This window comes from Rhamphochromis longiceps, linkage group LG2 (genome assembly GCF_057381845.1).
Source record: "Rhamphochromis longiceps isolate RC_006_pf linkage group LG2, R_longiceps_female_GT1.1, whole genome shotgun sequence".
Classification (NCBI taxonomy): domain Eukaryota; kingdom Metazoa; phylum Chordata; class Actinopteri; order Cichliformes; family Cichlidae; genus Rhamphochromis; species Rhamphochromis longiceps.
In genome coordinates this window covers 11871866-12016044 of record NC_140558.1, presented here as the reverse complement: position 1 = coordinate 12016044, position 144179 = coordinate 11871866, and the positions used below count along the sequence as shown (strand labels likewise).

Below are 144179 nucleotides of genomic sequence, written 5' to 3'. Positions count from 1 at the left end.
CTTGCAACATTACCCACTTCACTAGTGCAAAGTCTTGAGAGTTCTGCATTTCCAGTCTGTAGGATTGTAATCAAATCAGCCAGAATGCCTGGCAGAGTGTGTGTGTGTGTGTGTGTGTGTGTGTGTGTGTGTGTGTGTGTGTGTGTGTGTGTGTGTGTGTGTGTGTGTGTGTGTGTGTGTGTGAGGAGTCATACAGCGCAGTTCGAAATGTCAGGGCTCGATTGATTTCTTCTCCCTCTGATTAATTCATCTTGCACTCTAATGTTCTGCATAGAAAATTGTTGAATGGCATTCAGCGAGATTAAAACCACAAACAGCGCTTTTCATAATTTGACAGGTGATTGGCAGGAGGCAGACTCCTGGTTGATTGCATCATTAGGGGATTTTTTTCCCCCAAAGGGGAATTAAAAGCACCATCAGCCTTTGCTACATCCATGTGGCCTCATTGAAACACTGCTGCTCTGCCTGTCAGTTCACTTAATAACTCTCTCACACGCACTGTTTCCGAGTGTGAACATGGACTGTGAGTGCTGACTGATTGTTCTTTGGTTGTTTCATCATCTGAAAGAACAGATACTCTTAAATTTAAAAAAAATAAATCATGAGAATCGTTAAATAAGTCATTTTTTAGCCATCTTTGCAAGATGGTCCAGATTAAAATCTCAGCAGCTGTTAAATGGATCACTATGCAATGTACACTTGATATACATAGCCCTAATGAATAAATCCTACTTACTTTTGTCAAACCATGATTGATTCACTGGATGATCAATACGCCAAAGTGATATTTTTAGAGAAACATTTAAATACTATTAAATCAATACTACTTGATTGATTCATTAATATGGCATTTAGGGCTGAGATTTATGTCCCCCTTTCCATCCATCCATGCACATACACAGAAAGCTAGACAGAGAGCAAGAGACAACATATATCAACAGACATGAAAACAGATATGACACTGTGAAATGCACTATACACAGGTACACACACACTCAGGTCTTTATCACCAGGTTCCACATTTATTTACAGTGTTCCCAGACTGAACACAGTCTGACAGCTGTCGGTCCCAGCTGATTTCCCTCTTTTCCGCTCCTCTCCATCTCACTATAAAAAGGGAAGGAAACCATTATCAGTCCAAATCGCCATCAGCTGTTCTCACCGGCATCTCCAGCACCGCCCCGTTGAGCCCACTGCACCACTCCTCCCCTGCAGCCGCGCCCAGGACCACACCTCCGCCACAGACACCAATTAAGTCATATAGAGCATGAAAGGATGCCCTGCAGTGTAGGTTGGTTGTAAAGCAGCTTACAGAGCTGGATGCACAGAAGGGTATCAGCTGAACATCCCTCTGTTTAGCCCCAGTTACAATGTTTTTGTAATAACTGAATATAATAACCCATTTAGAGACCTATGTACACGGTCTCCTTTGGTGTCCATGAAATAATACTATTACATGACAGTGGTCGAGTCGTCTTTAAGACAACAGCAAAAGTCTGCGTTAGGTTGGAGAACAGTGGAATTAGCAGGCTAAAGTGGGGTAAAGACCTTTAATTTAACAGTTATGGACACCTATTTTCATCCAGGACACTTTTTGTTACTTTCCCACATCCCCTTGACCTTTTAACCAATTATAACAAGCGGGGGCTTGTCCAGAATCTCTGACAAAGGGAGTTTGGAATTAGCAGTATTTGGTTTTTGACTAGTTTGCTTGTAAGTGGTGACATAGTGCTACCTTTGGAAAACAAAACTTCCCAGTGAAGTTAGGTGAGTGTCCAGCTGGACTCTTAAGTTCTTCCTTCGGGCACTCTTTTATTGTTTTGCCTTTCTTATTTTTGGAGTAATCCTGGGAGGGTATAATATATCTTCACTGATTTAATGAAGGATTCATGCTTTGACCATCAAACTGCAAACTGTTCTGAAAACTGTAACCTGGCATACAACTGCCTAAACATGTTACTGAACATTACGTTGATGCAGTCCGCAAGGACTCTGATTGGCTTGACTGAATCTGTCATTTCCCCCACTACATATTTCTGGATACTTGGCATTATGGGTGAGGGGTAAAAACAGATCCATCAATTAAATAAAGCTTTTGCATATGTAATAACATTGTACATACTGTTGTTTTTGCTGATGCATGTTTGCTGTGTTTTACCATCGTCCTTGTAAACTGATCATTTGCACTTTGTATTAATTTTTGCATGACTTCCAAATGAGTTCTGGAGTGATGGTGGTTGTATATCTAAAACACTAAAAAACACATATTCCTTCTGACTAAGCAGTACAATTAAATAGGGCCAAGTGGGTCCCCTAACAAGCACTCATCTGTGATAATTTGGGATCATGGGTAGTTAGTGGATAATCAGAAGACTTAGTAGATAATAATAGGGCTGTTCGATATAACGATATATATCGGATGACGATATAAAAACGTCTATCGTTTCATTTTACGCTATCGTTTGTTTCGTGGTGTCGTAAAATAAACTGTTTATAGCATTATTTTTATGTATGATTTCTATACGTTATACATCAGATAAAAACTTTGGTTGTAAGATTCAGATAATTATTTAATAAAAGCTAGATATTTTAAATGAGATGCCCCCCTCTCCCTGTTAATGCCCCACCTGCCTCCCTGGCAAAGCTTTGCTAGATCCGCCCCTGCACAGTTACCAGCTCTCAGCTACACAGAAAGGATCCTGGTGTTATTTGTCTCTCAGAAACAGTTCATAACTTCCCTTCAACTCATCCATGTCACCTAAAATGTAAACCTGTTTCTCCATCACGTGTTCAGCTCTGATGATTCAGTAAGGACATCTCCTGGTTTCATCTTCATGTTTCCCTCTCACCACATATCCAAACCGATATCATGACCAGCAGCTTAACAGCTGTGGCTCCAGCAAACATCAGCTGATACTAGAAATTAATATTAAATACATTCTAACAACAGCTGATCAAGCTTAAACGTGCTGCTGTTGTTTAGCGCGACATCTGCTGGTTTCCTCTTTCTGGCTGGTTGGCAACTCTACTAACAAACCTTATGAATAAAATAAAGTTCACTATCAGTAATATAGCACCCACCCAGCTGTAGAAACTCCGTCATGCTAGCTAGTACGCAGTAACTGATGGTAAAAAGTCAGCACAACGAAAATAAACTACACCTAAACTTGGTTTATATAAGTTCAGTTCACCTGACACTCGGCCGCCTCGTGTCTCTGTTGTTATAAAAATAAATAAATAAAAATATAATAATCGGCCCATAAAAGCGAAAAATCACCATCGGCCCACCGGGCAAATGCCCGGTATGCCCGATGGCCAGTCCAGCTATGCCTGTTTTTATGGGTTGTGGTTAGCAACAACGACGCTTGTTTATGTTCCACATAAACCTTTCACAATAAAGCTCAAGATCCTGTTGAGGCTTTTCAAAATAAACTGAATCACGTGAAAGAACAGATTATTTATGGATGAGAAGTAAAAAAGAGCCACCAGGTGCTAATAAATAAACCTTAGGCTCAAACGTTAGAACAGGCTATTCCCCGCAGCACGCCGTGTAATAAATACTCACAAAGAAAACGGCGGCCGTTACAACTTATGTCTAAAAATGTATAGTTTCATACATCGGTTAAAACACTCGACTCCAGCAACATGACACACAGCTGGAAACACTTCCCGCAAGTCGAGATTCACAGAATTTACAGAAAATGTCACATTTTTGTGATTTATATCGTTATCGGGACGATCGAATTCTTATATCGGGATATGAGATTTTGGTCATATCGCACAGCCCTAGATAATAACTAGACAGTTTATTCTCCTACAGTTGTTAAAAAAAACATGATTTGGAAAAGAAAAAAATTTGACAGCAAAAGGACAATTATTTTACTGTCCATGTATATACACAGTTCAGGCATAACATTACGACAACCTGTCTAATATTGTGTTGGTCCCTCTGAGCCATCAAGGTATGCACTCAACCCTTGAGGTTTGCCGTGGTATCTGAAGCAAGATGATAACAACAGATCCTTTCAGTCCTGTAATCTGTGAGCTGGGACCTTCAAGGATACTCGAGTGGACTGAAATCTGGGGAATTTGGAGGCCAAGTCACACCTTAAACTAGTTGTTGTGCTCTTCAAACCCTTCCTGAGTCTTTTTTACCTTTGTGTCACCTTACACAGCAAACTGTGATGTTCTGTGTTTTTGATACATTTCTTTCAGAAACAGAATCCATTTTTTCTGCAGTTTGAGCTACAGTAGTTCGTCTGCTGGATCGGTCCTCACTCTCCAGGTGCACCAGTGAGCCTTGGCTGTCCATGACTGTGTCACTCATTCACCTCTGTTCTTACCTAGGTCCACTTTTGATAGATACTGTCTACTGCAGGTTCACAAAAACTGCAGTTTTGGAAATGCCCTGAACTGGTCACCTAGCCATTAAAAATTGGCCTTTTTTCAAACTCACTCAAAACCTTACGCATGCCCATTTTTCCTGCTTCTAACATCAACTTTGAGGACAAAATGTTCACTTGCTCCCTAATATATGGCACCCCCAACAGGCCTCATGATGAAGAAATAATCAGTGTTATTCACTTCACCTGTCAGTAGTCATAATGTTATGCCTGATCGGTGTACGTTGAGTAACTGAATGTCGTCAGGACTTTGAAAGTGTACAAAATTTTTATTAATTTAAATTTAAGCTTTGATGGAGCCATAAGAAAGTGTGTTCTCACTTTGTGATGACAATCTTTCTAGCCGTAACAGTTGTTACTGCATGAATTTATCTTCCAGTGTTTGATCTGTCTCACATCATCTGTTAGATTTTAGACCATCAACATTAGATGTTACACTCTAGAAAGTCACAGTCCAGTCGAACATGTTCATAGTCTCAGTGATGACACCAGCTTGTTTATTTAATGTCACATGGTACCTTGTCCACATGCATAAGCATTCTTTGAAGTTTCTAACAGCATTGAATACTGAAGGGTTACCCATTCACATGCACATTTACAACTTCAACACTTTGAAACTGAATCTTAAAAGAACTTTCTGGCCTTCCCAAAGTAACTGGCAAAAATAAAAAGAGGATATATAAAAATAGAAATCAAATGATGAATGAAGTCTGAAACAACAAGATGGGATGAAAAAAATAATGGTATTAATAAGTTTATCACCAACACTGTGTACATCATTCATGAGATCATGGCTTATAGAAATGTAATCCTAAAAGCAAACCTGAAATCCATCTTGCTTCATGCCTTTTTAGGCATTGTCTCTAGGAAAAATATAGCTCTGTTGCCTCTTGTAAGTGCAAATTTGTCCAATAAAACAGGCTCAAAGGAAGAAATCAATTCACTGAACTTATTAGAGTTGACTGAATACAAAAATCTGCATTTATTACTTCATTCAGAATGCAGCAGGAAATTATACAGGTCTCATCGTAGCAGCTTCATCCATCATTTTTAACCATTTCCTCCAGCATGGAAGTAAAAATAATTTAACACACACACACTATCACATTTATTATCTTTAAAGGAATAAACAAGTCAAGCTGTTTTTGCGGTGAATGATTGATATCATTTCAAAAATCAGCTGTAAATTTTGCGCAGCGAAAATCTTCACAAAGAAATAATCACTTTACAAACATCCTCATTTCTTAAATGATACCCAGCATGCTTTGCTAAAACATTAATATATATTCAGAGCCAAACTGCGATTAGGGAAAATATGATATGTCTATAAGAATAACCTGCAATTTGTAAACATCCGCTCAGACGTTGTGCAGCATTCTCATCTATACTGCTGCTTGTGTAATTCCTCATTTATCAGTTTGAATAAGAACATGATAATACGGCCCGACTGCCACCATCTTTAGGAAGTTTAATCATTCATGGTGGGAAAATTGCTCCTTTATGTGCCATAAATATTGATTTATGCCTCATGCATATCTGGATGTGGCGAAGCTCACCAGGTCGCCCTCATTGTCCACATTTCAACGCTTTGTTAGCCACTCCATCTCATTTCTCCTTGTTATCGTTTTCGTTTTCTCTGGGATTACTGCATCATATTTACGGCAGCTCTCCCACAATTCTTCACTTCATTTTCAGATGACGAAGATATCAGCGGACGATGAGGCAGGTAATTCTGCCATCTGCTGTGTGCGAATGCTTTCTGGTCACTTAACTTTTTTCCATCCAAAATGAGATCGCCATCTCTCTACTGGTGGAATAATTCTCTCCTTCTGAACCAACACACTCAAAGGAGGAGGATGACAAACACATGCAGGTGAAAATATAATAACCCTTCTTTTTATATCTTTATGAACTTTTGATTTGTTTAGCGATATATTTGATCATAGACCACTGCCTTTGATATGACTGCCTTATGGTACCTCTTTTGATACATAAAAGGGAACATCTTTTGCTTTGCTGGCGCTCCTTGAGGCATTTCCACATACATTCTTATGAAAAATAAAGTTTTCACAGGATTGTGCAGTCCTGTGAAAAACGTACTGTTTCCATAGAAATTAAGAGTGTAAGCAGCAGTTCCAGCTCAGACTCTATAGGTCCCAGTTAGCAGGTGAAAGTTCAAATTGCTCATCTTGGCAAGAGAGCAAATATCCAAAATGTCAGAGTGTTCCTTTAATCACACGCATGAATACACACAAGATGGTTTTTAATTATGAATAACAAATGTTTAGAAATTCTCTGAACTTACAGACAGATAGCTGCGTCCTGGCTGCTGTTGTGAGCATGCGTGCTTAACAGCGTGAATGTTGAGTAAATACAGATTAATTCCTGTAAAATCCTACAATGGTTTAGTGGAGCTTTCTACATCACCTGCACCTCACTGCGTATCTTCAAAATTGTAGCAAATACGCATAGTGTATATAAAAGATGGCAGTAGACATTGTGATTTGAAGTGAGCATATTTGGACAAGAGGGTGGATTGTTACACACTAAAAACTGCTGGGTTAAAAATAACCCAAATTTGTAACCCAGTGCTGAGTCAAATTTGGGCCGAGCCAAGCCAGAGTTGTTTCAGTTCAACAGGGTTGGGTTGTTGGTTTGACCCAGCATACTGGGTTAGGATAACTATCCAACAATTGGGTTCAATTCACCAATGTTTAAAGCTGAGGTTACCAAAAATTGGGTTGAAACTCATAACCCATCACAGGGGTTATATTACAATTAATATTTGGGTTAAAACTATAGATTTTTTACTTATTAATTAAGCATATAAAAACTGGATAAAAAAACTACTTTTATTACCATGTGATACATAGAATATAGACAGTGGAAATAATACAAAATATATAAAACAATTAAAGTAAAATAAAAGTTTAAAAAATACAATTATATAATTTGTTATATTATATCCCTTTCTTCAAATTTTTGGTTACAGCTCAAAAAGTACATGTTAATACACATGAAGACAACATTTCATGTAAGTCTGACTGTTTTAGAACAAATTACATGTAACACGTCAGTCAATTAGTGACTTTGGATTATTTAAGGATTTAACATACATCAACACTTCGGAAAAATGGCAACAAAGAAACTCTCTCTCAGATCGTTTCATGCAGCTTTATGAGCAACATTTTACCCTTCCATCATTTGGTTCATGTCATGTCATGTTTGACAGTTTGAAGAAATTCCCAAACCTGGGCACATGACTTTGGATAACTTACATGAAAAACAAAAAATGCTTTGATGCAGCCATGAACAGCACCCAAAAGAGATTGGTGTTCCATTTAAGCGGTTCCATTTATTATACAAAAGCTTGGGAACAACAATGCCTGTCCCCCAGCGTAAAGACATATGGGTACACTGTTGTTGAACTGTGTAGGTACTCCGCCATGTTTGTCCCAACCTGATGGTGAGGGAACAGACATAAAGCAGGTTATTAGTGAATTTAAAGGTAGAGCTGTACATACCTCACTGCTAATTTTCACCAGATTCTTGTTTGATACAAACCCTCATTATAACACACTTATTCAAACAGATGTCTGCTTTTCATTGTAATTGTGCACTGTACTTTTACACATTACTTTTGAGGGTTTAACAGATCCTTAGTCTATGACAGGGGTGTCAAACTCAAATACACAGTGGGCCAAAATTCAAAACTGGAACAAAGTCACGGGCTAACATTAATATTTATTGAAAAAAAAATCTTCCTCCAGATATAAGGATGAATCTTTTCTTATGGACTCAAATAAGTTTTGCTGGAAAACTGAATATGGAACAAGCAAAGCATAATACTAAACAATATATATATTAGCTGTATAATACCAGTAGGCCAGCTCTAATAGTAATTTGGTATGGCTTCGCGCCAAATTTGGCCCGCGGGCCAGAGTTTGACACCTATGGTCTATGAGATGTTCCAACAAGCATGGAAGCTCTGCAAAAATTTGCTGAGTGGAACTGTCCCATTTGATCAGACCCATATTGCTCTATGGATGGCATGTACTGTATTGTGTTTTTAAAATAATATAACAACAACAACAGAGGAAAAAGAGACACAAACAAATGTAGCAAAACCAAAGGCAAACAAAACAATAACATTTATAAATAACTTAATAGCATAATCTTATTTAATCCCACCCCCTTCCCACTATTTAACAACTACACTCAAAAAACAGATTCAGGTCCTTCTTTCAAAGAACACATACAAATATTGTTAGTTGTTCATAAATGTAATTAAAAAATACCAAATTAATTTGGTTTTCTTTGTGGACAGGTCTTCTCAAAAGCGCCTTGTTTTAGAGGACAAATTATGTAGCCACCAACTTCTAAGTACTCGGAGCTTGTGCTAGCTTGATAGCAGCTAGCCAGCTAGCCGCCATGTGCTCAATGAAAGATGATCTCCTAAGGCTAACTTCATTCTTACTGTTTTCTTTTTATAATCTAAAAATGTGGCATTCTGTGTTTATTATTATATAATGCCATATTCTAGTAGAAATTATTGTTTTGAGGTGTCTTTAACAGCAATGTAGTTTACTGAGAGTGCTACCAAAAGTGAACCATGTGGCCGTAAGAGTAACTGCAGTCAGCACAACGTGCACTCCCGTGACGTTCAAACCTATTTATTATTAGAAATGATTTCTTTATTTATTATTCGCTACCGCCTAGATTACAAGAAAATGCTGTGTCAGGGGGAAGCGCTGGAAGGAGAGGCCGATGATAGTCGCCGGGTTAGTAGGGGAGGGCACTGGACAAACAGTGAAGTTTGGCAGTGAGTTTTGCATAATATGTTCCCCTCCAAGTGACAGAGCCCTGAAACCACCTATTTCTTAACCAAGGTATTGTTTCTGTTTTTCAGACCTCCTCCACTGAGGATGAACGGTTGAGATCCACTGCAGCAACTGTCATGGGTATTTACACCATCACAAGAAAAGGCATTCAGGAGCCAGAGGATGTGGGAGTTGTCATTGAAGGTACTACAGTTATGAATAACTGTGTGTTATCATGACATTCATCGTCTTCTTTGGACTGATTTATGCACTTGATCTCAGCTATCCAAATGACCACAAGTACACTTTGGAGTTTTGTCAGAAATTCTAAATGAATCTGGATGGACAAAAGCTCAGTGCAAAGATGCAGCAAATGAAAATGAAGATGTTTGCTTAGGCAAACAAGACTCCAGCACAAAATTCGATTTTGGCCTTTTTATCTCTTTTTTTCATAGCCCCGCAGGGGACATGGGAGAAAAAAAAATTAAGACGGACTTTTGCGAGATCTCGCAAAACAAATTCGGGATCTCGCAAAACAAACTCGGGATCTCGCAAAAGTTTTGCGAGATCTCGCAAAAGTTTTAGCCGCATTCTTCCCGTTAGCTCGAAGCTAACGGGAAGAATGCGGCTAAAACGAGACCTACTACAGCCGGGAGGAACACCGCTTTCCCGGCACATCGTGCCTCGACCTCCCGGTCGGCTTCGAGCCGGCGTCCGAAGAATGCGGCTAAAAGTTTTGCGAGATCTCGCAAAAGTTTTGCGAGATGCCGAGTTTGTTTTGCGAGATCTCGCAAAACTTTTGCGAGATCCCGAGTTTGTTTTGCGAGATCTCGCAAAACTTTTGCGAGATCCCAAGTTAGTTTTGCGAGATCTCGCAAGATCTCGCAAAAGTCCGTCTTAATTTTTTTTCTCCCATGTCCCCTGCGGGGCTCCGTATTTTCAGACTGTGACCTTTTTTTAAAAAACAAAAACAAAAATGGAAGTTTTCAATTTTTGTCTGCTATTTTGTTTGAACATCTTAGATGAACATCTTATTGTGAGTGATGTAACCTTTAATCTATACTAATATAGATGGATAAAAGGACAGTGGGAATTTAGCTCAAAAGTTGTAACCAGCATTTTCTTTTTAATTACTTTTGGGATTTTCTAAGACACAAAACAAATGTTGACAACTTTGGTGTCTTCCAGTGTTTTTAAAGTTGGTGTTCCCATTTTTATAAGCTTGTAAAAGTTTGACTGTCATTGGTTTTAGAAAAGTAAAGTTGAGAGTTTTTTTTTAAAATTAAAATACATCCGCTTTGGTAACACAAAAATGTTCTTAATGAAAACCTTTTATATATACATTATATTTGTATTATCATTGCGAATTTGCTGAAAAGCTACCTGCAAGTGTCACTTAAATATATACAATAATTCTTAAGTGAAATCTGATTTTACAAATTGCAGTTTGAAAAAGCAAGAACATACGCTTTCTTTTATACTGAAGGGACAGATTTGTTTTCAGTCTTGCCTAGTAATACAAAGGTGTGTCCTATTCAGATTTGATATTCATTTCAAATGTAAGACAGCACTTTATTGTTAGCACTTTGATTTTGTTAAGGTTAATTTGACCATGTGACATGGATGTTTATTCACAAAATATTCTGTTTCTGCTGTTAATTCAAGTGATTAAAATTGAGTTGAAAAAACAAATTCATTTTGTTATTATTTCAATAATTCAATAGTTAGTTGAACTTCATAAATTCAAATTAACAATGGAAGGTCACCCACTCAAATGATAAGACCTTAGATTGCTGCAAAAAGGAAAGGGGTTTAGAAACAAGTGTATCTTGTAGTACCAAGAAAAATGAGTCTGTTTTCTTGGGGTTGCTGTGGTGGTGAATTTTTCTTCTTGCCAGAATGAAGCCTCAGTTCCAATAAAACTCAGGTTCTAGTGCTCGGCCCAGACTGTTTCACTTTTCTGTGAGGGGACAACAGTCGCCTGGTTTGAGCCAAGTCTCAATGACAAACTAAATGTCTCATTTTTGAGAGGTGACAAAATTGTTGAGTATGAATGATTTAATAGATAAGGAACTAATGTTAATTGCATAAGAGAAAGGCTTAAGAGTAATTAGATTACTGAGACTGGGTGTACAAATAAGGACAACATGGATATTTATGTCTTGTAATCACCAGAACTGGTTATGCAGTTTACTATTACTACTGTTCTAGTAGTAATGGTAAACTGGTAAACTGAAAAAAACTATTTTTTTATTAAGTGTTATTTTTTTTGCCCTCTGTGTTCAGTGCAGTAGGATGCAGAAACCGGCTGCTATTATGAAAATGAAATGTAAAGCAAGGCTTATTTTCAAAGTTTGACCTTTTGTTAATATGAATTTTATTATAAGGGTATTATGTAATCTGCTTCTGACTCAGTGTTGTGGCAGAGAGTTCAGTGACTGTTGCATTTAGCAAACGGAAACTGTGGGAAACTAAAGTTTCTGCGAGATTGAGCCATGAGCCAGAGTAAGCGAGTATTTACACGCACAGATGATGTGACTGTACATCTCAGAAATATCCATTTTCATGCAACTATTTTCAAAACATGATATAGAGGAACAACAAAGTTTACTTTCAGGGAAGAGGACTTTCATGTTTGCCGCTGCCTCTAACTGGGACTTGCTGTCTTCCAGTTTTGTTGAACCAGTTTAATATTTAGAAAATTGGTACTTTTGTAATTGAAGTTTTCCGTTATCTATTTCAAGAATATACTCACTGCTGCTCTGGTTTCATATTCCCTGTGATAGAATATTGCCTGCATTTATTTGATCAATTTTGCATTATCCTTCTGATCTTATATGCTTTGATCATTAATTGCTTGCTTCGTTTTCATTGCTTTCATTTTAAGTTTGTATTATAGGCTTTGTAACCTCTCACTGCTCCATGCATAAGTGCTGTCTCAGCAGGATGCTCAAACCCTTTGCTGCAAGACAGGTTTATTTTTTGTTTGACCTTTGTTTGGTTAATATTTCCCATAAGTTAGGTGTCCGTATTTGTATGTTTGTGTGCTCACAGTCTCACACACACACCCTTCGACTGATCACATGTTTTTAAGCCGCAGCGGTGAGTGGTGGAAGGCCCACCAGGTCGTCAGCAGATGGGCGTGATGGAGGTGAATGGGAGCTCAAACCACGGCTGAACTGCAACCTGCTGTGTGGAGACAAACGGCGCCCGAGGCTTCGTGTTGTCTGTTACCGTCAGCTCATCTCCCAGGTGACCTACCTCCTGTAAACCTGCTGTCACGTTTATTTGCTCCTTTCAGTGACAGTAGCAGCGGCGAGGGAGTTTGTCCTGGACGGGGGGCAGCGAGCCAATGAGCCACAAAGAAGAGAATGATGGATTCCCGGCCTCGGCTCAAACGGGGGCCGCTGTCACGGGGCTTGCGCGGTCATTAGAGCGAGTTCCAAACACCGGCAGCATCAGGATGACAAATCACAACAAAGTCCCAGCACGCCAGAGCTCCCTCTCTCTCTCTCTTTAAATCCACGACTGAACCAATGTATGTTGGACAGTTTCTGCAGAACTATGATTAAGCTGTCACCGTGGGGAGGCCAGTTTGTCAGCAGTTGGGATCTTTGCAGCAATTTCTTTAGACAAGTCTGGCTTAATTGAGTATCCAGTCCCAGAGCTCTCCTGGTTGGTTTCACTCCTGCCCGTTCCCTCGAGGCTAAACAAACCGCGGTGCTAGCTGGCTCTGGGTTTCTACAACAACATCAGAATTTGGCTCGCAACCACAGCAGCAGCAGCAACAGCAAGGCAGCAACGTCATTCTCATTCTCTCACAAAACGACCATCTGTAAGACTTTCTTGTTTGCTATTGTTCTGGGAGGGGAACGCAGGTCCTGCAGTAAACAGGACAGGTGTGGATAGCATTTGATTCACAGCAGTTCGGCATCACTGCTTTCAAAAACTTTTCTGCAGCGTGCTCGCATACTTTTTTGTCCCTGGAGGCCCTCCCCCCTCCCGCTGTTCAGTTGGATAAAGTGGAGGCGCCAGCTGATTGGCCAACCAGAACTCTCAAACAAGTCAGTGTTCACCTGTACTCTACTCTAGCCGGCCAATTACCCACAAGTCTGTGGGGTCCTTCGTTACCCAGAGGCCCAAGGGCTTCTTGTGTGCCAATGTCCTAATGAGCGAGCAGAAAGATGTGTTTCTGCTGCAGCCGATACTTCACCCTCCGAACGAGGAACTTTACTGAACACAGAAACCGAATCTGATCTGGCACAGAGCAGCTGCATGCATCACTTAAAGTAGAGAAGAATGTGTTACCTGAATTGTGCTGTCCTGATCAGTGCAGTTACCTCGAGCTACTGTGTGTTCATCCTGCAGGCACAAACAACCCACCTGCTTTCAATGACACTGTGACACGCATCTATAACATTCTTGGGTGAGGGAAGGAAATCTGAACAGCTGAATATATTTTAAGGTTAAGCTCAGTTAAAATGAACAATGTTAATATTATTCAGGGACTGCACATTTTTTTCATACTTTGCTACATTCCAGCCGTGCGATGGTGTCCTTTTTAGGAGGTGATGCATGATGTAAAATTACAGATAGAGGCTTTCTCCTGAAATAGCAACCTGTGGGCATCAGAATGAAATCATTTTGACTCTGTATTAAATATACTGGTACAACATGAAAAGGTCTGCAACATGTGCACTGCAATTACTGTTTCTTAACCCTGTACAGCCTGAACTGTGAAATAAGTGCCACATTTTTTAAACTTGACTGTTTATTGAACATTTTTTTTAAATGTAAAAAGGGAAATAAACGTGGATTTTTGCCAATATGGGTTTTAATTTGTATCATTTTTGCTACATCCAGTATTTCTGTGCATTACACTGCTCACTATAGCCCAACATGTACCTGATAGCATTAAAAACAATCACACTGATGTAGAGGTCTCAAAAACTCATGTGTAAAACATGATGCACTTTGCATTATAGAGTTAATATGATATTATATGGTGAATCTCCCTATCCAAAGACTTACATATGTGTCACACACACAAGGTGCCCTTCGGAATCTGGTTTATCTCAATTGAGAGGTCTCTCACTCATAAAGGACCCCTGAGTATCATATCGTAACACACCGGGCCAGTCTGAGTTTTTACCTTGCAGGCTTAATGGTGTGCACGTGCATGCTTTCTTAAACCTGTTCATGTTGTTTTAGAGCCTTAGTAAAGTAAAAGGGGAGTGCAAATGAAACTACAGTAATCAAAGTGGGTCATGAACAGCAGTTTCCTGGTTGGTAAAATTGTATTTTACTCCACCACAACATCCCTTAATGCAGATTTTTGACCCTTTTTTAATAGACAACCGCTACCGCTACAATATTTCTGTGCAAAAGGACACCTTGTGTCTCTATTCTGGGATGCCGGAAGCATCTGACAGAATAGAGATATTGACACTGTGGGATGAAAATGGGTTGACATCTCCAAATGCAACCCTGCATTAATGTGGTTAGAATTCCTGAGTTGGGAAATTGTTTTGTAGCTGCTTGTAGATTAGAATGTGAAAACAACATAGATGTTACACACATGTATGACATTTAGTACTTTAGTGCACAGCTGTGTGGTGTATAGTTACTTTATGCTTCACAGGATTCCAGCCATTCATCCTCTTATCAAAGGGTAGTGGTGCATGTGAAGCATGGTGTACCCTAGTTTGTTAATTGATCACAAAGAGACAGATGACCACTCACACATACATCTACTAATTATCTGCTAATTGGAAGGTTGGTCGTTCGATCCCTGGTTGCTGCAGTCTGCATGCCAAATGTCTTTGGGAAGGATGCTAATCCCAAGTCACTCTCTGAAGCGTCCGTCGGAGTGTGAATGTCCGATAGAAAGCACCTGACCTTGTATTTGATATGGCATGTTGTATAAAGTGCTTTGAGTGCTCAGGTAGAGTAGAAAAGTGCTATATAAGAACCAGTCTATTTGACTAAAGGCAATTTAAAATCACCAATTAACCTAACATGCATGTGTTTGGCTGTGGGAGGAAGTTGGAATACTCAAACCCATGCAGCTACACAGAAAGACCCCAGCCAGCCCGTGGATTTGAACCAAGGACCCTCTTGCTGTGAGATTACAGCGCTAATCACTGCACCACTGTGTTGCCTTACCAAAAATGTGTGCATTCCCACGGTGTTTGAATAATTTGGAAGAACAATCACCATAAGTATTGTAAACAGGTAGCTTTGCAAAACAACTTGAATGCTGATTGTCACATTGAGCCGTGAATTTCACAGTAGTGAAGTTTCTTCACATTAACTGGGGAATTTGTGTTGCTCTTTACTGATTTGGCCATCCATCCATCCATCCATCCTTCCATCCATCCATCCATCGCTGATGCTTATCTGTGTCTGAGAAGCCCAGGCTTTCCTCTATCCAGCCACCTCTTCCAGCTCTGCTGGTGGGACACCAAGGGATTTTCAGGCCAGGTGAGAGATGTAATCCCTCCTGGGCCTCCCCTCAGACCTCCTTTCACTTGGACATGTCATTTCACCTTTGAGGCGTCCAGCAGGCATCCTGGATCCTTTTCATGTGGAGGAGTAGCATCTCTGAGCCACTCACCCCATCTCTAAGGCTGATCCAAGACACCATACGCAGAAAACTCATTTCCACCACTCGTGTGAGCAATTTCATTCTTTTGGTTGCTGTCCAGAGTTTTAGCCATAACTGAGGTTGGGAATGTTGATTTTCTGGTAAATTGACACTTAAGCTTTCGAGCTCAGGTCTCTGTTCACAACAACAGATCAGTACAGCGTCCACATCACTGCAGTCTTTGCACATCTCCCTCACTTGTAAAAGAGATCACTTGCACGTCCACTTAAGTTAAAGCAGCAAACACATTTTCCATACATTCCCAGCAGGTCTTATGATCAGGGCTTGCTGGCTGTGTGGCCAACAAGGCCGTGAACTAAAGCAGATGGAGCTTTAGCCACAGTGGTCCTCAGACTCTGGAATTTCTACCATCTGTGGACTCGCTGGTTTCTTTAACAAGCAGATAAAAACTCATCTTTTTGATCTTGCTTTTGGGTAATTGTTTGTTCTTATCTTTTATCATTTTTTGTGTTGAAGCACTCTGTGATAGTTATCTTGAAAGGTGCTATATAAACAAAAAAACGTGCTTACTTTTTTACTAACTTAGTTCCCCAAGCATTAAAAATTCAAAAATTTCAACTGCAAAAATAATAAAATTTGGCCATGCATTGTGAGCTTTTGAAACAAATGGCCAATAGATTCAGAAATAGAAGAAAAGATAAATGTAATGAGGAAACTGATATGCTGATACTGAATGCACAGTAAGTTAAACATAACCCCCTTTTTTCATTGTTAACTCAGATGCCTTTCTTAAGTTTAGGGAAAGATCTGGGTTTGGTTCAACACAGAGAAGTCAAATTCAAATTCAAATTTTATTTGGCACACACACACAACCATACACAGTATGACATGGGGGTGAAATGCTTGTAGCTGTACAATGCCCGACCATTAAATGACAGAAGAAAAGTTTTACAATATTTACAATTTACTACAAAAATTTACAAATTAACTTAGGAATTTACAGTAAAGAATGTGCAAATAGCAGAAGAGATTATAAAGATAAGGATTATAAATTATAGGAATTATAGGATTATAGGAAATGTGTGGTGGTGCGTGTGGTGACGTGTGTGAGAGTCCAGTCTTATAGTGACGTGTTTGGGAGAGTCCAGTCCTACACCTGGTTCAGGCCCCGAATAGCCTGGGGGAAGAAGCTCCTCTTCATTCTCTCTGTTTTGGCCTTAAGGGAGCGGAAGCGCTTCCCAGACCTCAACAGTGAGAAGAGTCCATTGTTGGGATGGGAGAGGTCCATCATAATCTTCCTAGCTTTGGACTTGCACCGCTTGGTGTAGATGGACAGCAGGTCAGGGAGCTCTGATTGAATGATGCGTTCTGCCGAGCGCACCACCCTTTGCAGATCTCGTCTGTCCTGCTTGGTGCTGTTCCCAAACCAGGTGCAGATGTTTGACGTCAGGACGCTCTCGATGGTGCAGGAGTAGAAGTTCTTGAGCACCTTCAGTGGCAGATGGAAGTCTCTAAGTCTTCTGAGGAAGAAGAGACGCTGACGGGCTTTCTTAACCAGGGTGTTGATGTGACAGGACCATGACAGGTCCTGAGTGATGTGGACACCCAGGTATCGGAAACTGTCCACTCTCTCCACTGGCGTGCCACTGATGATGAGGGGTTTGTAATTCCTCGCCTGCTTTGTAGTGAAGTCCACGATCAGCTCCTTAGTCTTGCTGATGTTTAGGAGGAGGTTATTCTCCTGGCACCAGGTCTCCAGGTTCCTAATCTCCTCCAGGTAGGCCGTCTCGATGTTGTCGGAGATCAGGCCCACAACAGCAGTGTCGTCAGCAAACTTGACAATGGAGGTGGTGTCGGATGTGGCTACACAGTCATAAGTGTACAGTGAGTACAGCAGGGGGCTTAAAACACAGCCCTGAGGCACTCCAGTGCTGAGTGAGATGGAGGGGGAGACTTGTTTTCCTACCCTCACTGATTGGGGTCTGTCTGTGAGGAAGTTGAGGATCCATTGACACAGTGATGAGCTGAGTCCTAGATCCGTCAACTTGGTGAAAAGCTTAGAGGGAATTATTGTGTTGAATGCTGAACTGTAGTCCACGAACAGCATCCTAACATAATTCCCTCTGCCAGTGTCCAGGTGACTCAGGGATGTGTGGAGCAGGTGAGATATGGCATCGTCTGTGGAACGATTAGTCCGGTAAGCAAACTGAAGTGAGTCGATGGTGGGAGGAAGTGAAGAAGTGATGTGATCTCTCATCAGTCTTTCAAAACACTTCATCACAATTGAAGTCAGTGCTACTGGACGGTAGTCATTGTGGCAAGCGGGCTGTTGTTTCTTTGGAACAGGTCCTCTGTGACTTCAGATATAACAGAAGTTCTTGCCTTCGCCAGATGGTGAACCACACCTAAAATTAGTTGGGAAAACAATTAAGTTGTATATTTCATGGAGACAGGGATCCTTTGTAAAGCTGAAGAAGCCAAAGTAGGGTTTGTAGGGTGGAACGGTGAAGGATGGGAATGCTTGTTCTTGCTCTGCTCAGCAGCAGCGATAAAGTTTAAACAGAACAGATGCATGCTGGGAGAGTTTATCACAGCTGCAACTGCACCATCTGTGTCATCTCACTCTTCACAGGAGGTTTTCCATTATTTATCCTGATTTAAAGAGTTTCAGTGTCGAGCATCCCTGAACGCCGTACTCGCAATCCTCTGCAGCAAACAGTTTTCCATCTTTCCTTGGCTTTCATTTCATCCGTTTCTGGAAATGTGTGGATTTTCAAAACCAGATATGAAGTTTTCTACTCACATTAAAAACTGAACCATCTTCGCTTCTTTTGCATATAAAACTTCCTATGGCATAAATGATGCAGTAACTTTGTAAGTTCTATCATCACTGGTCCAAATAAAGGGAAATATTGGAGCCTGGGAAAAAAATATTCTTTGAACCATCCGTGTTTGCTGTTTTATCTGAACTGCCCAGGTCATTAACCGCTGCTCACATCAGAGAGAAACACACAGCTCTGACCGTTCCTCCGGCCGCAGAATGGCGACCGCGCTGACCTCAGCTCCTCCTCCTCGCCTCCGCCAATGTGTCATTTGGTGTCTGCTGCCTGGCGAGGGAAGGAAGGAGTCAGCAGTGGGAGTGAATGAATGTGTTTTGGCACAGGGGGAGTCAATAGTCTTGATTTGACCCGATCAATCTTTGCAGTCTTGCAGTCAAATTACCCCTGGACAAATTAAGCGAGGAGGAGTTTCCCCCTCTGCAGACAGGAAAAAAATACTGGAGAAAGTGTTGAGGAAGCAGATAACTGAGGAAGAGAGAGGAGGAGGAGGAAGGGTGAGAGAGAGGGGAAAGTAGAGAGGGAGGGGTGTGTTCAGCGGCTCCAAAGCTTTGACTCGCTCACATTATCACCACAGTACAAAGGGCCAAATATATTCAGTGGCTTTTCCGTGGCACAAAGCTGATTAGCAGAAGGTAGCCCCCATTGTGAGGAAAATCACTTCCACGGCTGTAAAGCAAGTGATTTCATATCCTTTTTTTATTTAAGATTACACAGCAAGTGCCTAATCAGCTGATCCTTAATCATCAGCATTGTGTCTCTTTGTGTTTCCTGTAACCTCTTGCCTCCCCTCTGCGCGACTGCCTGGCTCTGCCGGCTGACGACCGGGGTTATGAGAAACCGCCGAGAGCCGGAGTAGGAAGAGAGAGAGAAAACGACGAGAATCTCTTCCAAGATAATCGCCTTAAACAGCCCGGCTCTGTCTCCATCTGCAGCTGCAGTCTTAGTTTCTTCATCTGTTCGCATATCATATTAGAGCTCGTAAAGGCCCGCAGGAGGAGGAAAGAGGGGTGAAGATGTCAGTAAGAAGAGGTAAGGAATCAATTATCAGTTCCTCCCAGCACAGCAGTTAAGCATCATTTAGGAGATCCTCCGACCTGCAGACCACTGGTATCACCTTGTTGCTGTTCTTACCACAAAAACACGTCTCATTTTATAATCCTGTACTGATGGGAGTGGAAACATGTCTGAACTTTAAACACATATGTGATAGAGCAGTCATCGTCAGGTTGCAAAACCTTTCCTCAAGCCAGAGGAGTGGAGACTGACTGCGGAGATTTACTTTTGTACTGCAGTGAATGAGATTCTCGGTTTGCCATTAAGTATTCCCTTCTGTTACAGATGGTAAAAAATTAGAGTGTTTCCCATATTAATGGCTTGTAAATGTTGCAGCTTTTAAGATTGGAGAGTCTGATTATGTTTGCATTTAATTATATGGTCCAAGAAGTTTGTCTGCAGTGACACATGGGCACTTGTTTGGCTTTCGGGGGCCAAGAAAGACTGATGGGAGCCTTAAGAAACATTGTGCATTTTATGGTGCTTGATGTGAATGAGTTCTACAAGCCTGAAACAGAAATAGAGCAACTCCAACATGACTTAACTGATAAATCCTGCATAAGGCCCAGGACTGTATATAAAAGATGAATGTAAGCACTGTGGCATCACCCACTGGTTTGTGTTACATTTTTTAAATCTTAAAACTTGCGACTTTTGGATTTTGTCATCTTAAATTTTTGAAACCAGATGTGACGAGCAAGGAATGCAGAGACACATATAATAATGTCACATATAACAGCAAATTCTATCATCCTTTTTCACTAAAGGGTGGCGTAATTTATCAAATGGGCATCATGTTTTATGTAATACAACCTAAGATGAACATATGAGCCCAGAAGCTCATCAGGAAAACATTTGCTGACCTAAGAGGTAAAAGGAACATTGGGGTTGTTTTCCCTTTTACTTCTGTATATTCTCCACTCGCCTTAAAACCTGAGTAGCTGCCCCCTGCTGGCCATGAGAAAGAATGTGGATGTTTGACACTTCTTCATTTGCTTTACCTTTCAGGTTAAACCCATCCTGTGAGTTTTTATGAAAAACATGGTTTCAATCACAGGGCCATTGTCAGCCATAGACAGGAGCAGACAAACACAGTTGGAACACAACATCACAGATAAAAATACTTTAATGGGAGTGCTTCCTGCTTTCTGAAAATAAGAATGTATTTGCCTTCATTCTAGTCATAGCTGACCTAAAAAAAATAAATGATCAAGTTTATTCAGGCATACTAGACTTTGTCAGGGAGATTACATGGAGCTCCTAACAGAGTAAATAGTCGTCTTAAAGCATACAAAGAGAGAAGATGATGTCATTAGTGGTAAAATGTTTATCACAACCAAAAAAACAAAAAGAAAGAACCTACTGTAAAATCCGCATTAACATTTAAGGCCTGGATGTTTAGTAGCCTTTATTTAATAAATCCAAAAGGCTTGCCTTTCAGTTCAGTTTCTTTTTTCTGCCGCTGGATGAAAAGTGGGACGTGGCCACTGCCAAAGGCTTCTGATGTGGATGGGTTATTGTTGTGGAACTCCAGGAAGCATCTTGCCTTCAGGTCGTTGACATTATCTTTGCGAATGGCATATTTATGTTCTGCTCATCTCTCTTGCAAATGTCTTTTTGTTCTCACGGTGAAAAAAAAACAGGTTTTTACAGTAAAAGTCTTCTGAGAATAAAAATCCAGAAGGATTGTGGTCTGTCAGGATTATAAGACCAAGCCAGTTTTAAACCCTGGTTGTTTGGTTGGAGATGGCTGTGTCCCACTTCATGGTGGTGTTCCTGAAAAAGTGACATAATTGCCATTGATTGATTTGGTGTTAAACTGGTCCTGGTCACAAAATCTCTGCACTTAGTCAAAATGTAGATGCTCTTGAATGGCCTTGGATATATATGACGGAGTATTATTTGTCAGGTTGATTACTGGAATGCTCCTGACTCACAATTACTTTCACATGATAGAAAACAAGAGAAAATAATTGCAACTGTAATTTCTTCATTAATTTATGAACCACTTGACAACAACCTGACATTACAAGATAACCCCACAGATATTAATACTCAGAGCAAAATAGCACAGAGGAATATGATTGAGAGGTTTAATCCTTTAATCAATAGTTTCTATGGTTAAGTATGAAAAAAAAATCCTCATATTCACACTTGTGTTAGATGTAAATTAATGTAAATTACCCAAAAAAACAGAAATTGTGTTTGTGTGACATTGAAAGACAAAACAAAGAGCTCTGTGGATTGTTTTATAGGAGTGTTGTATAGCAAATCACTGATTACCTGATGTTTATTAATGGTGATAATTGAAGGATCCCAGCAGAAGATGATTTACAGCTACATGTGATAGATTAATGATAACACGGGTGCCATAAATAGGCGCAGTTATGGGAAAACGTGTGAAGAATTTTCAGGTCTTTGAGACAGTTTTCTTTATTCAAAGGTCTAATTACAGGTGAGGCTAGTAAAACAAATTATATACAAACAAGTTGCTCCAGATATATATTTAACTCACCACAGTAAAGCATAAGTGGAGAGGCAGCAAGACAGCAAATAGCATACTGCGCACCTATTTGTTTATGTTCTTGTCAGACCAAAGTTCCCTCCTTAAGATCTTTCCACAATGTTGTACATTTAAATGCCTTTAGCCTGCAGTTACACATGCTACTCAACTGTAGAGGTCAGAGGTAAGCAGAATAGAGAAAACAGAGAAATGGGGAAAGGTTGTTCATGTCAGCCTCCATGTCCGACTCACAAGTGGAAAGGGAAATAGGTACAGAAGTCCAGTTAAAAGTAAGCAAACGTGGATGACAGCCAAAACAAGTTTGGAAGCCAAGTTTCATCCAAGCCATCAGCAAAGTGAAACCTTCCAAGCTGTTAGACTCTCCCAGTGATGAGAGACGCTGTAGTCCTATTTAGACAATCTGCAAGCAGGTGATACCACAGGTGTATCTGCACCCTTTAATACACTCTCAGAAAAGTACCTTTTTATAGCTTAAGTGCCACAGCGGCTTGTCACTGGGTTGGTACCAGGAGGTGACGGGAGGTACGCCTACTTGGTTTTGTTGCGGTTTGTACCTTAATGAGATCAGTGTCGAATCTCTGCTGCATATTTATACTGTATTTTCATTCTGACAGGCAATTGCATGCTGCTTTTTTCTTTTCTGGCTGATCACTTAAAGTGATATCTCGTATCTGCACCTATGGCTAATTTAGAAACATCAAGTAACCTACCATGGCACATATTTGAGCCTTATCATTGTTAAAGAATTGAACACTGGTCAGATATACGAGAAGGATACAGAATACAATTTCTGAATGTGCATTTCCATACTTTTTACTTAAACATACATGAAAATAAGTAAAAAAAATAATAGATGCCCAATTTCATTTTCCTGATCTACTCCTTAAACTCTGGAAGAAACAGTATCCCTGTTTCTATGAGTACAGGTCAGCCTGTTGATGGAAACGATACTTGTGCATATGCATCAGGTTGAGTAATGATCACATTGTAAAACAGGACCAATCAGCTTCCAGATTTGGATTTTTTTTTCTTCTACTTCTAAATAGATACAGTAGTTGTAAACATGGTTTTATTTACCAGTAAGTATTGTTTGAAATTTTTACTTCTTAGTAGGCATAATAAAATATTTCTGACATATTTTGGCATCAAAGAGTTACCACCAACTTTACATTTCAAGCCATTTCACACTGATCAAGCCTGTTCTCAAATAACATTTAAAGACAAGGCAGAGTTAAAAAAACAAAAAACAAAAAGAACACAAAAGGCGAACAATCTGTCAGCGCATCACTTCCTGCAGCTGCAGCATCAACGACCTCTGTAGTCACAGCAGGCTTATATGTTAATGCTTTTTTTAAGTCGTGTGTCATAAACAAAACATTAAAAGAAGGAAAAAAAGAGAATGAAGCTCTCATTCAACAGATCTTATTTTTATCTGGCGGGGCTTTAAGAGTTTCCAGCAGACGAGTTCTAAGGGTAAATGAGAGTGCGGCAGTAAAAATCAGTTTCTGCCGCTGCTGGAGAAGAGGGATTGAGGAGGCCACCAAGAAGGGGAGATAATGGAGAATTTATGTTCTCTCTGAGAGGCCCTCTTAGCTGGATTTAATTCTCTTAATAGTGGCAAGATCTCAGCCGCAACACTCAGGCTCTAACCTGCCCCACAGTTTGAAAGCCAGGCATGGGGGGGTTGGAAGCAACAGATGCATAATAAATGAATAAAGCCCTCTGGCTATGAAGAGACATAATTGCTCTCAACACCATTAATGTTTCATGATTTTAATAGCTGCATTCAAGCGATTTCTGAGATACTCTGTGAATGTGCTGATGTCACCAGGATGATGATGCGGTTGAAGAGGTGAGAAGTGAAAAGGCTTTTCCTTTGAGTGGACTTACACAAGGTTACACAACATGAACCAATTCAGGCAAGGCAGCAAATTAAAACAAATCTGAGACACAGGATGTCCCACCATAACAGGTTTTTATCAGCAAATAAAATATATTTTTTCCAACTTTGATAAATAATTGACCTGGTGAAGCAATTTAAGGAGCTCTGACAGAAAAGCGTCTGGACTTCAAGTTTCTTGAAGACGTTTCATCCGAGAAGCTTCTTCAGTTCTAAGACCAATTGGTGGAGAGTCCTAGATTTTAAGTCCTATTGGGAGTGTCCCCGGGAGGGTCTTTGGCCCACTATGGATCATCTGCCTAATCACATCAGCCAAGGTGTGAAAACGGGTGTGGGTCACTATCAGCCAAGGTTTCGGGTGAACCCATTGTGACATCTTGCCCCACCCTATCATGTGACTTACTGAGATCAAATGACCCAAGATGTGAGTGGGCGTTAAGAAGTCTGGGAAGGGATCTCAAAACTGGATTGCAGAAGACAGACAGTTTGTGTTGTAAGCCCCGCCCTCTGTTCAAAGATGGTCGTTCACAGTGGACATAGACGGCTTCTTTTCCGTTTGAAAGAGGATGAAAGAAGACATTGCCAGCTCAGCTCAGCTCAGCACACAATCTCAGCTCTTTCTACACATCTGCATAGACAACATGCTACTAGCGCCCAGAGTTGTGTTAAAGCTTTTTCTGTTTGTTTGGTTGTTGTTGTTGTTTTTTTTTTGCTTTCTCAGCATTTATAGAGTCCATTTTCCTTTTCCAAGATGAGCTTTATAAGTCCTCTATAGGCTCCTCTTGTTTCTGTATTATTTTAACAGTTTTCTATTAATTCATTTCTGTTAGTGTTATTTCTGTTATTACAGTTTATGCGTAATATGCTTAAGCTGACAGGCAGGAGTAAAAAAGAAAAGAGAGAGAAAGAAAAAGGAACAGGGAAAAAAGTAGAAAATATAATAAAAGGATACAGCACAAATAGTGGTTTAAGTGTATGCAGACTTCAGCCCCGCAGCCAGAGCCTGAACTTCAGCAGGCAACAAAGGCAGTGACGAGTAGCCAGACTTGGAGTATTGAAGCCTAAATGTCTACCTGTCCATGTTATTTTTCTACAGTGGTGATTGCTTTAGAACCTCTTTGGTCTGGTTTTGATTGATTTGGTTTGAAAATCAACATGACATCCACGGTGTGATAAGTAGATATAAACTTCCCTACTGCGACTGTAGCTCATGGGAACACTCTGGTAAGCAAGGTTATATATTTTTTCTCCATGATGATAACAGGGTGATTCATAAAAGCAAAATAAGTTCTACATTTTAAAAAAGTTTCCAGATGGCAAAACTGCTGGAGCAGCAGAAAAATTCTGAAAAATATATATTTTGGTGCTTTTCTTTAAACCTTATAGCACACATTTTGAACATCATTTTCTTTAAAAGTATCCCATCACTTCTTCTGCCCTCTTGGCTCTCGACTCATCTGCTTCATGCCCCACTTGACTCTGATGATATGAGATCTCAGTCCCTATGGCAACCAGCGGGACTCGTAACCATCACAACATTCCTGTCTCTAATTCCTGCCCCTTTCATTTGCATAGAAATAACATTTTGGGATGAATGAGTGGTCCCCTCCAGTCTCAACCTGTGTCTGTCTGAGCTCTTCGAGCATCTTATTTGTGTTCCTGCCTGCCTGTATCAGTGCGAACATTTGCCTCGTGATGAGAATGACAAAGCAGACAGTGTAGAGGAGCCTGATCTGAGCTCTCTGAGCTCTGGGCCTCATTTTAATATCGCCTTTGGCCATGTATTTTTTATTACACTCATATTTTATCAAACAATCTTACCAACAAGCGGGTAATGACATAATTAACCTACAGGGGGGAGTGCCCTCATCGGCAGGACAGTAGGTTTAATTGGGGAGGCTTCAAAGCAATATCGGCCAGTGGAAGAGGTTGAAAAGTGGTGGGATAGCAGGCACAGCGTTGCCACCGTGTCCTGAAAGAAAAGACAGCAGCAGGCAGCAACAATGAGTACAGAGCTAATGAGGTTTTAATGACATTAACTCGAGGTCCAGCTAGTGCTGAGCTCTGTGTTTTACATCTAGGTCATCACTACAACTATTAAAGGGCTTCACTTTCTACAAAAAAACCCCAAATCTTTATTTTAATTTCCATAAATTTGAGATCGAGGCAAGATTTTGAAATCAAAAAGGAAATTAAGATGATTTCTGATACTTGTAGGGTTTGTTTCCTTTCTTCTCTAATAAAAGCTTATTATTCAAATCCACACACATGGCTGCTGCTGGAGTTTTTGCCACATGCACTCTAAGTGGTCGTAATTCTTCCCACTTTTCCCTTCGGTGCTGTGCTAATGGACTACCTGAAGGGCCTTTGCACAGTTTCCTGTTTAGAATCAGATTACTTGCACCAGCGGTAACTAATAATCTAAATGAGCTTTATTTGTTGCGAGTGGACTTTCTGTACTGGTAGGGCTTTCTTTTTCTTTTTGCAAAGGGGCTCAAGGGTGGTCATTAGTTCATCCAAGCTACCTGACAACTCCTAGTTAGATTATACAAGCTTATTGCAGATATTTTTGATCCCTGGAGGAAGAAAATAATGACTATGATACCCCCTTATCCTCCCTTTAACTAGATAAATAAACATGCATTCTCTTGCACTTAAATATCCCTACTATACAATATTGTAAACACAGATGGTCCCCCCAAAAATGCTGATTAGGTTAGAATGATCCTAAACCTTTCTCCAGAGTTATTTTGACCTCCTACAAAAATCATTGTAGGGCGTAGTTGACCTTTAACATCCACCAGGTCAATGGCAGTCCATTGGGGGTTTGGGTCAGTTTTAGGGGTAGGTTTTCTGTTCGGTCAACATCCACCCCTTTTTGTGGAGTGCTAACCTATTTTGAGCACCCAAATGGACAGAAAACAAAATAACAGACGTAATGGCAAAATTTATGATTAATTTGTAATGTAACACTTTCTAGTTTCTGTCTATTCAACATGTAGATAGACAAAATCCAATCCTAAACCTGACCTTTGATGGCTTGTTAGGGGCCTGGTGGATGTTCAAGCCTCTACAATAAATGATGAGGATTTTGGACTTTTTTTGTAAACTTGGAGAAACAGGCTTTTTGCCACTTAATGCTAGCAGAAACAAAGAGCCAAGACACGTAGCAATGATGCTATGCATTGGTTAAATGCAGACTGGTTGGACAGAAAATGGAGCCATGCTGGTGTTGGTCACGCAAAGAAGATTATAGATTAAAGAAAAGAAACAGAGACAACGACTGTAACGGAGAAGCTCAAATTACCAGATGTTCCACACAGTTTTGACACTGCTCCCGAGCAACAGTACACTGCTACAACAACTAGATGTTAGTCTGCAAAGCTCGGGGTAGCACCTTCAGATGCTATGCCGGGACGTTTTAAAGGTTTATTTACTTATTTACTATGTAGGCACAAATTCTGTTAAGGTATTAAGCCCTGTACAGCCTTCACATCAGTACCCTTCAGAAAGGAATCACTGTCTACAAGATGACAGAATGCAATGTGTAAATTAGGCTGACATCACTAACACTCAACACACCTTTTATTGTAACCCCAGTAACACCTAAGAGATCTTTAACACTCATTATTTCACTGCAGGTAAATAATTTTGCACATTGTAATTGTTTTTATTATTAGCCTCAATTATTCATCTTTTTAGAAAAAGAAGGTGCCTGTACCTGCCTGTGCTTTTCATTTTTTAATATTGTTTATCTTTAATTGGCTCCAACAGCTTTATAAAGGACGAAACGCGTCCTTTATTAAGGTTTTTAAACCTGAGTTTTTAAAGCAGCTGATAATCCCAACCTCTTCTTCACGTACTACTCCACTGTTGCCGAGGCCATTTTGGCCAGCCTTCAGAGCAGATAGTACGAAGGACTCGGAAACCCCGCAGGGTCACACTGCCCAGACTTAGCCTGAGTGAAGACAGAGGCAGAGGAGAAAGAAGTCGACTGTCTAGCTGCCTAAAAATGTCTAATCTCATAAGCAGTCTGGTGCCTGCTGACTGGGGAGCGCAGGGACACCAAATACAACTTTAAAAGGCTTTTTCTTTCTTTTGCACTCCACATCCCTTTATCACAGACAAGCCATGTGCTGCTGGCTGAAAGGCAAATGCCTGGCAGGAGACCCCAGTGGGATCATGGGAAGAAAAAGCATGTGTGTGCATTTGTGCTACATGTTTCTTTTCTTTCAGCATTTTTTCGAATAAAACAACACTAAATATTTCATGTTATGAATTTCCTCTAGAATAATGCAGCTTTTGTTTTTACATGCTTTCCCCACCATCGTTAATATTAAAAGGGAGGGCCTCTACAAAAATGTCTAAATTGATGCATTGTGTAGGCTTAAGGTCTGCAGAGCAATAATTCAGAGAGGGTCGCGCAGCCGTGTGTAAAACACAGCGATGCATTCAAGAAATAGAAAAAAAAAGATGTGTTTTCTCTAAATATTGAATATTTAAATGGCAGCAAAGAATGCTGCTGTCGCTGCGGGTGGTAATCATGGACGGTTAAAAAAAATGTGCTTCACCGTTAGCATGAATACTTACTTTAAGTGCATTTTTTTGTGAATTTAGAAAACGAAAACAAAACGTAAAATGCTGCAGTTGCTAAATGTTCACCTAGAGGCTCCAGCAGTGAACAGAACAGCTAATATACTGGTCAGTGAGTCAGATTTATCACCCAATGGCAACTGACAACACAACAGTGGGGCAGACTGTTGCTGTTACATTCTATAAACACATTATATTTTTGTCATGAATCGGATTAATTTATTGTAACTGAAAGTGTGATTTTCCTTATTTTTAAGATTGCTTCCCTCCATTTTCCTGGTGGATGCAAACACACCCAGATTTTATAAATACTAATCGAAAAAAAACTGATGTTTCAGACTGCACTAAACAAACTTCTTCTACTCCTGGTTCTTTATGATGTCAGAATGATGTGTTAGCCTGAAACAAACTATATTAACCTCAGGCATTAAAGAGTGCTAAAGCCTGAATGAAATGAGGGCCTACACAAAGAATTTAGGATTAAAGGTGAATTAAATTGCTGGAAATGAGGAGAAAAGCTGCCTTTTTAGTTTTTGTAATAAAATTTGTAATATTTTATGGTATTTTAATAATCAAGTCTTAGAGGTCAACTGATGGAATTGCAAAGTAGTTTGTTTGTTTTTCAATTTTCAATTATATAAACAATATACAGAGGGTCATTTAGGAAAAACAAAGAAAAACATACAATATAAAATAAAGCTAAATATACTCTGATATCATTCCACCAGTTCACATATTAATGAGGAGTGGGAAGACGTTCACACTCATGGAGACGGTGCTGTGATTAGATAAGTTATCAATTAAATTAAATTTCATTTATATAACACCAAATAACAACAAACGTCACCTCAAGGTGCTTTATACTGTAAGGTAAAGATACCACAACAATACAGAGAAAACCCCAACAATCAAGCGACAAGTAATAATACATATATTTCTAATTACACAGAAAATATACATGTAAATGCATTTTCATATTATCTTATGTTTAAAACCTCTCAATTTTATAGGTGCACTTCAAAGCTAAGCCAGGCCTTTGGCACGTAGTATCTGCTTAAACAGATACGACTCTTGCTGTGGGATCGTTGTCCAGAGCCCTGACAGCATTGCATCATAGATACGAATTTAATGATCTTAAATCTGCAAAATCTGCACAGGAGTGTAATCCTAAAATATCACACATACATAATACAATAAAGCAGGAATATAACCAGAGCTGAATGTGAACTGGTTCTCACTGCGTCTGCAGCTCTCTGGGTTTATTTGTCATCTCAGCAAAACCCAAACCAGAACCACTTTATGGAAATGGTTTTTGGCTCGGGGTGCTCTGGCTGCAGATGCAAACTGTCTTTATTCTGAATTATTATAAACCGAAACGCTTAGAGAGACATGCTTCGACATTAATTTTCTTTCTGCTGTGGGATGCTCTGCCTCATGCCTTTGATGCTGTTCCCTTTCAACGTAAAACAAGACATGAATTTAACATCGCCGCTGTTTATCTCGGCTAAGGCTCGTGCAGCTTTCAAATGCAGAAAATTTCCTGCGGCCATGTTGCTCAGAACAATTTAACAGTTCAAAGTTGTTTTAATACATCTCTGTGTGGCTCTTCTCAAAGAACTTCCGAGCACTTTTTAAAGACTAACAGTAGAATTAACATCAAACACCTCTGTGTTGCTCCATCTTTGAGGTTCCACGGCACTTGAAAGCAACTGTTTACCATCTTTTTTTATCAGTCATCTTTGAAGAAGCTGTGGAGATTTCTGCGTACTGTACAAGCATGCGGTGTTTGGTTTGGTGGTGTTGTCTGTGATACATCGCACTGCCTGGGGTCACACTGATCTCTGTTTGTTCGCTCTTTTATTTTTTTCCTTTCAGGCTATTCATCAGTTCTCCCGGACTCATTGGTGAGTTTACACCACGGGGAGTAAAGCGATTCACCTCTGAGGGGGTGAAGATTTCCTCTCAGCTCAAACAGAAGCAACGCACGCTTTCATCTCTGCAAAATGTCTGCTGAAATATTAAAGGCGCTTTGAATGTGTTGTTTCCAATAAATAAGTCATCGCTTAATTTGGAGACACAAGTTTGCGAGGTGGAAACAACAACTACTCAAAAACACTGCATTTAAACACGTTTAGTGAAATGTGTTCAGCGAGTTGATCAGCAAACCAGTGATGAAGAATATTGAGGAATTATTACTATTTGTGCTCTTTGACCCTTATGCACCCTGTTGCAATATATTGGTAAAGTGGACATGAAACACTACATGTATTAAAAGCTCATTTACACCACGGAGCCCTGATCTTAAAACTCTCACAGATTTAACACCGTGTGTGGATTGGGTCATTTGTGTTTTTATTCGTTTTTAGAGCATGTGCAGAGCTGTGTCGTACATCATGGGACATCGCTGGGTTGGTTGGTTGGTCACTGCTATTAGACTTAGAATGGTTTCTGTTAGCTAACTAGTGACAAAACTGATAACTCCGTGAAAAATAAAATAATAACACCAAGGATATACTGCCCACTTTTACCATTGGCTAACTGCACTGAAATAGGAAAGTCCACCAGTTAGCCGTAATGCTGGGGTTTGTGGAGCACTTTGTAAATGAGGACAGTATGGAGGAGAACCTGTTTGAGTCAGGTGACCTGGTGGTTCACTAGACTGACAAGCTGGAGTGCTACAATCTCCGGTCAGGTGGACAGACTGAGGGGCACAATCAGCTGACAGAGCAGATGTCCACAAGACGCAATCAACACTATTTTATATACCAGTTATATCAGGGTTAAGACTCTTTTCCCAAGTACACGCACTTTATAACATAACTTTGTACTGCATGTGCATCACTACACACACATAACTGAGTTTCTCACCAGATCAGGAGTCCTAACAGAGAGTGTTAAATCCCCAACTTGTTTTTAGAGCAGGGCTCCATGGTTTAAATTAGCCTTAATATTTGTACAGTGTAGCGTTTCATTTCCATTTTAAGTATACTTAGTAACATGTAATTATTAACCAGTTAGTACATATCATTAACCACCCTTTGTTTCTTAACAGTAAACTGCTTTATTAATTAAGTGGAAACATGGTTCAAAGAATATGGCCAGAAACTATGTGTCAGCTTACAATCCAAACCCACACTGTCTGTAAGCTCACTGCATACCTGACTACTAGCTCAGACAGGAGCTAATGATAATAATAATAGTCATGATAATAATAATAATAATAATCTGACCCTGTTCTAAGATCTACCATACACAGTAAAAAACACGGACGTAGTTTGTAGATTGGACAAATAAAGCCAATGTCAAAATACCTTAATCCTTAATTCTTCAGTCTATAGCTGTCTGCAGAGCTATAGCTGCAAAAGTACTTCTGGTCTTATGGAGTCTATGACAAAAGTCTTGCTTTGGACCTCTGCAAGCAGTTTGCATTCATTGTCTCAGTTCATTGTCTTAGTTACCAATTTTGGGTCACAGTGGATAAAAAATAAAATCTATTTTGTAAAACTTTGTCATGACAAAAAGGCATATTTTCTGCTTACTCATTGGTTAGTCAATGAGCAAATGGTTGCACAGTCAGATCATACCCCTCCCATAAAATCTGTTTTTTGCAATCAAGATGAAAACGATAGAAATGATAATCTCTTGAAAACGGGAGCAACTTGCATCTTTTATATAGTCTATGAGTCCTGTCCATTATTTTGCACAAATTTGTTTCTTGGAGAGCAGCAATAAAACCCCAGCGCAGAACAGCACGATGCAAAAATCATTGACAAATGACAAAACAGTGACTCAGTCAGACACAGCATGAGAGGGTGGAGGTGGGTTGCAATGTGGCTTGCAGATGCAACAGCAGCTTTGTGATGTTAGCTGATCTATAGGGATTACTGTGAAATTGATGCTAATCTTCAGTAATACACAGCACTACAGCAAACCTTGCAATCGCAAAGACTTCTTCATCATCCATCCACTTTCTTCCACTTACCACAGGGCGCATCCTGGACAGGTTGTCGGTTTGTCACAGGCCTAACACAGAGAGACAGACGACCACTCACTCCTACGTTCACACCTACGCCCAATTTAGAGTCAACCCAGGCATGTTTTTGGACTGTGGGAGGAAGCCAGAGTGCCCGAGCATGCAAGCTTCGCCCAGGAGATTCCTTCTTGCTGTGAGCGAAGAGTCCCAACCGCCATATCACCCCGTTGCCATCAACATCATCAAAGCTAAAACCTGCTGAGCTTCTATAGCATTCACTGGAGAATACCAGCTGCATTAATGATCAATGATGAGAAAGCTGCTTCAGTGGTTATCTACGATCTTTTCAAACCATTTCGGGGATGACTTGTGGCCTGTTGTGTGTTATATTTCAATCCGGAAGGGAGATTAGACTGAAAAAAACTGCAAGGTCACAAGATTAGTAGGTTAACCTGTCAACAAAAAAACCCAACTTTTTTTGAGACCCGGCATGAAGCAAATACATAATTCAGAGAGTTCCAAGGCATCTCTAAACTTCTGACTGTCAGTGTTAAACATGACAGATTCTTTATATAATCTAATTTCTGAGGGCATGCATGCGTATTAATAAAATATCATGGGGTGGTTTCCTATGAGGCTTTGGGTTAAAAAGTTAACAACCTGAAATTATTTTTATTCATCTTTAAAGACACACGCTGCAGATTATCTCAGAGGAACCGGACAGATTCAGAAATTCTTGCCTCCTGGTCACTTTGTGCTCCACAGAAGAAAAACAAGTCCTTAATATAACACTGTGATAATCACAGGCTCCCCAGCAGCTGAGTGACAGAAAGCAACAGAGGTTGCAGGTACGAGTCCACCTGGACATTTTCTATGTCGATCACCTGTCAATCAAAGGGATGCCATGTTCCACTGGACTGTCTGCTGCAACCGTCGGATGGTGCCGAGGGCAGCGCTGCTCATAGCTGCTGCTGTTGATGCCGGGTGAGTCTTGGAAACACTTTGTGGGAGTAACACTCTATTAATTTAAAAAGTTGAAATATATTTAACCTCTGCTGCTCTGTGCCCCGAGTGCGAAGCCATCTGGAGCTGCGATTGATTTAGAAATGATATTAAAGAGAAGTCTGAGACTTTCCCCATAGGCACGTGACCCAAAGCAGCGCTGCAGACGGAGAGTCACGGCTGTCATCGTATCAAAGGGAATCTTTATCTCACCCAGCTCCAGAAAACTCCATCACAGCCGCCTTTTTCTCCCACTACAATAAATGTTCAAGAGTCTGAGTTTCTAACTGATCACACGACACGCCTGATTTGAGTCTGTTTAGTTGCATCACTTCAAGCAGCGCTTCAGTATCAGAATAAACACAGTCTGAAAAGAGAGCTGCTGCGTCTGATCTGGTCTGAGTACAAGTCAGTTGTGGTCGCAGTGCAAACAACGTTCAAACACAAATGATGTGTGTGTGTGTGCTCAGCTGGTTGGAGCTTCATGATAGTCTTAGTGTCATAAGTAAAATGCATACCTATTTTGCAACTGATGCTCAGATGATAAGAAGTTCTCAGGAATGCTCTCTCTGGGAGCGTGTACCTAAAAGTGATCCCACATGCTATACATTATGTTTTGTCAAGTATGGTACAGTCACAGTGGAGGAAACAGGGGTCAGAGTCCGCAGCAGGACCAACATTATTGAATCTGTGTGTAATGAATTTGCGATCGCATTGCTTTTGATATGGTTGCTTCAGAGATGTGGAAACATGTGCTGTCTCCAAAGCAACTTAGTGTTTCAGGGAGTGATAAAACAGCAATAAGATGTCAGTCTGCTATTAGTTTGTGACTCAACGGATCAAGTGGGCAATTATACACAGTCTGTTTGTGGGAATATATCGCGATTAACTTAATTTGTTGTTGTCTGTCTTCCTAGGTATTTATATTAACTGGTTATATTTACAGAATCTGAATAGAAAACAGAAACAGAAATTCCTCGGCAGGTGGAGGTTTAACTGCAAAATGACCATTTGGCAACCAGATGAGTAAATGTCCACTGTAAAGAGATACATCACACTGTTGCTGTCATTGGCACAGACTGGCTCAGATTGCAGTCTAACTTAGTTTCTATAACCAACAGCAGGTTTTTGCAAACCTTTGCCAGCCTGTCTGAGAGACTCTGAGTTGGAGCACCAATGCCTCTAACTTAAAAGCATGTGCAGTCACTTTGTAATGGACTGTGGTCAGCTAGAGATCATCAGAAATACGCTCAATTGGTCACCAAAAGTGAAAAAAAAATCACTGCATTCACCAAAACCCAAGGTCATGGTCGCAGGAAGTCTGCTGTCCTATTTTTACTCTGATGTAAGTGAGCCATTAGCTGGGATCATGCCTGTGAAGGACTAGGTATTGTTTCTTTGGGCTTTTCTTAGTGTACTGAATTCTCTCTACAAATACAAAAGTCGGTTATTTCGACTGACTGATATGCCGGCACAGCTGTCTCGATGGACATCTCAACTGTTTTGTGCAGTTGGTGCACATTTATTGAAATTATCTGACAAAGAAAATAAAGTCTGCGGTGAGGTACAGATGACAGAGCAGTGGTTTCGGTGAGCAAAATTGTCGCATTTTATCAGTCTTTTACTTTGCACTAAAGAGCACGCCTGTCTGTGCCTCTGCACCCAAAAGCTTGCTAATGAAGCTTTATAACCAAGCTGCTAAATTTAGACGATCCCACCATCCAAATATGTCAATGTTGTTGAATGTTGGGAGAAAGCTTCTGAATCGCTGCACCTTCTGTTTTTAAACATAGACCATCACGGGAGGCTGTCGTGCAGAACGTAGTTATTGCAAAGACAATATTAACCCATCTGTAGATCAGACTGTTACAGAAAACAGGGGCTTTGAATTGGAGTAAAATAATATTCATTGGGATTTTTTTTTCCAGGTTGTTCTTTGAGTATAAGTGGCATACAAATTAGTTTATTAAGTTGAATTTTGTGTGACCTTGACTGTTGCCGAGCTTCTCTAAGCGATCCCGCAGTCATTTATGTTGTTAATTATGTTTCCAACCCACAAATATTTTTCTTTTTCAGGTAATTTATCCATAATCCTCTGTTTGCATCCCAATGGGTCAAGGAGCTTTGAGGCGCTGTTATGTGTGATTGTATCTCCATCAGGGTCACCTTGCACTTGCATAAAAACAGGGTTTAATTGTTCTCTTCCACCAGTCTCCCATCATCTTTCTTTTTGTTTTCTTCCAAGGGATGTTGAGTGGAAGGCTGATGAGAATAATCTACATGCCGGAGAGAGAAAGAGAGAGAGAGAGAGAGAGACAAGAAAAGAAGGAAAGACGGCGCAGCAAAACTTTGAGATGGGAGGTGATGATGCAAGTCAGAGGCAAGATGCCTAATACCCCCGGCTAACGATCCAGCAACTGGAATGCAAACCCTCGGTGAGTTCAGGTGGGGAGGTTCAGTTGGGGGAAGGGAGGAGAATTCTTCCCTTTCTTTTTTAGCAGGGACGTCAGGGTGTCACTCTGCTCCGAGGCCTTTGGTGCCATTGTCACTTCCTCTTCCTGCAGAAATAGCTCAGTGGCAGCAAGCGATGATCAAGGAGGGAGATTTAACATTCAGACAATGACTCTACTCTGAAAAGAGGAGTTTCATCAAAATAAGGAAAAAAATACAGCGACAATAGCTTCTAATTTTTACACACTTTGTTACCTAGCTACGGTATGAAAAATGATTTGATACCAAACTGCTACAAAAATGCAGTCATTGAAGGTTAACAGGATGTAAAAGGAATTAATTAAAGAACCACAAATGAACACTGTTATGTAGGTTTAAGGAGCAGGTCGTGCAGGACCGAACCTTTACCCCAATAAACTACTCTATTTGACAGTCTCATCAGAGTCACTTAAACACATGCATCAAAGAAAGGAGTCAACAACAGTTATGATACCAGGAGATGGCTTCAAAGCAGTGACGAAGATGCTGGATCCCGATGCTAAACAAAGTGTGGTCTGACCTTCACCTACACTTCAAGCACAGGAGAAATAAGGTCAGCTCAACACACACAGCTGCCCTCAAACAAACGGAAAAACTGAAACAGAGATTGTTTGCAGATCTGACCTCATAATTTGAAACTTTGAGTATCCATCAACTCATGCACTTTCCCCAAAAGACGCTCTCTACAGTCACCCAGCATCTGAACAATTACACAATCGCCTTTATTTGCTTATAGATCCATTTTTATTGATGATGCTAACATTCTCGCTGACGTCTCTCAGTGAATCCTGTGTTTTATGTTTACATTCAGAACCTATGACACGGTTTGTACAGTATTGTAATATATTGGTTTAACTCAGTGACCTGCATCCAGATTAATCACACAGTGTAAAGTGTCTGCGGTCACTGCTTAATGGTTTAGAAAATATCCAAAAACATAATCCTCCTCATACTCAGCTTCATCGGGCATGGCTTCTTTTTTTTTTCTGCCATTTTCTGTTTCTGTCATCAGAACCCTCCAGTATCAAAGGCAGTGCCGCTGCACTGTGAACCTCCCACAGAGCGCTGCGCCATCGTGTTACTCTGACAGGAAGGCAACGTAAACAGACGTCTTCATCATTCGCTGTGCATAAATTCAGATGAGCCTTCACCAGAAGTCTCAGAGGCTAGGCTTTTTATTAGTTTACAGTCCGGATTGGATCAGGTGATAATCATGAATGATTAAATGTGTGTTGTGTAAATTCAGCTTTTTGGATGAAAAACATCACAGCAAAAAGGAGACACCAAAAATAATAATAATAAAAAGAATCTGCCAACATCCAACAAAGTTCTAAAAAACAGATTTTCTCTCCATTGTACAGCTCAATTTCCTCCATCCTCATCTTTAATTATAGCCCCGATCTGAGGTACCTGGTCTGGGCTGCTGCTTCTCCTCAGCACACAATGAACACATAAAAACACAGGCGAGCTTCCCTTTTTATCTCCTGACACTTCAAAGGCAATCCATGCAAAATTTAGCATGCCTATTTTACCACCAGCACGGCAGCTCATAGAGTGTCCTCTCTGCATCAGAGTGAAGACATCTCACCGGGGAGAGGTGGGCGGTGGGTGGAGGTGAGGTGGGGTGACAGGTGATTCTGCCACACACACACACACAAACACGCGCACACACACACACACACACAAACACACACACACAAAACCAGCTCAGAAACTTATTTTGCAGCTCTCCAGCCTCCTGAACCTTTGAGGGAGACCAAATATTGCAGAAACATTCACATTTCTGTGAAAATACAACCAACAGAAAATGTATATTTTAGAATATCATCTTTATAAAACTGTGACTGTGGCTTGTAGAGGTCTTTGTATTTTTTTCTTACATGCAGAGCTACTAAGTCTAAACCTGTGAAAACACATCTTTTATATTTATTACAATACAAAAATTCTCTTGAAGTTGCAGAGGTACAAAGCTAACATATACTGGACAGAACTGAGCTTAGTTTCACTAAATCCAACATTTAGTGTCATACTAATTCAATGCATCATTCAGTTCATTCAGTTTTATTTACATAGGACCAAATCGAACAAATTCCCCAGTACCTACAAGGACATCTAGGATAACAGAGTATTTATCGTTATGAAGTGGACTGCTGAATTATAAATGAAATGTAACGATTTCCACATTATTTAAAGAAAAAGTGTCAGAAAAAAAAGGTTTTTCTCATGTGCCAGTATCCTCGATAGCCAGTAAGTGCTCCACAGGGCCTCCGTCTTTCACTCAAATTCAATGTAGCTCAAAAACATTTCAGTGCAGACAAATCTCTAAACTTTCAAGGTTTTGCTAATCTTTCATGCAGGAAAAAAGTTTCCTGCAGAGCTGAAAGAGTTGAGACTCACTTCAGTTAGAATAGTGATCAAATCTTACTGAAGTCAGTCTTAATGTAGACAGGTCAGGAGTCAGACTCTGTCTGCCTGAAGTGTTTTTGTTCAATGGGCTTTTTGTCTCAGTCTTTCTGTATGAGGCAGCAGGAGGTCAGGGGACGGCGTTCCGAGGGCTCCGGAGAGAAGAACACGGAGTCTAATCTCACATCACATCCTACTGAGGGACAGCACAGCTAATGGAGTTTCAGTGAAGTTGCGGAGGAGGGGGTGGTGTGCAGAGGGCAGAGGATCCTTCTGAGGAAAAAGTTATCAGAGAGACTAAGCTGAGACAAACAGATGCTCATTTGTGTTCATTTAAGACCTTTTTTAACTATAATTTTTCGACAAACCATCATCTACTTTCTAAAATTCAGCATCTGCGCATAAATTACATTTAACTAGAATCAAGAAAAAAAGTTCATTAAATTATGAGGTACTTTTGTATAGCATGAACTTTTTAAAAGCATACTTGTCTTAAAAAAGAAATCGTGAGTATTCAGTCAATAACAGCCCAAGTCCAAGAAACAACCATCAAAGGAAGGAAAATTCATAAGTTATTAACATGAACATGAGGAATGAAATTCAATATTAACATGAGTACGTCTGTGTTTACCTGGGGTTGCACAGGGGGCTTTATAATTGCAGTGTGTGGAGTTTGTGTGCAATCATTTCTATAACTTTGCAAAACAGACACGTTGTCATCGGTCAGCTGTGTGGGCAAGAAATGAGCCAAATGCTGCCCACCTGTTTTTACTCTTTGTGGCACTTAATGTCGCGCTCAGTGTTTCCATTTTCTTGATAAATGGTCTGAAAATGAGCAGCCATATCCCCATTTTCAAACCTTCCCACATCTCCATCCTCTCAGCGGTGGACAGCTTTTCACTCCGGCATGCACTGTGGTCATTTGCACCCATGTAAACACGTCTCGCAAACTACTTCTGACAGGCCATTAACCAGCCTTAAGCATGCCTCAGGTCGTGTTTATGCACACATAGCAATAGCAGTATTTATTCATATATGGCTCTTTTCACAAACAAGACTCACAAAGTCCTTTAAAGACAATACACAGCAAACAAAATAAAAAAACAAATAATTACAAATGAAGAATACACAGCTCACAAATAAAACTTAAAAGCACAAAGATAAAAATGCACAGGAGCAGATCTAATGCAAGCCCAACTCATGTCTTCTGCTGGCTCTTCTACAAATCTGCATAATCAGGAATTACTGTGCTCGTGCTCGATCACCCGGGTCCAGGAGACACATCCGCAGCATTCAGAAGAGTCCATTTCCCGCCTCAAATATTTATGAAAACATAATTAATAGAATTTACTATATCAGAGGTTCTTCTAGTTAGTCTGACTGTGGTTACATGCGTTTTCTCCCACCATCAGGAAAAGAAATTAATAAATAAAAAAACCCTCTCACAAGAGACCCTACAGATGTGCAATAAATATGTGAATAATAAAATACTGATTTATTTATTTTAATTTGAATGATGAATTTTTAAAATCATTGGCATAATAAAGTACAGTGTGCATAATAAAGTACAGTGATTTATGTAGTTTTAATTTAACTTTTTAAAATTTGATTAAAAAAATTCACTGGCTGGTATGCAGAGGATTTGGATACGGTTTTTCCCAACTGTTGAGCTGTTTTTGGCCCACCGGAGTCAAATTTATAGTTAGGAAATCCATGTTTATGTGACGTGTCAGTGGATAAAACTTAGGCTACATCCACACGTACGTATTTTTGAAAACACAGATTTTTCTGTGTGTTTGGACATTTTGTCCACACGTAAATGCCATCTTGGATCACTGAAAACTGAGATTTTTTTAAAACTCCTGCCAGGCTGGAGATTTGCCCATAGCTGGGTTTACGCGTCGACAAGGAAAACGGAGATTTAATCACACAACGTATAGATGTGCATTTACATGAAATGAATTTCTACAATGATAGAGACAAAATACTGTTGCTGTTAATGTTATATTATCTGCAGTTTTTACATGCTTACTTAGACACATGCAGTTACTGTCCCTCCATTTAGAAAGACCGCTTCTACGTGCCATCTTTGTTTACTCTTTCCCACCCAGGCTTCTAGACTTCTGATTGGCCAACATTTCTACATTAGGATTATATTGCCCCCTGTTGGTTTGGTATGTTTTGACAGCGTTTGACTTCGTTTTTTGCATTTACACGTGGACGGGATTTTTTTAAAAACTAAAACAGAAAATCTCAGTTTACAAAAATACCCGTGTACGTGTGGACATAGCCTTATATTCACCACTAATCTAGATTAATCTAGATTCTCATACTTTTTAAAATCGAACTGACAATTTTGGTGAAACAGTTAACAGTTTTATTTAAACTTTATTTTGCCCAGCGTGAGCAAGCACATCAAAATGAAACAATAGAGTTTACAAAGTAACATTCCTGAGGACAGAGGACAAAAAGGACAAAATAAAAGGTAATAATAATTAGCAGATGGAATGTATTATCAGCTGAAACTTGTGCCTCAAATGCTGCATCTGTAAAAGTAACAGAGCCGTAAGAAACAGCTGATGGCCACAGCTTTGATCTCCTTAGTACAGAAAACCCAGGGTTAACCCCAAAGTCACCTGGATAAGACTATATTAGAAGTCTACATGATGGTGTAATAGTTCAGAGAGGAGGGCCCAAACACAAAACCCTGGTATGTAGTGCAATCTTTCATCTTTAAGCTGAGCTCATACACAGAAAAGTCATAAAGAGTTACAAGTTATCACACAAAAACGTAAAACTAAGAGCACAATGAAGCAGTGCATCAGTGACTGACAAAGACAAACTGGGATGTATTTATATACAGTTAGAAGATTGATTGGTTAATTTGATGCAGTTGACACCGATGAGTGCAGGGAAAGGAGAGAAACAGGAAGTGAAACTGACAGGAGCACAAAAAGAGCAGAAATTACAAAATAAAACAGGAAAGGACTTGAAACAGAAGGCATGACACGTGTGCTTCTACCCCCCCCCCAAAAAAATAAATAAATAAATGTTACCCCAGTGGAAGTAATGGACTCAGACTTCAGTGAGCGGTTTAAAAATAAAGTTCCCCGATGGGTAAATTCACTAAATGCATCACCTGGATACTCAGATGCTCCATTGTCTGACAGTTTATTGATGTGCTTGGGAGATAATTTTCCACCAAAAATAATAATAAACAAGATGCAAACCCCAAACTGTCTGAATGTTCCAAACAGGAGCCTGTCAACAGGTAAATCTCTCATCTGCAGCTTTACATATTCATAAGCACAGGCGAGCGTGTGCTGAAAGCGACGAGTAGAGATAATAAATTCAATAAAAATATGGAGCCGCGCTGTACGTAACACTCCGTTTTCTCCTCATTCAGGCTGTGGAGAGTCTCTGCGAGCTGAATTTCATCCTCCTGTTTGTTTACTTTATTACCTTGTTGCAAGTTTTTGAACAGCACTCCAAGCGATGGCTTGTCAATTATGCATATTGCATATTAATACTTAATTTTATTTGATTTGCCTTTCCTTTGCTGTTAATCCATGCACAAACAAGCGGCGGATCCGTCAGAGCGGAAGAAGAGCTCTGGTTCCAGCGTCTATAGGAAACTGAAATCGCCCCAAAACCACTAAATCTGAGTAATTAACTCCTTCCTTCACGCTTGGCAGAGAGGGGTTTTTATTTTAATGATTTGATTCACTGATCCTTTAAATTTAGCCCCGCAGGAAGAGATGCAAATAAAACTCTGTCTTCATTTATTGTCTTTGCACCCTTTTATGCTGCATATTGAATCAGGCAATAAAAGCCTCGTTGAATTTATGAAACACAAGAGCCAAACAATGCCCCGGGCTGACTCGGTCACTTGGCTGATGCTTTCAACAACAACTGTCTCCAAACGACTTCCTGTCACCTGACACGCCTCAAACCGGTGTGTGTTTGGCACCGCGTCCTGACATCAAGATGGAGCTTCAAAGGACAAAAGTGTAGTTTAAACCCGATTACTCAGGCATGAAATGACAGGGAGAACATACAACTGTGTGTGTATCGGTTTCTGAAGGTGGAGATAACACCTAGAAACACCCACGCTGATGCGCCTGATCGATATCCAGTCGAACTGTATCGCTGATGCCGCGGATAAGACATCAAAAAGAGGTTCCTGCCTCCACCTCGCCTTATCGAAGGCAGCGCTCATCCTCCGCCGCTGATGGTTGTCATTCATTAGATACGGCTGAGTATGAATATGAATGTAGAGTATTTGACTGCCTCAACATTAACACGCTGAAGTCGACTGCACACGTTAATGTGAAGTGAGAGGGGATTCGGGCAGATCCTTTAGCTGAGCTGCTCTGAGAGATTAAAAGCTAGCAGGAAGTCAGTGATGTCAAATTAAAACCGTCACCGCTGATGGGACTTTTTATTTTTAAAGAAAATGAAGCCATTTCTGAGAGTTCTGCACTTTAGTGGAGTTTAAAGCTTCTGCTACTTCACTTGAGTGCTCCCCTTAACTTAACTACACTGTTGTACTCGCTTACACTTATGTGACACACACTCACCAGTAAAAATCTCTTCTAGAAGCCCAAAATCAGCATTGTTTAATCCAGCAATGCTGAGATTTCATCTGGAATTTCATACTGTACAGTGCTGTGAAAAACGATTTCAGTTTCTGACATATTTGTCACATTTAAATGTTTAAATTTAATGGAGTACATACAAAATCTGTATTTTTTGACTATCATTAAGATGCATTTGTGCTCTGTTTGGGAGCCACAGGAGAGTTCTCCTTGCTTTCTTTCACATACTTTGTTTTTTCTGTGAAAGTTTGTTCTGATTTTCTGTCCTTGTGTTTCTGTGTCTCTGATTCTCTTAAATGCCATTTTCCTTCCTTCTTTTTTGTATCCTTGCCTCATCACCGTACACATACCAGCTGCTTCCTCTTTCCCTCGTTGATTTATTTCTGTCCTTTTCCATAATTCCTTCTTTCTTTGTTCCTCTTTTCTACTTTTGTCATCTTTTAATCAGCTTATTTCTTAAACTCTTTCAATCTCTTATCCTCTGTGTTTCATAACATAATTTCTTCTTTTGCTCTACTTTTCGTGTCCCCCTTTACGTTTCTTTCCTCTTCTCTCTCATTTGTCTTTTCTTCCTTCCTGAACCTTCTCAAACCTCCCACTGCTGCGGCTTTGTTTCAGTATAACACTATTGATGTGTGTTTCTGGACACAAATTGTCTTTTTGTGTGTTCATAGAGAGAAATTTAGACATTTTCAATAGTGATTTGTGTCAGTGAGTGAAAAGTCTTTTGTGTAAAAAAACAAAACAAAAAAACAATGGTAGAAGTTTCTGGTTGCACACCAGAGATCAAACTTTCCAGTCCCGCGTGGAACTGATGATTCTTGTGATTTCTTTGATATTACTTTTAGACCTAAGTTTTGTTTTCATTCATTGTTTGGGGAAGTTTAAGCAAAAAAACTTCTTGGTTATATTTAGCCAATAAAACTGTCTGATAAGCGTTACAATAAGATCCTGTTTTGGGTTAAATTGTTGCCACATTTCAAAGCTTCATTTTCTCGGTTGCCAGGGTGACGCATTGCCGCAGGAGTCTCAGGAGAACATACATGTTGTTCCCAGTGTATTAAAAACACTCTGGTTTCAAATTCATGCTGAAAAACAAAAAGAAAAATGATCCGTGTATCCGTGTACATTAACAGATTTACTGGATTACCGTCATTAGTGCACATTTTGCACATCAGGCTGGTCTGCCTGCTTTGTTCATCTTTGCTTGCTTTCTTTGTCCTTCTTTAGATCCTTGCCTCTATTTCCTTTTCTATTGTTTTCAATTCCTGCCTTAGATCTGTAAAGACCTGAATCCCCTGTAAATTAATATAATTTTTTTATTCAGTTGAACTTCCTTCTGGCTGAAATCTGATGCATTCTGATGTCATGAAGAGAAAAAAATGGGTTAATGTTTTTCAGAAGGAATGCTTTTTGATCGTGTGTGTGTGTGTGTGTGTAGTACTATCCTACTTTACCTCCGCTAATTGCAATTACCAGCGGTGGCCAGGGCTATTATCGTTTGACAGTTTACAGAAGTTTCTTTATTGCAGAGCTGAAAGCGTCTAAGTGGGTTAGGTGTCTTGAGCTTTTGCGTTGGTGCTCTTGACAGACTCCCTCTTCCTGCTTCTTAATTGCTTGCACCTCAGCAGGTCGGAGGCGAGGCACGAGCGCTTCCCCCCACCAGCGTCCCACCAAGGACTAATCTCGCACCGGTTAATGAAGCTCAAAAAACAAATCCAACGAAAAATTAACTCCTGTCACAGGAGGAGGGGGACATATGGAAGCCAAGATAGGCTGTCAGACAGACTGAACACCGAACCGCCAAACTCAGTCACAAAATGCACGTTGAGATTTACAGCATGACCACATTTCTTAGTCTTTTTGTTTGTTTGTTTGTTTTTTGAGAATTAAAGTTTTCTAAATAAATACATTGGATTTGCCAGAGAAACTGCAAACTGTTTATCCAAAAGTATGAATTAGGTAAATTATTTAAAAAAAAATGGATGGTAAGTGGAAAAAAAGGAAAAACCCCAATTTTTGAATAAAGTGAAAGTATTATTTTATTAATGATATTTTGACAAAGAATTGCAAAGTAAAGACAGAGACTTTATTACACGCAGTCCACCTATTAACACGGCAACAGAATTTATTTTTTTGGACAGCTGGTACGTTTTTCTTCCCTCCAATACAATCATCATCTTCTGGTGTCTCCACTGAACAAGCATCATAGGTTAGTTTCAAATGTTACCTGGAGCATCACACTTTTAAATTACAATACAGTTACTTAAGGCTATAATGACAATATAAAGGTCATTAGAAGGATTATTTAATTTAGTAGTGGTGCTTCACAGCAGGTGCCCAGCAGTACACAAAGGTGCACTTGTTGAGTCACAGAAATATAGAGCCTCAGCCTTTCTGCGCAGTTCACCTTTCACAAGCAGATATTTAAAAAAATAAAATAAAATCCTTTTTCCATGGCCTTTCTGTAGAGATTAAGCATGGCAGCAGCTGCTGCTCTTTGATGGACATTTGTGCCACATTCCTGCAAATGCTGCAGCTGTAGAGGGCAGTCACACCCCTGCAGCAGGTACACGCGTGCCCGTGCACGTGCTCGGGGGTCAGCAGTGGTTTATGGAATAATCTGTTAGACATAAATTAATTGTCAGAACTGTCAGCCGCTGGAGCAGCAGCTCTCGAAGAGACAGCTCTGGAAAAAGATTTGAAAGATGATTTGAATATTTTTCTGTCCTTCCCCTGGTGTCACATTTGATTTGACAGAACTTAATGGCTGCCAACATTGGAAATTCACCAGAGCTGGAATTAATGCTGAAATGGAAATCTCCTCTGCTGCTTTGCTTTTCCTTTTTTTTTTTTACGTCTTATAAAAAGGGATCAAGAACTTTTGCCTTGTTAATACTTTCTTTTGTGTCTTTGATATTTTGTTAAGCCTCAGTGCCGGATACTTCAAATTTGTACAACCAAGAGAAGCTGGAGGATGGAGGGCTGTGGGTGTATGTGTCTGTGTGTCAGCATACTGTATTACACATTCATTGTTTCCATATTCACCTCTCCACCTGTGAAAAGAAGCCTCTTCCTCTTCTTACCTTCATTTTTTATCACGTTTCTCATTTTTAATGCAGCACCAGATCCACGGGTACTCCTGCAGCTCACTGTCCACAACATACATGCAGCAGTGGAAAATAACATTTACATTTCTGCTGCGTTCAGCTTGTAGGATCACGGCTTCTATTTGGGAAAAGCACTTTTTTGACAACTAAAATGACTGATGAACATATCAAATGTAATCTTTAATAAGACTGACCTTTCATAGTTGAGCAGTCTTAATTCTGCAGGATGCGATGATATTTTTGTGTTTTTAACATGGAAATTTGAAACAGGAGAATAAGGATGTAAAAACAGCGTAATTGCAGTCCTGCTCCTAAAACCACCGTTGATATTTTTAAGCTGGATTTAAAAGAAAAATAATTCAAATACTCTCACAGTTGTTCTCTGCACAGCTCTGTTCTCAGCTCTGTTTGCACGAGAGCACACAGGTTGTGATACTGTGCCGTTAATCTCTGAGTCATCACGCTCTCGATCTGCAGGTCTTCATGTAAAGAAACATCAACATTATGTCCTCTCTGCCTGCTGAACTGAGAGCGTCTCACAGATTCCCACACTTTAAGGTACGCTCCCACCAAGTCTGTGAGGGTGTAGGGCTGTTCCACTGTCAAGCTGTCAAGTGCATGAGGGCTCACTTGAAGATATTCTGAGCCTTTTATGCACACTGAGAGTGCATTCCTGCAGACCCTGCCTAAGGGAATGACCCACAGATCAAAAAGGGCTACCGAGGGATGACCAATGGCATTACAGAAAAAGATAAACGTGGAAGTCAAGACCGGCACTAATGTTACAAGAAAACATTAGCACAAAATAAATAGGAGTTTATTAATTAATTGGCCCTCACAGGGTGATGTCAGTACTTTTTCTCCAGGTTTAATGTTTTTACCTTATAAAATGACAATACAGGGCTATTCTTCTCTACCTGACCTACTAGCATAATGCTGAACAACAGCCAGGAAGTGGAACATGAACTCTGGTCGGTAAAACTCAGACAGTCAACCAGTATTGCATTTTAATCAAAAAACAAAGATGATGCTAAGAAAAAAAAAGAAGAACAATAATAATAATATGAATTATTAATCATAGGTAATCAATAACCAGCCATATGAAAGAATCCTTATCAACATAAGTCTGCAAATAGTTGCTTTGATTGCATTTTCAGTCATTTCCACCTCAATTTCTAGGTTTACAATTAAAAGGCCCTATCATTGATGTGAATGTGACAGTTAAATTAAATTTACAGATAAAAGAAAAGAAAAAAATCAACATAGATAGCTGACGATGATATAAGCTGCACCTCATACTGGATTGGGCCAGTGCCATTCTTACTTTTAATTGTCTTTTAGGTCAGAGCGTGGAGCAATCACTAATCTGCTGCTGGATTGATCCAGTTCAACAACTCCAGTTCAAACCACATGATTTTGCTAGTTGTAGTTGGTCCTCCTCAGCCTGTGAAAAAGTTTTGTATCACTGAGTTTCGCCCCTTCAAGTGCAGCTGCAGGTATTTCCTTTGCATTTCAGTTTTAACAATGCAAACTATTATTCTCCTTAAACTCAAGAAACGTTTGTAATGTAAACTCATTCCCTGGCTGTCTTTGAGATGATTGTGTGAGTTTATTTTCTGGGTTTGTCCACTTGCTCTTATTTTTGGATGCAGAGAAGAAAGAGAAAGATGGGAGGATGAGGGAGATTGGTTTCAGAGCAGTAATCTGGTTTGGAAGTCATGCCTGGCCCGTACACTCCCAGTAAATTTCCTGCTGTAAATGGGGGCTAATGGGGGAAAGGTCTGTGTAATTCTCTCTCCATTAGCTGCTCCGCCTGGCCTAATTGCCCAGCCGAGCCTGAACAATTTTGTTAGACGTTGCCCGGGTAATTATGGCTGCTTTGGCTAAAAATAACAGCCCGAATCCAGAGTCAGGCAGCGGATTTCTTCTTTCTTTGTCTTCCAATTCAACCATCTCCTTTCTCCACCCACCAGCAAGCAGCTCCATGCCACTGGGACAGACTGAGCTGTAAATAAAATGAATACGGAGGCGGCCGTCAGGGCTGAGGGAATCAAACCACAGGCAGTTTGTTCCTCCATGGACCAGCAGTCTTTGCTGCTGGTGAAAAGCTGAAGGACACCAACAAGGGATGAAGCTCTGATAATCCAGCTGGAGCTGCCATCATGAGGCAGTTTTAACCTCCAAAGTGATGTAACTTCTCACGGTGATGGTGACTTTTTTTTTTTTTTTTCTTTACCATTTCACCATTCAGATCAAAGAACATGAGGCATTTCCCAAATGAATCCACGTACCTGAGACATCCACGTAAAGTCCGGGACTTTTGTTTCATCACATTTATCTCTTCCTCCTTGTCAATGAAATAAAAATGTCAGAGAGTAATTATTCTTAAAATGTGATTTTCAGTGAATCCGGCAAAACACAAATGCGATAAGGCATGTTAATGATAATACAGATGAAGATCTAGTGCTTTACCATTCATTTTCAGCTTTCCTTTCTTGTTTGTTTTTTTGTTTTCTTTTTACTGTTCATGCTGTTATAAATCCAATCAATAATCAAAGCTGGGTATCTGACACCCACTGGAAAAGCAGTTTATGCAGGTGCAGCTGCTTCAGGTGAGGTCTGCATTATTCCAGGCTCACCGGCGTTCCGTGTGCTGACGGGACGTTTAAGGAAATTGTGACAGGAAAAGTTTCAGAGAGCAGCTTTCTTTCAAACTCTGACTGTGAGGAAAGTGTTCTTTTAAATGAAGACTCATGTTTTAATGTTCCCTCCATCCCTCCTTCCGGACAGATTTACCCCCGGCTTCGTGAGCTCCGTATTTATCCCAGCAGCCCGTTTTGCTGGCCTGGCACTTGTGTTTATGTAGTGCTGTGATTGTTGATTTATATTTTGACAGCATGCATCTGCGTATTTTGCTGATGTGTGTTTTTTTATTTGTGTATACGTGCACACCGCTGGTTGTGTGTGTGCGTGCGTTTTTCTCTGCCTGTGTGTGTGCGTGCATTGCTAACAGAAGCTATTGACTTGTTGTAAAGCCGCGGTCCTTGAGAGTATTTATGAGCGAGGAAGCGGAGCAGCTCGGTGGCATTTTCCTGTCGCTGAAGCAGAACGACTCTCTCGACTCTCCCTCTCCGCTATGACAGCCTCTGCTGAGCAAAGAGACACATTTCCCAGAGTCTACAGTACTTCCTCCCATCTTTTAATCCCATCCACAGCTATCTGACAAATCCATATGGAAACTTATTGATGACAAGTATTGAACAACAACCAAGTTGAGCTGCAATCGACCTGGAAGCGAGGGGCCTATGAATTCTAGTCTGTATACAAACTGTCCTACAATATTATATTTTAAGAAAAATGACAGATTACCTGTACACATGGTCAGATAATGAAAAAAATGTCCTGCCATTCAAATATATAGGGAAGTTTTTAGGCTCATTTATCAAGTTGAGCTTGGTTAATCTATTCAAAGGTGCTCTGCATTTTTGCTGACCCGAATGCTTCGCATATAAATCAGTCTGCAGCCTGTTAGAGGAAACCGAGGGAGTCGCAGAAGGTCTCTTTATTTAAGTTCCATTACAATCCATTCAGACAGTGGTAATAAAAAGTGTTTATTACATGAAAAAGGGTTACCTGACACACACTTAAAGCCTGGCTAACTGCCCCCATTACACTGGGTATTACAGTGCAAAGCAACTACATCTTTGCTTTGTGCCATTACAAGATTCACTGATGGCTAAAGTCGATACTGTTTGACATACAGACATGAATCATGTGGGCTGGTGAAGTAATCTGGAAAGCAACCAACTGCTAAGTATAGTCACCTACTTGTCATTTAGATACTCCACAAATCTGATGATGATTAGTTAGCCGATTTGAAACAGTATTTATCCAGATAGTTTGGAATTCATCCAAACGGGTTGGATTTGAGTTCTCTCTGAATCGAATGACATGCTGTTGTTGACTGGAGGCTTACAACTGATTAAAAAAAGGCATTCTTCTGACTGTTGTTAATTACCATTAAGCTTACTGCGAGTGTGCACAAATTATTTGATACCAAATTTAGCACCTGGCTGACCGTAGTTTGCTTGCTAACATTGCCATTAAGCTAAATATGGAAAATAACTCAAATCTAGCTAGGTTTTCTATGCTTAGATCAAAAGCATTTATCACATGAAAAGGGTTACTTGATGCATGTTAAAGGCACAACAGATGTTTTACTAATCTCCTATCTATTCGCACATTTGATTCAGCTTTTCATTTATTTATTTGTCTTTGTCAGCTCACTGACATACTGCAGTTTTGTCCTCCCTGAACCTCCATACCTCTCGTAATGCTGCATGTCAATGACAGATCCAGACATGACCTGCAACAGATGCACAGCTTAATTCCCTGTGCACACTCTAATGGAGACAAATGGATGAGTCAGGAAGCGACAGAAGGTGTCGCACATCTATATTCATCTAAATTTTCCCAAAATTGTGTCTTTATAGCAGTTGTGCATCGATGTCGACATATAGCTGATACCTGCTGCTGCTCTGTCGGAAGGCCTGAACAAAGAGCTTCTCTATTTTTTCTGACAACGTTTATATAGATGTCAAATTTATCCTGAGTTAGACGGTATCAGTCTGTCATATGATTATAACATTTGCATAGAGGGATATTCAGCTGCTGTGAACGCAATGATTCAAGCCAGACACAGAGGGTAGCTGGTGGAAAAGAGACAGATGACTTCTCAGTGCTGATGCAGCCCCAAATTAGTGCCAAACAGAAAGAGGGGAAGTAGAAAAGTGATATACTTTAACTTCCAGACTGTGACACTGAACATAAGCACACAGAGTATTTCATGAAACTTTTGTGTAGTTGCTTGTATGTGCTTCCTTTAGTTGAAAGGTTTCAAGGTCATATAGCTCCTCAGAGTTTAGGATATGAAAGAAAGTCACTGACGGGATCAGACAGGGCAAACTGCTGCAGAGTTGGAACTGTAGAAGAGCCCATTCAGGCTCACGAAATATACTAAAGGTATGTGGACAAGAGATTTTACCAACACAAGAATGTCAGTGTTACATTCATGCATCTAATTTCAGTATTTCCAGAGGATTATACATCCTGCCTATAGAGCAGGAGCGTGAACTTTGACTCTCTTGAAATCTGATGGTCCAAATAATAACTCCTCACTGAGTTCTCACTCGTTTTTCAATTTGGTGTAATTTAAATGCCACCACATTTAAAGACTCCTGGAACTGCAGAGTGATTTGTATCAGCTAGCTCCGTCTCTAAGGATGGATGAAGGTCTGTTTAACTGACTGTGTTCCAGTTAATTGAAAATTTGTTGGATGGTTTTGTAAGTTTAACTTTGTCTAAAATATACTCGCCTGCTGCAGCATTAAAAGTCTTCACGTTCTCCCTCTGGCTGCCTCCATCGTGCAGTCCAAAGACCCGACTGTACGTGCGTGAATGTCCGCGGGAACGGGTGACTGTCTCTCGGTGTCAGGAGCCTCCAGGGAGCGCACTGCCTCTCATCCAGTGTCAGCTGTGATAGGCTCCAGTTTGCTTACAACCCTGAAAAGATAAGTGGTTAAGAAAATTAATGGATCATTGATCAAAAGACATAATTTGGTTTTAACTTTGATCCACTCTAAACCCAGAGTACCAAATCGGTCTGGGTGTCTGTCGCCACCTTTTCAAGCTCTGGAAACCTCCTGAGAGACCCTCTCTCCAGTGTTCCCTGGGTCTCTCTCACCCTTCTGCCAATTGGAATGTCTGAATATCATCACCTAGGAGCTATCCAGGAGGCATCATAATCAGATACTTTTTCATCTAGATTCTTTCGAAATCAAGGTGCAATGGCTCTACTCTGAGAACCACCTATGGTGTAGTCCCCCACCATTTCAGTGAATCTTATCACCACCTCTTGCATATTCCAGTCACTGCTCACAGCTCATGCCCACAGGTGAAGAGAGAAGCATTGATCAACTTGTTAGTCAACAGCTTTGTCCTCATGCTCCCTTCTCTCCTTAAAGTGAGGACGAAGCAGAGAAGTCTGAGTTCCTAGGGTCTCCCAAGGAAAACTGCTCCTGAGTTAGTTCAGACTAACTGCAGTTCTAAAGACTCCTGGGATGAGGAGCACAAGTACCACGCCACCTTGCATAGGACAGAGAAACAAGTGCTCCATCCTGGAACCAGGCCTCGGGAGGCCTTAGCACGTGGGACCCAGCCTCTGGTGGGCAAACACCTGCAGCAGAAGCTGTCGGGTTCTGGTGCTTGGAGGATCAGGTGGAAGTCAAATGCAGTCCAACTATTTATAAGTTCTTAATTTTGAGACATTTCCAAAATAACAATTTTATATTTGGTAATTTGTTTTATTGTGGTTGTTTACTTTCATTTTTAACAAGATGTCACTAAACCAGACAATCTTTTAGAAACAAATATTTGACCTCAGCTCAGGCCTTTTTAAAAACACCAGCATTTCTTTCACATTAATTAGTTCGTAGTAGGTAGAGGGCTAATTACCTGAGCTCTATGTAATGACACTGTCTGAACTTTAGCCGCTGAATTCTAAATGAGAATTGGCTCTCATACACACAAACAACAATAAAAGGTATTTAACAGTAATTGTCTGGCAGCAAAAAAAGGGGATGACATTTCGGAGGATGGCGTCGCTGCTAATTGAGCTCAGTTTTACCTGAAGATTTATGAAGACCCTAAAGAGTGAGTTGTCCTCAGCTCTGCAAGGACACCCTGCACCTGAAAGACAGGAGGAAAGACAGACGACGAGGCAGAATGCCTTTTAATGTGCACACTCTCAAACGCACATAGAGGTTGGTTTTTATCTAGTGGTGAAATATAGTACTGGGATTGGGTGGGTTTGGGGGAGTAGGGGGTGCCAACACAAGGCTGTTGTCTCAATTGGATTCATCTCAAAAGAAAAGAAACACAAACATGGTTCAGTTTAACTAAAACAGGCCTACTCTCTCACTTTCTACTGCTTTAAAAAAAAGAGAGATGTGAACTGCACGCCTCTAATTACTGAAACTGCAAAAATGCTGCGGCAAAAGACAAACAAACAAGCAAGCAAGGTGACCAACATCATTTTAACTCAGCAGCTATCATTCTGGATAAATGTGCCTGTCATTGAGGTGTATTGTCTGTAAAGGTTATAAAAACCCTGAAAACTCAAGAGATAAGAAGAAAAACCTGTTTGGGAAGGTGAAATCCATCTGTGGCTCCGAGTTCAGACTCTGCTTATCTGAGTCTGTTCAACAGATGGGTCAAATCCAGTGTCATTTAAACACTGTTTGCCCAGTTGACTTACTAAGCTTCCTGCAAACACTCATGGTGTCTCGGCATGTTTTCAGTTGAGCAGGGAGTTTAGAGACAGATGCCACACAGTGCTGCTAATAGCTGCAGTTCATAAAGACAGTTGGTATCACCTTGTTCCTTCAACACAAAGCCTAACTCACAAAGTGAGTAGGCTTTGCAAGTAGGGTAAACCCTGGTGTAACATAAAAACACGAGCCTTCCAACATCCAAGAACCACCAGTAATGAGATTTTTAGCTCTTTACAGATCCATATAAATCAGGAGCTATTGGCAAAACATCTAAAAGCAGTTAACACTGTATATCTTAAACACACCTATTCAAAAATGAAAGGAACAAATGGCTGACTGGCTTTTTGGCCCGTTTGAGATGGACAGAGGAGAAGCCACAGAAACCAGATCTTGTGAAGAGAGACCCGAGCAGAAACGTGAACGTGGGTAGCTCCTAGGTGAGGTTTACTGGACATGTCCTCCTGGGAGGAGGCTCTGGGTAGACCCAGGACATGTAGACATGTTTCTTCGCTTGCCTGGGAATGCCTCTGTGTTCCCTCGGATGAGGTGGAGGAAGTGGGTGGTGGTCAAGCTGCTTCTTTAAGGTGTATTAATTCAATCCACAGACATGGATACCTTTCAGTTCAAATCTGTTTTATCTGTAAAGCACCAAATCAGGTGTAAACAACAGCTGCCTTGAGACACAACATACCTGCCTATTAGTGCTTAGCAAGAGACTAAGAAAATTTCAACTGGTTATTAAGACCAATCCAAACTTCTTGGATGGTTGCATCATGCAGTAGGTCACATTGCTTCTGAGACAATTCCATTAAAAATCCTCCAAAGAATGTATCAACAGCACAAACACAAAAAAAAGAGGTAGGGTCTAGCAAACACTGATTGGTTCAGTCTAAAGCAGCCACACCCCTAACACCAGGAAAGTATCGAGACAAGATGCTGGGCTTTGTAACGCGGGTCTATGGTCCCGATCAAAAAATAAAAGCTGTTATTGATTCTGAGGCAAGTAGGAGATTCAGTCATCATATTAAATTTTGCTGCCATCAAAGTTCTTCTTTACTCAACCTAAAGACAAACAGGATAAATGAATGGGAGTAAATCAGAACGCGAGGACACCTTTGCAGCCACAGCCCTTAAACAAAATTTCCTCGGATTCAACTGGGAATCGTAACATTCCAGTGAATTACAGAAATGTCCTTTCCCAGGTTTTATGGCCTTCCAGCTTTACGGCTGCTGTCCCCACAGGAACAGTTTGGAAAAAATTAAACTGTGCTGCTGCTGGAAGCTTCTGCAAAGAAATCCGCACGTACTAAAATATATAAAAACAGCTTTCCTCTTTTTTCTCTCTTAGGTGCGCTGGTTTGGTCTTATCTCTGAATGACACTGAAAGTTTTAATGTGTTTATCCAGTATAAAGACACATATTTGGGATTTTTTTGCCAGGAAATGCCTCAAGGTTTAAGGTTTAGCTTTTCCTGATGCCCCTGAACACAAAATTGTTTAAAAAAAAGAGGGATAGAAAGAGGGAGGGGAGGAGAAGAGAAAGTAGTTGTGGCCTTGTACGAACTAATCACTAGTTAGTACCTAAAAAAGTTAAACCATCCTCTACACTTCTTGAAGTTAGTGTTGGTGAAAAAAAATATAATCAAATTTTTAAGCTAGTGGTTAAAGATTTCAAGCAGCCAGACCATCAAGCAAAGTCTTTTGTTGGTTAATGCTCTTCAGTACGCATATAAGAACTTATATATTCAAGGCTGCAATGAAAAGAGAAAAATCCACAAAGCATCTTCTTTTGTTTCTTTCTCAGAATTTGAAAGTCAACAAATCAGGACAAAAATAAATATTAAGGTTTGACAGTTAATATTAACAATAAGCAGCTACAGTTTGGGTGTTCGGGTGTGTTTTTACTTCTGTCTTGTGAAATCTTGCTGTTGTTCTGCCAGTTTTTCTATTTAAAAAAAATGGTTTCTTCTTTTTTTGTTTGCTGAAGTAAATAAAACTCTGGGCCAGGAACAGGCTGATTATTGAAGACTGATTCCTGCTACAGCAGACAACATTTTGCGTCAATAATCTGTTGAGCTGAAACAGGAGCTGAAAAATACACATATCTATATACTGGAACAGATTCATTATCATTCGTGTGTGGGACCTCATCGTTGCAGCTTTTGATCAATCACCTCATTTAAATCTGATCAGAGTAAGGAGTGTTTACTGTAACAATCAGCATCAGGCTTTCACATCATCACCTTCATATCTAGAATCTCTCCAGATCTGTCGCCTCATTGGCAGGTCGTTATCCTTCTCCCAGTGTGTCACAGTGAGGCAGCCCTTGGATTTCATTACGCCACTCAGTGATTTGCAGAACTAAGATGGAGCGGGACTCTAAAGGGTGACAACTGGCAGCATGTCGGCCTGTCCATCTTCCTCTGCCAGCATCATCCAGTTCTCCACCTCTGCCACCAAGAAAGACGACATAATGGAAGGGAGATGGAGGCGTGGTGTAGAAGAGGAAAAATGGGATGACAGCAGAGAGGAGAGAAGAGAAGGAGGGAGTGTCACATCAGGTGACATTATTTTTTATCTTAGATGGCAAAAAAAATGGCATGTGTTTGGGTGGATTTCAGCCAGTGATCGTGTTAGTGTATAAAATCCGGCGCATTTCAAGGGTGACAACATTCAGGCTCACCATATTTACTGTCCCTTGTGAACTACAGTTGTCATCCTTTCACAGGCTTAGTGTCTCTGGCATCCCAGCTAATGAGTAACATATAGGTAAATTTGTTTAAGTTGGAAATGGTTGGCTGATTACTGTTAGCGACCGATCTGCTGCCGAACGGTGGCATGACCCTTGTGGGCACAGTAAAAGCAAACAGAAGGGAGATAAAAGGTAAAGAAAATCTCATGCCAGGCTCCAGTGCATTCACCAAAGAAATAACCTTGGTGTCCTTCCTCCCTGACAAAGCTTCAAAAAAGAAGGTTGTCCTGCTCCTGTTATTCATGCACACACTACCAGGCATAGGCCCCACTCGCAAGCCTGAAGTGATTGAATTTGACAACCAAACAAAGGGAGTTGTTGATACTTTGGGTGGCAGTAGCTCAGAAGGTAGAGCAGGTCACCTGCTGATTGGAAGGTTAGTGGTTCGATCCCTGGCTCCTCCAGTCTGCATGTCAAGTATCCTTGGGCAAGATACTAACCTCAAGTTGCTCTCTGATGCATCCATCGGAGTCTGAATGTAGTTAGGAAGCACTAAGTATAGAAGAAAGTGCTTGTGTGATTGGATGAATGTGGCATAGAGCACTTTGAGTACTCTGGGAGAGTGGAAAAGCGCTATATAAGAATCAGTCAATTTACCATTTAGATGTGTGTTCACTATGGCTCTGAAAGAAAAACCAAGAGATGGCGTGATCAGTGTTGGTGTGATGAACTCGTGGATCAATCGCAATGAGACTACAATAAAGAGGTGACAACCAAATGCAGAGGAGGCCTTATATACAGGCTTTGGCACTGGCACTCATCAAACCATTGGTAGAGGAGAGGCTCCCCTCTTCAAATCTCTCATGTCAACTCAGAGTCCTTACCTGTAGCGTGCTCGACATCCATACACGTGTCACTCTTGCAGGTGAGGCAGGACCAGTGGTAGTCCCTTGGTGAGGTGTGCTGGTGAGGTGAGGCTTGGACAGGAAGTGTGTTCACGCCATTACTACCCTGCGTGTATGGACTGCATGTCAGGAATAGGTAAGTAAGAGTGGTCCTGGAATTTGCATGTTATCCTTATTTAGTGCAGTGGTTAAGAATAAATATCACAAAGTGGTGATTTCCAAGAGAATCCATATGGTGAAAAAAATATTTTAGTCAACTGGTCATTTTTACCCACTCAAAAAATGCAATTTTTTTGTTTCTCTCTCCTGCAGCTGTTAGCATGTCAAGGAGACTGTGCCTTCACCAGGGACGTCTCAAATGTCCCAAGAATGGGTGGACCAAAGACCAGCTTTCCAGTGTCATTATTTTTTTATTTTTTGTTTTTTGTTTAGGAATCTGTTTGTTCTCGAATTCCTAATTTTTCAGTAATTTTGAAGCATTTTTAGGGTCCCCCCATGACACTTTTTTTTTCATTTTGTTAGACATGGCACAGTTGAAAATAAAAGAAGACCACTCTAATTTTTCATGTGTTGTCCTATTTGTATATATTTTGATGACAAGTACTTTTTGTTGGGTATATTATATTGGGTAAAAATCACCCGGCATTAGTGATGGTGTTACAATTTATAGCGACAGTGTTCTAGGGTTAATAAACACTTTAAATAAGGGTGAAGTAAAAGGAATGATCAAAATCAAACTATGAAGAATATATGGATATACTGGGTGACTGTAGCTGCTGTGACTGACATTTAAACGTGAACAATCACAGCACAAAGCCAAAGGACAGCATGTGCATATCTTAGAGAATTTAACTGCATCCCAAACACTGCTGGGGTCTCAGCCTGCCCAGGAGTGACACAGAAACTGGAAGCCGGTGCACGTTTGGTGAAGTTTATGCAGTTAATCAGTGGTTAGATTTGTGTACACATCTAAAGAGCTGAAAGGGAAACTATTTGCATATTCATAAATCCAAGATTTTTTTTTTCAGAGTGAAGACATACACGTCATTTCATGTCACTTCTTAGGGTTTATGCTAAAATCATGCAAATGACTTTCAAAGCAGAGTATTTTTAAGGAGCCATCGCATCGTCAGGATCACATCTAAGAAAAGAGAACATGAAGAATTCTTCGGCTAGGGTTCACTGAGATTCAGCCTATGTGAAAGCCGTGCCCTCGCCCTCTATACATAATAGACCAGCAGCCAGCACACTATGATAACAATACACGGTCTCTTACATGTAGGGCACATCATCCAAACATTCTCCAACTATAAAATGCAAATATTCATATATCTCCATGCAGAGGTGAAATCTGAGAGGAAACACTTTACCTGAAACTGGGTCTAAAGATGTAAATACAATGACAAACCAGGCTGAAGCTTGTCAGGCTGGATGCTTCCCAGATCAGTTTTTATTGAATTTCACTGACTGATTTTGCCCAGATTAGCTCGGAGACATCTGGCTAACATCACTGCAGCTACACCTGAAACCAGATTACAACTTCCTGTTTATGCTCCGTCTGCTGTCTTACATTCACTCTGGACTCAATTTGAAAACAAAGAAGCATCATATTGGAGATTTTTGTATATCAGTGGATCCTGTCTAGTATTAAAGTGAAACATCCTCCTAAATATCTAGAGTTTATTTTTATGTTTCCCCAGATTTGACTCAGTCTTCTTTAACTCTCCATCTATCTCTATTTTCTTATTTCTCTCCCTTATACTTCTTTTTAATAGAGCAGAAATTCGATGTGACATTTTACACTCTGTAATGCACTCTGTGCATTTACTTTTCCTCGCCTCACTCCCTCCTGTTGCACCTTTCACACCTCCCCATGCTTTGACCGGTGTCCATCCTTTTCCCTTTCACACTCGTCAGCCTCTCCTCCTCCTCTGCTGCCTGTTTGAAGCCCGAGAGATGAGGCCGGTCCCACAGGGATGTTTCAAATGAATATTAAAGTCAAGTTTTATCAGGTCAAACTGGACAGTTTTGTGTGTGCTTCAGCTTGAATGTCATTGTATCTCAGGCACATCATACAAGAAATGACAATAAAGACAACACAGTCAGAGCGATTTGCGAAAGTTCATTTGTTATTAATAAAGCTAGGTTACTACTAGACACCATTCATAAACAGAAGGGTTTGAACGGCAAGTGGGCGGGGCTTTTGTCCCAGACATGACGATTTAAAGATATCGACTCTTTATGACATCACGCAGAGCCAACAGTAGACTCCATTCAGAGCAGTCTTTCCCATACATTAATCTCATTATTTAAAACCTTCCCGTGTTTTATATTAACAACCATGACTGGAGCTGCATGCATGACAAAGATGCATGAACACTCATCGCACACAGAGCACCATTCTTTGTTCCGTCAAAGATCATATTAAGTGAGCCTTACATTCTATCTTCAGTCTTTCAAAGTGTTTGGATGATAATGTTTAATCCAATTTAGCTGCCATTTAGTGTCAAAATTATCTGAACTTCATTTACGTTTTCTGTTCAATTTTAATGGAAAAGTGAAAATGGAGGCAGCTGAAGGGCAAACGTCAGCAGTCAGGAAGGAGACAAAGGAACCAAAGAAACAGAGAAAGGAAGAGTAATTAAGAGGAGTTATCAGTCAGAGCTGCAAACAGAAACAGAGATCACATCTGATTTCTGTCCATAATGGCCCTGAACGCCAGGTCAAACTCTCACCCTCTTCAGTTTTGGACATTTGCCTGACAAAAAAATCCAATAATGATGATAACATAATTCAGTTGATTGTGCGATGGTTAGGTGTTCTTTGGCAGCTTGCTAATGAGGATGCATTTGCACTCTGAATAGTGCAGCAGTACGAACACAAAATGAGAAATTCTCCGCAGGAAATGTTCCCACCCTGCCCCCCCGAAAGCCCCGCCCAGCTAGCTGGAGATAACATTGAAGTCACCAAAGATTAACGAAGGCTCTGCTCTGTGTACAACACCACCAGAGACTCAGTTCTGTCTAGAAATGCCAAAACAGGATGAGAGAATCAGGAAGCCTGCTTCTTTATTTTCCAACAGCGGTTATCGGTTTCAGGGTTTGACAGGAATTTGGCAGCAGGCTTTTCCGCGGAGTTTTCTCTGCCGGTTTTCCCCACGATGTACCTGGCTAACTTCCATCCACGTTCAACTTTAACCCTCTGAAGGCATCATCGTTCCTGCATGTAGGAGTCTGGGACGTGACTTCGCTGTCGACCTTCTGTTTCTGCAAAATAAAAACTGGTCTTCAGCTAGAGCAGAGCTCTGGTACAAACGGCTGTGTTAGGAGGGAATTTGGCTCACACTTTGAAATTTCCTCTGCTGTGATAAAACGCTGGGATTAAAGTTCAAATGCAAAAAAAGTTAACGCTGAAGTAGAGAAACATTTTGAAGAAAAAATAATTCTGTTGCCATTTTTAATTATAAGCTTTATCTGATGTTAATGATGACAACAGAAATGTAGAATTAAGCTGCTTACTCACAAACTGTATATCAAAGATGGATGAGTCAGGTTACGTGAAGACCAAGGACTCAAAATGGAGATTCTTCCCAAATGAGTAACAAAAGAAAGTAAACCTTTATTGATGGTAAAACAAAACAAAACACAGAAACACTCAAGCTATAGGCTGAACACAGGAAACAGGATGATGTGACAAAGAGCTGAGGCAAACTGAGGGAATAAATAAACAAGGGCAAAGGGGAGACACCTGGGAATCCGAAATCTAATAATGAGACATAGGAAGGCACTTGGACCCCTGACCAGCAAAACAACACAAGAACTGAACATGGGGACATCACTGACAGAAGCTGTACACGGGAAAGGAATATTATAAGCATAATAGTAATGTAACAGATGCACCAAAAGCAATCTAAGAAACAAACTGAAGACAATAAATAATCAATACAACTGAAGATGCTCAACGAAGTGGCTAACAAGAATAAACAATGGGGACCAATACTAAATAATGAGAAGAACACAAAGTACATAATAGACAATCCTTCTCAAAAACACCCCAAAATAATGAACTGGCAGCAAAATCAAAACTCTGGCATTATGTCGCCCACTCTGTATCTTACGTGTTCAATTATAAGCTAATGATGTGAATACAATTCAATTCTATTTTATTTATATAGTGCCAAATCACAGCAACAGTTGCCTCAAGGCGCTTTGTATTGCACAGTAGATCGTATAATAATACATACAGAGATAAACCCAACAATCATATGACCCCCTATGAGCAAGCACTTTGGCGACAGTGGGAAGGAAAAACTCCCCTTTAACAGGAAGAAACCTCCGGCAGAACCAGGTTCAGGAAGGGGCGGGGCAATCTGCTGCGACCGGTTTGGGTGAGATAAGGAAAACAAGATAAGACATGCTGTGGAAGAGAGACAGAGATTAATAACAGGTATGATTCAATGCAGAGAGGTCTATTAACACATAGTGTGTGAGAAAGGTGACTGGAAAGGAAAAACTCAATGCATCATGGGAATCCTCTGGCAGCCTACATCTCCAGCGACACCTAAAGTAATAGTGAACAACTTTATTAAATGATGAGTGTGTTTCAGTTTGTAGCCTTCATCAGGGTCATTGCAAAGTGTCAAACAGTTTGTGTGTAAATAAAAAACAGGAAACAGAAAAAAATCCAAGAAAAATCCAAAAATCCAATCCAGTCCACCCTCACAAATAAACCGATTGATATTTAACAAGGTGGTACTAGTTAATTGATTAATTGGTTAAGCCACAGCCTCACTAAAACTGCAGCATGGGCATCAACAGTCTGTTAATAATATTAACCACACAAAAAATGTATTTGTCAGATAACTCAATTACTTTTTTGGGGAGCACGTTGGCTTCATTTTCCATTTTCTACCCATAGAAGTGTCCACTGATTTGTTGCATGGGACATAACTCAGGAAGTGGCAAAGAAGGTTGTTGTAAATGAGGAAGTTTGGTGTGTAATGTGTGGTTCATGTTTGAAACCTTGATTTCTTTCTTTATTTCTTTATTTCTTTATTTCTTTATTGTCTGCTGTCTAACCCCAACGGAACAGAAAAGGAGAATTTTAAAACAAAAGAAGGACGTTACAAAGAAGAAGTTGGAGATTCACTTGTTTCAGGAAAAAATGAATTGTAGCCTCTCAGGGGATATATCTTTATTTCTACCTATGTGTCACATGTGTGGGAGTTGAACCTGAAGCCCACATGTCAAACTGATTGGCTGACTTCTGTTTCTGTAATACATCTGTCACTTTAAACATGAGCCGAGTGAATTTCAGATCATCTGAGTCACCTTCAGAGTTAACATCCAAAGCGTCTTCCGAATGCTCTCTAAACTAAATATTTCATTCAAGGTCTCATTATGGTTTTCACGATTGTATTTAACTTTGGGCTCAAAGCTTCCTCTGATGAATTTCTCTCTGTGGAGGAGAAGCCAAAGGCTGGCACAATGAGTCCATCCATTTCTTCTGGAGAATTTTTCTCTTTTTTGGCTTCCCCCACCTCTGCTGCTGTTAATTCCCGAGATCTGTCCTTTTCTCTGACATTTGCACAAATGCTAAAGGGCCCAGGCTGTTTGCCTTCCTCCATGATGGAAGACGAGGAGTCTGGCTCAGTGGCAGCCGCAGAGAGCTCGATATATGAATTCAGCCAGGTTTCCTTCCACATGCGCGAGGCCCGGGGATGAAATCCATCTCTCTGTGATGAGACAATGATTTGCTGAGCTCCATTGTGGCTGCAGAGAGGCAGCAGAGGAGCGAATTTGCATGTAAATGCACGAGGAAATGATTTTGCAGTAACAGCGAGGCAACGTGCCCCTTCTTTACCTGCTGTGTTTGCTCTGGTGTCACAAAACAGCGTCTCACAACACAGACCCTGCTGTAGAGTAAAACCCATCTACATCTGAGATATCGGTTCTAACTCAAGTGATGCTCATGTGCAATGACCACAACAAAGGAAGGGGGTGATTACTATTGCTTTGTGAAAGCTACTTTTAAAGCGACTGTAATTTAATTAAGATAAAAGTTGGAAAAAAGATTTTCAGCCTGGGTTTGGGTGTTCCAGCTGAGCGCTGTGTGATTCACAAAACTTGCTTCGCAACTGGTCTTGAAATGAACTGCACGGTATACTGCATAACTGACCCACCACCAACCACTTCAACATTGTGCATTTCCACTGTGAATATTGGACTTAATGGAACTCTGGAAGCAGTGGGGATTATAGTGACTACCCATGACAGATTCCTTTTACACAAAATCCTAAAAAACTACCCACAGAAGGAATAAAACCCCGAAAAATGGAATAAGTTCCCCACAAATGACAAAAATCATGCATATTTAGTTAAGGGACTTTTATTATAGAAGATGAGCCAAGAGCTGTCAATTTGAGGTAAATAGATAAATAGTTCAAGTACACCAAAGTATACAGAATAGACTTTAGCAGTGAATAGGCAGACTATATGTGCGTGAATGTGTGTGTGAATGGGTGAATGACTGAATGTAGTGTGAAGCGCTTTGGGGTCCTTAGGGACTAGAAAAGTGCTATACAAATGCAGGGCATTTATAGAATGGAGCAATCGTCAGCTGTGACATCGAGCTGTATGCCAAGAGTGAACGAGACATCGATTCACCGATCCACACCACCAGGATGTACAGCAACAACTTGTCGTTCGGACTCGAGAAGTGTAGTTGGATGGTAACGAAGAGAGGGAAGGTAGTCGAACTGAGGGGATCGAACTACCAGAAGGCAACATTGCAGACACTGAGGAAGCTACAAGTGCCTGGGAATCCCACAGGCAAATGGGAACCTCAAAGAGGCCACTAGGAAAGCTGCAACCACCAAGTACCTGCAGAGGGTCGGGCAAGTCCTGAGGAGACAGCTATCTGGTAAGAACAAGATCCAGGCTATCAACACCTACACCCTGCCTGTGATCAAGTACCCTGCTGGGATAATAGGCTGGCCAAAGGAGGAGATAGAAGCCACTGACATTAAGACAATGAAGCACCTGACCATGCATGGAGGATTTCACATCGAGTCTAGCACCCTTAGACTGTACACTAAGCAGAGGGAACTGAGGGGCTAGTGAGTGTCAGTATCACAGTCCAGGATGAGACAACAAACATCCACGAGTACATCAGGAAGATTGCCACAACCAATTGCTCGCTGAATGAATACCTCAGGCAGCAGAAACCCAAAAAAGAGGAGCAAGAGGAGGAACCATCAAGGAAAGACAGGCCCCAGTACAGTATGTATGACCAGGCTGGACAAAGCTTGACTGAATGACAGCACAGAGGCACTAATCATGGCAGCACAGGAACAAGCTCTGAGCACAAGATCCACAAAGGCTGGGGTATATCTCACCAGGCAAGACCCCAGGTGCAGGCTGTGTAAAGATGCCCCTGAGACAATCCAGCACATAACAGCAGGATGCAAGATGCTAGCAGGGAGGGCATACATGGAACGCCATAACAGTAGCTGGCATATGTAACCCATGTGAAATACAGGGCTGCAAAATCCTTTTTTGTAATCTAAGGCTATAGCCTGTTATTGTCACAAGGGGGCGCTGTGATGCAGTCTTGTGTTCTGACGACCTTGCGTCTAGTGCGCAGGAAGTATTACCTCTTGGAAAAGAAGTTAATGAGCTCATGTTAAGAACACAAAATGGGAAAAGAAATTGATTGTTCTGCACTGTTTGTGTAGATTGGTTTTTTTGAACTACTAGAAGGATTCTGGAGAACCACTGACGGCGAGAACAGCCCAAATGAGATCCTGGATGATCGTGAAATGGTGTGGCCAGCCATGCGATCGCATTGTGGGATTTGCCTGAGAAACTGATTCAAGCAACCCTGGATTACAGATAAACCCTATGCACTACTTTTCCTACCCGGATAATAGGGTTTGCACACTGACAATTCCCCTACAGTACACCTGTTTGGGTTTTCAACGACTTTAAAGGACAATTCAGACTGGACAATTCAAACGTCACAACAGGAACACTTTAATCTGTTTCATTCATTCCCAAGAGCTCTGATACTGTTCAGTATAAATCTTCCATTTAAATGTCTTTATTTTGTTTTGTTTTACATGTATTCACCTTTAAAATGCACTATTAGTGTGCAATTTGGGTTATTGTGTTGTATATGTGTATAAATGGTACTGAGGCAATAAAGGTCCCAGTTATTCACTTCCAAGCCAACTCCTTTTGTGAGTCTCCAAAACAAAACCTCCTCCTGAACCTAGAAAGATGTCTAGGGTCTCTATTTAAAGTGAGTGTGTACTGGTGCTGAGTAGAGGCGCTACACATAGTATACAGAAACATCTGTGCCGAGTATGGCCTGGAAGTCCTGAAGTCAAAATGGGAATGCACCCTAGGGTGGTCGAGAATGGCCGAGATAAGATCCTGTGGGACTTCCAGATACAGACGGACAAAATGGTGGTGGCTAACCAACCGGAAATAGTAGTGGTAACTTTAGCTGGTTATTAATATAGGATTGGATGACAGAAGCTCGAGGTATGTCCCTTATTTCACGCAGTGTGAGCTGGATTCGACTCCACCTGGGAGGGTTAAGCAGAACCACTTTGGTTTAGTATCGGTTGAAACAGTTTATCCCAGTGATCGTATGAGTTATACATCTGTTTATCTTTGAAGAAAACTCATAAGATTATTTTGAACAGCAAATTTAATCAGGGATTTTACCAACGGCAGTAGAGAGACAATATTCTGTGTCAAACTCCAAACTTCATGTTCAGGTTTCTGTAGGGTCTATATCCAAGAAACAAAGGTGACTGCAGCAAACTACCAGCAACCACAGTATTTTTTTTTAAAGATTCTCAATGCAGCACTTTTGCTTTTTTTAAAACCAGCTTCACCACATAGTGATTCCCTTTTAACCACTGGTTACTAGGTAAAATTGTCTGAGTAGTCTTCAAAGCAATGCCCAACAACATCCAGCAAGCACTCACAACCAGTTGAGGACTGCTATAGTCTTTTTGGTCACAATCCTCGCTAAAGCACCAAACTGATGATGTGGGATGTGAAGTATTACCTCATGGCTGCACTGAACACATAATGCATGCGTGCTGTTTGCGGAGCAGATGCTGCAGATACTTTGCACTTTCACTGTAATCAGTGAAAGTGGCTGTACCAGGCACAAGAGCAGCTTTGGAGTGGTGCTTATCAGGTGTGGGAATCCACTCAGCAAACATAAAAACAGACTGATCTTCTGTTTTCCTTTTTTTTCAGTTTTGGTGTATTTTCATACGTAAACTACCAGTACACAGGAAATGACTCTAGTATTGGCATTTATTTTAGCATTATCAGCTGGGAGTTGTTTATTTTACACAGTCTACAGTCGGTACTTTAGTTAGCCATGCTGCGATCTCTCTGAAAAACAAAGTTTCACAGTTTTCACAGGGTCCAAAAGCAGAACGCAAAAAAACCCCTAAAAGAAACCTCACCACCTTGATAGCTGTGTATAATTTTAGTGGCTACACCTGCAGCACGTATTCTGCACAAAGGTGTGAAGCACGTAACACTGCTCTGTGAATGGTCCGCAAATGCCGCACATTCACTGTGGCCACAGAGTCAGGGAGTGCATTGGGCTTAATGACGCACATGCACACACAGTTAGATACTGCATAGGAGTTCTTCCACTCTCCCACACATTATATTGAGTCTGCTACAATTTCATACCCTACAGACAGATCAAACCTCCTCTTTTGTCTCCCTCTAGCAGCCATAAATGGTGCGCTCACCTCTGCGAACTGCCGAGAAGGTCACAGTTTCACAGGCCTCTGTGTCAATGTTTAATTGCACCGCAATTACACGCATTAAGCCAAGCAGCTCCATCAAGGACTGCTCTGTAATAATCATTGCTTTCAACTAGTCATATACTGGCTCTGTGTGAACTGAAGGGATGCTGCACTATTAACAGTAAAGCAGAGGAAAACAGCAGGGGATGAAAAGATGGTGGCGTTTGAGTGGAGGGTAAAGAAGACAGCAGGAAGAGAAAATCCATTGACATGTCCCTAAAATGTCTCAGAGCGCCTCAGAGTTGGTAATTACCTGCATTTTCCATATTCACTTCTGTATTAATTCACCTTAATGCCAAAATATTACAGCCTTAATCTCGTGCAAATACCTACCTGTCACGGCAGGCTTGCGTGTGATTATGACAATGAGAAGAGAGGAGCGAGGTGTGAGCAGAGGGAATGGAAGAGGCAGAAACGCAGCTGCCACATTGATTAAGAAAGCCGAGGCGGAGAGGAGACAGGAGGCCACGGCCAGGCTCAGCACAGGTGTGAATACTCACGGAGCTCCGTGTGGATTGTGTGGAATAGCACTGTGGAAAAACCCTGAAGTACTGATCTGATGAAGGTGAGATATTTTTATTACAGCCCAGAAGACTGCACTTTCTGAGCTCCTAATGCTAAAAAGCCAAAGACATTGGGTTCTGTGGGCTCTGAGAGGGGTTATTCCAAAGTCAGTGAGGTCTTTTGGTTGATCCTAGCAGTAGGGCAACTGTTTAGGGACTGTTTATGAGACTGGTGTTCAAGCAAAAACTGGAAACCCATCACCCATATAAGAAACAACGTCACTGCTCCCTCGTTGATGCAATACCATGGATGTTGACTAGGTGATGCATCCAACCCACCAACACAAGTTATCTTTACAAACTCTGACAAAAGCCAGACAACATGCTGTGTGACTGTCAGGAGTAACCACATGATTTTCAGCTGAAAAGATAAGATATATTTTCAGCCTTTTCATCTCTTGCTTCTTTCAACATTTAAACTTCAAAATGCTCAGAAACACAGTCTCAGAGGTGACGCAAGCCAACATGTCTATTTTGTGCTTCGAGTTTAGTTTTGGTGAACACTGGTGTTGGTTGGTTGCATAAATGGTTAAAACAGTGACATTCTGTCTAGTCAAAGGAGAGACCACTCACTGCATGAAAATAAAAGATAATGTTCATGAATTACCAGTGTGTGCTTGTGTATCTGAAACACACTCTGTATCTCCTCCAGCTTTTCAAGGTCCCAACTTTTTATTTTTACTTTGGTGAAGTAGGTTTATGCTTGTGAGACAGTCAGCATCATTGCGTTGGTGTGGTCTCCTCTACACCAGTGGCACTATGGCAGTTACCACAGTTCCAGTCATTGGTGCTCAATGTTCTCCTTTAGTTTCACTCTTGAGGACAAACTCATAGCAGCATTCAGCTCTCAGTTGATGTTTGCTCTCTGCTGTGGTTAATTCAAAATGTGCAAATGCAGCTTTCACCATAACTAACTAATCTAAAATGAGTTCATGAAAAGATAACCTGCCTTTTTAAAATGGGAATAGTCCCAGAACTTAATGACTGCATCTTTTTTACCTACAAATCACAACATTAAAACCCAAAGATTGTTTAGGTCCCTGTTTAGTTTGTTGGGATGGTGGCTGGCGAGTACAGAGTTATATTAGAGAATAATGAATCATTCAATCCCCAGAGGTCACAAATCGGTCTTTGATCTTTAAAAGTTCATCTTGCAGATATTTGACATTATCACATTCACTGTGATAATGTCAAATATCTGCACCAAGTTGTTTAGTTTTGAGCCAGCGTGAACTCGCATGTTATCATTTTAACATTTTCCACATGCTAAAGGACATGATTTCTGACAACAGTTTGATTATAATACTGTTTTTTGGGGCATTTCTGTTAATTAACTCTCTAAAAGCTGCCAATTCTCTATCCACAGTACAGAGGAAATATATATACACCGGTATATAAAAGTAAAACAAGCACACCAGTGTTCTAACAGTAGTCCTAATAAATTTAGGCCATCAGAGAGCTGACAGGGATAAGTGAAATCACAGCAGGTGGAAAGCTGCGATCACGCCTGTGTGCCCGTCTTTCATGTGCCAGATCGATCTGATTGATGAGCCGGGATGATCATTTGCCTGCTGCGTGATGGGGCCAAACCAGCGGTCTGATTAACCAGCAGAATGGAGGACAGCCAATCCGGGCACTCCCCTCCAGCAGCAGTTAAAGGCCTCTTATAGATTTTCCTGGAGCGTCTTTACTCTTCAATCACAGAGCTACTTCATCAAGAAGCATCAATCAGCATCCAGCGGAGCGGCCAGTAATTACAGGGGGCCACTTCCAGGCGCTGATTTCTCCCCGAGCCGGCGTCATCGTCTGTGCTTCAAGTCGCCAAACCCTCGCCAGTGACCATTCGATCCCCTTAGAGCTGGCCTAGCCTCAAATAGATGGCACACTTCAGCCAGTCTCATAAGCCAGGTGGATTTTTTTTTTTTAATTCAGGTTTTTCTTAGCAGGCTGGAATGAAATCAGGCTCCTGAGAGGGAAAAAAACCCCTGATAGATGCCACTGATGGCTAGAAAGAATTCAAACTGCAAGTCAGAGGTCAGTCAAACTCATCTGCTTGAGAGCCTCAGAAGGCTGTGTTCACACCACACACATTATCGTGGTCGTAATCCTCAAATCCCTAACTTTAAAGAGTAATTCCAGTCTATTCAACTTAGGTCTTTCTCATGTTTAACATTATTCTCACCAAGTTAATATTTGACATCTTGGAACACGATGGCGTTACTAAAGAGAGGTATCTAGCAGTCAGACTATCAGGCAGGTTGAAAATGAACAGGCAGTTTAGGCAGATTATCTCCCTGCACTCCCTTTCAGTTTGGATGTCAAACTAAAAGGGAGTGCAGCTAAAATAGCTGTAATAATCTCTCATGTTTAAAGCAGGTGGTCAGTACATTCCAGCCTCATGCAGAAAGGACAACACATCAGATGCCAGACACCACATACCAGGATCCATCTGTGGAAGACAAATGATTAATACCACATTTTAAAATGTTTTATTTATAAGTTCTTTAAAAGTTGATTAAATCAGCAAACATCGGTAAAAGGCATTTAACAAATGAATATTAATGTAAAGTAAGTGAAGTTTATTTATAAAGTGCCAAACAATCAAGTTCAGAAAAGCTCTGAATAATGACAATAAAATAATAATATGATGGAAAATACATAACTACAGTTAAAAGCAATACAGCACAAAAAGAAATTAAGGAAAGAAGACAATGAAAATAGTTACTGGTAATATCAATAAACAGAAAGCTTCATTAAATAAGTTTTAAATCAATTTTTAAACAAGTCCACACAGACAGCTAAATGAGACTGGACTGGCAGACTAGCTGCGTGTTTGATAAGAACCCCACATAAATAATCTGGAGCTTGTCCACTGAACCTCGTGGAGCACCGTGTGACAGGTTAGAGAGGGAGAGAAGGTGTTTACCCCAACATATAAAGTCCTGTCAGGTAAATATGATCAAAACCAGTCTTAAGCGTATTAACTAAAATCCAATGGTCAGTATAAAAGGCTGCACTGAGGTCAAGTAACAAAAATAATCCAGGCAAAATGTTGTGTAATGTCTTCATTGGACCTTTTGCTGATATTTAAATGAAACTGTTTAGTAGGCATCACTTTTTGTCATGGTTTGCCGGGCAAACCGTGTCGGGGTGTGGAAGAAGGACCCAAAGTGCTGGTAGTGTTGTGGTGTGAGTGAGCTTTATTGTGGAGAGGAACATACAACAAAAGGCGAGGGTGGCGAGAACGGGACTGAGAAATAACCTTAACTGGGAAAAACTAAGAACTAAACAACAAATCTGAATACAAGGAGACAGAGAGTGGAGGTACATGAAGAGGTACATGAAGCGGGACGAGCATGGAGGAACACAAAGAGCCGCATGAAGGTAACACAGACAGACCAGTAATGCACACAGGAAAACACAGGGCTTAAATACACACAGGGCAATCAGGGAATGGGAGACAGGAGGGAGACACAGCTGGGCGAAATCAGAACTGATGAGACTGAGTGAAGCAGAACAGAATACAATAACCTGAGACACTGACCTTCAAAATAAAACAGGAAACTCAACACATATGCACAGACACAGATTAAGAGAGGCGGACTTGACACAGAAGGAACACACTGGCAGGAAAAGATAAGATACAGAACCGAAACACAAAGACCCCTCATGAAATCAAAGATAAATAAAACAAAACAGAAAAACACACTGGGTCACCGACCCAGGTCCATGACACTTTGACCTGAATGAGGGGGGGGGTTTCCTTCCCACTGTCGCCAAAGTGCTTGCTCTCAGGGCGTCATATTATTGTTGGGTTTTTCATTGTAGGGTCTACTTTACAATATAAAGCACCTATAGGCAGCTGTTGTTGTGATTTGGTGCTGTATGAATAAAATTTATTTGAATCGTGCTGAATGTAATTTTAGTGGGACTGTGAACTTTGCCTGCTTTCTCTGAATGGTAGCAAACTAGATAAGTAAACCATAATGTTTCATGTTTGTGGGCAGCTTAATACAGTACAGTACTTCCACCTCTTACAGACATGAAGTGAAGCACACAAGACCGTACAAAAATCTTGTCTGCGTAAACACCTAACACTTTATTGTTTGCACCCTGCTACCACCAACACCACTACTACTACCATTACAACCCGTTCTCACTCCCAAAGCGTAACATTTTACGCTAGGTGACAAATCGTCACCATATTACGTTTTCGGCTACCCACCACGTTCCTAAATGACGACCTCGGAAAAAAGAGGAAATATGAGAACCGTCTGGAATGAATCTACACATGCTCGCTCTTTTTCTTCAAATCGCTTAGAAACACGCTATTTAACATCATTAAAGTCCTGGTTACGGTCAGGAATAAGGTTATGGTCAGGGCAAGGGATAAGGTTAGGTTTAGGGCTGGAATACAGGGCTGGAACGTCCATTACCGCGGGAGCGTCATTGCACTGGATTCCAGCCATAACCCGCCGCGTACCATAAGAACGCCGAAGGTCTCCTTTCGCATTCCTCAGGAACGCCGCGGGACGTGACAAAACGTCGACATGTTACGCCTCGGGAGTGAGAACGCTCTGACCATTAAGGCAGATAATGGAGCTGGCCGAGCAGCAGGAAACATCTGCACAGTTTATCTGTTAATGCATTCTTTCTTCACTGCAAGCGTGCTAGCTGGAGATACCATTGATTCATCATGTGACCAGAGGTCATGTGACCTCTCTTGCCATAACTGTTCTCAGTTATCAGTCCATTCTGACAGGACAAATGTGGTCCAGAGGTCCAGCTGAAGGACTCCGATTTGAAAAGCAGAAGATTAACAGACTGCTAGCAGCTATAACTGCAACTTTAGCAAGGTTTCTAGCAACTTCAAAAACTTTTTTCTTTGTTTTGATATGTCTGTTATCACTAACTAAGGTGATATAAATATTCTCTGTAAATATGACTGGGGCTATCTATGTTCCAAAATTTTGCTTACCTGAGCGAGTGTGTTACTTGTCTAGTTGTCACATATTTTTATGTCTTGTATCTTGTTTTATGTTCTGGGGAGCACAAAGGGAAAATGAATAGAAATGTCAGCTGCAGCTCTGCCTCAGTCACTGCTGTATTCTCCCACTGATCAATAAATGACTCATTACTCTAAAAATGGAGCGGGAGGGGCAGAGAGCGAGAGAGTGAGCTGTGGTGTAGTGGTGTAATGGGGTCATGCTTGTCTTTTGAGAGGTCATCAGTACGCTCTGTGTGTATATATGTAAATATGCGTATCTGCTGAGTCAGCAGGTCATGTGACAGCAAAGGTCAATCGCAGAGCAAATGTTGTTTCCCAGGCTGATTTGGACCTTAAAGAACGCAACAGAGGAAATTCATCTTAAAACAACAACAAAGAAAAATATAAAGGAGCCAAGAAGCTCCTAAGTGACAGGAATTCTGGGTAATGAGTGTGTGGTATATTTCAGTTCAGTTCAATTCAGTCAGCTCCACCTTACAATAATACATACAGAGAAAAAAAACCAATAATTATATGACCCCCTAGCACTTTGACGACAGTGGGAACAAAAAACTCCCTTTTAACAGGAAGAAACCTCCGTCAGAACCAGGCTCAGGGAGGGGCGGGGCCATCTGCTGCGACTGGTTGGGGTGAGAGAAGGAAGACAGGATAAAACACATGCTGTGGAAGAGAGCTAGAGATTAATAAGCCGCCAGCAGCGACACATCGTGCAACAGAACAAAGTGTCCAGATGGAGGAACTGCTGTCCGATGGATGTTTGCTGGGCGCTTGGAAATATCACCAACAGGTGGAGCTTGGTGGATTATTTTTCCCACCTGCTTAATGATCAACACGCTGCATGACAGAGATCCTACACATATGGGCTGATGGCAGCGCTCTGTGACAGTTTACTCCTGCATTGAGTTGTTTTACTGATACAGAGAGCATTCTAATACCCAGTGTAAACGTGGGTCGAAGAATCAGGCCTGTAGTTGCAGAATGTGAAAAACCTTTGTTTGCCTTCCACATCTGCGGTGCCTCTTTGGATTGATATATGACTTAGATGGATTAAAATTCAGCAGAAAGTCTTTGTCATCTCATTATGAAAAACAAAGTTCAAAGTGCATTAAAACACAGTAACTTTATTTATTTAGAATATAAATATAAAACGTTGCTGGAAGTCTGGATAGCATTACCATTGCTTCACCTTGCATCTCCATAATATGTTTCAGTTCTAAGACTTGACTGTCTGCACCATCAGACTTTAGTCAGAGGATGTTTTAGACAGTTAGCGATGCACCAGTTCAATCCTTGGATTGGATATCAGTCTGATCCTGACTCAAAAAGCTGATCATGTATCGGTGACAGGCTGATGTAATGAATTCAGTTTCATGTTGACAACACCATTCATCATAGTGGAAGCCGAGATGATGTGGTGCTCCCCGTCAGCTTTTCTCACTCTCGTTATGTTTGGTGTAACACTTGTTATAAAGCCAAAGCTTGTTTTCTTGCAGGCACACAATACATGAAGCTATCATCGATTCAAATGATATTTAAGAGACTGACAGCGGGGCAAGAAGAAAGTAGTGCAACTGTACCAGACGGCAGTTTGCCGTCAATGTTTGAGCAAAACTGATGTTTATACCTTACACATAAAAGAACGATTCCCAGTCTCTTCCTGTGCGCTGGTATCAGTGGATCAGTCCTCTGCCTCTGTCCAAAGCTGGACCAGGTGCTCTTAAAAGGAAGTGGCTTTAGTCCTAGCCAGTCGGCTTCAGGTACCAAGAAGTTTTTTTTAGGTCCAGTTTTCCTGAAGTGTGCTTCAAACCTGTGCAGCATTCTGATGGAAGCTTACAGCACAGGTGTTTGAGGAATTTATAACCATTTCATTTCCACATGTTGGCATAAAACCTCGTGTACACACACACACACACACAGACTCAGAGCGAGTCAGGTGGTGACAGTAATGAGGGCCTTGGGCTGCAGTGCAGGTGATGTAGCGTCACAGAAAACACGCATCGGATTAGATTCACCCCAACAGAGTCTCCTTCCACTTCAACCAGCCACTTATTCCTGTTTCATAAGACGAGGAAAGAGGATGACACTTCAGAGAGCATTCATCCCCTTTCTCTCTTTCTTTCATGCACAAAGAAATCGAGAGGGGAGAGGAGGAGGAGGAGAGATCTCCGTCTTCTAACTTATTCTGATGGCGTATCTTCTCCCCATCAGTCACGCATGGCTGCTAATCCTCTGCTATGCTTCTACAGAAAAGGAAAGAGAGGGAGGAGGGGGTCAGAAAGATGTGACAGAGTATATTTGCATTCAGGAGGAAAGTTATAGAACGAGGGATGAATCTTCGATGGGAGAAGCCATTATCAGCTCGCAGGTTATTCGGATGGTGAGAAAAAGAACGAGCGAAAAAGAGGCGAGAAACGTACCTGCTGCTCTCAGGTTGCGTTAAGCTCAAAAGGTGAACAGTCATCTCGGCCCATTAGAGAAGTGAGAGCGACGCCTTTTTATTCTTTAAGATGACAGACCGAGTCGCGAGCTGCTCTCAGATCAGAGTATGTCAGGAGGCGATGGTGACAACGATCAGCAAAAGCGGCGGTAACGGCGGGATTTAAAGAGCAGGTCAGGCCACTTTAAAATTCTAGCCTCAGAGCACAAGCTGCCAGTTGTCTGACAGTCTGATTGTCTTAAGAATAATCACTTCCAGATCTGCTGCTTAATGGCATTGTCTGCTCTGACGTCGCCACCTTAAAGCCTCATGTGCACTTAGTTCACATTCCGATTTCTTTTTTAAAAGAAGAGTTATTCTTACAAGTACTAGCACCAAAAGAAGGGAAAAAGAGTCAAGAGAAATGTAAACCCGTCAAACACTGCAGCAAGTTCAGAACATGAAACAAGAGCAAGGATCTGAAAAATGAGTAACAGGATAATTATGTATAATTAGTGACTGTTTGTAGCTACAGTCAGCAATACACGCTCCATTTTACAAGATTAACAAGGCACAAAAAATCCTTAGGATAAATAAACTGTATTCACAGTCAGTTTCATTATGTTTGAAAAGATTGTCTTAGCAACTGGCATAGTAACCCTTTAGTCACTGCTTAAATCAGTGTCATTGCAGCTGAATACTTAATATCTAAGCACTTCCATTATTTGCATTTAATCACCCCAAAAACTACACACAGCATCACTGCGAGATCAATAAAAGCACTCAAAGTTCTGAAATCTGGAGCAGAAACTGGATCTTTGGCAGATATGATCAGTTTGTTTACAGCAGTACAAGACTCTAAAAGATAGATGTCGCCCAGCAGGTTTGGACTCTGATTTGGAGGTTTTAATGCATTTTACTGTTCTGGAGCTACAAGTGACGTTTACATTATCAGCTAATTCTAGCTAGCCAGGTTAGCAGACGACAGGTTAGCATCTACAGACACACATATAAGCTAATCAGTGCAGAGTAACAGACAAAATGCTCAACTTTCACTCAGCAAAAAAGTAGCACGGCCTTCTTGAATAGTACTTTTGGGCCTGTTGAGCCATTTTAATGCATTTAATGCAATTAGCTAACAAACAGTTTCTAGCAGGAAGCTGTTTGTGTGGAGAGGAGTGTAGCAGGTTGGCCTTTATATTTGTAACTGATCTGCAATCATCTTGTTTTTCAGTGGCATTGTTTTTGCTGGATGGGATCAGGTCTGGTCCGATGATTTTAACCTCACTTTGATCACTGTTTCTTACCCGAGCTTCAGATTTCTAAGTAAAGTAGTCCTCTTTAGCTCAATGAAAGCATTTCTCCAGAGACAGCATCTTTGCCAAGTTACGCCCACCTCTAAGCGATTATATTCCTGTCTTAATATCTTGTTCGACTCTGAAACATTTTGGGGTTTTGTGATATGTTTAAAACAGTGATTCAGTTCTGTTTCCAAGAACCTTTTTACCACTCACAGTTACAACACACCATGTGACTAAATTCCTGATTAAACTAAAAAAGGAAAATAGCTTTGTGTGACCATGTGTGACTGCAGGTGTGTAAAGTGTGTGCCGCATAACAAGAAACCAGACTGAAGGGACACTGTGTTCTCTACTGGATGTGGGCCTGTGTTGATGGCAATATTTTAACCTGAGATTATCGTCATCAGGAAGCCATTCTCACAAATTGAAATAATAAATGCTGAATGAACTTCTGGTTATTGGAACCTCCCCGCATTTATTTAAGCCAAGAAATGGAACGAGGCTTGTTTTCAGGGTACAGGACACCAACTAAAGCCCGTTCTGTCTCTCGTGTGACAGTGGGGAAAAATGGATGTCAGTACAGGTCATGAATTCATAGATGATGAAATAAATTGCCAATAATTGCTTCAGCGTGAGCTGAAGCAGACATTTTCTTCTCCATCATCAGCTCAGATACGACGTTTCTCTCCGTTTTTCCTCTCAAATGAAAACCGCCACAGATTGTTTCCTAACGAGACCGGGCGAGCGAGACAAGACATCTGTGCCCGTCTCATGGTCTCCTCTGTCAGTTGCCACGGCAACCGCGATAAGCCCCACTTCCTCTTGACCACCGAGCCGCTTAGGAGTACCTCCATCATTATCCCAAGGTGTTTTCAATGAGGAGGCTATTGTGAAGGTATGCTGGCTGACTGTCTCCCTCCACTTATTTTCTTGCATGTATACAATGTGTAGGGGCCATACAGAGAACGCATTAGAATGAATGGAACTGAATGCGTTCAACACAGAAGCTCTGAATATCAAGTAGTTTTGCCATTTCACTGCTATCCAGGTGTAATGATATTGGCGGTAACTCATGTTATCAAATAATCAGTCTCTGCTCTGAATGCATCCTTTACCTGATCTCACGAAAATGAGGCACATTAACAGTTGAGCGTGGGGTTAGACATGCAAATATGATTATGCAGTGATTGAACTAAACTAAACTGACATAAATACATCCAGAAGATTGCAGCAAAACCTCCCGGAGTAACTCATATCCAGGGTGTTCCCCAGCCTTTTTGAGTGTTGTGTTCAAAACACGAAACTTTTACACAACTTGGACACAGGTTAGACTTTCCAAGTGATAGCTGCCTATGTGTTTTTGCTCAGGGCTCAATGTATGGGAAACATATTGGATCCATACACTACCAAATGAAAGACCAGAAAGGTTAAAATGAGATGCTCAACCAACCCATTATCACACCAAAGCGTTTCACAGACATTTATGCAGAAGTTGCATTACCAGCAGGGGGAGATAATATAATTAAAGACAAGAAGTCAAGAACAAAAAACGTATGAAGTACATGTCCTTAAATGTCAGAGATGATTAAGCTAGGCGGCTAATATTTTTGTACATGTAAATGTGTTAACAATGTCTGATTAAACGCCTTCCCTGTGATTATCTTCATGTTGGCTTGAAATAAAATACCTCCCTCTGCTGTTACAGAAGACATCATGGCTCTTTCATGCTGCTATAAATACCACCACAATGGATGGTATGCAATTGTAATAAAAAAATGACTGAAACCAAGTAGAGCAGAGTTGAGTCGAGTCAAGCAAAAAGGGTACTAGTGGAAAAGAAGCTTTTGATTCCCGTCAATTTAAAGCAAACTGGGCATCAGAGTGTGTTTTCGGCAAACACCAGAGGGCAGGAGGTCAGGACAGCATTGCATTGCAGCGAGTGTGATGTTGTTGTGTTTCACCAGTAACATACGGAGACAGAACAAAACGTGAAACAACAGAATTCAACCAAAGCACGGGTTATGAACTGACTTTTATTTTCTCCATATGTGAAGTTTGTACTTTTATATATCTATAAAAGTACCTCATTACCCACAGTGAACAGAATTTTTTATACATGTCTTTATACATTACACTGTTTCATATAAATGATTTTTATATCTGTGAACTACACATCGGCATTTCCAGTTAATAACTGTTGCTTTTTACTTGAAGTGTGCATAGCTGACCATAGACTTTTCTGTTGTTTATATTAGATATGAGATATGATTCATTATAACACATGAAAATAATCGTCAACATGAAATCATTCCAATTTGCCAAAGATTCAGAAATGCACTGCAGAGGAAAGAGAGGGGTCGAGCACTCTGCTACAAGCTTTTTATATTCACAGCGATCACAGTGCTATAATGAAAAGAGTCTAGGCCATGCGCTTAGATCACGTGGATGCAAACCATGTCTGTAGACTTTGCAGAAAATATGCAGGCAACATGTTAACATTTTAAAATTTTGCTGCCATCTTTGTGATGTTGTGTACTGTAGAAACCCACTCTAAAAATGCATTTTAAAAAACGATAGAATTATTCAGAGTCATTTAGTTATTGCTGCTTTTCCATCGTTGTTTTCCACAAATCCATGTGATCAAAGCCATGCAGCTCTCATCACGTAACTCGTAAATTCAGCGTCACTGTTGCCTTGGTGCCCATATAGATTTAGAAAGTTTACTTAACATATAGAGAGACACGCTGGCAAACATTTATACTTTACTTAGACAATTAAAAGTGATCGTCTTTCTCTTTACTCAATTAAGCTAATCTGAGTTTATAATCATAATTATTAATTTAACATAATTAAAAGAGCGTTATGATATGTATTAGTGCATGACCATGTTTAAGAGTAAATACAGATACATTAACCAAAATGTAGAATGTCATTTTCCTGCTGCTTCATTCTGACATTTTCTTTCACAGTAGTGTAAAAATTCACCACAAGTGTCATTTGATACGAGCACGGTCGGCGGTCAGACACCCGGAGGAAGATGGCTGTGGCAGAAACACACCTCACAGGCCTGGCTGCAGAATCCATAAGTGCATTTTAAATGTGACTCAGATTCACTGTCAGATTTTTGTGGATTCTGAGAATCTCACTTTATATGAAGCTTAAAGTTTGAGCTGCAGTTTTGTAGACCCAGATGATCTTAGAAGTCTCTGAGGCTCATATGGCATCAGCAGATCAAATATATATTTCGGACCATTTTGACTTTATTTATTTATATTCTACATCACATTGTTTTAACTTTGAAATAATTAACTTAAAATGCAAACCTTACACAAAAAGGCCTCTTATTGTGGGAACACGGTGCTAACCACTGGACCACTGTTCTACTATTTTAAATCTTGTGCACGTGTCAAGTGTAATATTATATATATATATATATATATATATATATATATATAACATTTCCACCAGGGATTAAAATATGCTCTTATTCTGAAAATGAAAATCTGTGGTTATGGATATGCTGAACATTTAAAGATATACTTGGGGAAAATCTGAATGTTCTTTTTACTAATAATCATTAAATATTATTAACCATCAATAAAGAAAAAAAATACTTTGACCAAAAGCAGGAGTGGGCTTAACAAAGTTAGAAAGATGCTCCGGTAAATCCTACATGCCTTACATCCCAGTATTCACATTATTCATTTCATTTCTGTCTGCAGTAATAAGCCCACGGATCATTTAAAGGAAGTTTTCTGAATCATTTCCCTGAATCATTCTGTTTATTCATAACTCCATCTGAGTTTCACATCATCACATTTTAACTAGCAGATCCGTGAGTTATAAATTATCATTTTCTCCCACAGTTTTACAAGGTTTCATTAATATTTTACTACTAGCATAAAGATCCAAACTTTAATATGATTTTATTTGTATTCATTCCCATCATTATCCCGTTTCCCCCCCTTGTTTTTTCTTCTCCGTAATCCGTACACCTCCTCACTGCTGCTGTTAACAAACCAATTTCCCCTCTGGGTTCAATAAAAACACAACTGCCTGAAATAGGAAGAGAGGGAAATGACTTAAATTCTACTGGAGGCTGATAGAAGAAAAATAAATTTTAATCAGGATTTACATCTGAAATACAGTTTCAGAAAAACTGGGTCCAATCAGAAAGCAAATCATGTTCCAAGTCAAAGATGAAGCTTTAAAGCTGCTGTACAAAAATATATCGTTGTTACATGTTGTTAAAATCACTCAGTTATGTGAAAAGTGTTTTTTTCTTTCTTTTGCCTCTGCAGCATGGTGGCGTGGTGGTTACCACTATCGCCTCATAGTCTTAAGTTCAAATCCACGCCCTTCTGCGTGGGTTCTCTCCAGGTACTCTGGCTTCCTCCCACAGTAAAAGACTTGTTGTTTTGGTTTGGTTAGCTGCTGATTCTGCATTGCCCATAGATGTGAATGATTGTCTGTCTCTCTGTGTTAGTCCTGCGACAGGCTGGCGATGAGTCCAGGGTGTATCCTGCCTCTCTGGGAAAGGCTCTAGGAACCCGAGATGCCTCCAACATCCAACTTACCTCCATAAATCTCATCATTCCAAGTTCAGGTGTTGAGATATCAGTTTTCTCAGTAACTCAGTCCAACAGCAGTCATCCCACACTCACTTCCATTTATCCCTGTGCCAAATTTATATAAGGTTTCCCCTTCTTAACTCTTCTTTTGATGGAGGTTTTATTCTAGACTTGGTACCACATTAACCTCTTAGCTGGTTTCTGTGCTTGAGGAAACTATGACCCATGTGTAGAAACAACTGCGAGTGAGACGGAAGTCAAGTAAGAATTTACACTAATGTTTTCTGTCTGTGGGCCTCACAGCTTCTCTTCTAATTGTGTAAAATGAAAATATTCAAGCTGACTTTAGCTCAACTGAAATGCCAGTATGCTCACTTCATTTTGCAGTAAAGTTCCCACTATGCTTTCTTTTACACATGCATTGAACGGATCCCCATTTCTCATAACATTTCTTTTTTATTTGATGCAAAATAGGACTTTTTAACTCCCTGAAGAAAGTTTTAGTTTTGTGTGAGATCGGGCTGAATCCAACTAAAAGTCTTCACAGAGCTGCAGATTTGGCCGAACAGCATTAGGATGATACAAAGTTGATAAATGCTGGTATTTTGGGTTGTTTCATTCCTGTAGACAAGAGCTCTTCATGTGTTCATGTCCACTTGTCATTCACAGTCACCATACTAAAGATTAATACTGTTCATCATTTGCAGGTTGTTTGTTATTGAGCAGCAGATGATTTAATTCTGTTCCTGTTATTGGTTATTTGATTTACTTTTATTATGTACTTGTTAATCAATTCAGATGCATTGATTGGTGTGTTTTTATGAACACATGAAAGGTTGACTTTTGACCTACTGTGTAATCCTCACAGGAGATCCATACTTCAAAAATGCTTTCATAGAATTTTATTCATGTGCTCTAGATTAATCTATCTAACAGAATATTAAATATTTCCAATATGCAAAATCTGAAATATCTGCAGCAGCAAATGGAATACAGTAATGCAGCAGCAATATCAATCCATAAACATGTGAAAGAAGCACTTTAAAATTTGCAGTTTTGCTTGTATAAGGCTTGAACGCTCGGCTCTGATTTGACACAGATTAATAACGTAATGGCTTTAATGTAATTTAAGAGCAAGTGAATTGGAACTGAACTTCAAGGGGTTAAAGAGGTGTGTATTTAACCCGAGTCTGTTCCTGTCCCTAAAAAGTGCCACCCCCCACACAGAAAGCAAAGAGCAGACAAAATGTCTGTTGCTCTCGAACTCTAATTGGTCCTCAAAGATAAAAAAAAAAAACAGTCTCCCCATCTCCGCATGTCCTGCCTGACCTCAAGTGCTCTCTTGTTTCCTATTAGTTTTAATTGACTCCATCTCCCTTCATGTGTTGACCTCCAGTCCCCTCCTCTTCCTCCGACAGAGGCTGTCTGCAGATAGCTCTGGTGAGGACTGCCGCGCCATCCATCAGGGGCAAGAGAGCGGCAGCAGGAAGTTATGTCAGGAAGTTGGTAGTTTAGCGAGGTGGATGGAAGGTGACTCGTCAGGCTCGGCAGCTAGTTGCGTCCGGCGGCTGTCAGAATGCCTGACCTCCCCCTGCTCTCGACATGACAGAGAGGACGGCTGAGTGTCAGCTTTACTGCTCAGCCTGTCATGTCTGTCACGCCCGGCGATACAGGAAGTCATGTTTTCTGAGCGTGCTATGAGCAGTTGAAGCATTTTTTCTTTTATCCTTTCATTCTGGATTCAACTTTTTTTCCCCTCCCATACGGTTCCACGGACCTCAGAGCAGCTTGCTGTCACAAGATGAAGCTTCCTGGCAGGTTTCTCCGCCGCTCGTAAAGGTTTTATAGGAAGTAGATGAGTTTGGACAGAAGGAGATGAGCCAAAGAGGGCACGTCTTTTTTTCTGAACACTCTAAGCAATCTGTCTGTAAATCTAACACGACCCGTCACACCTATTATCTCCTCCCATAGTTCTCAATGACTTTGGCTTCTCGTATGCTTGTTGCCCTTTGTCTCTCAGATGTGTGCTGATGACTTGCTTAAGTTTTGCTTCCTGGTTCATGTCCTTGGAACTCTTTTCTAGATCCCATATGATGAAGAGGAAGTAATGTAGCCCAGGCTCTATCTCTAATTTAAGGTGGACCGACTTTTCGTCACATAGACCTTTTTTTGGTCAACGGTAAACACGGCCGAGGTTTCACATGTGGTTGTATCAAAAAGCACATTTCATCCTGCTCCAAACAGAATTTGCATTCTGTATGAGCTCTATGATGTAACTGAGACAGGATGACCATATTAGGGATGTCATGTACAAAGGTCCCAACCAACTGCTGATTAAACATGCTCAGCATCAATTTGTGAGTTGCCAAATATGTAAATGAACATTTTCCCTTTGATGTTGATAGAAAATTAATCCATTGAGATGAATTTTCCTAAAGACATCTGTTGCTCTAAATGTGCTGTGTTTAAAAAAAAATCTCTGAAGGCTTTGGGACCATTTGGTTACTACACATTACAGACAAACATTTCAGGACTGGAAACTAAATCCAAACACTGAGGATAAAAACCTTTTTATGAACAGGAATTATTGCACTGATGACTTGTGCGTGCATGCCTCATACTCCTGACTCACTGCAGTTACAGGTAATAGCTGTAGCATTGTTGGTACAATTCTATGATTTGCATTTCTTCATTTATTTTCATTTGAGACATTTAGACCCAGAATTTGTCTTTTTTTTCCCAGCAGCACTTCACACAAGTGTGCCATATATTTTGGCTTTCAGCAATTCAGAATGAGTCCTCTTTCCTTTATTATGCGTAATGGAGTTTTAATGACGCTGTTGGTGAGGTTGGAGGAGAACAGAATTAAGTGCACACCTGAGGTGTATTGAGTGCTGGTTTACATAATGTATACCAAGGAGGCTTAAACTTCTTAATGAAGAAACATCCATTCATACCGGTGGCATTGTAAAACCTCGCATTAGAAAGTCGATTTTCTCCCCTGTTCTGAAACATTAGCCAGAAACTGAAGGAGTTAACATACGGTGAGATATTAATGTTTTCTACCCCTGCAGGGAAAATAGGAGATCTGCGAGAAGGAAAGATTCTTCCACAAATCACAGCTTCATTTCAACTATTCAGCCAAATATCCCTCTTAACAACTCATTTAGAATACCAACTCCTGAAATCTTATTTTCTTGAAACAAAAAAAGCCACCAGGGCTCAGAAAACAGCCACTTCTGGCACCTATTAAAGTCTGGCTTAATGGAAAAGTGTCAACTGGATATTTCATAAGTCAAACGTGCCTGAAGTAAATAGGTGCAGAGGGTAAGAGGTGCTAAAGAAAATAATTTTTTATCAAAGTAATATTTCTCCCTTTTCTCCTTTCACTGAACTCCTGTCACATGATTTACTGCAGCCGTTTTCAAAGTCTTTGTGCCCAAAGCACACCAAGCCAGAAATCACGACACACCTGTATTTATACCTGCACAAAATAATCTGTCATCTGATATGTGAGGGAGAATTGGTCCAGCAAAACCATGTGGGTGGCAACCTAAAGAGGAAAAGGAGCTTACTATGAAGTGTTAAAAACTGTGGTGCCTGGTTCCAAAAGTGAGTCAGTCCCCAAAATATGAAACTTTACAGTGGAAATAAACATCTTTGCAGTTTGGATCCAAAAAGTGTGTTGGTAAAGTAGATAGTTTCACAACTCATCCACCTGGAATCAGGGACTCACTGCACTCCATTTTGATGAACTCTGACAAATTTATCTCTCTCTGCTAAGAACCAGCATGGCCATTTCATGGACTCACCATTATGTGGCCAGGAGTAGAATTCATTACGGACTACATGCCAGCACCTCAGGACTGCAGCAGTGATGCCTCATTGCCAGATACACTGAATGACTTCTGTGTACGCTTAAGGAACAAAAAAAGGTAACTGTGAGAAAAACCACCCCTCCTCTGGTCAGGGCCAACGTTGGGAAGACTTGGCATAAAGTTAATCCATAGAAAGCTGCTGGACCAGATAACATACCTGGCTGGGTGCTCTGGGAATGTGCTAACCAACTGGCAGATGGTCTGCTAGACATCCCTGAGCAGAGCAATGGTTCATACCTGCCTTAAAGGCAAAAGAATCATCCCTGTGCCCAAGAAGTCAACTGTGTCTTACCACAGCCATTATCAGCCTACAACACATATCATCAAGTAGTATGAAAGCTGGACCTGAGGCACATGAAGTCCTCTCTTCTGGAATAATTAGACCCTTTAGGTGGAGGTACAGAGCAGGTACATCAGACTGCTGTTCACAGACTTCCGCAAATCAGTCATCAACTGATTGAGAAGCTGAGCATACTGATCATGGACACCTCCTTTTGTAACAGTACCCTGCATGGTGTTCCACAAGGCTGTGTGGTCAGGCCACACCTGCTCACCCTGTTGACACATGACTGTACTGCCACAGAGCTACACAGCGCAAACTACATCATCAAGTTTAGAGATGACAACATTGGTATGGCTCAGTGACAGTGAGGAGTCTGCATACATAGAGGAGGTCAGCGGAGACAACAGACATGATTGTTGGGGGTCTGCTACTGAGACCAAGAGAAAAGTATCTGAGAGTGAACATGGAAGGTGACCTCATACAGGCACAACCCTGAAACAGTTCAGCAGCGTTTTCACTTTCTGTGAAGGCGAAAAGGCCAACCTTCATCCTGCTATTCTTACCACATTTTACCTGAGGACAGCTGAGCACATCCTCTGCTCATACGTCAGTGTATCATGTGGGAACTGCAACAAAACTGAACCAAAGTCTCTCCAGCATTTTGTAATGACAGCAGAGAAGATCACACATAGCAGATGTGTCTGCATGATAGACCTGCACAGCTTTTGTATGCACCTTGCTAGCTGCACCCTCCAATCCAAATATAGTAGCATGCTCAAACGCTACATCCAGATACACAGAAACAACTTTCCTGGATTTCCTTCACTGGATGATTAAGCATGCATGACACAGTATCCATGTGACCCCACGCCATTAGGGAACCACTAATTTACAGAATCTTTAAGATAAATAAAAATACTAAATACAATCACAAGCATGGTGTTATGGGAACATGGTGAAGGAGTCCTTGATCTTTCTCTTTCTAACTATAAAACTCTTCTGTTCTTAAGTTTTCATTCAACTTAGACACACAGGGCATCATCCAGATTAAAAAGCTCAATATTATTCAGGACTTAACATCTCAGACAGCCTCCAATTTCCTCATCAACTGGGATTTTATTTCCATATCAGACTTCAGGATGTCCCTACTGTGTTTTCCTCCCACCGGTAATTATTTGACTCCACTTTTAGTTTTGTTTTTCCTACATATTGCAGAAACATTTGCATAATGGCTCTGCATTAAAACCAGAAAAGTGTTGCGTTATACTTACACAGTTGCTTGACTACATTAAAGCAACCTTTCTGATGGTTTATTACAACAGTCGTAGCGTACTCAGTTTTATTTGAGTTCTGTGCGTAGCTGTGCTGTGACAGGTTTAAGATTTAGGCAGACTTTCTGCATCACATGGACAAAAATACTGAACTTTAAATGCAGTTTTTAACCAACATCAACATCAACAGTATGGATTTTCAGGATGACAGCTGGGAACCACTGACAGTTCTCTATTGTGTGCTTATTATTAGTAACTTATTGTTCCCAGATGTTAGAGTGGCACAGTGGTGCAACACTTAGCAATGCTGCATCATCGTAAAATGTGTGTGGGCTTGAATTTGCTGTTTGAAAAGGTGTTTTATATGGAAAACTGATCTCCCTTAAAAAAGGACATACATCAGCTACCTGAAAGACCAACTTAACATTACGCTATTATTGCTAGCCATTGTTCTCTCTGCACTGTGTGCTGGTAGCATGTTTTTATCTGCATGTGAAATGCAGTGTGGTTTTGTCAGATGGTTCGATGTCTGTATTAGGAGGTTGGAAGGTGGAGGCAGTGTATCCAAGAAAACTTAGATGGCTGTGTTTTGATACTTTGATAGTTCCCATAGTTTTTCCCCACTTCCTAATTTGTTCCATTTTTCACTCACTGGTTGGAGTTATGGAAGTAAAACCTACTCAGCAAGGGTTAAGCTATAAAAACATCTTTTTAAGTTTAGGAAAAAGGTTGTGGTTAAACTTCAAACAACAGTAAATCTACTCCTTAACAACTAAGTTGCAAGTAATAGATGTGTCTCCCTCACTATAAGGGATCATACTCTCAAAGTCAGCCATGCTAGTGGCTTTTTGGAAACAATTGGTTTATTGGTGACAAACATCTGCAAATAGTAATTCTAACATTACATTTTCAGTTTGATGCATAAAGATGAACTAAAGAAAGGTTTAAGTTAAAAATTAAAAGTCATGTTTTTAAATTAGCAACTTGTTTGAGATGTTTCAGGTAGGAAAAACTTTTTAAACATGTATTACTTGATTTACTAGATGTAAATTATAGCTAAAAGTGATAAATCAAAACGACACGAACTTGCATCATTTCTCAAACATAAAAGAGAAAGGCATAAAATTAGCCGAGCACAGTGCTCACAGATACGCAGTTATATCAGTAAGCTATAGAAAAAGTTGTTACATACAAGTTACCATATATAAAGGGCATAAAAATGTCAAGTCCATTCTAAAAGAGATGAATAGGGGTAAGTTTAAGAAGCAGGCATAATGGAAAGTCATGCAAGTTTCCATTATATTCCATTGAAGCATTTTCAGATGTTGCTGTGTGCAGTATATAGTGTAATGTTCAGTATATAAATTAAAAATGATGAATATGTGATTGCACATTAACAGCTGTTCAATCAGTACAGACTGCAGGGGCATACATGGAATGTATTTTCCTTCCGTTAAGCTGGTTCTGATGCAGATCCAGTTCTGTCTTCATTAATTCTGAGGACGGCCCACATTTTAGCAGGTTAATACCAGACTGTCTTTTATTTTTCATTTTGAAAAAAACAAAACAAGAAGTACTTAAATATTTAGGCTATATGTGGAAATATCACAGAATAAAGGAAGTCTAAAATATTACTTTTAGCGATCTTTGTAACTTCTGCCTATGAAAGGTCCTGTATGATGCTTACATGCTCTTCCTCCTGTGTGTGTGTGTGTGTGTGTGTGTGTGTGTGTGTGTGTGGGGGGGGGGGGGGGGGGGGTCATTTCCTAATAGGTATGAGTTTTCCTCTTTACCACCACCAACACCACTTAAAGGGAACAGGATAAAAGCAGATGAAAAGCCACAGTGAGACCACAAACTCATTCAAGGAGTCATAACTCAATCAAATTTGAAAACAGAGACATGCATCATCAACACGCTTTTTCTATCCGTGTTGTTCAATATACACTATGCCCTTTGGGCATAGACATGGAAGCAATACCACTGCAAAATCCACCCACCCACCTACCCACCCATCCATCCATCCTCTTCTGTTTATCTAAAGTGGGGTTGCGGTGGAAATACCCTACGCAGGTTACTCCAGACATCTTTCTCCCCAGCCACACTTTTCAGTTCCTCCTTGGGGATCCCAGGCCAGAGAAGAAATATAATCTCTCCAGTGGTTTTCGGGTGTACCAAAACTCTGACCACTGCAAACGTAAATCAGTGTGTTGTTGCTGGTAACGCAGGACTCTTCTTCATGTGTGTTTTGTTCCAAAGCACTTTGGTCGGTGTCTTTGATGTCTTTCCTGTTCAGGGAAAAAGGTGCACTACATTAAGATCCTGTATCTTAATTAGGCAAAGACTTCACTGTACTACACTGTGTCTCCTCAAATAATATCAGCGCAGGCTGTATGATGAAATCAGGACACAGAATATAGATGTATTAAAAGTCAATGTTTGGCAGTGAGCACGTTATTTTTCTCTGAGTAAAAACTCGGGTTTTGGAAGGACATTTATTTTTTTTGAAAACCTCAGTGTGATTGATGAAACATCAAGGGGATAAATCCGTCACCGTTATCATTACCAACATGTCAGCTCGACTTTGAACACAACGCAGAGCAACCTGCCAAGGAGAAATGCTAATTATACTAATTACAAAACATAGATGTTATCCTCCGTGTGATGTGAACCACAAATGGATGGAGGTGCCATTTTGGCATCAATAATCGCGTGTTACCATTTTACTGTGGATGAGTGCATTAAATGGAGAACTCTTTGAAGCTTCCTGGCTGTTTTGCAGCACTGAGGTCTCTTCCATAAAACCCATTAGCTTCTGTGTGATAGTGGACTGGGAGCCGCCGCCGCTTTCTCACGTTGACCCTGAATCCAGCCTGAGAGAGTCGAGGGCTTCAGATGAGGACAGTCGCTGAGCAGTAATTACATGACAACCTTTAAATAACTGCCGCCTATAGCTGTCATTTCATAATGTGTCTGTACCAGTTTGTCTGGCAGAATGTGACCACGAGTGAGTGTGGCTTGAACAGAGCAGAGCAGCAATTCATCACTGCAGTGTAGCAGGAAAAAAATACTCCATTAAGGCTGGAAGTCTACTTTCTAAATCTGCAGTTAGGTGGAAACTCTTTTTCTGCAAATTTGGTCATTTTCATGATATAGTGACTAGCAAGAGAAACACATTGTTCACTGCAACTATATCCTCCTAATTGGGCAATTTGACCTGTTTTTAAACTTGGGAAACACATTAACAGACAGACTATTTAGTTCAGTTCACTCTGTTAACTTTCTAAAAGTAATTCCAGTTTAGGTGGGCAAACATACCTGATCTAAATGTTTGCAAACTCTCCCTTCAAGGTCATGGCCGCTTCCAGGGTGGCTGCTTCTCAGGTTGGCCCCTGGTTGTCTGACCACCTGCAGGCCTGTGCAGACCAATCATCATTTTATGTGTAAGACTGACTCCACCATCATGGAGAGGCTAATCACTGGTGATGAGACCTGGATCTCCAGCTTAAGATGTAGAGAGCCAACACAAGTTTTAGTCCGAGGAGCCTGCAATGTTGAAGCCAGAAGAACGAGAACAAATCAGGGAGAACAAACTGAGGGAAACACCAGGTGCATTTTTATGTCGCCTGCCTATAGACAATGGATGTAAATTATCAGCTTTGCTAAAATACAGCAGTTTTACATTGAATGTATAAATGAATATGTATATAAACATCATTCGGGTAGCTTAGTTAGTGGCTTAGTACTGTTGCTTTAACGCATGAAGGTCCTTTTCTGCTGTTGTTTCTTCTGCTATTATCACACATTGGTTTTACCTCACTACCTGTCCAGACATCTGAACTCTACCAACCCTACCTGCCTAACCCCATGGCTACTTGTGCTGAAAAGCGTCTTATTTTAAAGAATTTTAATTTCAGTTTAAATAAAAGTTAAAAAACAAACCTGTCCCTAATCAGTCCCTACTGCATAAAGTGAAAAACTAAATAAAATGAGGCAATCTTCACTCACCACCTTCCCGGCTCGTAGTATTCACATTTGCCAACATGCAAATTCATCCAAAAGCATCTCCAACTCACGAATGCTCATATCAGAATACAGTTTCCATGGAGCAACATCAAATTGGTAGCTATTAAGGAAGGTGTGGCTTTATATGGCTATACACACAAACATCTCTCTCCCTCTATCTCTCTCTCTCTCTCTCTCTATATATATATATATATATATATATATATATATATATATATATATATATATATATATTGTTGGGATTCAGAGATTCTTTTATTGCTACCATATAATTTGCCTTATGAAGAATGTATTAATAACATGTTTCACAGTATCATTTATCAGTAATATTTCCTACAGGGTTTATATTGCATTGAATATGTCTGTCTTCACATTGACCTTTCTATTTTTATAGGTTGAGTTCATTTTATACACAATGCATAAATATGCTTGGTTAGAGTTGATGTTCCATTCTAGAAGGTTTTAAGCTTCACTGGTGAGAGTGTCCAGATGATACATGCTGAGGGGAGATGAGAATATAGCAGGTTAATTGCATGCACGCTTACGATACACATATTAATCTAGTAGCAGGTCTGAGCAAAGGCCTAAGCGTCTTCTGCTTCAGTTTGAGACTGGCTGCAAAGTACTCTACTTAGTGATTAATGACGAGGGTCCATTATTAGCTCTCAGAGATGCTAAGACCTGAAGTTATTACCCTAAAAGGCAAGTAATGTAGAAAAGAGAAGTTATATGTCGGTGTATGGTTATTAGAAGTGTACGTGATGTACCCTTGTCTGCACGGGTTGAACTTTTGCCCGTCTGTCACCATGTATTTTTGAACTGTATTGACGTAGGTGTGATATTTTATCCTATAAAACCAGAACCCAATGTAGTCTTGTCAGAGCAAAACAATCCGTATGCTGACGGTTGGTTGTTCTCCTGTGATAATAAAACTCATCGTTTGATTGCACTTTTCCGGAGCCTCCGTCATTTGTTGTCTGGTCTAAAGTTGATCGATCTCGCAACAATATATATATATATATATATATATATATATATATATATATATATATATATATATATATATATATATATATATATATAGCTTAGCTAGGCTGAAAAACAGCACAGAGGCACTAATCATGGCAGCACAGGAACAAGCTCTGAGCACAAGATCGATAGAGATTGGGGTCTATCACACCGGGCAAGATCCCAGGTGCAGGCTGTGTAAAGATGCCCCTGAGACAATCAAGCACATAACAGCAGGGTGCAAGTTGCTAGCAGGCAGGGCATACATGCAACGCCATAACCAAGTGGCCGACATAGTATGCAGAAACATCTGTACCGAATATGGCCTGAAAGTCCGTAGGCCAAAATGGGAGATGCCCTCAAGGGTGGTGGAGAATGACCGAGCTAAGATCTTGTGGGACTTCCAGATACAAACGGACAAAATGGTGGTGGCTAACCAACCGGACATAGTGGTGGTAGACAAACAGAAGACGACGGCTGTAACGATAGTTGTAGAGGTTCTGAATGACAGCAACATCAGGAAGAAGGAACACGAGAAGCTCAAGAAATACCAAGGGCTCAGAGAAGAGCTCAAGAAGATGTGGAGTGTAAAGGTAACGGTGGTCCCATTGTTAATTGGAGCACTAGTTGCAATGACTCCCAAGCTAGGTGAGGGGCTCCAGCAGATACCAGAAACAACATCGGAGATCTCTGTCCAGAAGAGCGCAGTCCTAGGAACAGCTAAGATACTGCGCAGGACCCTCAAGCTCCCAGGCCTCTGGTAGAGGACACAAACTTGAAGGATAGACCGCCCACAGGGGTGAGAGGGGAATTTATAGATAGATAGATAGATAGATAGATAGATAGATAGATAGATAGATAGATAGATAGATAGATAGATAGATAGATAGATAGATAGATAGATAGATAGATAGATAGATAGATAGATAAACAAAAATTGTCAACTGTTGACTAACAGTGACAAAGAGATCGAAACCAGGTGAATGCAAGTGTGTTCCATGTAAAAATCTAATCCTGAATTCAATTATACTCAACTAGGATGAACGGCCTAACCCTGAGGAGACCTCCATCTCTAGCTGGCTGAACTTCTTATCTGTGATTGGTGGTCAGACAATGACAACATCCCTGTTGTCATCCTTGCTGTTGATCAATGCCACAATTCCAGGCCAAATGACCTCAGCGAGGGCTGCCGTGCGAGGGCATAAGTCAGCCAGTCTTTGTTGAGCCGGCGTTCTAAAGTGGCTGTTTTCACCTCGTCGCAAAAGCAGCAGCAGCTGCCTCTGATGCTCTCCTCTGGCTCTGACACGGGCTGATTGGTGTGTCATTGAGCTCCCAGCTTTATTCGACTGTCCATCAAAGCTGAAAGCTGAAGGGTCCCTGTCTCTCTGGTTAAACTCAGCCCCCCAGGGCCTCCAAGCGCAAGGTCACTTGGCAAGTGATGTGCTGGTGACCTTGGTGGGATGGGGTATAATATGAATACAATCATGCTGAGTGGTGAAATAATGGTGCCGTAAATTCAATAAACAACCCGGTGGACCTGACATCACCTTCCTTTCATGACATCTTTTTCTGACAGGACAAAGTAATACAGCGCTCCCCGGAGAGTCCCTGAAAACAGTCAATTTCTCTGTACTAAATGTCAAGGCAGTCGTGCGTGGAAATATGAAAATGGAAGAGTGGAGGAGGAGGCACTTAACGGTGAGGAGAGGACAGCAGCACCTGCTATCAGCAGGAATCCCGCTCTCTACCTGTCTGAACATCTGAACTCTGGAGGAAAAATACAGTTAACCAGAGAGAGAGAATGGAGGACGGGCCTCAGCAGAGTGAGAGAGAGAGAGCCTAGAAAAAAACAACACAATGAAGCTGGGAGCATTTTTAAACTCTGACTTTCATATGAGCTACAGATCAAAGAAAATCATTTGTTAATATTTCTGCCTTTTTTATGAAAAAACTAATAATAATTCTGTCAGCGGGATCCTCATTTACAGAACAGTTACTGAAGATGTCCTTTGGCATCAGTTTCTCAACTCATCACACAGACATTTAATCAAGAACCTTTGGTGTCACGTTTCAACTCACCAGCTACCTGTAGGAATATTTCAGCCCAAAGCACAACCTAAGCAAAGTGTGAGGTAGGTAGGTAGGTAGGTAGGTAGGTAGGTAGGTAGGTAGGTAGGTAGGTAGGTAGGTAGATAGATAGATAGATAGATAGATAGATAGATAGATAGATAGATAGATAGATAGATAGATAGATAGATAGATAGATAGATAGATAGATAGATCTAAAAGCAAGGTTAAGCAAATGTCACCATTTTGTAATAATTGCATCACCAGGATGTAACAGGACATATCTTCTTAACAGCTATACCCACAGCAAGGACACAGTCATGGCTCCTCCTACCTGAGCCCCACCTGAGCACTGAGCAAACACCATGATAACTGATGTAGGCCAAATGATAAGTACACTTAGATGGATCTTTGCTCAGATACCCAGTAGATATGTCCCAGAAACCTCTACTGTGCTCATGGTAAATGGCCTGTATTTGCATAACGCTTTACTAGTCCCTAAGGACCCCAAAGCTTTACACATCCAGTCATCCACCCATTCACACACTGGTGATGGCAAGCTACATTGTAGCCACAGCTGCCCTGGGGCGCACTGACAGAGGCGAGGCTGCCGGACACTGGCGCCACCGGGCCCTCTGACCACCACCAGTAGGCAACGGGTGAAGTGTCTTTCCCAAGGACACAACGACCAAGACTGTCGGAGCCGATGCTCAAACCAGCAACCTTCCGATTACAAGACGAACTCCCAACTCTTGAGCCACGATCGCCCCGCATCAACTGGCTCAGTTGTTTCACGGTTCAGCTGTTGATTTGCATCTTGAGAGGAGGGTTGAGTTTTCCATTATATTTTTATTTAAGATTCATTGAATCTCTCTCTCTTATATTTAGTAAAGCTAAACAGCTATAGAAAACAAAGCAAACTGAAGCTCTCAGAGGTTACAGTACCTCAACTCTTACAAGTTTTTGAGTGGATCTCATTGCACTTGCAGACAGAAATGTTGTGTCAGTCAACTCCTGATTCACAGATCTGGTAGTGACAGTTGAGCCAGTTACTGGGTGTTAATACCAAAAATAGCACTGGACTGCATTAGTTGGAGCAAACAACGTTTTCCTTTTTTGTAATTTACTCTTCTGACCTTTTCTGGATAAATATATGTATAAGAGGGATGTTTTGTTTCTCCATACTGCTGTTATGTATCTGCATACAGCCTAATGCTGATAATGACTTTGACCTGAGTGAAAAGATAAAACTGTGGTACACGTGACTGCTTTCATAAGTTGTAAAAGCAGTTCTAAAAATAAGACAACTGTTTGCCTAACACAGTTAGTATAACACACTGACATTTAGACCGTATCTGCAGTGTGATTGAAGTTTAGATGAGCTTTAAACTGCATCCAGTTTATCGCTTTTTTCTTCTCTTAATTTGAAGCGCGGTGAAAATACAGGTAGGCCTTTTTATCCTCAGTCATGTTCAGGCTGTATTGAAGCTGTTCAGTTTCCCCTCCTCCTGCAGGTGAGCGGGGTCCTCAGCTCGGCCATAAACCTCTCAGCAGCTGCTCACAGAGAGCCATTCTGCTCTGATGGACGTCGCATCTGATGAAGGTAAAGCTGCACTGATGCCCTGAAAGGACAGTTCCATCATGATTACATTTACATTTAAAGGGTCACTTAACCCAAATCACACAGTATCTATTAAACTGTGTACGCATTGTCATTTCTGTTCATGCAGATGGTTTGAGTTTGCAGCACTTAAACTCCAGTAAAATAAAGGTGAACAAATTATCACAATGAAGTTGATAAAGTGACATTTTAAATTGTTAACATCATTACGTCTGAAAAAAAAAAAAAATCACGTGTCAATTTGGACTTGGCATCGTTACCGAAACATTTTGGCATCATCCTGAAATAGTTTGGTTTCTCACCTTGTGCCTCAAACTAGAAACAGAAGTTGTCTTTCTTTCTTATCAAACTCTGCAGACGTTCATGTGGAGAGTAACAGAACATTAAATTTAGGCTCACGAGTCACTCACTAGATTCCACCTTTATACCAGCTTTATAATGTCTGGTTTGGGTAATTGGCTGTGGAAGCTCATGAAATATCAGGTTATATCATGCTGAATTTTAGTTGGCTCCAACAGCTTAGCTGATCTCAGCCTGTACACAAAGAAAATCTACTGGAGCTCACAACAAAAATCACTGTGAGTTATTTCTGAGTGATTATTTTCCACACGCTGCACCACTACAAACAATCAGACTTCCCCCACCTGCTGAATCCCACTTCAACCCCTGAATATTCTTATTTTTGTGTTGAGCTGTGGAGCCAGAGTCACCCATCTACAATGCAGGCAACAGGAAATAGAGCTATTTAGGTTTTTGCGTTGTTTTTCCTCTCCTTGTGTTCCACCTAACAGATGTTCACGATGAGTGAATTCACTAGAATTAGGATTTAAGTTCAAATACAGTTTGTAGACCGTTAATATTAATTTGTTATTAATGAGGTTTTTTGTAGCCCAAGTATCTGTGCTTAAACAACTACAAGGGGAGTAAATGAGGAATAGCAGTAACACTAAGATGGTCCAAAGGTGCCTGAGAAGATAATGCTGAGTACGAAATGAGCCAAATGTAAATCAGGTGAGTTTTTTTTATCTTGTGGAACTTTAACACACCTCACAGAGGTGAAAAACTGTGAAAAAGCAGAAACTGTCACCCTAAAAGTGTCTGTTAAACAGTAAAATATGATTAAATTAATGTACAGACTTCATAAATTCAAAATGATGAAGCCAGGCTTTACGCAGTCACGCAGGAACTGAAAAAACTAAAAGACACACTCCTGCTCGTTTTACCAACTTGACTGTTTTCTATGTAGATTTGTGAGATTAGCTGTAAAGATTTCTCTGTAGTGGACTCGGTGAGGAGAGGAGAGTAGTAATGTAGAACACGAGCTCAGTTGAGTAGCTGACCTTGTTAACCTCTCTTCCGACTGTATGTTTTGACATATCTGCTGTATGTTTGCATGTATCTGTGACGGGAGCGTTTCTTTTAGGGCCTTCCCAGCATTCTCCGATTTCCCATCGCCACATTAATCCTCATGTTTTCTTGTGTAGAGCTGCAGGCCAACTCTCTGCAGCCCCTCTGCCCTCGCTCCCCCCCCCCCTCCCCCAGGGGACGCTCCTCCGCTGCGTCCAGACTTGTCAGAGCAGATTCTCGTCAAATTACCGATGTCCTGCATCGGGGTAATTGCTTGCCAAACCCACTCCACTGATGCAAATTTAAGGGGTCGCCTGTGATGGAGATAATGCCAAATTGGTTTTGAGATTTTGAGATGTCTACTCAGCATGGGTAGATAGATATGTGAGACCTTAAATGAAAAAAAAGGAAGAGATGGAATAAGGCTGTGTGCGGGGAATGCTGATTTGGCATTACTCGACATTGGAGAAGACTGATAGATTTCTCCTGCCTGCAGCGTGCTTCTCACACAGAAAATAATTGTAAAGTATATCTGGAGGGCTTATAGTGCGGCATAACAGACTCATACACTGCAGTCATAACACCTCCTCTCTTGTCCCGTAATGTCCAATTGCCTCGGCTAAGTAGCCATTAATTGCGGTGGGGCTGATGGCCGGAGTCCAGCTCGAGTGTTGTGTGGCCCGACTGTTAATGATGCAGAGAAAGCGGCTCAAACTGGCGTCTCAGCCTCCGTGGATGGCTGAGCTGCCCCGGGCCTCTGTGATGCTGATGTCACCTGATGGGAGAGGCTCTCTGGCGCTAGTGAAGCACTCGATTGGCTCAGCCATGGGGACATATCAAACTATGCAGCTCATTCCACGAGGATTAAACTCTGGAGACTTAAGAAGTTAAGCTGAGAGTCCTCTGGGGAAGAACCCTCACATGTCTGCTGGTGGAGGATTTTAAACTCAGACTGGGCTAAGTTGGTGGTTGTGGTGGATTTGGTAGTGAAGAGGGGCTGAAGAGGCTGTTCATGGGTAAAATGGTAATGACAGTTAAGGAGTGGTAATTAATGGAGTTAGGAGGAAAGCCCCCTCATGGGATTGGAGAGCAGGAGGCCCAAGGGCGAACAGAGACTGAACCATTTAAGCAACAATCCATCGAGTGACATCAACAAGGCTGAACAACTGAACTAAGTGTGCAGTCTATTGTCTCAGAGTTTTTGCATGTATAAAAATGGCTGTAAATCCTAAACAGTGAATGCAGACTGCTTTAAAAACTCCTGGAATTAAAGCTTTGCACTTCAATCGCATCTTGACTGTTTGATTTAAAATCTGGTGTACAGAGGCAAGACTATGAAAAACATGCTGTACTACAAACAGTTCTGGACCTTAAAGGAGAAATACACAATTTTCTGATATAGCTTTAGCATTTTCACATTCCCATCAATTCAGTTCAGTTTTGTTTATACAGTGCCACATCACAACCATTGATTAAAGGTGCTTTATACTGTAAAGATGCTAAAATAATACAGAGAAAACACCAACAATCAGAGACCCTCCCTGTGAGCAAGGCGACAGCGAAAAGGAAAAACTATGGGTTACTGTGGAAATCTGCAAGCAACCAAAGTGGTCATGAGGTTTTTGGTGCAGCGCTATATACCAAACATCCACACAGGCACGCACAAACACTCACCAGTCAGTCAGGGAATACACCTTTTTGCCTAGCAACCAGTGGTTGCCATGCTGTAACTGATCACTCTTTAGTGTGATTTGCTAATAATGACATGCTAATATTAGCATGTAACTGATATTAGCACTGCAGTTCACATTCCATTTGCCTTGTTTACGAATAACTTCTTGCATTTATCATGTAACATTCCCCGGTGTCCAATATCTTAAAGTCAAAATGCTAACATTACTTTAGCAGTATAACAAAGTGGACTAAATGGCAGCTGTGGATCTGCATGAAGAAAGGGCAGCTTGTGTAAATGCCTAAAGGTCACTAGCACTACAAAATTGCAGAGATTTTTAGCTAATTAAACAAACACCAGTTTTCTTCTTTGCTAGCAGCTGCATTCCCTAATTATCTAATGAGTGGGCCTGCGATGAGAGGAAAGGTGAGCTCCTCAGCTCTGTCACACCTCACATGCTGCCACCAGTCAAAGGCCAATGAGCTCTGGATGTTTGTGTGAGGCAACATTTCAGAGGCTAATGAAATATTTTGTCATCCGGCATCGTCCCCCTGGTCTTCCCATCATACCTTTGTCACTTCGCTTCCCTTTCCTTCACAGCGAATGCTCAACATCGTCACTGCGGGACTTAACAAGCCTGGCAAATAATTAAAATTCAACCAAATGATGAAATAGTTGCAACAAAGCGTCCTTGAAGGGTCGGCAGGGCCCGTTCTGAAAGCAGCAAGGGGGTGGGGGAAAGAAAGCAGCGCTCTTTTTTTTCTCTTCACAGAGAATAATGTTAAGCTGCTGCTCCCAGCTTAAGGGCCTCTTAAATTGGAAAGGCACTGGCCTATAGAGACATGTACCTGTCAAACAAATACCACACGCCTCTGATTCTCTCTCTCCTCTTTCTCTCCGGCTTCATTTTAAACTCTCAGATGGTATTCAAGTCAGACGCGGGGTGCCGTAGAGATTGTTGGGTTTGAGAACAGAGATGGGGATTCGCCTCTTAGAGGTATCACAGCGACGCTGCTGTCGGAGGAATTAAGAGGTGAACTCGGCGGCCCTCCGGTGATCCGCTGAGAAGATGTTTCTCACGGCCCAAAGGAAGCTCGTCGAGTCAAAATGTACGATGGCGGCATGGTACGGTTAAAGTGTGACAATGAACACCTTAAAATCTGAAAGGAGAATTTTTAAAAAAAAATTGTTGGGTTTTTTTGGTTTTGGTTTGTTCATTGTAAAGGTTAGGAATCAAAGGAATTTCAGGGTGGCGAACACATCCAAATTCAGTTTGCACTAATATCTTGGAGGTTTTCTGTGTCTTTGCTTACTACATAAATCTCAAAGCTGGCCTCCTTTGTGTCGATGAAAGCCTCACTGAAAATATAAAGATAAGCTCTGGCAGACTTGGTTCTATGGTGGGCTTTAAAGGGTTAAGCTTCAGTGTGAGTGGATCTGACTGAGAAACTGAGGGACACTGAATGTTCAAAGGGTATCGGCTGGTCAGTCACAAGGCCTGCTTTATTCTCTCTTAACTTAAAATCATAAGATTTTATGTTAAATAAGATGAGAAACTGACCATTTGATGTCTTTTTTATCCAGATGATTTAGCTTCATTTATCATTTAGATTTTTTTTAATGGTTTTTGAGCCCACCAACAAAAAATTATTGTTATTTTTTTTTTCATGTCTGAGCTCAAACTTCATATCCTGAATGGCTGTTATGAGGAGCAAATTAGCTATAGAGACCAAACAGTTTAATATGTACCATGTTATTGCTGCTGGCTACAGGCACTGACTCACTTTTGGAGCCTCTAGTGGACATTAGATGAACTGCAGATTTGAGTTGGTAGGAACCATTCTAGGAGGAGTTGGTTAGGGTACAACCAGATACTCCATTAAGATGGGAGTCACTAAAGCTTTCGAGTCTTCACTGTTTTTACTGTTGTCTGTTACAATATTAAGGATTTGTTTTATGAGCACTTTCTGAATCCATATGCATCGTCTCCCCTGTCTCCTCTACTCTCTTCTCTCTTTCCTCTGCTGGCTGTCAGTCTGACCGAGCATCACGGTTGAAACTGGCTTCCTTCCCTGTGCCAGGGGAATTGATCTGTTTGGTCCCCTGACACTCCCTGTTAGCATTGATTAACCAGTGAGTCACGCTACCTCTGCAAAGACAACGTTTGAAGCTTTCATTTTTTCCCTTAATTATTTAGAGTCACAGCGAGGTGCGCGCTCATCCCAACCTCATACATCATGCAAAATACTCTGACTGACATCCACACTGCTTTCAGGCGTTTTTCCTGTAAACCGGGAGTGTTTGTTTTAGTCGTGAGCTCTGGGGCAGGAGGTGCAGTTAGCGTATGCTGTGATGGGAAGCTGAGAGCTGAATTACCACTAATGGCTGCGGCTGAGCGGAGTGAGGGATGATTTTATGGATGAAGTCATGTATTTTTCCTCAGATTTAAAGGTCTCTCTGAGAGGCCCGTTAGCATTCACGGCTGCATTCACTAGGCTGTTGTGCTCCCATCATCCAACTCCGGCTCAGTCTATTTCTGCAGTGATAAAACAGCAGAGTGATTAAAATGCTGTGATAAAAGCAGCGAGAACAAGAATGCTGCAGTAGAGGATGTTTATGTGACCACTGAGCATGTCAGAGGAACAGAGATTTATTAATGGCTCAGGTGTGTGTGGAGGAAAGGCTAACCTTTCACTCGCAGATGTTTCACCAATGCTAGATATTTTTTGTCACAGACAGGATTCGGCTTAATGGAATGCTCATATTTCAGAGTTTTCAAAAAATTAAAAAGGACTCAAAGAGTTTGTCCTGCATTTGTGTCGTGTTGTTAGGGTCAGCTCTACGCTGTCACAGAGACTCAGCTCATTAGTCAAATCTGTAATTTGTCAGGATCAGTGGTACTTACCACAACAACATTTGCATTTTAATGTTGCCTGCACGCATGCAAACAGTTTCACGTGAATCTTCTTATGTTAACCCAATGTGCTAATAACACTGACAGTTGTGAATTTTTCAGGGTTTTAGTGGAGAGTTTGATGATTTTGTCGACATAACGATGAAATGCAAGAGACAAAGAAGCCATAAAGTATATTAAAAGACTTATCTGATTTCCTTTGCACATCATATGAGAGTTTATTCACTGCAAATCAGAGAGTGTGATTTTTAGTCCTAGCATTAGCTAGCATAATGTTAGCTTCTAGCAAGCTATTTAGCTGACTTGCTGTCAACCATCCAAGGATGGGAAGGTTGCATGCCTCATCTCCTGAAAATCAATAATTATGAAAATATTGGCAATAAATTAGGATATTTCTATATGTCTTCTTCTGTAGAAGTGATGGAGGAGACAGAAAAAGAGGAGGAGGAGAAGGAGATAATAAGAAAACAATATTGAGGAAGAGATAATGAAAAGATATACGATACAAACCTTAAATAGCCATACATAGTTTAAAAGAGCTACTTGTGATCTTTAAATGAAAACTAACTTATAACACACTTCATGGCAGCTTTTAGGTATATTTAGGTGTTTACATTCTGATTTCCCTTTTCTTTCTTGAATTGAAGTAATCACCTCATGACAAATACTGTGACAAATACATCCTGTGCAATCGTGTTTGTGTAATAAGGTTTTTTTAATTGTTACTGAATGACTGTGTTCTCCTATTTTTTTATACTATTCTTTTGTAATTATATTTAAACTGTTTTTCTCTTGACACCACAGGGACTGCACTTAATTTCGCTATGTTACAATGACAACAAAGATATTCTGATTCTACTTCTGACTATTTGAGGATTGATGTTGGAGTATAAAGAGTTACAAAAGAAAACAAAGAAATGTAAAATAAAATAACTCAATGACTAAAGCACAACAACAACAACAAATAAATACAGGTATGAAGGGATGAGGTGGGAAGAGTTTCTGTGTTCATCTTTGTGGCAGCGAAGCTGAAACAATGAGATTCTTTTTTTGCATTTTATTATGTTGGGATTTGTATTTAATTGTGATAGAATGAAACAGACATTAGAGAAAGTGTTGCTGCCTGTTCAGTGAATGGTGCAGAGGGTTGTCGGTATTATCCATTTGTTGTCCGTAGCAACAGTTGTTTGGATGACCTGTGCCTCTGTTGATGTAGGAATCCAAACAGAGAACTGAATGAAACATCAATGACCAAGCAGAACTCCCTGGGCAACAGCTGGCAGTTCAATATTCAGGCCACAGAAAGATTTCTTCACAGCAACATTTTGTGGATTCCACCTCTTTGCATTACCAGTCTGTGTAATCCCTCCATATTTGTTCTTACCGCACATTTTTATGAAATGTCACCAAAGGGAAAGGTACAATAGTCTTGAATTTCCTTCATTTGTACATAATCTGTCCAGAGACTTTCTAAAGTCTTTAGGGATGATTTCATAACCTTTCTCAGCTTAATAAGTCGCAAAAAAACTGAGGTTCTCAGAAACCTTATTGTAACCTTGTTGTTAAGCTGTCTTAGATCCATAACATTTAAAACAGTGTGCCGTCTCACACCGGATTCTCAGTCACCTGACTGAAAACAGCTGCCCCATCTTTAAATTACCTGCAAATCCAAGAGGTTTACATACTTGGACTATTTTCCTCTATAATTAACAAAGGAAGTAATCTTTTTGTTCTAGTTGTTAGATTGGATTCTCTGTATGTAAGACTTGTACATAAATCTGCAGAGTTTCACACCACACTCTTACAGAATCATAGAAAACTCTTCAGACTTCACAAACTTTGGACCAGCACACATATGAAAACTCTGCATGACCCGCTGTTGTTTGTTGCTGGAATATTTCTAAGAAACTGTCCTGAGTTGCCAGAGGCCTCTTGTTGCCTTTCGTCTCAGAACATCTTCCTGCTTCCAGCAGCGTCTTAGAGAGCGCAGTCAAACTTTTGTGTGAAGCCTAGGGGACGGAGCCGGAGCACGAGCCGCCCTTCCTCATTTAATTGGCGCCTCTATCTGCTTGTTAGTTCACAACACTTTAATTTGACAGCGGCGTTAAGGATGGGCCCCTCTGTACTAGAAGAAAACTTGATAATGCTGTCAGTAACTAATTAGCGGTTATGGCATCTGTCAGGAAATTGTGTGTAGGGGCAATTAAAAATGATGCACTATTAGTTTTCGCCAACCTCACTGACCCAGTTAGCGTGGGCGGTCAGGATGGGTGGGGCAAAGTGGGCACGCACAGGAGCTCTTCGAGGTTATATCTGGAACAATTGTTTTCTGGGTTGCTCTGACTTTACGTTTGATGTTTTTATTTCCTCGTGCTCAGACATATCATTTAAACAGGACTCATGCAGCATGCTCTCATCAGAGGCCGACCTTCAGTATACTGCGTGCTGTCAGGAGCTTTGCTTCTGCTGAGTCTGCGAGCTGCTCCCAACAGCTACAGAAATAATAAATGTCAGACTTTTAAGGGTCCTGTCCACATGCCACTTAAAACAGGAAGTCGGTCCAACAAACCACCGTAGAATCCAGCGACCAGTTCTCAAATCTGACCGACAAGTGAAAGCAACAGTGGATCATCGGCTCGAGAGTGAAGATGCTGTAGTCGGACCCTCTTACCAGCGTTTTAATAATCAATAGCAAGTCACCTCACCTTGATATCAATAGTTATGATCCCACAGGATGAATTCTAATGATTTTAGGGAACTTGTGACCTTTCCTCAAGTGCCACCATCAAAGCAGCACAAATAAAATTGAACAACTCAGATGTTTTTTTAGTGAATGATTGGTAAATTGAGATTTCAATGAGCCTGTGACCTCTACTGGGGCTTTCATGTAGAAATATTAATGTAAGGATTTTAGTGATTCTGAGTGTCTCCTGAGATTAGCATAGATCCCACACGTGTATATCAGTGTCCCCAGATGAGGATTTCTAATGATGTTTTTTATTCTTCAGCATTACAAATCAGGCTATAAGTTCTACGGCTATCCTCATGGGATAAAGCAGTTTGACATCATTCACCTTTCTTTTAGACCTGCCATCGATTTCATCTTAATAAATTTAGCTTTAATGATGTATGGTACGCATGCATTTTAGTTCAATGTAATAGTTTATGTATCCAGCGATGCGCCATCATCAGATCAAAACTTTGGTTTATTAACAGATACCAGCAAAAAACATGCCATTTCTGGAAGCTAACAACATTAGCAACAATGCTATCACACTACAGCTGTGTCCAAATTCGTGGGCTGTATCCTCCTGAGGATCCTCGCGGTCTATGTGGCCCGGGTCCTCAGAATGTCGGATAGGCCGGAAGTAAACGGCTGGGGAAATTGGACTAGCCTTCTGATTAGCTTCACCGCTGTCTTGGTGGAGTTTAATAAACTCGTCCATCTGCTCCTTGCTATCTAAAATATAACAGGACACTGGCATAAATTCTCGACCATCTCACGCTTCTGTTTAATCAGTTTTCTGTTTGACGTTTATTCAGCTGTGTGAAAACCAAGGAGGAACCCACCCGGGGGATTTATAAAGTTTTATTTTATCTAATCTAATCTAATAACTTTAATCTCAGCCAAACCGATTTACTCACGAACAAATAAAACACTGAAAAAAGCCAAACAATAACATTTTTAGGTTATCTAAGCGACTTATATATTACGTTTAACCTGAGCAGCAAAAGTCCGCTGATCTGAAAATGATGTGCCGGGAGTTGTGTCGTTCTCGGTGGCTTCAGTGACCCTCAAGCTCCCGGCTAGCTATCGAGCTGGTGGGTAGCAGACGTCTCTGAAAACGTAGAACTTTTGGAAATATGCGATATCTTGATAAACCGGGCAGATATTTGAAGTTTACACAGCTACTTTCTCGCCTGAAAATATGTTAAAAGTTTATTTTGTGACCCAGAAAGATTAATAACAGTAATTGTAAAACTTAGAAGCGGCCGCCATTGCCGGAAACTGGAATATGGTGGGCCACGAAGGACACACCTGACCCATCCTTCAAATTTGGGGAAAAGGAGGACACATTTGTCGGCTGCATTCGGAGGAGTCGAATTTGGACAGCCTTCGTCGAGTCGCTGTGACGTAATTGGTCTACAAATGCGTCCTCAGGAGGATGCAGCCCATAAATTTGGACACAGCTTACAAATGTGTTTTAAGTTTGTAGGCAAGCCAACATGCTACTTATAGTGCCAGAGTATAAGCTGGGGGGGGGGGGAGAACCACAATGGGCTCTATTGCACAACTAACACAGAGAGACAGGTTAACTGTTTCTAAATTGTCTAACCACACAAACTGCGTGTCTTTGGACTGTGGGAGGAGACCAGAGTGGACATGCAAACTCCACACCGAAAGGCCCCGTCCAGCTGGTGGATTTGAACTCAGAACCTTCTTGCTGTGAGGTAATATATATCAGATATCTAAAGTCTGAAATAGCATCTATGTTCTTTAAAATGTCGTCACTTCATCTATTAGTTGTATTGATGAAGTTTATGCATTCATTTCATCTGGATCTAGCATTAAACCTGGTATTTTTGTTCTTTGCAGGAAGCTTGACTAGCATCAAATTCACCTCAACCAACCAACCAACTCTTCAGCACAGTCCAACAAACAGTCTTGTTGCCTCCAGTTTAAAGATTGATTTTCTACCTCTGATTTCCGAGTGCTGCTTTAGTTTGAGGAACCATGTTGGCATGAGCCAGCTGTCATAAAATGGGGAGCCTTTACAATATTACTAATGGCTGGTGACTCCTGTGCCTTGGTGATCGGCTGTGGTTTGCAGTGGTTTCTAGCCACACTAGAATGTGGCCAATCTCCTGGCTTTAAATCTGAGCCTTTGGTATATCACATTCTCATAACTCGCTCCATCCAGCAACTCTGGGAAGGATTAGTGTGTTTAAAGAACGGATTCAAATTTATTTCAAATTCAAACTGACTAAAAAAGTCAGAGAATTTAAACCCCAGACTGAAGAGTATTTAAACCAGTCTACATGATGTCGTTGAAGTAGAATACACTTCCTTTACTCTCTGAAACATCATTTGAAAAACTCCAACTGTCACTTAATATTTTTTGAGAGCACGAAGGGGACTTTAATTCCAAAACCTGAAAGCCTAAAGTAACACCTCCCACTTCACACCTCCATTAAAAACCAGAGTGTGTCTCGTGTTTTATTTCCTGGTGTGTAGAGAGCATTATTGCCTCACGGAGCTGCCAGCGTAGCTGCAAGAGCTAAACTCTGATGCTTGATCATTAAAAACAATTAAAAGAATCCCGAGAATTGCCTTCCTAAAAGCTCATCATAGCTGTATGAGACCAGTTTTCCTGTCAGTGGTTAGTCATGTGATTCCTTCTCTGCTGACAGCCATCTTCTGTCGGCTCCTCCTCTCTTCACTTGCTTGGGCTTTTGTTTGTTTGTTTGTTTGCTAATTACTTTTTTTGACACCTGTGCCAACTCTGCACTGGTGTGAAAAAGCAGCTCTGCACATGCCTGACACTCAGCTGCACTCAGACACACACACACCCTACCTCTCACTTCCACTGTATCTTTAATACACAGACACACACACAGACACAGATTCCCTTGTGTGCAATTACCTCTTCTTTACCTGCACGCCTTCAAAAACAGCTAGCGTGCAGAGTGCAGCAAACAGTAAACAAAACACACAAACACATGCGTGTATTTATATATTTATATTGAACTTAAATCCCTCAGCTGTTGGATGGCACGGTGTTGGCAGCATTGGAGATATACAGTCTGTAGTTTTCTCTAGTGAAGTGACCCACCCATCCATAAAGCAGCCCATCATAACACATGCCAGCTTATCACAGAGAAGCCACACTGCTGTCAATAAAACAAAGTCTGTGCAAGACTTCAGACAAGCGGCGTCACATGACACGTCAGGTGCCTCCCCACCGAGCCCGGCTGTGACAGATGGGTACAACATGTGTTTTTGGAAGCAGAAGCAAAGTAAAAAAAGAAAAAAAAAATCCCTGCTGGTTGTTTTTAGACAGCGGTGTCCCCGGCGGGCTCCTCCCCTTCCTTCGCTTCTCTCCTCCTGCAGCCAGCTGAGTGATGAGCTCACCAGCGTCGCAGATGGAGGCGTGCATGAGAACAGGTTACAGGGAAGATGTGGTGATCTGAGGAGGGACTGTGCTTGTGTGACTACTTGAGTTGATTCAGCTGCCTCTCTGCAAAGTGGTGCCTTCAGGGACTGTCAGCCCGGCTGGATATGATAATTCATAATCATCCAGGTCTCACAGCAGCAGCATATTATCCTGGGATTGGTGGCGGTAAGTGTAGCAGCAGCTGAGTGTAGTAGCGCTGAGAACCGAGGTGAAGTAACGCTGACCTGTGCAGAGCTGAACTGCTTCAAAATCCAGTTCTTTTGTTCAACTTTTATCATAATGAAAATCTAAGTTTTCCAACTCCAGAGTACATTTGAATAAAAACATAGCAAAACAACATTAAGTATCCAAGAAGAATAAGTTATTACATTTTTATAATTGTTACCAGTGAATTAAAAACTAAATTATGTGAAATATACTCACATTAAGATCCAGTATATCGAGCTCTTATAATTTTCTCAATTTTTAGGCTCATATTAGGAGAAGCAAAGCTCAAAAACACTGAATCCAAACTGAGATTTGAAGCAAAGCTTCAAGGCTCTGACCTCATAACCTCATTACACTGAGCTCTTTCACACTTTGTTTTCTGCTTTTCTTCATTTTTAAGTCCAGTTTGATCAGCACTTCATTCAGACTGAACCACAACAGTAGTCAAACATGTCAAAGCCTCGAGTCTTGTTTGTCAGGTCAAAATAGCTACAAAAAAGTGCCGAACCTGACTGTGAAACTGAGGAACACTCATGCTGCAGAGAGCTGTCAACCACAAAGTGAATCATCCTTTTTCACCTTTAAAAGGGACTATTTATAAAATGGGCATCACATCTTACTTACTAAAACTTGAAAATAGAAATTTTAGCCTTTATACATTAGCTTTTTTATATTATGTTCTTTGAGATGAGAACCAGACACATAGTGCATTACAAAGGTATTAAAACTGGTCAGAAGGTCACAAATTAAGAGATCAGCTGCCTCATTCTTTTTTACAGTCCAACTTTTTGTGCAAATGGGAGCAGTCACCCCCTGCTGGCCATAAGAAAAAAATGCAATTCCACAAAGACTTTACTTTCTGAAACTACATCCATCTTTTAGATACAGTTTTTGGTGTCTAATCAGTGAGTCCAGCAACCCCAAATTCACTAAACACATGACCAGACACAGGAAGTGGAATCACGTGGGCACCTTTCTGTTTATGCTGCATGATTTCCGGGATGCTCATTCAGACATGAAGCCGACACTTTTGGATGCTGTCAGATTAACGATGACGAATGAATGTCTGAGAGCGGCTTTGGTTTTACTGTAATATGTTAAAAGCTAAGAGACATGTTTCCATGGTAATAGTCAGTGACAGCTGCTGAACAGTGGTACTAAAATGACAAGAAGAGGCTCATAATTTGGCTAATAATGTTGTAAAGGATATTTTAGAAGCGAGAAAGGACGTACAGTACTGACCTCAGCGGCTCAGTTCAGTGCAGACAACATGAAATCCTCTGCATCTCTTATATGTCTCTCATATATGGCCAAAGTTTCAAATGATAAGGCTTCACATCACTTTAAATGCTCTGCTTCACTTTTTTGTGAGTGTGTCAGAGTCATCATCTCAGACCAGCTTCTGATGGAGCACCAAACGTTTTCTTTTCTGAAAGAAAAGCCTAGCAACAGAAAACATGTTTTGGTGCACAGATGGATTAAAATAAAGATCAGCTACACTGAGGATGTGACCCTTCAGAGGTTCAATGAGGAAACAGAGGTGACTGTGGCTGATAACCTCCAGGCCACGACAGGAAGTCTTTTTCCAGGAACAGAAAATGACGGGGACTGATTTAAAAAAAAAAAAAAAAAGCCTGGCTGACCAAGATGAAGTTGCCTGGGGACAGAGTGGAAGAGAAAAAGAGATGAAGGGAGGGCAAGTGAGATACATTTATATTATGTGATTAAAGGGAAGGGGAGGCTGGTCACCCAGCGACAGACACAGTGATGTAGTGGGAGTTGAGCGGAGGCTCTATACTCTCTAATTGACCCCGGTTAGGATCCACACACCCTTTCCCTGGCTCACAAAGAGCGCCTAATTGCTGCAGCTGATTGGGTCCTGATAGAATTACGTCTGTCAGTGAAGGTCATTAGGCTCAGATTCATCTTCCATCTCGGGGATGAGCAAAGCCACCCTCCTTATTCCACATGCTGTCTTAACGAGCTCACCGCGGGCTCTTTTATCAGGGAGAAAATCCCAGATAAAGCAAGAAGCCGTCCAACTCGCAGATACACGGATCGATATTTGTGAGCGTGAACAACTTTGGTTCCCCCTCGAGGTGAATTGATACCGAGCGGTGACAGAGGCTTTAATCTGGGAAGTTGAGCTGAAGCTTCCCGCACCCCAGAACAGGAAGTGGACCTCTCAGACGACCATAGGGTCTCGCCCAACCTCCCACGTTTCCCACGTCGGTGAACAATAAGAGTCGCAGTATTGCGCTGCGTGAGAAGGATGCAGAGCAAACTGCAGTTGATATCAACCGTTGCAGACACTCAGCTGTCAAAATGAGCTCGTCAAAGAATAGTAGTGAACAACATTAATGTATCAGACAAAAATCTTCAGATCAACATTCAGATTAAGGGGGTTGGTGATGTGATTCTGGAGCAACATCTTCCCCAAATGCAATGAAAGATGCAATAACCTAACTGGCCTAGCTGAGCCATGGTGATGGAAAAATCTGCTAATGTATCAAGGCTATTTATTTTTATCAAAGAGTAAGAAAGATATTTACTGTTTGAAAAAGTAGTTTGAAACAGGATTAAAGATTCTCAGGCCCAGACCGATTTAACAATTCAAACTAAACTGAGGGGTGCAGTTTCTCTCCAGTGCATTCCTCCTGCTCCAGTTAAACGTTTGTAATCATGCACAAACACGCACAGCTCCTATGATCACTGTCAGATACTACTGAGAAGACAAAAGCCGGTAACAGGATGTCTGAAACCTGCTGATCCCTCACAGCTCTGAACAAGGTCGGACAATCTGCCGGAGTTTGTGTGAAGCGGGGAGATGAGAAAACACACACAAAAGGAATAAGAGATATACAGCGTATGATGGATTTAGTTCTCAGCAGGAGCACCGGAACATTGATGATGTCCACCGTTTTTGGCGTGTCCGATTTTCAGGATTTACTGCGTGAAAATCTCAGAGAGAGAGCGAGAGAGAGACACGATGAGTCAACGGCAGCTTGAGGTTCATGACTTCAAAACTGAGCTGTCAGAGCTGCCAGGACCAAACTTCTTCACTTCTGCATTTTACAACAGCTTCAGCAAAATGCAAATAACTCATTTAGATGAGAGAGTCCTAAACCAAAATCAAACCTCCTCATTCTGTTTTTAATAATTCATGTTTCTAAAAATTCAGCCTCTCAAGATTATCGTCATATGATTGGTGAACGTGCAAATGTGACATTAACAGTGTTGGGGAAAAATATGCTTAACTATTACATTAAAATGTTCTCATTAAAATGATGGTCAATACAAAGTAGTGATATATAAAAATGACTTGTGTAGAAGACAACATTCATCCTGGTGCTTTGCATCTACTTGCTTTGTTTAGCGCTGTCTCCACATTTACCCCACCTCTCATCTGCCAGTCGCGCCGCTCTGTGCCATGTGACAAGCTGACCAAGGTAGGGATATTACTTTGACTTTTACTTGAAAAAATCAATGTCTGAGGAAGTAAGTTCATTGAAACGAAATAAAGCACCCCCTGCCCCCAAATGTTACATAGCTGTGTCTAGCACTTACAGCGAGTGAAGGATATTGAATTAAATTAACTGTTCGGTAGCTAACAGCTTTGACAGTAATCAGTACTGAGCTTTGCTCTGATGGGTCAAACTTATGTTTACATTTCCAGCTTCTCTGCACTGCTTAAAATGATTAAAACTTTGCTGAATTTGATAAGTTTTGGCAATTTAACAGGGCAGCTTTGCACGAGACAGCCATCCTTCAGTCTCTCAGCTGAGTTTGGCCCATCACGATCTTTATAAAGGCCAGAAATAATATCTGAAAACTGGGCTGAGTCAGATTTGATCAAAACTCAGTCCAAAGTGGCCCTCTTTTTTTCTGCACCACAAATAACCCAAATATAGTCACCCAGCACAAACACTTTGAAAAGAATATTTTTCCAAAAGCCTCAACAACTTTATAAAACACAAAGACACTAGTTTCACTTTTCACACAAATCCCAAAGTTGTTGAGACATGTGGCAAAAATTTCATTCAGTCAGCATCTTGACAAAGAGTCCTTGAGTCCACACAAGACTTCTGCTCAAACCACACATCCATCCAGCGTCTTCACTGCTTCTCCATTCCAGAAGTCTAGAACATTCCCCAGGTGGCACATGATGAAATGACAGGTAAATCCCTACCAGGTCACCAGTCCATCACACTGCTAACAGAGAAGCATTTACACTCACATTCACAATTATGCTCACTTTAGAATCACTTATTAACTTGACATGCATGTTTCCGTCATGTGGGAGGAAGCTGGGGTACCCAGGGAAACCCTCACAGGAGCGGGGAGAACATGCACATGCCACAGTGGTGCTAATCACTGCACCTCCATGCTGTCGTTAAATAAAATCTAATTCATAAGAAATAAAAATAACAAACAATAAAGAGGATTGATGTGAGGTGGAGTGTAAGAGAGACTGGGACGGCTTTCATAGCCTGGAAAGCCCACCTGATCACCTTCCATTATCAGCGAGGTACATCAAGAGTAGTCGAGGACCACCTTGGGAGAGGGAGGATTCAGAGATGGAGAGTACAAATAGACTAAACTGTGTTATTAGTGGTGTCTATATGGTTTTATCCTCTTCCACTTATTCTTGTCAGCGTCGCAGGGGGGCTGGAGCCTATCAAAGCTGTCTTGGGACAAGAGGCAGGGTTCACCCTGGACAGGTCACCAGGTCACATTCACACCTATGGGCAATTTAGAGTTACCAATTAACATAATCCCACTAACTGCATGTGTTTGGACTTTGGGAGGAAGCCAGAGTACCAGCAGAGAACATGCAAACTCCACACAGAAAGACCCGGCCAGGTGGTGGAATTGAACTCAGGACCTTTTTGCTGTGAGGTATAAGTGCTAACCACTGTGCCACTATGCCACTGTGTTTAAACTGTGTTAATAATAATAATGTAATAGATGTCCTGTACAAACATTAACACACATCTTGGATCTTTATGTATCTTGGAAACTTGTTTTCCTTCTTTGCTTTTGCAGTTTTTGTTTTTGGAGCTGATGCAAGCAGAGACCGCCGCCGCTGTTCTGCTGCAGCCGAGCAAATGGAGGCCCGAGCTGCCGGCTGCTCGTTGCTCTTCAGTACATTAAAGCCCTTTTGCTGTCCATTAGTGCACCTCTGTCACGTTTATGAGACGGAGGTGGGAGTTGCGCATTAACTGAAAGCTAAAACGAATGATATAGATGTGCAGAATTTAACCCCTGACCTGTGCTAGGGCGCCCACGCTGCCCAGCAAAGCTGCTGCCCCTGCGCTAACACTCGGGGAGGAACGCGGAGTAATCAAAACAAATGAGTCAGTGAGCGGAGAGGAAACCAGTGCCGTGAGCAGATTTCTAATGACGACTAATATTAGCATAACCTAATATGCTTGTTGATCAAGGGTAAACTTTTGGGGGAGGACATGTTAGGTGCAGAATAAACAAAAGCAGCTGCTGCCAAGGCTCCAGCAGCCTTCAGAGGGAGGAGGAAGACGCCGAGGCCATTCTTAATGTGGGCTGAGCCTGCTGCATGGATATGAGGCAATCTGTCGGCTCCATGCACGCTTATCAACTTCAGTTTTATTTCAGCAGAGTTCTCAGAGGCTCCAATTAAATTCATGTGGAAAGGGAGCAGTTTGAACAATTGCATTAATATATTTATTTTTTCCCTTTCACCATAAAAACATTTCTTCTGTTTCTTTTCTCCTTCCTGTTTTGCTAATTGCACAAACCTCCTCTGTGCTTTCGTTACAAGGCCACAGCTGCAGACCTGCCGTGCTTGTCCCGTAAATATTATATGAAGACTTAAGTAACAATTGTTGTTCTTTTCCCATCAACTATTCATGGTCGCTAAGTTAGGTGGACCGTGGGAGACGAGTGTGGGAGGAACCCTTGCTGCTAAGCTGTTTGCAATGCAGTTTGGAGAAGGCAAAAGCGAGCCCTGCAAGAATAAAGCGTTCATTTTAACGAGTTAATTCTGTCTCATATTCAGCCTTCAAAACATATTCTTCATAGCAGCAGTGAGTCCCCCAGTGGATTCAGCTTCACACGTTCATGCTGTGTAGCCTGAAGATCCCAAAGTTTCCGAAGATAGCAAAAATGTCCGCCTGAATTTTAAGGAAAGGTGTTTACAATTATGCGGAAGGCTAAAATATTCCAACTTGATGACATGGTGAAAGATGTGGCATGAGGTTTAGACTGCATCTACAAACTGCTGTGACATCATGCATGCTGTATAATAAGGCTGTACATACACGAGTGTACGCTGAAAATTTGTATCACATTTCTGTAAAGAAAGAACAAATGGCAATGAGAGGCAAAGGTGTGTGGACACAGGCGACCACATACTTGTTCTGGTTACTTTCAAGGCCAATGCAGACTACACATTATGGGCTTGATAAGAGTGCAAAGGCTTGGATGCTTCAATGCAACGGTGCAAAAAGACTTGGCTTGTAAGATGAAACTGTCACCATCACCCTCTTGTTTTTTTGAAACCTGGCAGATCTAAGTGTTCAAGCTCATCAGTCAAGGAAGCAAAAAGGTCGTTTGCTTGTGGACTTCAAAACTACATCTTTTTACTAGTCACCATCTGCTGGCCACTAGGAAAAAAAACGCAAGTTTGAGGGATTTACACATTGGCTTCACTACTGAATCTTTTATATACTGTAACCAGAACTCATGTAAAAACAGAAGTTACTCAGCTGAATCAGCAGATTGGGCCTCCTTAAATATATGTCATGGTCCCCGTGCCTGACTGGCTGGCCCAGTATGGCTACATATGTTTTGTTTGTGTTTTCTCTCTCACCTCCATCTCACTGCCTGGGCAGAGTGCATTGCGGGCTCCGCCTCTGGGCCTCGCACCTGCAAGTTATCACCTGTGATTCTTTACTCAGTACTTAAGGCAGCAGCTGGGAGCACCTTGTCACTGGATTACTGTCTAACCCCTGTCAGTGTTACTTCAGTTTTACAGTCCTCTTCGAGTTTCCTTCGAGTTTTTCCTGACATTGATTCTCCTGTCCTTGTGCTAGATTCTGCATGCCAGGCAGAGGATTTGTTGCTGTGGTCCTGTCATGAGTGTGGTGAGTCGGTGCGGTGTGAGCGTGGAGAAGAATCCCTGGGAGGAGAAAGCTAGCTGTGTGAAGTTCCCCTGTGTTTTCCTGACCCCTTCATGAACCCTGGTGACCTCAGACCCCTCTTCCCTCACTTGTATATATCACACATGGAGAGTCAAATAAAGGAACTAATCTTTGTGATTTCAATTCAATTCAATTTTATTTATATAGCGCCAAATCACAACAAAAGTCGCCTCAAGGCACTTCATAGATACAGAGAAAAACCCAACAATCATATGACCACCTATGAGCAAGCACTTTGGCGACAGTGGGAAGGAAAAACTCCCTTTTAACAGGAAGAAACCTCCAGCAGAACCAGGCTCAGGGAGGGGCGGCCATCTGCTGCGACCGGTTGGGGTGAGAGAAGGAAGACAGGATAAAAGACATGCTGTGGAAGAGAGACAGAGGTTAATAACAGATGTGATTCAATGCAGAGAGGTCTATTAACACATAGTGAATGAGAAAGGTGACTGGAAAGGAAAAACTCAATGCATCATGGGAATCCCCGGCAGCCTACATCTATTGCAGCATAACTAAGGGAGGATTCAGGGTCACCTGGTCCAGCCCTAACTATATGCTTTAGCAAAAAGGAAAGTTTTAAGCCTAATCTTAAAAGTAGAGATAGTGTCTGTCTCCTGAATCCAAACTGGAAGCTGGTTCCACAGAAGAGGGGCCTGAAAACTGAAGGCTCTCCCTCCCATTCTACTTTTAAATACTCTGGGAACAACAAGTAAGCCTGCAGAGCGAGAGCGAAGTGCTCTAATAGGGTGATATGGTACTACAAAGTCATTAAGATAAGATGGGGCCTGATTATTTAAGACCTTGTATGTGAGGAGCAGGATTTTGAATTCAATTCTGGATTTAACAGGAAGCCAATGAAGGGAAGCCAAAACAGGAGAAATATGCTCTCTCTTTCTAGTCCCTGTCAGGACTCTTGCTGCAGCATTTTGGATTAGCTGAAGGCTTTTCAGTGAGTTTTTTGGACTTCCTGATAATAATGAATTACAGTAGTCCAGCCTGGAAGTAATAAATGCATGAACTAGTTTTTCAGCGTCACTCTGAGACAGGATATTTCTAATCTCAGTCTCCACCCGAGTACTTCCTGCGGCTCGTGGCAATATACATATTTGTATGACTGGACTTTCAATGATTCACAACTGACAGTTATGCTTATTTGTCTTATTGTACTCAATTCAATCCAATTTTATTTTTATACACCGCCAAATCACAACAACAGTTGCCTCAAGGCACTTTAGATTGTAAGGTACATACAGAGAAAAACCCAACAATCATATGACCCCCTATGAGCAAGCACTTTGGTGACAGTGGGAAGGAAAACCTCTGGCAGAATTCTGGACCCTGATGCAGCTCCCCATCCTCTTTTAATCCAACTTTGCTCTTATTGGCTTCCCCTCACAAAAAAGAGAGATGACCATGTAAGGACATCTCTCTACAACATCACAAAAATGCAAGTGTAGAATAAAAATGGCCTAAAAACTGTGAAACCCAGTCCACTGGGGTATTTGTACATACATTGACCTCATTATTAAATACAGCAACTTGTGAATTTCTTATTGTAATAGGTTAAAACAACAAACTGGATATTGGGCCAACTCTGTATTATTTTCTTGTTCCTTTTAATATTATTGCAGTGTAAATGCAAAGAGCAGCAGCAGAGGCAACATTAGTCTCTCTCAGTGTAACACACATGCACAAGAAAATACCAACCCCCAAATCTCACTGAACCACAGTGGAGCCTCGGAGAGTCTAATAAGTCAAACTGCAGGCTGAGCAGGCAGTGCATGAATACCAAATGCAGTCTAATTGATTACCTAATTTATGCAATAACCAGTATTTTTTTAATTATAGTTATTTATTGCCCAAATGTTTACGGGGCTTGGCTGATTCATGGGCAGCACGTCGAGCCACGGGTCAGACTCGGTGGACCCTGTTTATAAAACTGACAGCAAAATTATCACAGCTCCACTTCATCATCGCTGCTGCTGCCATAGCTGCAAACTAAAAACCAGCTCGTGTGCTCGGGAAGGAGCAGAGCATCACCCAGAATCTGAATGTAATTATCACTAAATCACATAACATTTGCTCTTATGTAACATCCTCAGTATCATCAGCAGTGAGAGCTTCTTCACTTGTGTCGTTGCACGTTTAAGCCCTACAGACAATTCTTTCCTTCGGTGCATTTTCCAAGGAAAGCGGTGCCGTCGAACATGTTTTTTTGGTTTGATCTAATTCTAGTTTACTCTAAATATCTACATGTGGAGGCTTAAAACCTGCTGCGGATGGCTGATGCAGCACAGTGAATTTGGCTCGGTTTATTTTTTATCACAGTGACCTTATCACTGCGGTAATCCAGCTGAAGTGCGAATCATTTTGAAAAGCTCCAGCAGCCACTGATAGGTGCAAAGATGACAAAATGGTTTTGTAAAATCTTCCTGTCCTGAAAACATTTTTTTGTTTTGTTTTTTTCAGGCTTCTCAAAAGTTGAGCCTAAAACAGAATGGCCCCCGCTGATGTCTCCGAGGTCATTTAAATGTCAAATTTTCATGGCCAGATAACGGAGTTGGACCATCTCCAAAACAGCAATGCTTCTGTGATGAGTAACTAATGACAGCAGTCCAAGGCGAGGCAAGTCATGAACCAGTGACATGGTGCGGGGGAGATGTTCTGGCACAAGCCCGATACACGACAGCTCATAACTTATGAGCTCTTCTGAGGTCTTTGTGTCCGATTCCATAAAGCCTGTGTCTTAGTGTCATTTAGGTGTCATGCAAAGGACCAACAGCTTAAAAGGCAGGGGTGGCTAATCAGCATAATATATTATATTATTGTCTTTTTCATCTTAAAGTTACAATTAGTTTTATATTTTCTAATTAGGTTTTATTTTTATCTCGTTTTCTTGAATAATCAGGCCCCATCTTATCTTAAAGAGCTCATAGTACCATACGACCCCCTCTCAGACAGCTGGTTTACACGTGGTTCTGAGGATATTTCAGCATTTGGCATTCAGGCTTAGATGTAGACATAGATCGTGTTCACATATGGCTTCTTATTTCATGCCCATTTTTAATGCAGTGCCACCTGAGGGTCTGAACATCATAGACTTTGTCCCTTGCTCACAGATTTCTCCAGAGTATCTGAATCTCATGAACCCACTTTATTTTGAAATTCTTCCATAATTTTTAGGGTTTTTTTGCAGAGTGGTGAACGTCTGCCCATCTTTACTTCTAATACACCGCCCCTCTGTAAAATGCTCTTTTTATACTCATCATGTTACTGACATGCTGTCAGTTAACCCAATTAGTTGCCAAATGTTCTTCCAGCTGTTTCTTTAGTGCCATTTACTTTTCCCGCCTTTAGTTGCCTCGTGCCAACTTTTTTGAGACATGTTGTTGTCATCAGATTCAAGATGAGCCCATATAAATGTCACATTGTGTATCAAAGCATAGGTTTATGAGATTGGCAAATCCTTGCACCCTTTTTTAGTTCAATTTTATCCAACATCTCAAGTTTTTTTAATTAAGCTTGTTTTCAGAATTCATATTTTCCCCCATTACATGGTGAAAAGGTGCACGTTTAGAAGCTACAGGGGGTTGGTGGTGGAGCAAATCACTTTGACACTCATACCAGACACCCAATTTCTATATTTTCACATTTCATGTTTATTATTCTTTAATTGTTTATTTGTGATTTATGTACAAAATACAGAGCTTGGTTGAGTTTAGGTCATAAAACTGTGGTTATGGTATAAAATTTACTCTGTTAGCTTGAGAAAAACAAATAGACAGAATGGTTGGGTTGCCATGGTGACATGTCCCTGTTTTAACTGGACAAAATACTCGCAGCACACGCAGAAGATACTTCATGTTACAAAGCCATGTACAAAATCTATTATAAATAAACCCTCCTGCTTTTTAATACATGACTATAATCTTGAAAAGGATATTTGTGTCTGTTAACAAGAAATAATTAAGGTGGAGCCAGTGAGGTAGAGCTGGGCGATAGAACGATAACGATATGTATCGCGATATAACTTTTACTCGATAGAGAAATTAAGCTATCGCGATAGACCTCGCCGCTCTTGTCCTCTTAAAATAAAAAAAATAAAAAAAAGGTCAGCCAATCCAAACTAAGTAGCGCAGAGCCGAACCAATCACAGCCGCAGCGTCACGTCGCGTGACTTGTTACGTACAGCACAAGTGCCAAGCCGCACGTGTGTTTGTTTGGGAAGCAGCCAGCGGGTAATGGAGGAAATGAGTGTGCCGACTAGAAAAATCAACCGAGCGTGACCGAAGAGAAAACAGATGATGGTTCCAACGCCGGAGAGATTGTCGAACGGAAGAGCCATAGAAGTTCCGTAGTGTGAAGGTATTTCGGCTATTTCAAGTCTGACAAAAAACAGAGTAGCGTGCACTGTAAATTGTGCCGAAAGCAAGTCTGGAAATACAATAAACTGGTGCATGCGTCACACTGTGCGCCACGTTATTGTTTCGGTGAAATGAATTTCTACAATACTGTTACTGTTAATTCTACTCTCTGCAGTGTTTAAATGCTTACATATACACACAGTTACTGTCCGTCCACACATACGACTCTGTTCTGCTTCTATGCCGCAGCTTTGTTTACTTTTTCCCACCGAGGCTTCTAGACTTCTGATTGGCCAACATTTCTGCACGGTTAGGAATCTAGCGCCACCTGCTGCTTTGGCATGTTCATAGCAGCGTTTTCCTTCATTTCTGCCTTTATGTGTGGACGGGATTATTTTTTAAAACGAAAACGGAAAATCTCCGTTTTCAAAAATACCCGTGTATGTGTGGACGTAGCCTCAGTCTCTGACTGGAAGCGCTAATTCGTCATTCAGCTTTTGTCAGACTAAAGTAACTGTTAAAACTGTTTGAAAAGCTAAGCTATACAACAAGGAGAGATTGAGAATTTCCTTTTAGTTCTCAGTTTATTTGATATTGACAAAAGTTAGTCAGTTTTGTCTGTTATTCTGTAAAACAAACTAAGATTTATTTTTAGAATTAATATTTTGTTTCTAAGTGGAATTGACAATTTAGTAGTCTGTTTCGTTTGTTCTCTTTTGAAACTTAAACGCTTTAGCGGCTGCCTTTTGTGTAGTTTGCAATATTTGCCTTTATTTATCTGAAAAAGTCTCATGTTCCTTAAGTACATCTACCCTGTTGAACTTATTATGGGAAATAAATATTTAAATAAAAATAAGCTGCTGATTATTTCACATTTTACTTGTGAGCAACGGCACATTTAAATCTTACAAATATAGTTATTTGGCTTATATCGTGATAGATATCGTTATCGCCTGAAATGAAAAAAACATATCGTGATATGAAAAAATCTCATATCGCCCAGCTCTACAGTGAGGGAGAAGTTTTAACAGTGTGCGTTTACAACAGTTGTTTTTTTTGTCGACAAAGTCAGACACAGAAACGAGCTGTGACGCGTGGCCTCGGAGGGGGATGTTTACTTCAGCCAAAGTGACTAGCGGGAGAGCTGGGTAATAACTGCCTGGCGTCACAGCGTGCTGCCAAATGCTGTAAATGCAGAACTCTTGTACAAGCCTTAAACATGGAGCGATGCTGCTGAATGACAGCGAGGCGCTGGATAAGCTCAAGATTGACTTGATGACAGGAAGTTATCTAAATCCCGCCAGGACTTGTGGATAATATGATGGATTTCTTAAAGGCGCGATGAATGAAAAGGAAAAAGAAAAGATGTCACTGCACTGCTGCCATTGTTCAATTCTGAGAAAAATCTCAAGGATGACGTCTCCGATGACCTCTGACCTCCCACTGAAGAGAAAAAACCTGATTTGGAGTTCAGTTACAGCTGCCACTTTCAATTTGAAGCCTCCTTTCTCTTTTCCTCTGCCTTCCCAGAATGCCGTTCTGCATGTTGATGCCGGAGCTGAGGCCTCCCTGCGAGCTTCTTCGTCTATGTGTCCTTTTCTTCCTTAATGTCAGTGTGTTGCTGTTTTTATATGAGCAGATGCAGCTGATCAGAGCTGACAGACTGGTTGATTTAATGAACAGCTTTTAGCATCCAGGCCTTTGATTGAAATCAGAATCAGGAAACTGAGCACATTTAAAGTCCACCTAAAATTACAAAAGTCATCCCTTTTTAAGCCACAAATCATGTCAAACTGAAATTAGAAAAAGAAAAATCAGCAGAAACCTTCCTTTAGCCTCTGAGTGGGCAGACTCAGATTGACACCTTAGCTGGAGCTAGAGGACCACAGCGGATCATCTGCTTCCATTTTACGCTGTCCTTCTGTCCTCCCTCCATCTTTTCTGAGGTCTTCCTCTCTAACTCCTACCCAGCAGCTCAAATATATCCACTATCCCTCCTCTGCACATCATCAGATCAAATCATCTCAGCCTCTCTAACTTTATCTCCAAACTGCTCAGCCTGAGCTGTCAGTCAACGTCCACTGCTAAAAAAAAACATCACACGGAGATAATCAAATCGTTCACATTTGATAGGGTTATTCAAAAGTGGCAGCGGTTAGAACACTGGTTCCCAAACTTTTTTTGCAGAGCCCCCCTTTGTTTTACAAGAAAATCTTGCCCCCACCCCCAGCGCAGGCAGTGGAAAGAAATTCTGTCAGGGATACCTACCTTGGCACTGCTGTTGTGCAGGTGAAGCCAAAGGCAAGATATCATCATATTTTCTAGTCTTTGGTTTGGAAGGAAATTGGTTTGGAAGCATATCTGGCGATGCTTCATCTTCTACTTTGTGTTTGTGTGGGAGCCCTGTCAAAAACCTGTCCATTATGCTACCAGTGTCCAAGCATTCTTTTTTTTTTTTTTTATGCCCCCCCCCCCCCGGTAATGGCTGTGCGCCCCCGACTTTGGGAATCACTGGATTGGAAGACCTCAGGTAAGCTGTTACCTGTAACTTGGCTGCAGTTTTTCTATGTAAGTTTTTTATCATGTACTCTTGTTCTTGTGTTATTGTAAGGTGACCTTGAAGGTCTTAAAGGCGCCTATAAATAAAATGTATTATTATTATTATCATTATTATTTGTCTTGTTTTTTGCAGTGTTGAATACAAACCGATGGCCCGTAGTGTCGTGTCACCTTTTCCAAAGAGGACACGTGAACTACTTTCACTGGTGTAGATGAATGTGCATTGATATTGTAGTTGGCAATTAGTCGCATACCTTCGCATACCTGTCTGAGAGTGAATGCAGTCAGTCTGAGTTGGACTTTGAGTCGCCTCCCCCCAGGTGACCTGTGCAATCACTTTGCAGTTGGGAAAGTTGTTTCAGAAAAAGAAGACCCTTTCATTGTGTGGCACCCTTGATTGAAAGTGGGTGTAACATGTTACAGAGCAGTGTATTACTTAATATAATATGGTACATTTTTAGTGATGCAGTAATGTAAAGCATTACTGTACTAACACACAATTTATACCATGTACAGGGAGGAGGAGAATGATGGAGTGACCTACAACTTTTGAAGAGTCAAGGTTTTCATATTATTTTTACTTTTACTGCACAAACAGACAGGAGCACTGTGGTAAAGCCGAGAGTGATGTTAAAGCTGAGTGAAGGCTGACTGCAGCCCAGCAGCCCCAGCCTGACTTTCAGCAGGTAACAAAGGCAGTGATGAGCAGCCAGGCTTGCAGCATTATCTCCTGCATTTCTTCCTGTTTATGTTTCTACAGTAGAATCACTGTGGCGATGGCTTTGAAGTCTCTTTGAGCTGGTTTTCATCTTTGCTTTGTGTTGTTGATTTGTACGTGTGTCCTCATTAGGACGGGGATCTGTGTGAAGCCTGAGGTTTAAACTGTTAACGGGTAATTATGTGACAGTGCATTTCAGGACAGGTTACATAATAATGAAAACATAATACAACAAATTGTTTTCTCTGGAGAATAATTAAGTAAAGTAATGCATTACTTTTTTAAGCAATGGAGCAACCAGTAATTAATTCTACTTGGTTTTCCTCTCTGCGACAACATGATGATGATCAGTAAAGCCAAAACTAGTGTGTGGCTACAGCTGAGTCTCACAAAACAAGGTGAAATCTATTGGCTCTGCCAGCTTTTAGATAAACTTTTTTGAAAACAGCACATTCACTATAAAGATAAAAGATTTTCTAGCAAAAAACAACATTTAATGGAGTGTAATAAATAACTTCTGTAGTTTAGTAGTTTGTGCTTTTACAGTCAGATCATATTTTTGTATTCAGTTGTCAAACAATCAGATCAGACTTCTCCTCTTAGCTGCCTTCACTTTGTAATTTGCGCTGCCTCAGATCTGCTAATCGTCATCTTTCGCTAATCGGCTGGCCTCGAGTTCAGACTTAGATGACCACATCGTTCAAAGATGCTCCACGTGGCACCGAACGTGCCGTGCCATCTTTTACGTTTGATCGCTGGGCACTGCTTATAGACGTGCGTGCACTCTGTTTTGCCAGTTTGGCTGCGAACCAACGCAATTCCGTTTCAGATGAAACCGTCAGCGGACTGGAGTCGACTTCAAAAAGGACAAAATAAAACGGTAAATTGCATTCTGGGTAGGTTCCTGTTGGCGGAGGGATCTGGCCTACATCTCCCTGCATCAGCATCAGAAAATAGGTAGATGGAGCAGTTTTGGCGATCTGACACGTTTGATGAATGAAGAGACTGTAATAACGAATCAAAAAGGAGCTGAAGATGTGTGTGCCAGCCTCGGTTTGCCTTCTGTTGTCCTCAGAGGACAGAGCGACACCAATTAACTCCCAAACAGTTGTAATCAGGGGACCTGTAAGATACCACGCAAATTAAATTAAACCGTCCCTAACCATATGCCAATACGTGTCGTCTTCAAAGCCTGTTTTCAATACGGCGAGAGCTTGTGACTCGGTGGCTCGATGGCTCGCTGGCTGAAACAAAAAAGCAGATAAATAACTCAATTACAAGCACACAAGAAAAAGAAGAAATAATCTTAGAATCCTGCCTCAGGGAGTTTCATTTTCAACTTAAAACACTCGATTGCTACCAGCTCCTGAACTGATTGACAGGTTGTTTAATGCAGAGGGATGTCGAACTGAATTCTGCTTTAGGCTCCAGAAAGTCTCAGTGTGGCCCCGGTGGAGAAATAAATTAGTGAAATAAAAGAGAGGAATCATCCTGTTCCTGATTGCTCTGGTTTATCTTTGTGAGAGAGCCACACCGACGACAGGCAGAGTCAGAGGGCAGTGGAGAAAATGTGCCCGACAAACAGCGACCCTGAAAGCAGGATGATGTCACTCGGGCAGCCCACCTGCCACGAGGCCAAATAGCACAGCCGAGGCTGAAGCCAACGACCTTAATTGTGTCTACCTCCTCTCCTGCTGCAGTCTTATACGCCTGCAAGAGGGGAGCGAGTAAATATGTTTTGTGCATGCAGCAGATGAGTTCGTGTCAGATCATGTCACGACTTGACAGCGTTTTCTTCACCTCTGAGCGGTATTCTAATATCTAGTGCAAGCCATTTGGGAGGATCTGTCTGTGGAGAGCTGGGACTTTTCACACATCCTTCCAATTTTTGTGACAAATTGCTGTGAATGTTGCAGGCGTTCAAACCTTTTCACACTGCAGAGTTTTTGTATTGAAAAAAGGGGAGTACATAACATTTAAGGACACATTTATTTTTCTAAGATCTGAAATATTTTACACATTGAATGTAAAACATTTAGGAAGGATATGCAACTGCTTTCAGACTGGATAGATGCTTCAGGGGTTTCCTGAAGGGTGAAATCAAACTAACATAATGTGAACTTTTTGGAGGTTTTACTCTCTGAATCTGACTTTCCCGGGTTTGCACTTGAAATAACATCTGCTTACAAAACAACTAATGTGAAGACACAAATTGCTTGTCTAACTCGTGTTAGTCACAAACCACAGGGCACCAATATTTAGCAAGTACAACAATAAAACATACAATAATAAGCAAATTTCCAGCCAGCCAAGTTCAAACCCGTCATTATGTCCTTGACAGTTGTCATGTCATTGTCTTGTGTTTCTCACTAACTTTGTGGGCAGAGAAATAAAGCTGGGGCTAATAGCTCTTACAGGGATAGACTTGCTTATTTGCTAATGGCTTCTTCTTCCTGTGGGCCATTAGATAAGCAGCAGCAGCCACCGCTCTTGAAACCAGTGTGACGTCAACCCCAGTGATCACTATCGGGCCCGCTAATGGTCTCTGAAAGGGAGAAAACACATTCAATCACATTTACTCACAATGAAAGATATGACGACGTGTTCCGCTAACCGGAGCGGATCCGCCGTTCGTTACGCCGTGTCACAGCGCTTTGATTTTGAGTTCGATACACTGTTAGTTATTGTGCCGGCCTGTGTTTTTCCTGGATGTGCGGGGCGATCGCCTTTAATCATTAGCACAGAAAGGTACAGGCCGTATTGATTTAGACGAGCGCTCGAGCCCATCACAGCGGCTCATCATTAAAAGACACATTAAAAGACAAAAAACAAACCGCTAACTGGACACCGGGACCTCACACAGATCCACAAGTGCTGCTGCTGGACCGAGTCACTGAATGCACAAAGGCACTGCATGTGGCTGTTAGAGGCAGACGGTGAGGAAAATTTGAACAAATGAGAAATGAGGTGCCTCTACACAGATCGCAGGACGTCTCTGAAGACTGTGTGAGGATTTGAATCATGCAATCACTTTCAAACTCCACCCAGCAGTCTTTGTAGCAGCTCAGTTACATGCACATCTTAAAACCATACATGTTGAAATATTTTAGAAAAGAATGAAATCTGGGCTCGTCTCATTTTTTTTTAGAGATGAAGAAGCGTGAAGGTCTGGGTCGGTCCTCAAGTGAAGGCATGAAAGTCTGAACCAGCTGCTGCATTTTAGAGGGAACGCGTTGCCACATTCAGATTTAACACACATTTTTTTATTTCAAATAATAGCTCTACATTGAAAGCAACTTTTGAGGATGTAAACATAAAGTAGCAGAAACTGCAGTTCCTCTAATGGCCACTTGAGGCTGACTTGACACGTGTTAGTATTCCCAGCGACCTCTGCACCAAAACCAAGGCACAAATGCAGTCAAGCGTTCCAGTTCTGTGACTCACACAAGTGGAGCTGAAGCTTAACAACCTGTGACAGCAAACCTTTGGACTTTAACCTTTAACAATATCCAAATGGACAAATAAAAAAAATAGTCTGTGGAAAGAAACAGGTGTGCTGTATAAAGCGCTCCAAGTGCTTAGGTAGAGTACAAACAACTTATATGTTGCTCTCAGTTTTGGAAATTCTCACAGATTTCAGATCTTTGGATCAGCCTGATCTGTTTATTTGCTATCTGTGTGATTCTTTCTTTGCAGGGGTGCTTTTCTGAATCACACCCAGCTCGGTGAGTCATTCTGTGCAGGAAGTAAATGGCATAAATTGTTTAATTTGAAGGTTATTGTTTCTTTTTAAATAGTTTCTTATTATATTATATTACTGAATAATCAGCATAGTATATGTGGAAGAGTTTCACATCCATACTGTGAACTGTCAGTTTTTATAACGGCTGCTTTCTGCTGGAGTGTCCTTGCACGATCCCCAGCCTCTCTCTGACAGACTAACTGTTTCTCCTGTGCAAACCTCTGTGACAGAAGTGCTTACTTGCAGTTTGCCTTCAGTTGTCAGGCGGTGACTTGGCTTCCTTTGTGCTCAGTCACTCTGCAGTCGTTTAGCAGCGCAGCATTCACCCGACAGCTCCTCACATCCGGACTCGCGGCCTGTCGTTAGCTCCTCTGCATATCAGAGCCATGTAATGGCGTTGCAAAAAGCCTAATTAGATCTAAATTAGCGTCACTTTCTTGACTCAACATTATGGATAGAGGATGAGGGACTAATTACACTGCTATTAATGCAGAGAGAGGTTAATGACAGGGGAGTTTGTCACCAAACGCGAATGGGGAGGGACGTGATCGGCTCGGCTCGTTCAGCCGCCACATCTAGACCGTTCTTTTCTTTTTGCTGATGCAAGCTGTTCTGGCAGTTTGTGAGCCGCCTGCACTTTCACTTTGTTTGTGATCAATGTACACTTTATATGTGGTAAACAAATAATAACTCAGGTTTACAGGCTGTCGACTGCTCGGTAGATTAAAGCATAACTGTGGTGAGCATCGCACGAGAGCGATGTATATGTTCGTCTGTAATTATGTGCGCAACAAATCATCAGAGGTGTCCGTCTGAACTTGGATTACAGCCGTGCACAGGTGGGCTCGTTAGCAGGATCACAATACTCTGTTATGCTGTGTGGCACATCAAGTTAATGCGTGAAAGGCCACAAGGACGTCTATTCATCAGAATCGGCCTTAATTACACTGTAAAAAATCTCCATGCAAAGACATTTTGCTGAATATCGAATCTAAAATGGTCCATTTCCTTAAAACAAACCAAAAAAAGGCAGTCCTCAGTGCAGTAATAAGATCTTGACAAGTGCCAGGAACATACTAATAATCTCCGCTTTCTAGTAGAAAGAGTCTTAAAGTCTGTCCTGAGAGTAGCACTACACAACTGTCAGGTGTTCCTAATAAATGGCTCAGCGATTGCATCTTTAACAAGCCTTAAAGGCTACAGAGACCAGCAGCTCAGTCACAGTCTGGAGAGTGGAGAAGCAGAGAAAGGATCTCGTTTGTAGTCTGTTTTGTGGAGGGCTCTGGTTGCTGATTTGTACACTCACATTCTCCAATTAGTCAATGAGCTGTTGGGCAGACACCCACAGGTGGAGGCCAATTATTGCTGGCAGCTATAGAGAGAAGTAGGCAGGGGGCAGAAATGAACGAATCGATTCACAAATATACAGCATCCTTATTTCTTTGTCTTTTGAACATTTCACATCATTAAACATGTGATCAAAGAGTTAATAAACAGGATTATAAATGTGAGCGGGCAGCCTTTAGCACGGTACAGTTTTCAAAGGAAAAGAAAATTAATTGAGGTCCAGCATGAAGGCATCCCTGCCTCAATGCAAATTAGAAGATTTATTCATATACTGTTGTTATTTTCCACTTTGTTGCATTCTTTGCTTTATGCAACGATCTCTGCAGAACTTTCCTCTGTCTGCAGACGAATCAGCCCGAAGAAATATTCAGAGTTCAGTGGAAGAATTTGATTCATGGCCTTGTGTTTTTGTGTTGACTTTCAACAAAGACTGAAATTTGGTCAAATCTTTTTTTTTATTAAATCAGGACGTGAGCATGTCCTGAGGCATGATGGGCATGTCTTCAGCTCCAGGAAAACACCTGCACACAAACAGGGAGCACTCCAGGACGCTCCTGAAGCAGCAGTGCTAACCACTGTGCCGTACGTCCAACTGTTATATTCAAATCTACAGGTTAAAGGCATAAACTAGCATTTTGCGCTGGTGTTCATAAAGCTCTTCTCTGCATGACAAGTATTATGATTTCCAACTGTGCTGTATGACCTAACATAACCTCATCTTTCTCTAGCTCAGTGGTTCTTAAAGTGTGTGGCGAGACTTCTCACAGGTGGGGCACAAGTTAACTGGCAGAAAAGTCATGTGGAACTAATGTTGCATTAGCTGCATCAAAGCTGCATCCACGTGCGCAAGTCAACAACCACAATAAAGAAGTGTACTGAAAAGTGTGAACCTGTGGTTGGGTCTGTCGTGCATTGTTTACAGTGGTGCCAAAATCCAGAATTGGGGCACGAGAGTCTCAACGTCATGTTTGCACTTTTCAGTACACTTTTCAGCTTAAGCCTACACACATCAACAACAACAGCAGGACCCAGTTCATTCTGCTTTAAGCCGGCGAGGCGGCTTGGGGATGCCGCTCAGGTGCATCCGCCTCCCCCGCAGCCGTGCCACAGACCACGCCCCGCCACAGCTCTGCAGTCAAAAACAGGCTCACTGCAGCCACTGAGAGTGTATTAAACTCTCACTAAATTATATATATTTCATCTCTGTTCACAAGTTTCTGGATTTCTTTGTTTAATAAGACTAAGACTGAACTTTATTTTTCCATGTTTGGCAATGTTCACATTCTGTTTAACTTGTTGCTTTTTTGAAGAAGTGCTGCTGACTCATGAAACAGTCTAGTAACAAAAGTTACAAATAGCTGTTTGAAATGAAAGTTGTTTTTTTAAAACAAAAATTACCGAAGGATTCATTGTGAATTTATCATCTAAATAAAATTGCAGCTATGCTTTTCTGTCATCGTTTTGTTTAGATGGGGCGTGGAAATATTTCTTTCTGCCATGTGGGGAATGATGTAAAAAGTTTGACAACCACTGATCTAGCTGAACATTTGCAATGACCTTCACACATCCACACAACATCAACTTCTTCTCTAAACACTGAACAATGCCACAAAACATAATATTTCACTGGGTCCTGCACTATTGTCACCATTAGCCTCCTTTTGCTGGTTGAACATTGTTTGTTGGACCCTCTCTTTCCACCATGTGACCAAAGTAGTGTTCACTGAAGGTGAGAAGCGTAAAGCCTTTTAAAAAAAAAATTAATAAAATCCTTTATTGAAAATGTTCATATGAAATTACAAGGCAATGTGCAAGGCACATGAGAATAAGGGAGTAAACAATCTGGTTTTTAGAGAAGACAAAGAAAATAAATAATTGAACTGCAAGTAAAATTAAGTATTTTTAACATGTGTTCAATCTGATGGTAATTTTACAGAAGAACAAACAATATTTGACATTAACAACATTTACATTGTAAACATGCTAATCACCCATGTTTTTGGGACATGGGTGATATTATAAAGTCTTACTGCCTTTCTCTCACATATCCAAAGCTGGCTTGTGGTGCAGCAGCTGAGAACAGCTGGTGGCAGTTAAATCCATTTCAGTTCCGTTTTATTTATATAGTGTCCAAATCTCAACAACAGTCATCTTAGAGGAATTTATATTTGAATATGAAGTCCGTAAAATAATACACAGAAAACCCCCAGATTCAGACTACCTCCCATGAGCAAGTGTTTGGCAACAGTGGGAAGGAAAAACTCTTTTTTTTTCAGGAAAAACTCTCTAGCAGAGCCGGGCTCAGGCAGGGCGGTTGGGGTAAGGGAAGACAGGGCTGGGACACGCTGTGGATGAGAGCCAGAGATTGATAATAACTAATCATTACATTCAGAGAGGTGTATAAACACATAAGCCTGCAGTGTGAGAGCGAAGTGCTCTAATCGGGTGATATTGTCATTAAAATAAGTTCGGACCTGATTATTTAAGAAGTGTGTCCTGAGATGTAGACTATTGTGTTCCAGAAAATGAGGATTGTTTTCTGGTCCTGATCTAGTTCTGGTGATGTCCTTTTTTTCATCAAAAGCTTCATAATATAATTAAAAATTATTGTTATTTTCAATAAACTGTAGTTTTATTTGTTTAACTGTTACATAATACTTGTCAGAACTGCATGTGTATTTCCATTTCATTCATGCACTTAAAAAAAGATGAACACCACTGCGCGACAGGAAACAGGGTGAGATTTAACCATGTGATCGTGAGGAGCTGACTGGTGGGGGTTTAGGCCTGGGAGTCGACTCCACTCAGCCAGCAAAGCGGCTCAGCGTTTCCCTCTTTTCAATGACTTTTAATGCGACTCCATAGAGAGAGACAAAATCTGGAGCTAAACACTGAAGACAAAGTATGCAAAAGAGTAATTAGTTCAATAACAGTTTCCCAAAACATCAGCCCTTAAGCAACTGCTCTGCATCTATTATAACAATTACCATACGCAGCACGGCATGATGGATCTGCCCCTCGCTGCTACCGCCGCCGCCATCCCCAAACGCAGCGTACGACTGAGCGAACAGTGTGCTAATGGGAGACAAAAAAGGGAGGTAAAAAAGCAGAGAAAACACATTCGGCTCAGCGTGACAATCAGCTCATCCCGCTGACAAAGAGAAGAGGTAAAAAAAACTCCATCTGTGGGAGGAAGTGCTGCCTTGTCGACCTTGACAGAGATAGAAATATAAATTTGACTCTCAATTAATGGACTACTCCTTCACTTCCCAACTGCAGCACATCCGAGATCCCATTACACTAAAAAAAAAAAAAAAAAAACTTAAAAAAACCATGTAACCTGTGGAAAAAAAAAAAAACGAAATAGAAGTCAGTATTTGTACTACCGTGTTAAAGACTTTAACGTTCTTCTTAACTTGTCTGAAGAATTTAAAAAAAATAGCTAGAACTAAAATGAACTTTCATGTATTTTCTGCTGCTGAAGCAGTTTTTTTTTCAACATATACATGTTACTACGATTGTAGCCAACAACAGGTATCCAGGTTAGTTTGGTCTGAACTGTAATTTTAAGATTAGCTAGTAAATAACAATTAGCTAATGTTGTTCATGAGACTAAAGTCATGGTAAAATGGTAAATGGCCTGTATTTGTATAGCGCTTTACTTAGTCCCTAAGGACCCCAAAGCGCTTTACACTACATTCAGTCATCCACCCATTCACACACCGGTGATGACAAGCTACATTGTAATGTAAATATAATAAGGCCAATATTAAAGTTAGTACCATATTAATCATGATTAGCTATTACAGCAGTGAGTTTGAACTCTGTGTCAAATACTGAGCTTCAGTAAAGACTCAAGTTGCAGTTATTTATATTTCCTATCACTTTATATCTTCACTCAAAGGCAAGTATCTTTGACAGTGTACAAATAGATTATATATAAGAGGCAAATATTGTTTTTTAATGTGTTGGCATTACTACATTTTGCTCAGTGCTTTTGTACAAAGAAAATGTACGAGCTGTGATAACCGTTTCTGATAGAATGAAGAGTAGACTGATATATTAAATATTCCTATATTGGAATATTTGCTTCAATATCTGCTTCAAATCATACAGAATAGATATCCGAGCCGTAAACAGGCTGACTTCTGCTAAATGGGTCAAACTGGGCAGAAAGTATACAAACACATAACATCCTTATAAAATATGATGTAACACTAGATCAACTTACTTCAGAATATATAAAGCATATAAACAATTACAGCAATATGATGCAACAAACACAGCAGTACTACTAATCCAAAATACTCAAAGCTTCATAGAACTGAAACAAACATTTTTTTTAGGTCCATTCTGCTGCTGATACATACTTTAGGTTTCTGAATATTAAACTTGTTGCTGCCTTTCATGGTGTTCAACTTGAAGGCCCTGAGTACTTTCTCCAACACTGAAAACACTGGAATGGTAAATTTATTTGAACATGACCTAATAAGACTGATTCAGGACAGACAATTAGTGATTTTAAACTTTTTGTAGCAGTCCTTCACAAACAGGGAACAGTCTGTCTATTCTCTCCATCTGTCAGCTGCTGCTGGCTCTTCCTCCTCTTCCTCACACACTGCTGAGTTTGTCCTGGTGGATTATCAGGGGTGCAAAGCCTCACAGATGATGTGCAGCAGTGGGTCCCTCAGTCTGTCCTCACTCTGGACACTTGCAGTTGTCACACATGGAAATCAAATGTGTGATAAGCTGCAGGATTCAAACACAACTTAACTTGTAACTTATAAATACATGTTCATACTTTTATTACACAATCAGAGAGAAAGACAAAGAGAGAGAGTGCAGGACAGACAGACAGGTGACAGTCTCAGGTGTATACACTGCTACAAAACAGCACAAGAGAAGCAGGATTTAGTGTGTGTGTTATTACAAGTGCTAAACAAGAAGAGTTCCCAGATGGTACAGTGGACACATGTGTGACTCCTGTGATTAAAGCATCTTTCTTTCAGCTTAACGAGTGAACCGTCAGCTCGTTCAAACACGTTAAAGCCGTTTGGCTTGACACCACCGAACAGAGGCAGCAGAGACAGCCTTCGTCGCGTCGCTGTGAAGTAATTGGCCTTAAAATGCGGCCTTTAAGGCTGCAGACCCTGAATTGGGATACAGCCGGATACTCGGGGAAGACATCACAGACAAACCAGCAGGCAAAAACACAGGGCTTATATATTCAATCAGGGAATGGGAGACAGGAGGGAAACACAGCTGGGAGAAATCAGAACTGACGAGACAAGCAAGCAAAGCAGAATACACTTACATGAGACATAGACCTTCAAAGTAAAACAGGAAGTACACAGAGACAGCCTGGTGGGAGAAAGAGAACATGGAGGAGCACATGACGGGATGAGGAAACACAGAACACAAGGAGTGGGAACAAAGCACAATACTCACATCACTATAGGGCTTTGGAGCGTGATGTCACAGGTGTGGGCGTGGAAAGGATTTTGGCCTGATGCGCAATTTTCCAGGTCCAAACAAAGCGCAAGCAAAAAAAGAGCGAAGGCAAACACAATAGCCATCGTTCGTACTTGCTGTGTGGTCCGCTGCAATGTTCAATCGCACGACCGACACAGGAATAAGCTTAAAAAGGGTCTCTCTTTTTATTCTTTCCCAACCTGGAAGCAACATGAGGGAGCTCATATGGCGGACCTTACCAAATGAAGGCGTCTAGCCTGGATAGCAGCCGTGAGACGAGCTGATATCCAGTTCTCTTCCATCTCCAGATATCCCTTAACTTACCGGTAATTTGTATATATGTTCATATCACTCTTTATAGCTTAATAATATTATCGTTGGTGGTCTCGGAGGTTATAGAAATTGCGAACAAACATCGAATGGAGTGACTTTGCAGACATACTTGCTATGTAACGTGTTGTGTTTACAAGGTTCTATAATAAGGGAAGCAAATTAGTACATGCTGTTACCCTGTCAGACCAGGGGTGCCGCTAATGAGGCTGGGTAAGAGAGAGGAGAGAAGAAGAAAGTAGAGAGAGGTAAAAAAGATGGAGTGCCGCTGTAAAGCCTGAAATAAAGTGTTGAACCCAGACGTCGCCTCCGCTGCCTGATTACAAACTCAACAAATTGGCGACGAAGATGAGCGCTTCAGTACCGAGCCCACCGCCCTTTTTGCAACATGCGGGTGAGCTGCCAATACCGTTTATGACGTGGCGCAAATTCTTTGAGAACTACATGCTAGTGATAAATGCTACGGGAGATGCATGGCCGGAGGCGAGACGACGAGCCGTCTTATTACATTGCTTGGGACCAGAGGGACAACGACTGTTCTACACACTGCCGAATCAAGGTACAACGTTTGCTGAAGCCATGACTGCGCTTGAAAACCACTTTGTCCCTAAAGTGAATGTAGTGGCATGCAGGCACACATTCAGACAGCGAGTTCAGCGGGCTGATGAAACTGTGACCCAGTATGTTGCCGCCCTCAGAGCGTTAGCTGTGCCATGTGGTTTTGGAATAATGGAGGGTGAAATGATTCGGGATCAACTTGTTGCTAATGCTAATCTCAGTGTTGTTAAAGGTAAATTGCTGTTGGAGGAGGACCTTACATTGGACAAGGCAGTCACTATTGCGTGTCAGGTGGAGGCTGCAGTCAAGAATGCTACACTCCTCTCTGCTGCGCCCACGGCCCAGACTGCTGCAGTACAAGCTGTGGAGGTGAAGGACGCACGTCTTCGGGGAAAAAGAGGAGCGCGACCAGCTCAAGCTCAGGGACCTACATCTAAAGAATGGCACAAAAAGGCAAGTGATAAAGAGCAACAGCGTCATTGTTTCAGATTTGGATCCGAGAAACACCTGGCTAATGATAAAAACTGTCCAGCAGCAAAAATAAAATGTGATAAATGCAACAAAAAAGGGCACTTCGCCAGAGTTTGTAAATCAGCTCTAGCAGTGGTCAGGGAAGTAGTTGTTCCTGAGTTTACAGTTTTATGTGTTGATGATCACAAACTGATGACTGCAGCATGTGATAAGATTACATGCAAAATGAACATTGAAACACCACAGGGAAACTCTCAGGTTCTGGAGTTAATTGTGGATACAGGAGCTTCAGTATCTATCCTTCCAGAAGCCATCTACAAAGAACATTTTGCACCCTGGAACAGTTTACCTCCTCACATCAGATTCTCCACAACCCTAGGAACTTTTAAAACTGCTCTTAAAACGCACATCTTCTCACTGGCTTTTAGCAAGGTTTAACTTATTGTTTTAATTTATTGTTTTATCAGTGAGGTGTTTTATGTACTTGCGTTTTATTGTATTTTATATTTGTATTTTATTGTACAGCACTTTGGTCAGCCTTGGTTGTTTTTAAATGTGCTTTATAAATAAACTTGACTTGACTTGACCTGTGCTTTGACTGAACCAAAAGTTAAGCTTGTCACTTATGCTAAAGGTGACTTGCTTGTCATTGGCTGCCTGCAGGCTTCAGTGAGGGTTGCAAACAATGACAGAAAAGTGCCAGGATCATTCTTCATAGTTAAAGATGGATCACCTTTGCTGGGGTTGGACTTAATTGAAGCACTTAACATTGATATCATTGCTTGAAAAGTCATCAACAAAGGAGAGGATCCCGCAAGAGAATCACCAGCCAGTAAACAAACATGCATGTTGAATAACATTTATTCTTCTTCTTCCCATCATCTTGGAGCTGTTAAAGGGTTTATCCACAAAGTTCAAGTGAACAAGACAGTACAGCCGGTTCGTCAAAAACTGCGGCATCTACCACTCAGCATACGTGAGGAGGTGTCAGCTGAATCAAAACGTCTACTCCAAGCAGGCATCATCGAACCAGTGGATGCAGCTGAATAGGTGAGTCCTCTGGTGGTTGGAAGAAAAAGTAAGGGAAACTTGAGGCTTTGTGTGGATCTGCGTGAACCTAACAAGAGTGTGATCATGGACTGTTACCCTCTTCCTCACATGGAGGATTTGTTCGCACAGCTGGCTGGGGCTACACATTTTAGCCAGATTGATTTAAGTTCAGCTTATCACCAACTGCCTCTTCACCCTGATAGCCGAAGCCTCACAGCATTCATAACTCATGAAGGACTCTTCCAGTTTACCCGAGTCCCATTTGGACTTGCTTCAGCCCCTTCTGCCTTCCAAAAGATGATGCAAACAGTCATAAGAGACCAGACAGGAGTACAGAACTACTTGGATGACATAATAGTGTATGGACATTCCAGAGAAGAGCATGATGAACGGTTGCAGGCTGTCCTTCAACGCCTGAAGGATGTCGGTCTGCAGATCAACTTCAACAAAAGTTCATTTGGACAGACATCTATTCCGTTCTTGGGACACGTCATTTCCAAGGATGGCCTGAGCCCCAGCCCAGACCATCTGACTGCCATTGCCAAAGCCCCTGCACCAAAGGACATGGCTGCTCTTCATTCCTTCTTAGGCATGACTTCGTGGTTCAGCAAATTCCTAGCAAACTATGCAACTGTGGTTGAACCACTCCGTGAGCTACTTCGGACAAGTCAGACGGCTGAATGGATTGATACAGCAAACGAAAGCTTCAACAAACTGAAGGAAATGTTACTAAAAAAGCCCAGCACTGGCAATCTTCAACCCAAATCTGCCAACGTTCATCACCACTGATGCGTCAGATTATGGTCTTGGAGCTGTTCTGACCCAGATGAACTCAAACAATGAGGAACGTGTTGTTGCTTTTGGTTCCCGCACCCTGTCCCCAGCCGAGAGGAAATATTCAACAATTGAAAAAGAAGCCCTCGCCTGCGTATGGGCTGTCGAAAGATGGAGGACGTACATACGGGGACGCAGATTTACTCTGAGAACTGATCACCAGGCCCTCACCATCCTGTTAAGTACTAAGGGGATGAACAGAGCTGGCATGAGGATAGCACGTTGGTCAACCAGACTGATGTGTTTCCAGTATGACTTAGAGTACCGTCCAGGAAGCCAAAATGTTATAGCTGACTGTATGTCCCGTGTTCCCCTGCATACCACAAGAAGACTCTGAACAGGACTTAATCACAGAGATTGCTGAAATTTCTCCTCAGCTAACAGCGCTTCCACTGGCTGACTTCAAAGCAGAATGTGAAGACTGTCCGGAATTAACAAAACTAAGACATATCGTTCTTTCGGGCTGGCCGAAATTAAGCAAATCCTTACCAGATGATGTCAAACCCTACTTCCTGGTCCGACATGAACTGGCAGCAGAGTCACCGCTGATATTTAGAGGAACACGGCTGATTGTTCCCAAATCTCTGCGAGGAAAAGTAGTGCACATAGCCCATGAAGGACATCAAGGCATGGTCCGAACCAAACAACGCCTGAGAGATCTATATTGGTGGCAAAACATGGATGAACTGGTCCACGAAATATTGTCCACATGCACAACCTGCCAATCATGTGACAAGACAGCAGCTGTTTCACCTGCACCGTTACAACCCATCAAATTCCCAGAGGGTCCGTTTCAACATGTTGCTGTCGACATTGTTGGTCCGTTTGAACAAGGAACCTATGACTGCAGGTTTGCCATCACACTAGTTGACTATTTCAGTAAGTGGCCTGAAGTCGCATTCACACCAAACACCTCAACTGCGACAGTGATTGCATTCCTGACTTCTATTTTCGCCCGTGAAGGAAACCCTTATGAAATTACAACTGATAATGGTCCGCAGTTCACCTCAGCTGCCTTTGCTGAGTTTCTCGCTGAAAGGGGCATAACACACATCAGGACAAGCGTCTATCATCCTCAAGCAAATGGATGTGTGGAGCGCTTTAATAGAGTACTGAAGGACTCCATGCAGACAGCACAAGCTACTCAGCGACCATGGAAAACTGTGGTTACAGAACTGCTTCAAAATTATCGAGCGACTCCCCATGCTACAACCGGTGAGTCCCCTTTCCAGCTCCTCAGAGAAAGAGCCATGTGGACTAAACTCAACATCTTGCCACCACCAAAGGATGCTGGACAATATGACGACATCAGATCCAAAGTGACATTGACACAGAAAAGAAGTGCACTTTATACAGACAGAAAGAGAGGTGCTAAACCTACTAAAGTGACTGTGGGTGCTTCAGTGAGAGTACGGAAGCCATTCCATGTGGGAAAAGGAGAGCCACAATACACCAAGCCGCTGGAGGTACAGCAGCAGACGGGTGAGAGTTCTTTCATCCTCAGCGATGGGAGAAGATGGAATGCAGCGCGTCTCTCTGTAGTAATTATTTCTCTGTAGAAATTATCCACATATCTCACTTATCTTAACTGCACTACTGTATATCTCTGTGTAAATAATCATTCTGTACATACGATAATTTTTAACCCTACAACTGTTTACAACTTGCATAGTTCCCATTTCGGTATAGCTGTATATCTCAGATTTCTGTAAAGTTATTTATTTCATATTCTGTATAGTTTTTCATATTTATATCCTGTTCATATCCTGTACATAGCTTGTACTCACTACAGCCTGTACATATAGTTATTGTCATGGCCCGGAGTCTGTGACTCCGTGTTTATGTTTAGTTTATTATTATTTCTGTGGTTTTGGTTACCTTGGGTGTTTGAACTCTTCTGTTTCATGGTTCATGTTTCTATGTTCTGTGTCCCACAGTCTGTGTCAAGTTGGTGTGTTATGTCATTACGTGTATGTGTTTCCTGTTTACTTTGAAGGTCCGTGTCTGTTCTCAGTGTGTTCAGTTTACTTTTCCCCTGTCTCGTCAGGTCCGATTACTCCCAGCTGTGCCCTCCTTTTGTGTCTCATCCCCTCGTTATCCTTCTGTGTATTTTAACCCCGTGTCTGCCTCTGTTAGTTGCTGGTTTGTCTGCGTTATTTCCCCTCCGTCATTCTGTGTTTATTCCTCCGGCTTCCTGGTCATTCTCCCTGCAAGGTACCCTCGTTCGTGTTCTGGCTTTGTGTTTAGTTTTAGTTTTCCCAGTTTAGAGTTTTTACCGTTCTGTTTCTCGCCACCCTTTTTTGTTGTACTTCACCTTTTGTTAATAAAGATCCCCCTCCACTTAAGCAGTCTGCATCTTGGGTCCGTTACTAATCCACACACGGCCTGCCTCGGCACCCCCATGGCAGTTATAGAATATTCACAACATACTTCATACCGTGTACATTATAACATACCATAATAGACCCATTTCTGTAATATACTTACATATCTATATTATTGCTAATATATATTGTAATATATCTATATCACTAAAGCACTTCTGGATGGATGCAAACTGCATTTCGTTGCCCTGTACCTGTGCATGTGCAATGACAATAAAGTTGAATTCTATTCTATTCTCTCACTTGTCCCAGAGAACTCAAAACACACACAAAGAGCTGATACAGAGGCGGAAAACATCAGCTCAGTACAGACTGCTACACGTCCCACACTGCAGAGGGACAGACAACCACCAAGATGGACAAAAGACTTTGTTATGAAATAGTTCAGAGGTAAAAAGAAAGGAGAAATATGCAGATGTGAGAAATGACTGTGAATGGAAAGTGCATTTGAGTTTCATTACTTATCTTTAATTCCACCTGTGACTTCTGATAAGCTGAGAAGAAGGCACATGGTTGTTCCTTTTGATTCAGGGTTGATCCAGGGCACGTTTACTTTGCCATTACAGTTCTTTTATCAGGATATACAGTATATATAATACTGTTCTGAAGTTACTAATTGCCTCAAAAGTAAAAGGCTGTCGAATGTTTCATGTTGTGCTACAAGGGAGAGAGTATTATTTGAGAAAAGGGGGAGATGTTGTGTTTACAAGGTTCTATAATAAGGGAAGCAAATTAGTACATGCTGTTACCCTGTCAGACCAGGGGTGCCGCTGATGAGGCTGGGTAAGAGAGAGGAGAGAAGAAGAAAGTAGAGAGAGGTAAAAAAGATGGAGTGCCGCTGTAAAGCCTGAAAGCGTTTCTAAATCGGCAAAATCATCACCATTGGGTACATTAGGTATGACAGTGACACTCTTGTTTCTATTGGTATACAATGTACTCACAATTCGAAGTTTTTAACTCCGGATCCGAGCTGGCCGAGTGAGATCTTGAGGGAGAACAAAGGGAAGCGGCGGCGGCCTAGAGGGAAGCGAGCCGGCGTCAGGAACAGGCTGAGAGCTCGTGCACACCGCACACCTCTGCCTAGCATCCTGCTCGCCAACATCCAGTCACTGGAGAACAAGCTTGACGACCTCAGGGCCAGGGTAAAGTTCCAGAGAGACATTCGGGACTGCAATCTCCTCTGCTTCACCGAGACATGGCTGAACCCAGCAGTGCCGGACCACGCCATCCAGCCGGCCGAGTTCTTCTCGGTTCACCGCATGGACAGGACACGGGACTCGGGGAAGTCAAGGGGAGGCGGCGTGTGTTTAATGGTGAACAACAACTGGTGCAACAGTGCGAACGTTGTTCCTCTCACACGCTCCTGCACACCAAATCTGGAACTACTGTCCATCATGTGTTGTCCTTTTTATCTACCTCGGGAATTTACATCGGTCATTATAAGTGCCGTTTATATTCCACCACAAGCGGACACGGTCACCGCCTTATGCGAGCTGCATGAGGCACTCACACAGCACCAGACACAACACCGGGATGCTGCGCTTATTGTGATGGGGGATTTTAATAGCGCCAACCTCAAACGCGCAGCGCCGAACTTTTATCAACACATCACCTGCCCCACCAGAGGTGAAAGGACACTGGACCACTGCTACACTACGGTCAAGGACGGCTACAAGGCACAATCCCGCCCTCCGTTTGGCAAATCTGATCACGCCGCCATCTTCCTCATGCCAAAATACAAACAAAGGTTGAAACAGGAAGTTCCGGTTCGGTGGCCGCGTTACAGGACGCACTCGATGACGCAGACTGGGGCATGTTCAGAAACAGCTCCGATGATGATGTCAACGTGTTTACGGAAGCGGTTGTGGAATTCATCGGGAAACTAGCGGATGATACCGTGGAGACAAAGACTATCACAACGTTTCCCAACCAGAAGCCGTGGGTGGATAAAACCATCCGCGACGCTCTGAGATCCCGCACCGCTGCCTACAACACGGGACTCACGACGGGGGACATGGACCCGTACAAAGACGCGTCACATAACGTGCGGAGGGCGGTGAAAGAGGCGAAGCAGCGCTACGGGAGGAAACTAGAGTCACAACTCCAACAGAGTGACTCTAGGAGCCTGTGGCGGGGACTAAGGACAATAACGGACTATAAAGCACCAACAACCGGTATGACGAACGCGGCCGTGACTCTGGCAGACGAGCTGAACACTTTCTATGCTCGCTTCGAGGCTGCAGCTAAGGACTCCAACAATGCTAGTGCTAGCGGCGCTAACGGCTGCAGACAGGAAGATACTGCCAGCACCGGAAACGTGCTCGTCATCTCCGAGCATGAAGTAAGGAGAGCCTTCAAAAGAGTGAACACCAGGAAAGCAGCAGGACCAGACGGCATCTCAGGTCGTATCCTAAGAGACTGCGCATACCAGCTAGCTCCTGTGTTCACTGAGATATTCAACATCTCTTTATCTCAGTCGGTGATCCCCACTTGCTTCAAAGAGTCCATCATTGTTCCTGTCCCGAAGAAACCCCACCCTGCTTCTCTCAATGACTATCGCCCTGTAGCCCTCACCCCAGTAGTGATGAAGTGCTTTGAACGCCTGGTCAGAGACTTCATCATTTCTTCACTACCAGACACACTGGACCCACTACAGTTTGCTTACCGTCCAAATCGTTCCACAGATGATGCCATCTCTCATCTCCTCCACACATCACTCACTCACTTGGACACTAGAAGGGGGAATTATGTTAAAATGCTCTTCATAGACTACAGCTCTGCATTTAACACCATAATTCCCTCCACACTCACCACCAAGCTGGAGCATCTGGGACTCAGCTCATCTATGTGTAAGTGGATCTCCAACTTCCTAACTGGCAGACCACAGGCAGTAAGGATGGGCGGACATGTCTCAGCCGCCACCACTCTCAGCACTGAAGCCCCCCAGGGGTGTGTTCTGAGCCCCCTGCTGTACTCTTTGTACAGTGGGGCAAAAAAGTATTTAGTCAGCCACCGATTGTGCAAGTTCCCCCACTTAAAATGATGACATAGGTCAGTAATTTGCACCAGAGGTACACTTCAACTGTGAGAGACAGAATGTGAAAAGAAAATCCATGAATCCACATGGTAGGATTTGTAAAGAATTTATTCGTAAATCAGGGTGGAAAATAAGTATTTGGTCAATAACAAAAATACAACTCAATACTTTGTAACATAACCTTTGTTGGCAATAACAGAGGTCAAACGTTTACTATAGGTCTTTACCAGGTTTGCACACACAGTAGCTGGTATTTTGGCCCATTCCTCCATGCAGATCTTCTCGAGAGCAGTGATGTTTTGGGGCTGTCGCTGAGCAACACGGACTTTCAACTCCCGCCACAGATTTTCTATGGGGTTGAGGTCTGGAGACTGGCTAGGCCACTCCAGGACTTTCAAATGCTTCTTACGGAGCCACTCCTTTGTTGCCCGTGCGGTGTGTTTTGGATCATTGTCATGTTGGAAGACCCAGCCTCGTTTCATCTTCAAAGTTCTCACTGATGGAAGGAGGTTCTGGCTCAAAATCTCACGATACATGGCCCCATTCATTCTGTCCTTAACACGGATCAGTCGTCCTGTCCCCTTGGCAGAAAAACAGCCCCATAGCATGATGTTTCCACCCCCATGCTTCACAGTAGGTATGGTGTTCTTGGGATGCAACTCAGTATTCTTCTTCCTCCAAACACGACGAGTTGAGTTTATACCAAAAAGTTCTACTTTGGCTTCATCTGACCACATGACATTCTCCCAATCCTCTGCTGTATCATCCATGTGCTCTCTGGCAAACTTCAGACGGGCCTGGACATGCACTGGCTTCAGCAGCGGAACACGTCTGGCACTGCAGGATTTGATTCCCTGCCGTTGTAGTGTGTTACTGATAGTGACCTTTGTTACTTTGGTCCCAGCTCTCTGCAGGTCATTCACCAGGTCCCCCCGTGTGGTTCTGGGATCTTTGCTCACCGTTCTCATGATCATTTTGACCCCACGGGATGAGATCTTGCGTGGAGCCCCAGATCGAGGGAGATTATCAGTGGTCTTGTATGTCTTCCATTTTCTGATGATTGCTCCCACAGTTGATTTTTTCACACCAAGCTGCTTGCCTATTGTAGATTCACTCTTCCCAGTCTGGTGCAGGTCTACAATACTTTTCCTGGTGTCCTTCGAAAGCTCTTTGGTCTTGGCCATGGCTGTTTGGAGTCTGACTGTTTGAGGCTGTGGACAGGTGTCTTTTATACAGATGATGAGTTCAAACAGGTGCCATTCATACAGGTAACGAGTGGGGGACAGAAAAGCTTCTTACAGAAGACGTTACAGGTCTGTGAGAGCCAGAGATTTTCCTTGTTTGAGGTGACCAAATACCTATTTTCCACCCTAATTTAGGAATAAATTCTTTACAAATCCTACCATGTGGATTCATGGATTTTTCTTTCACATTCTGTCTCTCACAGTTGAAGTGTACCTCTGGTGCAAATTACTGACCTCTGTCATCATTTTAAGTGGGGGAACTTGCACAATCGGTGGCTGACTAAATACTTTTTTGCCCCACTGTACACATATGACTGTGTGGCCACTACCAGCTCCACCACCATCATCAAGTTTGCTGACGACACCGTCGTGGTGGGCCTGATCTCTGATGACAACGAGACGGCCTACCTGAAGGAGATTAGGAATCTGGAGAACTGGTGCCAGAGGAACAACCTCCTTCTAAACGTCAGTAAGACAAAGGAGCTGATAGTGGACTTCAGCACTAAGCAGGAGAGGAACTACCAGACCCCTGTCATCAACGAGTGCCCAGTGGAGAGAGTGGACAGCTTCAAATACCTCGGAGTTCACATCACGCAGGACCTGTCATGGTCCTGTCACATCAACACCATGGTGAAAAAGGCCCGTCAGCGTCTCTACCACCTCAGATGCTTGAGAGACTTCCAACTGCCCTCCAAGGTGCTCAGGAACTTTTACTCGTGCACCATAGAGAGCATCCTGACGGGAAACATCTTAACCTGGTTCGGGAACAGCACCATGCAGGACAGACGAGCTCTACAGAGGGTTGTGCGATCAGCTGAGCGCACCATCCGCTCCGAGCTCCCTGACCTGCACTCAATCTATAGCAGGCGGTGCTGGACCAAGGCCAGGAAGATCGTGAAGGACCTCAGCCATCCCAACAACAGACTGTTCTCTCTGTTGAGGTCAGGAAAGCGATTCCGCTCCCTGAAGACCAACACAGAGAGACTGAGGAGGAGCTTCTTCCCACAGGCGATACGGTCTCTCAATCACACCACCACACAATACTGACCCACACATACAGTTCTTACACACACACTGGACATTCTGGACATTGTTTTCACTTCATCACTTAAATCACTTTAAGCATATTTGCACTGCACAAGACATAATGTAGATTGCACAACACTGGACATTATATTCTTCATTTCCAGTTAATACTTGTACAGCTGCTGTTATTGTGTATATATTTATTTATATTTATATTTCTTCATACATTCTTATATAGTTCTATATTGTGTATTTTGTTGTACAGTTATTTTATTTTCAACTTTAATTTATATATTTTATCTTATTCTTTCCCAGTTAAATTTACCCTTCATTCTAATTTGTGTTGTACAGTTATTTCATTTTTAACCTTAATTTATATTTTATTCCTTCCTAGTTAAATTTACCCTTTTTAATTTTTCATATTTATTTCCTATTTTATTCATAGCCTT

At 41.4% G+C, this 144179-nt stretch overlaps 1 protein-coding gene across 1 annotated transcript; it reads left to right on the top strand.

The window, feature by feature from the left end:
• Window positions 1–56047: 56047 nt before the first annotated feature.
• Window positions 56048–92179, top strand: LOC146677028 (uncharacterized). The gene is made up of 4 exons (XM_085429304.1): window positions 56048–56207; window positions 82306–82443; window positions 85354–85458; window positions 91653–92179. The coding sequence occupies exons 1-4, from the start codon at window positions 56048–56050 to the stop codon at window positions 92177–92179; spliced, it is 930 nt and encodes a 309-aa protein (XP_085285430.1).
• Window positions 92180–144179: the final 52000 nt, after the last annotated feature.

Excerpts from the sequence above, each read along its gene's own strand:
- LOC146677028 (XM_085429304.1), top strand. The coding sequence starts at position 56,048 with ATGTCGGCCTGTCCATCTTCCTCTGCCAGCATCATCCAGTTCTCCACC. Across the intron at positions 56,208-82,305 it reads AGGAGGGAGTGTCACATCAG|TTTTAATTGACTCCATCTCC; the intron begins GTGACATTATTT and ends GTTTCCTATTAG. Across the intron at positions 82,444-85,353 it reads GAGCGGCAGCAGGAAGTTAT|GCTGTGTGGTCAGGCCACAC; the intron begins GTCAGGAAGTTG and ends GTGTTCCACAAG.